The following is a 144,179-nucleotide window of genomic DNA, read 5'->3' on the forward strand; positions in this document are numbered from 1 at the left end:
AATATTCTCTTTTTAGTTTCTATTTTTTTCCCTCAAGTATAAAGACAAAATATGAAAACTTTTCACAATCTCATAACTTCATTTGCAAAGTTGCATTCATAAACGTAACATTGCTAAACTGAGACCTGAGCCTCATGTTTTCAACAATTCATGTCATATTTCAATATCAAAACATAACCCCCTGTCTTCACAACACAATATGGGATATATTGATGTAATTCATTTTTATCTTAACAAGATCATAATAATAAAAAGCCATAATATCACAAATGATCATATTCTTGCTGCATTAAACATACAACTGCAGATAAACTTTTTTTTATTTTTACTCCATAATTAACCAGTATTTTAAAATTAATTTCTTAGAAATTACACTACTATTACTTTCATGATTCTGACTTGACTACTTCACAACAAATTCCTATGTAAGTAACACCCACTTCACTCATTTGTAATTTTTTCCACATTACTATACTATTACCATGTAAACACAAGGGACTGCAAATTAAAGCAGTAACTAAGCTGCAGCTGGATGAGGAGAACTCTCGGTGTCTGGGTCCAGGAGAGAGCGACTGGTAGGATCAAACACTGGAGGTTGGAGGACTCAGATGTTGAAGTTATGACAAGTTACAACTCACAATGAAACTGGCTCATCTGACCAAACCTCCTGTGGACTGGTAAAGCAAGGATTATTTTTGTAACTATGGATCTGGTACACACTCAAGAAAATGATGAGACAGACTCAAAACTACATCAAGAATGTCTTTATTATTAAAAGTATAGGATAAAAGTGTAGAAAAAAAGTATAATGGACAAATAAAAGTAGGAAAAAAGCCAGAGACATTTTAAAAGTATTGCACTTGTTGATTTCACTGGGTTTTACACATGTCCTCCTTCTTTGGAGACTGAAGCCAATTCTCCTGCCTGGGTTCACCGGCATCCAGATCTGTAAACACACAGAGCAGAGAAATGAATACTCATGTAACATACAGTAACAAAGTGAATCGCACTGGCCTCTGTCCTTCAGAAGATGTTCCATTCATAAAGGTCTAAAAGCAAATGTGAATGTCAAGTTTGTTTTCAATGATTTGCTCTTATTAAACGTTTCAGCCATCTGTGAAATGTGTTTTATCTGACTGGAGTGCTGTTTGTACACCTGTTAAATAAGCCAATAATGATACTAATATCAGTTCAATAACTTTCTGTCTCACTCTCACTGATGCCAACATAAACTCACCACCTCCACCATTCCCCTTTTGTAAACAACAATGTTTAGTGTGCACGCTGCTGCACTGTTGTTTTAATGAGACAAAACATGGTTGACATTTTTACAGCAATACATTATAGTGGCTTGTGGATTTACATTTCAGTCGCTACATCTTTAAATGTGAAAATTGGTAATTATTGTGATCAGTGTTGTGATATGGAAGCCCATTTTCACCAGGTGAAGAAAAACACAGAATTGTTGAGACAAAGAGAAAACAACAAACTGTACACCAAGGCAAAATAGTAGGAATATAGAGTTTCAGATTAATTTAATCAAAAATAATGGAGGAAGTATCTTAAAAGTTTGAGTCTCCAACTTATTTGAGATGGTAAGTCATTTGACTGTTTGCATGTATATGAACCTGTATTTATCCTGTCCATACTGTTCACCTCTACAAGTAGAGACACGTTCCTTTAAATGCAGTGATACAGCATCACAAACAATCTTTGAAGTGACTGAGAACTGCACATCTCAAGGGGGATCAATCGCAGGACTATTGGAGTAGAAGGTTTGAAGTTCAGCAATTTCAGTTTGGGCTAAATTGTAATTAAGACTTTGTATAGTGTTTTGATTTGGACTGGATTTCTTTATTCCAAGTTTTGACCTTGTTCAGTAAATGAGTGGAAGCCGGTCAGTGAAGGGATGCTTAAAAATAGAAAGGTGAAATTAGCTGTGCACCAGTCATGTTTAAAGCTCAGTGGCCGACAGATGAAGTCCCATCACCCGTTGTGTTTGTTAGTAATGAACCAGTGATCCCTCAAACACAAGCAGCAGTTACCCGTCTCTCCAGCTGCTGTATCATCATCATCCTCTGGCAGAACAATCGGCTCGGGTCCTTAAGGTGTTCAGACAGTGTTATGAGAGAGTAACAGACAAGTTGAGCTACAATAAAGCTGAGCTGTGGTGGTCACGTACCAGGAATGGTGCCAAGGCTGGAGTTGTCAAAGAACTGCTTGGGACAAGTTCTGGACAGGATCTCTGAGCTCCCGCCCATATCAAAGAATCTGCTTTTGGAGGAGTCGAGCAGAGAGACCTTCGGAGAATCCAGCAGCTTCCTGGGAGAGTCTAGCAGCTTCCTGGGAGAGTCCAACAGCTTCCTAGGAGAGTCCAGCAGCTTCCTAGGAGTAACCTTAAACTTCTTAGGAGAGCTGAGGAAGTTGGCGCAGTCCGAGGTCATTGGAAGTCCCCTCTTGTTGGGACTGCTGGGGGATGTGGACTTGTCCCCTTCGGGTTTGCTCTTCACTTTTAGCTTGATGGCTCTGCTCTTCCATTTGCTGATCTCTACCTGCTGACTGGAAGCCAAGCTGTAGAGACACAGGAGGAGATACTCAGGGCAAGCCGAGAAAAAAAATGTCCCAGTTGTTCTAGATTAAAAACAGATTATTTTACCTTTCTAGAGCAGCTATTTTCACTTGAAGCTGTTTGACCTCCTCCTCCAGCTTGGTCTTCTCCAGGAGGATGCTGCTCTTGATCACCAAACCTCTGGGGTTGGTCAGTTTAGTATGGAGGTCCTCGCCCTGCAGGACTACATTCAACAGAACAACATTAGTGTTAGTATTGCAGTCAACACCTGCTCATTTCACATCGTCACACCAGTTTGTATTTCCACCCATGCAGAGAACTCTTCGTATGCTCAGTACACAGTCAAACCTCTAGTGTGTCTCTTTATGCATCAAATTGCTAAATTAAGTCCAATTAAAGACATTTAAAAAGTATCTCCACATACTGGTATATGGTGTATTGTCATATAGTCTAAAAAAATATAATAATATTACTGACCACATCACCCAGCCCTATTAGCAGGTGTTTTGTGCAGCGTAAAAGGACAGAAAATAGTGGAGCATTTAGCAGCTAAAGAGGAATTGGTGGAGACCAATTATTGAGCTAAACACCACGACACATGATCATTGTGTTGATCTTTGTGGAAATAAACAGCCGTGATGTGTTCAACGTCTCAACTTGAGGGTGATATGGTGATTGTTTCAACTGCTAAAGCCTGCCATAAAATGACTGCAGGTCTAAACTAAAGCTCAGTTCATTCATTCAGGTATTTGTGAGATCAACAGATTTAATGGAAGACAAGTGTTTCTAATAGAGGTGTCTCATCTGTGATCATTTGTGTAACAACAATGAAACAGTCACTATGTTAAAGCCTGCAGCGACTTACATGACTCCTCTCCTTGCTGCTGTGACAGCCTCAGGGTCTCCTTCAGCTTCCGGAGTGAATGTTCCCTTTCACTCAGCACTGTGTTCAGTTCCCGGATCCTGAGAGGAGGAAAAACTCAGTCAAAATCAGTCGGCAAACCACAAATGAACCTTCTGTGCTGAGGAAAGTGACCGTCTAACACAATGCTAACACATTCTGAAGACCAGCAGAGATAACCTGACATTTCAACAGCCTCCTGGGCAAAGACAAGATAAAAACACAGGATTAAAATGATCCTTACTCTTCTCGGTGTTTATCAGCTGCTGAACTCAGCTCCACCTCCACTTTGAACAGTTTAGTCTTTAGTCGTTCCAGCTCTGCTGCGCTAGGGGATTTATTTTTCTGATACAGAAAAAGACAAAAAAAAGAAGACAAAATCAGCATATGAATGTAGGTTAAAAAAAAATCACCTGCTTCAAGAACAAAAATGAATAATTGCAATAAATGAGCTCCGAGTATAGCATCATACTCTGAGACAGAAGTCGTTATAATCTTTGGACAAACCTCAGATTCTCGCAGTTTGCTCCTGAGGGTCTGGATTGCGTTCTCTTTCTCCTCAACTTGTGCACGGCTATCCTGCAGCTCTGTCTGCAGCAGCTGGGTGGCCTCTTTGTGGTTGGACACTCTGTGGTTGGCAGTCATGTGAGCGTCCTCCAGCTGATTGTTCTCTGCACACAGAGCCTGGAAAACAGAGAAATAGCTGCTTAGAAAAGACGGTAGACAAGGCCTCCAGTTGTTTTGAGATCAACTGCTGAACAAAGAATATTGAATATGAAGACCTGTTCAGGCTACGCTACATAAGAGGTGTGTGCAGCACATTACTTCACACAACCCCTGTTGCATACTTCAGATACAGAGAGATGTAAAAACAGACATACTTTGACTTTGTCTTGCATTTGTTGGAGCTGAACAACAAGTTGCTGGTTGTCGTTCAGCAGGGACAGCTCCGTCTTCAGGGGAGCTCCCTCCAGTGCCTGAAGCAGAGTGGCGCTTTTGCTTCTCTCCTCTGTGAGCAGGGAATGAGCCTGAGCCTCCAGCTCCTTCAGCTCCTCAAACAGACCACTCTGTTCACCGATGAAGCCCTGTGAAAGGTGCACAGACGAGGCCATGTTAGAAAGACAAGAGTATTAGCTAAATCATGTTAAAAATCACTGGAAAATGCATCATACACACTGCCATCACATGTGTAAAACCGTGCTATTTACTAAAATGGTCAAAATGTTATGGCCTGAAAAAGTCCTGAATAAATAAAAAACACATTATTTTACTGGTCTCAGGAGAATCAAATATTTTGGTGACTTTGAAGACACAATTTTAAATGATGAAGAATAAAAAAAGATATGAAAACAAAAAACACTTCAGCATATTATCCAATATGGCAGCAGTTATTGAACTATTAACAACACAATATTCCACAGATTTCAGTGTGATGTGTTTCTACATTGCAAATTTGCAGCTTGATACTGACAACTAGTGATGAGCCCTCTGAGATTTGAAAATGGTGCCCTGTTAAGGTCACACAATGCTATAAAACATTGGGCTTCTATCTTGTAAATACAAAAAATCATCACCTAGGATTCACATGGAAAAATAAAAACACTCAATAACGGTAAAACTTAGACACAACCTGCTCCTGCCCATGGAGGAAGATAATGTTGGACGTTACCTGCAAATATCTCTTCTGGGTGTGAACTACTGCAGACCTGCGTTTCAGCTCACAGCTCATGACGCTGTTCAGGTGGCTGGAGCTGACAGGCTGGGTGCTGAAGATGGCCTGCAGCTGCTCCTTGAACCTCTCCCTCTCTCTGACCTCGGCTGACAGCTCGATGGGAACGGACGACGTGTAGGCCCAGAGCTTCTGCAGAACAGCGGCCATTTTCTACAGAACCAACAGAGTTAGAGTTCAGTGATGTTGGAGGAATTAATACATAGAAGATACTGTAATATAGAAGTCACAGGTTCCTCTGTCATGACCTGAGTGAGCTGTAGGACTGCACAATTAACTGAAATATAATCAAAATGGCAAGAGAGCTAAACTAAAAAAAAAAAAACATGACAGTGATGATAATAAAAATACGACTTGTCCATCAGCAGCACACACTCACCTGCTGATAGAGCTGTCTCTTGTCCAGCAGCTCGGTCAGTCTGTGCTCCCACAGGGCGTTGAGGTCCGTGTCTTTCACAGAGTAGCTGGGCGCCTGCACTCTGCACAGCAGCACATCCTGCAGCCGCCTCTCCTCAAACACGGCCAGGTCTTCCTTCACCAGCTCCTCGAACAGCTTCCTGTAGCTCTTGGCCTGCTGATCCGGACAAATCTGGAAAACGGAAAGCAGCGATTTCTGGGTTTACCATCTGATCAGAAGGCATTAGACCTCTATAAAATATCTGAAAAAGGATATTGATATATACCACAATGCTTCGCTGACTCTGAACAGTCTTAAGTCCCAGTTCACAGATGGCGTTATAGGAATCCATGACAGGTTTTGGAAGAGAGCTCAGCTGATGAGGCTTCAGGGAACACTGGATCCTTAGGGACTTGTCCAAAGGCGCAGCGTTTTGACCGTGCCAGGTGTCAATAAAGTGCTGGAAACCTCTGAAGGACTCCTGCAATGAAAGCAGTTCAGCAGGGTCAGCAGTGTCCTTTATTGTCATGTGTTTGATTAGGAAGGACAAAATAATAACTTCAGATGCAACATAGTAAGCCAAAAAAAAAAAAAACATTAATAAAAAAGGTATTTAATAAAATATTTTTTTCACTACAGTCAAATTTACAATTAAGTTGTCTTCATGTTTTCCATTTCTCCAGTCAAAAAGCTGAGAAGCTAGCTTTTTGGCAATGAAAACGAGCTTTTTTAGCTAACTCGGGTGCATTTACATTCTTTTTTTTCTACAATGTTTTATTAATGTACACTGTCCCTTGTCAAATAAATTAAACTGAAACTGAACTGAGACCTCCAGACCTCTAGTCTGAACCATTACCAAACTACAGCTGTTCTGTGATGTTTCTAAAGCCGTTTTCCCACTAAAATTAGCGGGTCGACGCGGGTTTTTTAAACGCGGCTCGACCCGCTAACAATCGGCATTTTGCCCCTTTCCCATTGACCAAAATGAGCCGAGTCTGACCCCCGCTGAGGGATCAGACAGAGCATAAACCAGTCGCCCCGCTCTCATCCGCGGTGCAAGAGACACACACAGTCATGCCACAGCCGCCCGCCGCGGAGTGTCCGTCCGCCGAGGCAGACTCTCTGGCTGGCTGACCTGGAGCACCAGGACCGCGGAGGACAGAGAGTCTGCTGCGGCCGGATGACGGACGTCCGCGGCACAACACGTCAGTTAAACAGACTGTCGCTTCTTTTCTTTTCTTTTTTTTCAATCGTTTTTGGTCAGTGTTCTCTGATCTTTTGATCCCAGTCTCGGATGAGAGCAGAGCGGAGCAGAGCTTTGTTTTGGTGCGTGACATGAGACGCGACCGGCGCGATGACGTAGCGTCACGTAACGTTCAGTGTCATCACGTAAATTAGCGGGTTGACGCGGGTCTGGCGTTCCCACTGCAAGCCGAGCAGAGCCGAGCCGATTAAAGGCGATTTTAACCCGCGTCGCTTGCCGAGTCGTTTGACCCGCGTCGGTGCGCCTTTCCCACTGCCACCAAAAGCCGATTGTTAGCGGGTTTAAACGGGTTTTTTGGCCAGTGGGAAAGGGGTATAAGACGCGGCTCGGTGCGCCTTTCCCACTGCCACCAAAAGCCGATTGTTAGCGGGTTTAAACGGGTTTTTTGGCCAGTGGGAAAGGGGTATAAGAGAGGGGCAAGAGCTCATTCATGTCAATGTTTACTCCTGTGACATCTGAGTGTACTGTTATGCCTGTCACTCAGAGCAACAGAAGATTCTCCTCGATGGAAAGGTTCATTTGAAAAAGAAAGACACTAAATCTGTTGCTCAGTGCTTCATGATCAGTTGACAGGTGACATTACCTGAAGCTGCTCAGTGGAGCTGTGCAGCCTGGAGGACAGCGAGTCCTGATCCATACGACTCAGCTGCTGCAACTGAGGAGAGGAAAGAGAAAAAAAAGGTCAAATCTATAACAACATTGTCATATAGACACAGCTTCTCTCCTTTTCAAGCATTAAACCAATTTCATGTATTTGTCTATTTTATTTGTTTGTCATATTATTATCATCATGTACTTTTCCTAAGATCTGTTTTGTCTGATTGTTTTTAAATGAAATAAATAGAATAGATTTTTTATGATCCATCCACCAGAACCAGATCCACATCACTGTCATTTCTCAGTGATGATGATGTGGTATCACGTTATAATTTGGCTTGTCCTGTTTGATGCTGGATAACAGACTAATGAAAACTGTGCCTTGTTTTCCAGTAACTGAAAAACAAAAGTATTCAATCATCACAATCATTTACTCTCCAAAGCACATATCAGCTCTAAAGTCAGGCTCAGTGAATGGAAGAGAAAAATATGTCATGCTTTTGATGTGGGTTAAACGCACTTCTCTGTTGTGTCTCTTGTTGGGCTTCAGCAGAAGTAAGTGGGGAATGGAGCAAATGTTTGTACACTGGAAATGTGACAGTGCTATAACATGATAAGTTTTTGAATGGATGGTGCTACTGCTTGAATACTTTGCAAGGAAATAGCTTTGCACCTATTTCCTGCTGCAAATGTACCTCATGTTCTCCTCTCTCAGACTGCTGCTGCACCGTCAGCTGCTCCTGGATGTCTGAGATCTGTGGTTGGAGGAGACAGTAGAGAGTAGTGCAGGGTTAAGTAACTGCTGTTGGGTTATCAATGGCACTGCATAACTGCACAGATGATTTTTACCATTTCCATCCTGTCGTCCAGCTGTTCACTGAGCTGCTGCTTCTCCTGTCTCAGTCCCTCCAGTGTCTCCTGCAGCTGATCTCTCTCCTCGCTCAGGGACGTCAGTCTGCTCAGCAGCTTCTCCATCTCCTCCGTGGAGCTCTGAGTGCTGTTCTCCCTCTCGAGCAGCAGGTTGTCCCTCTCTGCTCGAGCTCTCTCAAGCTGCTCACTCAGAGTCTTTGTCTGTTCAACATAAAAACACCAGCAGTGAAAGATTTGTTTTAAACATATCTCTGGATGCTCCAAGTGTGTGGCGGCTACTAACATCTTTGTTTCCATATTGCTGCCCATGTTAACAAGTGATAACAAACACTCTGCCTGCATCAGAGGCAGGTCTCATGCTGCTGTGGTGCATGATCTAGAGATTTGGTCTTGCTTATTTTTTAACATGTGACTTGAATTTTATCTGTATAACCAAATATCATGAATTTTGCTCAAGAGCCTTGACGATCTGTGCAACTTTATAACTCCCTCTGTTCTCAGGCAGCAGATTGAGATTCAATAGATATGAAGTATCAGTCAAATAGAAAATATCAAAACACTATCTCCATCCTGTCGCCCAGCTCTACCAGCTCTAATTATATGAGTCAAGATAGATATTTTCCCACCATCAATGTGCATGTGCAGATGTGGAAATAAAAATGTCCAATCACCACTGTTATAGGATCTATAATACATGTTCCAGAGTGACATGCCTCAGTCTGTAGTGTCTCCATCCTGTCGTCCAGCTGTTCTCTGAGCTGCTGCTTCTCCTGTCTCAGTCCCTCCAGTGTCTCCTGCAGCTGATCTCTCTCCTCGCTCAGAGACGTCACTCTGCTCAGCAGCTTCTCCATCTCCTCTGTGGAGCTCCGAGTGCTGTTCTCCCTCTCCGACAGCAAGTTGTCTCTCTCTGCTCGCACATGCTCCAACTCCTCAGTCACACTCTCGATCTGTGGAGGAACATCTCATTGTAATTTCAGATACTGGGAAGGTCATGAATAAGCTTTTTAATAAAGCAGCCAGCTTGGCAGCAGGTTCACTGTGTGTGCTGAGTGTTGAGTCCTGCCTGATTGTGAAGCTCTTGTATCTGGAGGGCTCTCTGCTCTGCCTTCTCGCTCCTCAGCATGCCGATCTCATCCTGGAGAACTCTGATCTTCTCCTCAGACGCCCTCAGCTTCTCCTGGTGCTCGATCATCTGGAACACACAATAACACAATCACCACCTGTGTTTATACTGTAGCAGTCAGATCCCTCATTTAAGTTGTTTCCAATTGATTGATAAATCGGATTAGATTTTGTAAATTTTTTATGTATGTTTATTTTGAACATTAATTTAATTTCAGATTTAGAGACCTACACCCGATGGAAAAGACGTACAGTTGAGTTGTGGATGTGGTTGTATCAATGTACATTTCTCTCTCACAAACCTCATACTGTAGCGTCTCCATCTTGTCTTCCAGCTCCGCTCTGAGCTGCTGCTTCTCCTGTCTCAGTCCCTCCAGTGTCTCCTGCAGCTGATCTCTCTCCTCGCTCAGAGACGTCACTCTGCTCAGCAGCTTCTCCATCTCCTCCGTGGAGCTCTGAGTGCTGGCTGTCCTCTCTGACAGCAGACTGTCTCTCTCTGCCTCAGCGTTCTCCAGTTTCTCTGTCAGAGTCCTTATCTATGACAAACAGAACAATGAAAGTTTCATCCTGCTGTGTTTCAGAAAGGTTTATTCTAGCCATTTATAACACCGTGGGGTGTTAGACACTTACCTGTTGATCTAGAAGGTGCTCCTTGTCCTGACTCAGCTTCTGCAGGTCAAAGTTCATCTGCTTCTGTTCACTCAGCTCCTCCTGGACCGATGTGAGGAGCTTTTGTGAAGTGGAAACCTTAAAGCAAAAATATTCTCACATCAGCCTGATGTACAAACATTCATGAAGCAGAACAATTAGGGAAAAAAAATATGCATACATTAAAAACAAAACTGACAATGAGTATCCACCAAATAAGAAAACCTTAAAAACCAGATAAAAGTACAAAACTACTAAGAACGTATTATCATAGTGATGCCCAGTTCCCACCTCTTGCTGCAGATCATCTTCGAGCTGTTTCTTCTGCTCACCAACAGCCAGTAAAGAAGTATTCAGCTGTGTCATCTGTTGAAGCAGATGTCGGTCAATTATTCATTTCAATCCTTACAATACTTTCATCAACAAATCAGACACTGGTGACATTTAATCTGCTTAGTGCCAAACAGATATCAACCTCAGAGGCTGAAGTCCACGCACCAAAGGCTGCAGTTCCTCTACTGACCACTGGAGTCTGACTCCAACAGTGATGCAGTACACTAAAAATGTATGCTTTTTGTAATGCGTGCCGCTGTGGATCAGCTGATTGCACCTCTAAATGATCAAGACCTGATAATCCATAACCATTTCTAACGATATGAGCAAAAATATATTTTCCCAAGATCAATGTGCATGTGCAGATGTGGGAAATTAATTCAACTTTAAATAAAAAATTGTCCCATCAGCTCCACTACAATATTAACACACCATCTCCATCCAGTCCTTCAGCTTTATCGGTGACTACAAACACGTGATCATCTCTAATTATATGAGTCAAAATTGATATTTTCCCTCCATCAATGTGCATGTGCAGATGTGGAAACAATGTCAATCAGCACTATAGTTATAGGATCTATAATACATGTTTCAGAGTGACATGCCTCAGTCTGTAGTGTCTCCATCCTGTCGTCCAGCTGTTCTCCGAGCTGCTGCTTCTCCTGTCTCAGTCGCTCCAGTGTCTCCTGCAGCTGATCTCTCTCCTCGCTCAGAGACGTCACTCTGCTCAGCAGCTTCTCCATCTCCTCTGTGGAGCTCCGAGTGCTGTTCTCCCTCTCCGACAGCAGGTTGTCTCTCTCTGCTCGCACACGCTCCAACTCCTCAGTCACACTCTCGATCTGTGGAGGAACATCTCATTGTAATTAATGAAGATACAGGGAAGGTTATGAATTTAACATATAGGCATGAACAAGCTTTTCAACAAAGCAGGTTCGCTGTGTGTTCTGAGTGTTGAGTCCTGCCTGAGTTTGAAGTTCTTGTATCTGGAGGGCTCGCTCTGCTCCTCCCTCACTCTGAGGTCTGCTCTCCAGCTCTGCCTTCTCGCTCCTCAGCACGCCGATATCATCCTGGAGAACTCTGATCTTCTCCTGAGACGCCCTCAGCTCCTCCTGGTTCTCGATCATCTGGAACACATTACACCACAGCAAAGTTTACACTGCCTTGTATTCACGTCTTTGAACTCACGGTTTGTTCTAAATGTCTGTAGATCGCTTCACAGTGTTAAATGGACCGAATAAAGTGCAAAAACTACAGGGAGGCTGCCTCTGTTCATATAGTTAGAAACAGTTACACACTTCATTTGAGATGCATTAATCATTGTTTTGTGATTTTAATCTTTAAATTGTTTAAACATTCATCAGTATCCTCCGAGAGTACTTTCTCACAACATCATTGCTTCATTTAGTTATTTCTTTAACATCTTCAGGTATGTTGCCTTGTGATAGCCCCTCTGTTTCAATTCATGTTATGAGTGATGCTATAGAAATAAAGTTTAGTGTTTTGTTGAAAATGTCAGTGTATATTTATCAAAAACAAGGTGAAAATAAAAACTTACGAGTTCAACGTTTTCTTGGAGGTCGGACTTCAACTGGCTCCCCTCTGCCAGGGCTTCCTCCAAACGTTTCTCCAGTTCCTGGACCTGGGGTGCACATGGAGGGATTGTTAACATCTTCAACATCATTCAGATTCTCTCACTAGGTCCTTTATCTGCTTTTTAAGAAAAGAGCATCCAGCTTGCAGAAATAATTCTCTTCCACAGGAGCCAAGTCAGCCTGTGTTTGTTTTGTTTCTTCAAGTCTTGCTCAACGTTGGGCACAGCGAAATAAATAAAGTAATAAAGTCAACCAGATGTAAGTGGGAGAACATGATGATCTGACCTGTTCAAGCTGTTGAGCGTCCTGCTCCTCTCTCAGTGACAAAGGCTCAGAGCTGAGCTGCTGCTGCTGCAACTCACACTGCAATTACATGGCACAGAGGAAACACATGTGAGAACGTGGCCGTGGTTTGCTCTGGCCATCTGGAGATGTTTTATCATCGCTTTCGACATCATTCTTTTCACATTGTTTAACTAGACTAAATATTGGCATTCAAGTGAGTTTTATTATCATAACAAACTACAATTTCAGATCTGATATCTGTATTTAGGTTGATAACTGCCAATGAGCTCCGGAGAAAGCTTCTGATTCTGTACATCTGATAGTCTTCAGTATTTGAATAAGAAATTTCAGTGAAAGTGTACAGAAAATACCAGAATCTTAATATACAACTTAGGCCCATGTTCTTACCATCTCCATCCTGTCGTCCAGCTGTTCTCTGAGCTGCTGCTTCTCCTGTCTCAGTCCCTCCAGTGTCTCCTGCAGCTGATCTCTCTCCTCGCTCAGAGACGTCACTCTGCTCAGCAGCTTCTCCATCTCCTCTGTGGAGCTCTGAGTGCTGTTCTCCCTCTCTGCTTGAGCTCTCTCAAGCTCCTCACCCAGACTCATTGTCTGTTCAAATGAAACATACATAGATAAAAACACCAGCAGTGAAAGATTTGTTTTAAAATACTCCTCCTAAGGAAACACTGGTTGTTTCTAGTGTGTGGCGGCTACAGAACATCTTTGTTTCCATATTGGTGGCCATGTTAACAGGTGAGAACAAACATCAGAGGCAGGTCTCATGCTGCTGTGATAGAGATTTGGTCTCGCTTATTTGTGGTTGTACTTCTGTCATTGTGTGATGTTTTGGTTGTACTATTGTAATAGCTATGTGCTGCTATGCTTGTCTGTTTTAATAATGTCATGCTTTGTCCACATGTTTAACATTCTATCTACTGCTGCTCTCTGATGTTCATTATGTTTTTTTGTTGTTGTTCGGTGGCAAAAAAAAACATGTGATCTATCTATCTCTAGAGATATTTTCCCTCCATCAGTGTGCATGTGCAGATGTGGAAATTAAATAAAAATGTAAATCACCACTACTGTTATAGGATCTATAATACATGTTTCAGAGTGACATGCCTCAGTCTGTAGTGTCTCCATCCTGTCGTCCAGCTGTTCTCTGAGCTGCTGCTTCTCCTGTCTCAGTCCCTCCAGTGTCTCCTGCAGCTGATCTCTCTCCTCGCTCAGAGACGTCACTCTGCTCAGCAGCTTCTCCATCTCCTCCGTGGAGCTCTGAGTGCTGTTCTCCCTCTCGAGCAGCAGGTTGTCTCTCTCTGCTCGAGCTCTCTCAAGCTCCTCACTCAGAGTCGTTGTCTGTTCAAATTAAACAAACACATAAAAACCCCAGCAGTAAGTAAGAGGATGTCAGAACACTGTGACAAGGATCAAACCGGAGCACAGTATGTCTGAAGCAGGATATCCAACGAACCTCCTGCTCCAGCTGAGCTTGTCTCTCTTGGTTTAGCCTCTCCAGGTCAAGGTTTCTCTGGATCTGCTCTTGTAGTGGCTCCAGAAGAGTCTCTGTGGTCTAAAATTAAAGACACAGTTGAACATCTGCACTCTCCCATACAAGAGGGGAAATCTTCAGTATCACTGATGGTGTTGCCCCACGTAGACCCCAAAACATCAGATCTCAATTTGACAAAAAATAAATAAATAAAAAACCCTTTCCCTCACCTTCTCTTTATGACTCTCTAGATCACTTTCCAGCTGGCTCTTCTGCTCAGTGACGGCCTGCAGAGAAGCCTGAAGTTGCTCCATCTGTGAAGGAAGTCCAGAATTAAATGGCATCAACCGAGGGTCCTAACTACTCCCAACAAATCCCCTGAAAAGACGCAAATCATACGAGTCTGTCCGTCAGATCATGTCCCTGTCCCCTTTGACCTCATTTCTCAGCTGAACCCATTTTCCCCATATGACCTGCATATTTAGGGACAGCTCACATATACATGTTCCACCTCTCAAAATGTTTCAGTAATTTTCTAAGGCAGCTGCCAAGTGTAGTTTTTTGCAATTTGAATGCATTCGTCATAACTGAGGAATGTGTATTACAAAGTGGGTTTAATAAGTTTTGAACTGCAGTGAAGCTCTATGGTTCATAAGAATAAGATACATCAGGCTGAGGTCAAACAGTTTGAGTCTGTCATTGTTGATGAGAAAGAAGTTGAGTAAAATTTTATCTGTATGGCCAAATATATTTAATTTGGCTCATTTGTGTAGCTTTATAATCCTTCTTGCACTCAGGCAGGAGATTGAGATTCATCAGATATGAAGTATCAGTCAAACAGAAAATATCAACACACCATCTCCATCCTGTCGTCCAGCTGTTCTCTGAGCTGCTGCTTCTCCTGTCTCAGTCCCTCCAGTGTCTCCTGCAGCTGATCTCTCTCCTCGCTCAGAGACGTCACTCTGCTCAGCAGCTTCTCCATCTCCTCCGTGGAGCTCTGAGTGCTGTTCTCCCCCTCTGCTTGAGCTCTCTCAAGCTCCTCACCCAGACTCATTGTCTGTTCAAATGAAACATACATAGATAAAAACACCAGCAGTGAAAGATTTGTTTTAAAATATCCCTCCGAAGGAAACACTGAATGTTTCTAGTGTGTGGTGGCTACAGAACATGTTTCCTGCCATATTGCTGGCCATGTTAACAAGTGAGAACAAACACTGTGTCGGCATCAGAGGCAGGTCTCATGCTGCTGTGGTAGAGATTGTGTCTTACTTATCTGTGGTTGTACTTCTCTGTCATTGTGTGATGTTTTAGTTGTACTATTGTAATAGCTATGTGCTGCTATGCTTGTCTGTTTTAATACTGTCATGCTTTGTCCACATGTTTAACATTCTGGCTACTGTTTTGGTGGAAAAAAAAACAAACAAACATGTGATCATCTCCAATTATATCAGTAGAAAGAGATATTTTCCCTCCATCAATGTGCATGTGCAGATGTGAAAATAAAAATGTCCAATAGCCACTACTGTTATAGGATCAAAAATACATGTTTCAGAGTGACATGCCTCAGTCTGTTGCGTCTCCATCCTGTCGTCCAGCTCAGCTCTGAGCTGCTGCTTCTCCTGTCTCAGTCCCTCCAGTGTCTCCTGCAGCTGATCTCTCTCCTCGCTCAGAGACGTCACTCTGCTCAGCAGCTTCTCCATCTCCTCTGTGGAGCTCTGAGTGCTGTTCTCCCTCTCTGCTTGAGCTCTCTCCAGCTCCTCACCCAGACTCATTGTCTGTTCAAAGAAAACATACAACAAAAAAACATGTGATTATCTATAATCATCTCCAGTTACATCATTAGAAATAGATATTTTTCCTCCATCAATGTGCATGTGCAGATGTGGAAATAAAAATGTCCAATCAGCACTACTGTTATAAGATCTATAACATGTTTCAGAGTGACATGCCTCAGTCTGTAGCGTCTCCATCCTGTCATCCAGCTGTTCTCTGAGCTGCTGCTTCTCCTGTCTCAGTCCCTCCAGTGTCTCCTGCAGCTGATCTCTCTCCTCGCTCAGAGACGTCACTCTGCTCAGCAGCTTCTCCATCTCCTCAGTGGAGCTCTGAGTGCTGTTCTCCCTCTCAAGCAGCAGGTTGTCTCTCTCTGCTCGAGCTCTCTCAAGCTCCTCACTCAGAGTCTTTGTCTGTTCGAATGAAACATACACACATAAAAACCCCAGCAGTGAAAGATTTGTTTTAAAAATGTATCTCCTAAGGAAACACTGGATGCTTCTAGTGTGTGGTGGCTACAGAACATCTTTGCTGCCATATTGCAGCCCATAGGTGATAACAAACACTGTGTCTGCATCAGAGGCAGGTCTCATGCTGCTGTGGTGGAGATTTGGTCTCGCTTATTTGTAGTTACAGTGCCCCGTCATTGTGTGATGTGTTGCTTTTGAAAGAGATATCTTCCCTCCATCAATGTGCATGTGCAGATGTGGAAATAAAAATGTCAATCACCACTACTGTTACAGGATCTATAATACATGTTTCAGAGTGACATGCCTCAGTCTGTAGCGTCTCCATCCTGTCGTCCAGCTGTTCTCTGAGCTGCTGCTTCTCCTGTCTCAGTCCCTCCAGTGTCTCCTGCAGCTGATCTCTCTCCTCGCTCAGAGACGTCACTCTGCTCAGCAGCTTCTCCATCTCCTCTGTGGAGCTCTGAGTGCTGTTCTCCCTCTCAAGCAGCAGGTTGTCTCTCTCTGCTCGCACACGCTCCAACTCCTCAGTCACACTCTCAATCTGTATAATTGTATTTAAAAAAATAAAAATAAAAACCAACATCAGTGTGACTGTCGCAGCTCGTCTGTGAATTATGAAATGGGAAGTTCTGTGGCTCCCATTTCAAGTGTAAGGGTTAAATCAGTGATGGTTAGATCCATTATAGACATACAAACAAAATGTGAGGCTCCTGGATTATGATACAGTTCTACAGGTCAGACTATAATACCCTTCAACCTCAAGCTCAATTTCTATTGAAGCTGTTTAGAGATACAAAACTGTAGCAGTCTCAAAATGATTCATCATTAGAATTGTGCAGAACACACAGTAACATTTTCATGTTTACGTGAGATTGAACCAGAATCCTAAAGTAAATTTTGTTGTGCTGTTCAGCAGTGCAAATAACAGAATTTAAACTCCAAAGATTACAAAGTCAAAAGCTTCCTGTCCTGATACTTTAAGAAACTGTCACCTGTGTTTGTTTGGCCTCCAGCTGTGCACTCATCTCAGTCAGACTCCCATCCTGTGTGGATGTTTGTGCAGTTTCCAACTCTCTGATCAGCTCCTTCTGCTCTCGGTTCTTTTCCAGGGCTGTCCTCAGCTCGTCCTGGTTCTCAATCATCTGTTTGATGAAGAATATGCTCTTTTACGATACGCAGAGAGAAACACAAAACACAAAATCCAGGAACATCTGATGGAGGTGAATAAATGTTAACATTTTAACTGTAAAGCTGTCTCATGCTGACTGACCATCTCGACGTTTTCCTGCATGTCTGTTTTGAGCTGGTCTCTCTCAGCAGTTAGGGAAGCCACGGTGGAGAGCAGCTTCTCCGTCTCCTCTGACGAGTTCTGAGCTCCAGACAGGAAAGTGTCTTTCTCAGCCTGCAGCGCCTGCAGCTCTTCATCCAGCTGGCTCAGCTGGAAACATCCAAGAGGTTGGACAATTTATCGAATTTGAATCGTGATTTTGGATCCAAATGATCTCACAACTACGGAGCCCCTTAGGGGACATGATGGGTGAAAAAAAAAAAGGATGAAGTTTCTTGAGATTACCTTCAAGCCTCTCTCTTCATTGATGGCCATCAGCTGACTCTTCTCAGAATCAGAGCGCTCCAGGTCTGAGTGCAGTGAATCCAGCTGCTGTGTCACATCGGCACACTGCTGCCTCAGCTCCTCCTCCCTCTGAGCAGCAGCACTCAGATCAGCTTGGATTTTCAGGACCTCATCCTGAGACGTCTGCAGGGAGCTTCTGAGCTGCTGAGCCTCCTCCAGACCCTGAGTCTGGGCCGACAACAGGCCGTCCCTCTCGGCCTCAAGAGTGCACAGCTCCTCGGTCATCTCACAAATCTGAGGTAACACACAATCACGTCACAGGGTTACTGTTAGTATCATCTGACACCACCCAGTACGGAGGTCTGAAGGACTTACCTGCTTCATCTGGTTGTCCACCTTATTAGGAAGTTCTTGAAGTGAGGGCAGCTCGTCCAGCTGTGCTCTGAGCGTGGCTTCAACTTCCCGACACGCCGCCAGCTCTTTACTCAGATTGGACACTGTCCTCTCGAGTTCCACGCTGTCGATCAAATCTGGAGACAGAGAACATCTTACAACTCACATCCACGTGTACGACAGACCGTGGGCTACACTGTACAAACACTGCAGCTTCGACACCTACTTTTTGGCACTTTGCCATCGAGCAGAGTGGTGAGCTTGGAGTTCTCATCGAACACGACATTCAGCTCTTTCTGGAGGTCGTTCTGCATCTGTCTGTAGCGCGACTTCTCCGTCTCCAGCTGGAAACGCAGGCTGTTCACCTCAGCCTCCATCTTGCCGTGGTTGGAAGTCAATGTGACCTGGAGAGAGGACAATGAACTCTATATTATACACACACACACACCATTTAGCACAGGTGTGTAACCATTTCACCTGAGGCTGCTGTGAAAACTGTCGATCACACACGTTCACTTTGTATGTCCTGTCACGAACTATGCACGTCCCACTCTATTTAAACAAATGACACTGTTTTCTACACAATAGACACTCAAGAACTAAAGTTCTGCTCTTTTCCTGAACGCACCAAAACACTCCATTTGCCTTTGGCCTGCACTGCAGTGTCAGTGATCTCCACATCAGCTAGATTTTAAAGGTTTCAAAGTGTTAACTGGACTAACGTTCGTCTCCTCCAGAAAGATGTTTCGACTGCGAAGGAAAGCCCACTCCTTCTTTGTATCCCTGCTGACTCCCTCTGCATCATCCAGAGAGCGACGGAGCTTGGTCACCTCCTCGGCCAGGTCCTGGTTGCTCTGTGGGAAGACGACATGACAGAATTAGACTGCATAACGTCAGAGGTCACCTGCTTTTCTAAAACTGAAAACAAATTTAAAGCTATGTCTGAGTAATGTAATATTACTTCACAGATGTAAAGATATTTGTGAAGATGATCAGAAACATTTTGGTAAAGAAAAGTCACTAAATCCTCCAGGACATTTATCATCAGCTCCGGGGTTATAGTAGCTCTCTGCTGAAACATTCTCTCATAGATGACTTTATGTTGCATGTTTCTGATATTTACAGGTGAAAAAAAACCCATAAACACACACGACCACACAGACACATACCATACTCTGTAGGCCCTCTTCAAATTCATGTTTCCTCTTCAGCTGCTCAGACAGAGATTTTACTTTGTTCTAGAAAAAAAAAACGAAACATTTTTGATTTCAGAATTTACAACTTGTGTCAATTTTGTCTAACAAATATGGAAAAAGCAGGGTGAAACAATGTGACACAATAATGGATAAAGGCTTTAAAGACTGTGTATTTACTGTTAATGACAAATTCCTTCAACAAAATGATGTAATAAACCAGAGCAGTGAACTCACCTGAAGCTCCTGGCAGAGGAGTTCACAGGATTCCTTTGCATTCTTCAAGCTGGAGATTTCATTGTGCAACTGGCTCTGCAAGTTTGTATAGACAAAATTAACACAATGTAAATAAATATGATAATTAAAAAAAAACCTGTAATGAAAAACATATTTAGTAATGTAGAAATAAACAAAGGGAACAAACAGGATATCAATCCCTCACTGCAAGTGGGGTCTGAATGAAAGGAAAGCTTTACCTTCTCCTCCGCCCAGCATTCCTCCTCCAGGGATTTGAACTCATCCAGCTCTCTCTTCTCCTTCAGCTCCCCTGACAGAGCAGTTTTCTCTTTCTCCAGAATCTCCGTCTGCTCTATGAACATGCCCATCTCCTCCTTCAGATAGTCTCGCTCGGCAACCAACATGTCCTGGAAACATTTCAGCAGAAAACATTTACAGTTCAAATGGTCTTTTACACCATGGCTGGGTGAATATATTCATTTATTGGTGATACTTCTCTTCTTTTATGTGATTTAAAATGTAAAATCACTGGTTAATACCAAAGTGAACTTCAGAACTTAATAAGTGGATGAACTGATGAAGAAACTGAGTGTTTTCTCAATTATGGTTTACTAACGACCTTTTCCAGGAAACAAATTCAAATCTCAACAGTATTTTTCTCCTCTAATATGCAAATCAGGCTAAGAGAGATGGTGATGAAGAGAGATGTTTGAGAGATAAGGTGGTCACAGCAGTTACCTTCTCTGAAGCTAGAGTTTCACACAGTTGGATGGTTTCTGCAAAGTCTCTTCTCGTCTAAAAACAAAGGTCGACATATTAGCAATGGCAGGAGCAGAAGGAGCTAATTTTGCTGTGTGGAGTTACAGAGCAGGTATGTTTAAACTCATTGCACCTGTAAACCTTGAGTCAGAGCATGGTTCTGGTCTTCCAGCTGTTTCTCCAGGTCGGTCACTCTCAACTGCAACATCCCTGTGGTTTCCGTGGCCTCGGTCCTCTGCTGGACCTCCGTTTGTAGCTGCAGCTCCAGCTCGGCCACTTTGCTGTTCAACATTTCCACTGCTGTCGTGGCCTCCTCTTTCTGTTGACTCTCCTTTTCCAGCTTCAGCTCCAGGTCGGACAGCTTCTCTGAAAACCCACGCGTCTGATCTGGGCACCCACAGACTTTAGGGCTGGTAAAGAGATAAAACACAGGGATGACTGAACTGTGAACTACCTACAAATACTCACAGACCAGGGCTCATGGCGTTGCAGTGTAAAGCCACATGGTGAAAACTGTTTTTTCAGTTTCAATTTATGACAGTTTGGGCCAGTCAGCCACTTGACCAAGTGAGAACCTTGCATGAATAAGCAGCATAGCCAATGGATGGACAGATTATCACAGCGTCACAGTCCTTTTATACAAGACTTTATCCATATCCACTTCTAGCATCAGTTAAACAGAGAAAAACAAAACTTAATTGATGACATTGTATATTCTCCTGTCTTGAGACATTAAAGACATTTCATTTTCTACCTTGAAAATGTCAATTACAATGTGCTTCTTCACAGAAAGATATCTACCTGTCTCCAAAGCTTCGAGTAGTCACATAGGCCTGACTCATGTCCATTTCATCTAATCGCTCATCAGGAATCTGCCAGTGAGAGTCAAAGTCCTCGTCATCTGTTGAGATAGAACGTGCGCACATTAAAGCCATGATCAGATGCAATGCAGCTCATTTGGAATAATAATACCACTAATGGTTCATAGTGCGAATATCTTACCTTCAGCCAGCTCAGACAAACAGGAGTTGTCAGCTTTCCTCTTCCGAGTTTCTGCGAAGCTGAGGTCAGACGGACCGCTGCCGCAGTCAGATGGACGGGAAAGTCTGATCATCTTCCCTCCCCACGTGACTCTGCGCTTTGGCATCTTGGAAACAGAGCAGCTGTCAGTACAAAGACGAGTAAGACGGACATTTTTTTTCAGCTGCATTTTTACGACTTGGATACCTTTTTCACAGGAACCAGGTTGGAGCTGGTGACGATCAGGTTGGTCAAGTTTCGGATCCTGTCCTCTTGTTCTCTCTGGAGTTGGTCCCTTTCTTGGAGCAGCTGGGAGAGCTCCTCCCTCTGAGTCACTGTGGTCTGCGTGATTGACGAGACCTGTCGGAGGAGGTTGTTCGCTCAGGTTAGCGATACTGTGATGGGCCAAGAAAGAACGTGGCGGAGGAAAAATCAAATGGGTGACGACGCTTGCCTCTTGAAGCCGTCGCTTGAGGTCGACAATTTCATTGCGATACCGCTTGAGCAAAGCCCCGTCGTCAGACACCTCTGTCACATGGGGATCGTTCTTCATTTTCTTTGCAGTGCTGGCAAACTAATAAAAGAAACGTTCTGTTAACCATCATCTTTTTTTGGATCAACGTCACAACTGTAGTGGTCAACATTTCCTATACACCCGAGCACAGGAGCAAACTCAGATGCCAGCGTCGGGGAACTAACCTGCAGGGTGCTGAGGGTCTCATCCAGGGCGACAGGAGTGATGGTACAGATGATGACTGTTTTAGCGTTTCCACCCAAGGAGTTCTGCAGGATGCGTGTTAACTTACTGTCTCTGTAGTTTGTGAAACCCCTGAAGAGAGACAATGAGATACAGCCCATCATTCCTTCATCCAATCATCATGAACATGCCAAAAAGGCAATTAGGTTATTTACATTCATGCACGTGATGCGGCCAAATTGTTGGCGGCGTCACAACAAATTAGTGCAACATTTTGTTTACATCTGTGTCTGCTTGGGGCAGCATCCGTTGCCTTGATCACTAATAATGTGCATTAGAATTGGCCTTAGAAAAAGAATGGGTGGAACCGTTCTATCACCACTTCTAAAAACTGAATATTAAGCATGGATCTTGGCTTTGTCTTGTCTAAATATAATAATAGTATAATTGACAAATATAAAGAAGCCACTTTATCATCTCTCAATGGCAGTATCTGGTAAATTCATGTTTCACCAAATGATAACTAATGCTATAATGTAACAAGTTCATGAAGTTTCCATTGTTTACTCACCCCTGGTTTTCATCAGTCAGTTTTTTGATCACTTGGCCAAGTGTGAACAGGCTGCGATTGATATTGCAGCCTTCCTTCAGACGTGCACCTTAGAGAAAACATAAAGCAGATACAGTATACACTGTGATGTACACACAGTAAACACTGACAACACATCAGGCCTGCTAGAGAACGCATTTCATAATCCATTAATTTATGCGTCTTACCTTCAGCTCCTGTTTGACTTGCTCTCTCAGATCCAGCGAGATCCACTAAATTCTACAAGATTAAGCCAGTGAACAAAGAATAAATACAACAGAGTACAAGAGAGCAAAGTGAACAAAGACAGAACACAAACCAAAAAACAAAAGCTTACCAAATGAGATACAATAATGGCTCCATCTGCATTTTCACCTGATGCTGGGTCAGTCCTTTCTCGACTCTCTAGAATCTGAGGAAAACAAAATCACGTCAAATCCACATTTCCTCTGAATACCACATGTTGATGAATGTTGGGTTTTTTTTGCTTACCATTCTGAAAATGGTGTGCGAGCGGCTGCTCCGCTGGTTCATCTTTGTTTTTCCATAGTGGCGGTTCTCTACAAAAGGCAGGTTTTGAATATGGATGGATTTGAATATCTGGTCATCACAAAGTGCATCGTCTTCTAGATTCACTGAGCAGCTGCACACTGCTGCTGCTGGGTTATGTGTGTACTGCCACTGAAACTCCACACTATCAGCAATATCAGCAGGCTACTTATGATTTTCACTCAGACAGAGCGCAAGTAGAACTAAACCTAAAATTATCTTGGCATTCTGAGTCATCAACCAGTGCATAAAATCCTCCCTGACCATCTCAAGGACGTACAGGGAAATGTAAGAGAAGTGACGGTGAAGAGGTAAATGTGAGGAAGACTTAGTAAAATCATTATAGGGGAAACATAATAATTATCATGTTGTATAATTTTCTCAGCTCTTACTTTCTCCTTTCCGAATCCAGGCCAGGGCTTGAGAAGGAGCCACAACCATCTTCTCAGTCAGGTCAGCCACATAAATGTTTTTCTGCAGACAGTAATAGTAATTATCAACAGAATCATGATCGTGGAAAACAGAAAGCACATGTTTTTTGTGGGTTTTGCATTTGTGTATTATATTCTGAAATATGATCACAAGGAATTTATAACAGTATTATCTTAAGTCACTTCTCCAGTAATCTACCTAATCCATCAGAGACAGCTTTGCAGCAACCCCCCCCCCCCCCCCAAAAAAAATCCCTTGTTACTTCCCCCAAAACCTCCTTGGTCTGGGTCGGTTATATTTCCATTCCAAGTTTTAATCCACAGATTTTTTATATTTGGAAAACTTCAGTCAAGTCAGTCATATTTGCATGGTGTGGTAAATGTAAAGTCTATTGGCCAAGCAAGAGATGAGTAGACATGAAGGAGGCTGCATCTGTTATAACAATATAGCGATGACATCATTGGTGTCCGACACATTGCTCTTCCAGATTGTAGCAACTGATTGGTAAGATTAATCAGGTTTCCACTTCAACAGATCTACCGGTAAACTGAATGTCGGCAGAACATACTGAGCTCCAAACTTAAACTCAATAGCTCACTTACATTGATTTGCTCTCTAACTTCCAGTGGTTTTCTCTTCCAGGTGTCAACCAGCAGATCAGTCACGGTCTCGTTGTAGATTTCCATATAAGACACTCGGAGAAGAAACTCCTTCTTTGGAAACTTTAGTCAAACACAAACCATTGGTTAGAATAAAAATCCATTATGCAACAAACTGATACACACAAACATATACAACTCTTACATTTTCAATGGATTGGAAGACATCCTCTACAGCCAGAGGTATCACTCCGGGAGTATGGTCACTCCCCATCATGGTGAAAGTCTTTCCAGAGGAAGTCTGCCCATAAGCAAATATGGTTCCTGTGGAGCATACGCACAACGTACGTATACGCACAACAACAATGTTAATTACAGTATGGACCATACAGCTAAAGTGTGTAGGATGTAACAACAACAAGATTGATCTCACTATAATTTCTATTACAAACCATTGTATCCCGCAACAGTGGAAACAACCAGAGGCTTTGCAATGGTCTGGTACAGCTGATTGGTTGTTTCATCAGAAGTGAACACTCGGTCTGCAAACAGGGCACATTTCCATTTAGATAACTCTGAATGGCTCAAAGGAATCACAACATCTGGTAAACATGTTTCTCAATCCTGTAGATGTTGAAATACATACCAAAACTAAAGCTCTTGGTGGGATTCCCATCATCAATCTGCTGAATTGATTTCTTATCACATTTCCAAAAATGATGGGGAGGCTTTGCATTCTCCGATGCAGCATCTTCTTCCCTGTAAACAGGAGATTCATTCAAGATATACATGTAAACATTAACAGACTATCTAATTGCACATCTTCAAGGTACAATGTTTGGCATCGCTCTGCGAGATTAATCTGTGGCTGAATGCATCCTGAATGATTTTATGAGCAAAGACTGGGAGTAGAAAATGAAACAGTTGCATGTGTCATGCACAGCTCCACAGGACAGAAGCATTTATTTTTTTTTTTTTTAGGTACACAGTATGAGCAAGGGTCTGATCTAAAAATGTTCAAAAGTGCATTTATAATTTCAGCTGGTGATGAAATGATAAATGATGTGCCCATAGAATTGCTGACATACAAAAAATGATGGAAAACAATTACTGGTAATTAGACTTATTTACGAATTAAATTCAATTGGAGCAGCTCGGTGGTACAGTGACAGTGCTCAGACATTGTTGCCTCCCTCACAACTCACAACTCTCTATGTTTGATTCCCAGACCTGACGTCTTTCTCTGAGGAGTCGTTGTTCTCCCTGTGCCTGTGTGGGCTTCCTCCCTTCCTGGCTTTATGTGCCTTATTTGTCTCAATCGGCCTGTGATACATGGTTTGAAATGATAAGTAACAAACCACTCGTCATAATGCTGAGAGCGGGTAAAGTTTCAGCACAAAGGCGATCATGGGGCTGATAAAAAAAAATAACGTCACAGTGTGACAGCCTGGGTCTGTTAACGGTACCGCTTCAGAGCTAAATAAAGCCAAACACTGGCGCCATCCTCGCTCCCTATGGAGATTATATTACTGGACGATAGCTCCTGATCGACCCTCGCTGTAGAGATGGATGAAGCCAAAACAAATGATCACCTACAGAAAAATGTTTTAGAATTGTTGATCTTATTAAACACCATTCAGACGAAAAGGACGTCACGACACGTTTGTGGCTCCACTGCTATAACGTTAATTTAGGTTTCGTTAATTCACGACCAATACAAATTGAGGCGTTTACAATGTGGTTTACCACTAGTTACGGTTATTTGCTGAAAACAGGCTTAAATAAAACGCCTGGCAGGCTAACGTTAGTGTTAGCATCGGGTAAATTAACGTTAGCCTAAATTTGGACTGCTCGGTTACTTACCTCGCAATAAGCGGGCGGACTCGAACAGAAACGGTCACAGCCGACTCTTCAGTCATTTTGTCTTTCGAATTTGTTTCTAATGAAACAAACAAACAAAAAAGTAGCTAATACATTGCTTATAAATGACAATAACCTAAATACGCCTAGTCCGTTGACGTGAGTGCACCAAAAGCGACTACCGTTGATCTGTTTGAATTTCAGACACTTTGTTTTGATTGGTCAACGCCGTCGGTGGGCAGTTCCATTATGTTGGAGGTGGGGGTGAAATCACCACCGGGACATATTTTGGTCGCGACTGTGCCTTTAAAAATATATTTTAACGAAATTAGTAATATGATAAAGCGTTTAAAAATGACAGTGAGGTTTAGTTTGTTTTTAATTCAATTATGACACCGAAATATCTTGTTTATGTGACCACGCCCGACCGGTGACGCTAAAAACATGCAGCTACGTCATCAAACTGCGTGTGGTACGGCACAGCAACACACGAGTGTGACTTGTGTAGTGGAGAAAACTAGAGTTACGATAAGAAATGGAGATAATTGACAGTTTTAACTAATAGTGTTAATCTATGGTTACTGTGGGATCATTTAAAAGAATTTAAAAAGAGCTTTGAGGGACATTTCACCCTGCTGCTAAAATGTCTCTGTTTCTAGTGAACAGGTAAGGTGCTGCTTTTCTCTACTTGTTAACATCACTGTTTTTTTTTCAAGTCTTTTTTTGTTTACCCTGAGGTTAAGTTTGTGTTCTTTAACCCTAACCCTTTTTAATAATAATTTAAATACTAAGAAGTATAAAAACATCAGACTATGTTGTTGTAGTAGTAAAGTCCTTCTTAACTGGCTATAAACAATTAAGTAGTTTGTTCCATTTGTGTTGTTCTTCAACATGATCCTCTCATCTGGTCCCCACACGTTTTCTTTGACTTTGAGTTTCTCAGCTGTCAGTGTTGTCACTGTAACCAGTGTGTGTCTGCTGGACTACACACGATATACATAAATGCAGTGAGGAGCTAAATTCAGTCTATCTCTGAATGTGTCTATGTTGTGACTGTGCTGCAGCAGTGGACTGAAGAACTTGTAATGTGTATTAAATTATTTCTGGTTGCTCACAGGTATCTCGGAGAGGAGGAGGATGGGAGCGTCTCGAAGGAGTCTCGATCTCAGGCATTGCTGGCGAAACTGCAACAGAAGGCTAAAGAGAAGCAAGAGCAGAGTTTGACAGAACAGAGACAGCAGACGGTACAGCAGCCTGTCAAAAAGACAAGAAAGGCGGACAAGGACAGCAACCAAGAGCCTCAACGCCATAAAAAGAGGAAATCAGAGGAAGAGCCTGTGGATGTTTTGGGCTCTGAAAACAATGATGAAACTGTCAAAGAGAAAAAGAAGAAGAAAGGTGTAAATGAGAAACAGAAGAAGATCCACCACTCAGGTTTACTCATGTTCCTCTATACACTAATTTCAAACTCCGGTAACACTGGCATGTGTTCTTAAGTGGCTCATACAGTGAATTTATGAAATCTGCAGGCGCTTCTTGTACTTTTTTTCTTGCAATTAACTGGATGAGTGGTCCAGACAGTCTGCCTTTCTCTACATTGTAAAAATAGACACGCAACTGAAGAATCATTCATTCTGAATAATATGACATACATATGAACTAAAATAAAATATTTAATCTAGTCAAATTTACCATTAAATTACCATTGTGTCTGTTAGATTCTGGCATTTCTATTATTCTCAGATTCATTCACCAGTGTAACATCATCTTGTGTAGGCTACGATATGATCCTGTATAATAATATTGATATGTATTTATCTGACTGTCATATCATTTCCCCTTACCACAGTAAGTTTTGAAGGACATTTTTTAGCATTTAACCATGTAACCATCACAGAGTAACATGCTTTTAATATGGATTCCTAAAACATCTAAAACATTTTCTATTTGCTACTAGTAATATTGTAGTCTAGTAGCTGTATAGTGAATGGTGTGTTCTAAAATGTCCCGGCAGTGGTCTGGTTAAGGCCTGTCAGAAATTGTGATTTAGCATCTGTACATGTAACCTGCATAACAAAAGTCTCTGTCTTTGGATTTTAGACAGTACAGCTGAAGCTCTTCCAGACACTCCAGTGATGGAAAGCAGTAAATCAGAGGATATAGGAGAAGAGGACGATGAGGCAGAAAATGATTCACCAAAAGAACCCACAGAGAAGACTTCTGCTCCCACCAGTTTCACAGTTATGGGTGGATTTGAGAACAAACCTGTCCAAAAGGTATGGCAATGTGTTGCCAGAGGGCAGGGCCATTAGGGGACAGAGTTAACAATATCATCAATATTCCTCTAATGAGGACCGTAGATATCCACTGACATGCTGTTCTTGTGTTCACAGGTACACAGAGTCCTGCCTCAGTGGCTCGCTCAGCCGGATGTCATTCACAGAGACATTAAAAGCAACCTGGTTCCCATCTCTGACATCTCAGGACTTTGTCCTGCACTCGTGAAAAAACTTCAAAATAATGGGATTCAGAACTTATTTCCAGGTAACATGACAGTCTGGATTAATCTGTGTACTCGACAGATGGTTTCCCAAGTTCTCAGTGATGGTATTAGTTCATATTTGCTACAGCCATGCTGTTTACTTTATCATTTGTTTCTGTCTCTTTAGCTCGAAGCAGTGCATGTGTTTTGTGGTGGGTGTGTGTGAAACAGTCATTGTGAAATTTGAGGGATGCTGCCTGTGACTTGAAAAAAATTGAAACATCACTGAGGTTTACACCGGCATTCATCAGTCTAGTCTCAGTACATCAAAATGACAAAGAGAAAACTGAATTTACTACAAATTAAAAACGGAAAGTCCTCATTGTCATCAGTATTCAGACAGTTATGTCACTGTGACTCTGTTACTTAATCTGAGGTTCCTTCATTTCTCTGGATAATCTCTGAGATGTTTCTACATCTTGACCTGTGCTAAACTCAGCTGACTGGACATGATGTGGACGGACACACACGTGTATGTATAAAGTCTCAGAGCTGACAGTGCAGATCAGAGCAGAAACCATGAGGAGAAAGGAGCTGCTGCAGAGCTCAGAGACAGGAGTGTGTGGAGGCTCAAGAACAGCTCCACTGCTTTGACGGTTCACAACAAGTGAAGTGGCCCAATACTTGTGTGATGGTAATAAATCCAGTTTTCACTTTGCCAGGATGGGGCATTATTTGTAAAAAAAAAAAAAAAAAAAAAAAAAGATGAGGGGAAATGCATTAAAATGATTTTTACTGCTGAAGCCTAACATGAAAAGTAAAAGTCTGACCTCCTCACAGTGCAGACAGAGGTCATCCCAGCCATCCTGGAGAGCACACAGCAGGGACTACTGATTGGACGTGGTGGCTACAAGCCCAGAGACATCTGTGTGTCGGCACCAACAGGCAGCGGCAAGACTCTCGCCTTTGTCATACCTGTCATACAGGTAAAGCTTTCTGTCTTCCCCTTAAGTTGCTTTGAGCAGGACATGTATTCAACATGAATGGGCATGAAGGTTGAATATGTAAAAAGATTACAGATAACAGGAAGATGTGTGTTCCCTCAGGTGCTGATGGAGAGGGTGGTGCGTGAAGTCCGGGCTTTGGCTGTGCTGCCGACCAAAGAGCTCGCTCAGCAGGTCAGAATCTTTCAAAATAAAAGCTGAGTAATGTTTGCCAACATGAAAACACATGGTATTTACACTCTGCTTCTACAAGCCTCAATCTAATCCATAATAAAAGACAACACACTGGGACTTAAATTTTATGATATCAGTTGGTTGAGAATTGATGGAAACTTTTGGGAAAATGTTGTTTTTAGGCAGGCATTTTATGTGTTAAATCATTTAAAAAATATATATACTTTTAAAGTCATAGAGGTTGTGGCTAACAGGTGTTCCCTCATGCAGGTTTACAAAGTGTTCATGTCATACGCCGAGGGGACGGCTTTGAGAGTGGTGATCCTGGCCGGTCAGAAGTCCTTTGCTGCAGAGCAGGCTTCACTGTCGGAGAGCAGGTTGGTTCCATTTAGGACCGACCACTACCGCTGATGTTTTTCTGGGGTTTATTTCTTTATTTCATGCAACGACTACAACACCTCTGTGTTAATAACAATCTTTCCTCCAGAGGGGACGTGAGGCGCAGCGCAGCAGACATCGTTGTGGCCACTCCAGGCCGACTCGTCGATCACATCAACAAGAATTCCGGCTTGTGTCTTGAACACCTCCGCTTTCTTGTGAGTGAACTAAACATTGAAGCTGTGTGCCACCCGTCGTCGTCGGTGTTCTTTTTGTAAATTTGTTTTCGTTCTCATCCATTCCCAGATCATTGATGAGGCTGACAGGATGATTGACAGAATGCACCAGTCCTGGCTCAGTCAGGTGGTGAAGGCGGTGTACAGGTCAGGAGGTGAGCCAGAAGCCACGTCCATGTTCAGGAGGACGGAGCCGGCGCATGTGACAGCAGCCAGGTGAGTCAAAGTGTCTACGTCTACGTCTACACTAATGACCGTCGGTGGTAAAACTGAGATTTGCCATTTATTTAATTTCATTTATTGGTTTGAATAGGACTCTGCATATTAATGAACACACAATAAAAGTGTCATAAATATGACAGATTTTGCTCAGCAGCAATTTTCCATCCATAATCCCATTTTTCACAAACATGATTCACAATTCAAATACAATCCAAACATCAATTACAATACAAATACAGTACAAACAGTAGCTGCAGCAGTAGTTGCAATAGAATGAATAAAAAGAGTTGTAAATTTCTAAGTGAAAACAACTCTGTCTCGTAACATTCTGTTATTATCTTATAGCGTGGTGAATGTGCAGGTCACAACTTGTCCATGAGAGCGTTTTGGAGGTTTTGGATTGTGTATTTGATGAGTTTGATGAGGGAAACCAAGAAATTCCATTAGCCTCCGTAGCTCTGAGCAGCTCACGGCTCTGCTCTGCCATTCTAAAAATAGCTTGCACCGACAATTAAAGCTAACGGACCTACTCCTAAAACTGTAGGGATTATGGCAATGGGCCAATTTGCCAAAATGTAGAACTATCCTTTTAAGTTACAATGTGTTAAGCATCTTGGGGTAAAAATGTAAACACAGCCGTCTCTATAAGGCGCTACACGCCCTTAGGTTCTGGTGCCGTGGTTCTGACTGGAGCGTGTGCCGGTCTGCGTGTCTCCTCAGTCTGTCTCCGCCTCAGGTGCCGCTGCAGAAGCTCCTGTTTTCTGCCACGCTCACACAAAACCCAGAGAAGCTGCAGCAGCTGGGCCTCCACCAGCCCAGACTCTTCAGCTCCATCCAGAGTCAGTCCAGCACCACAGCAGCAGCTGCAGCCCCCACCCACAAACAAGACCGCTTCGACTTCCCCCAAGGCCTGACGGTAAGAGATGACCCTTGACCTTCTTGTAGGAGCCAGACTGAGATGAAAGTGGTGGTGATGAAGAAACTGACAGAAGCTCCGGTCACTTTGTGTAAAACCTCAGCCTTTGTGTTTTTTTTTAGGAGTATTACATCCCCTGCACATTGAACAAAAAGCCCCTCCTCATCCTCCACTGGATCCTGCGCATGAAGCTCAGCCCCATCCTTTGTTTCACCAACTCCAGAGAGACTGCACACAGGTCAGAGAGCGCCGTAAAAAACCCTCACATGACAGCTCATGCGAGCATCACGTGCTGTGTCTGTATTCACCCCGCTCCTGTCCTCCTCAGGCTTCTCCTGCTGGTGCAGCTGTTTGGTGGAGTCGATGCCGCCGAGTTCTCGTCCCGCCTCTCTCCTGGTGACAGAAAGAAGACGCTGAAGAAATTTGAGCAAGGAAAGATCCAACTGTGAGTGTGTGTGTGTCCAAGTGTCAAGTAAAAAACAAGCAAGTAAGCTTTAAACAAAAAGCACATTTCTCTCCACCCCCACTTGTTCTTTGTCGCAGGTTTAGCTCATATTTGTAATAGCTAATGAATTTCTAACAGAGCTTCGGTGGTCTGAGATCAGTGGGATGTCACCTCTTTCACAACAATTAAGTTTTTTTTTTTCAGATTTAAAATCCATGGTAAAATCGTATCATGGTTTAAGGATCATGGCTGGTGTAAGCACTCCAGAGATACAATACAAGATACACATAGAGATACTAGATATGCGTGTCTACCACATAAACACAAGGCTGTAATCTTCCTATATATATGATTTGTAAAGGAAAGATGATCATGCTTCTCTGTAATATGATAGGAGGATGAATGCATTAGTTCCTCTGTGGTCTGTTACAGCGTTTTTACATAATCTCCTTCCACATTTTCACGTGTCTACAGGTTGTTGCTGAAGTTGTTTCACTTCTCCACCGTGTGTGTGTCTGCGTGCAGTGCTGACATGCACACACACACACACACACCATGCAACCTGCATGCAATTTATAGGGCCTTCGGTGCACGTTTGGCAATCCATACATGAACCAACAGATAGGACATGTTGCTGCTAGCCTGCGCAACATGAGTTGCACAGTTTGTACACACAGCATTCTTACTGTCATCATCATTAGCGCTGAATCTAAACTGCTCCCATACAGCAGAGTGAGATGATGATGCAGGCTTGTCCTCTGACTCCGAGCCTCCTCTGTGACAAATTACAAAAAACCTTGTGTATGGCTTTTTTTCATTTGCTATACACATGGTTTGAACGGGACAGATTTTTTTTCATGAACCGTTTCATCCCTGTGACTTATCAAAGTTGTTAGTATTGTTCCTGATTGTTTCCCTTCTCTTATATCTCTGTGTACCTTTTTATAAAAATGCATGTCCCTGCATAGGTCCGGTTCATACACACCCATCCAACCCCTGAGGTCTAAAGATCAGCTCTTTGTGCGATGAAGAAACAAGCAGAGCTGTGTGTTGACCAGCAGACAGAAATGTGCTTCTGCTTAGTGTAATCAGCTGGTGTAGTGTGTGACATATACCTCAGGTCCACTAATCACATGGATATAGGTCAGAAATGCAACGTATAGTGTGGATTTGACTTTATGTCAGTGCTGTAAAATAAATTCTCATCTGAAGATGTTGGATATTGATGTATATGTGGTGTGTATCTTGTCGTACGCCAGTGATTCTTGTCTGTGAGCTTTGAGGTTGACTGTCTGTTGTCGTCCTGAAGGTTGATCAGCACAGACGCAGCTGCCAGAGGCATCGACATCAACGGAGTTAAATGTGTCGTGAATTACGACGCACCACAGTACATCAGGACGTACATTCACAGGTGAGCTGTGGGTTTGCAGAACTAACTCTGCTCGTCGTCCAGCGCAGCTTTCTGACTGTCTGACCCGACTTCTCTCTCTGCTCAGGATCGGAAGAACAGCGAGGGCAGGAAAAGCTGGCCTGGCCTTCACCTTTCTGCTCGGAGTCCAGGTAAAAAAAACACTTAAATCCACCAATAATCAGATGGTGTAAGTTGAGTTGACAGAGACTTTGTACAACTGAGCTTGTTTCTTTGCCCGCGCAGGAGAAGAACTTCCTGCAGATGGTGCAGGACGCAGGAAGTCCTGGGATTCAGAAGCAGATTGTTAAACCCGAGAACCTGAAAAGTATGGAAGCCCGATATGAACAAACACTGCAAGAGCTGGCCAATGTGATCAAGGTACCATCTCACACACATTGAGTGTCCTCTGTTTGATCGACAATGCCTCTTCAATCATGTTTTTATCCATTATAATCTAGTTAATCAGTTGTTACTATGTCACGAAATCTGTTTAATTTTCATGCAAAAGCAGGTGGCTTTGACCTGACAGTTGTGAAACATAGAAGGCTGACTGGTGTTTGTCTTTTTTTTTCTCTCCTTAGGATGAGAAAACCAAATGATGGAGCAGCGCTGATGGTTGGATCAATAGCGCCTTTTTATTTGCTTATTGTTTTATTTTGTTGAAAAAACCCCAACGGGTGTGGCACCAGTACCTGTGACCTGATACTGGCAGTGGAACAAAAGGTCGATATAAATACATTCTGAAGAGAAAAAACATGTATGAATTCAGAGAGAACCATTAATATCACATGGAAGTCTTTTCATTAAATAAAAAATGCCTTTTTATTGTCTGTTGCTAAATCAGTTTGTATTTTCAAAAACAAAAAAAAAACATTTAATATGTTGATGCTCCACGGTGTAGTTCATCATGATGCAGCTGCAGCTTTAGGCTGAAGCAGTGTGATGGTGCTGACCAGGCAGTGCTTCATTTCCTAACTTCAACAGACCTATGCTGGGAATACTGTTAGATCCTGAGTTTTAACTGCAAATAATGAAAAACCTTTATCACCAATAATCTGTTATCATTTTTTATTAAGTGGTTGGGTTAAAGATGTTTTCTTCAGTCCAAAATCACAGCAGCTTGGCAGGTGATGTCACGGTTACATATTGGCATTTAGAGAAAATTTGACAAGTGTCCCTGTCTCAGTCCAGTCAGGTTTTAATTCTCTCTCTCTCTCTCTCACACACACACACACACACACACACACACACACACACACACACACACACACACACACACACACACACACACACACACACACACACACACACACACACACACACAAACACACACTCTCTCACACACACAGAGTCAGTGTGCCATCAGTCCCATTTGGAGGACTTCCTCCTCATGTATCTCTCCCCATCACTGTCGACGGCCTCGTACAGCTGCTGGTCGTTCTCTTTGGTGGCGTGCAGGTAGCCCAGGTAGGCCACGCACACAGTGATGCTGACCAGTCCGAACGCCATCACCGGTTTATTCTGCAAGACAGCACAACAAGTGTTACACTGATGGGCACAGACAGTGTATCAAGAGCTTTGTTATCTAATAATAATAATCATCATGTAGAGTCGTCCGATGCTCGCCCCGGGAGCCTGAACTAAAAAGCAGGACATGGAGTTATTGAGGCAACTTCTGGTTTAACTCTGGGTTTTTAGTCTCTCGGCAGTGGTTCACTTGTCACTGGAGCAAAGGAGCATATCACCATGGTAACTGATGCTGACTACTGACCAATCAGGTCACAGAGTCATCACTCCTACAGGATCCTGACTGGGACAAAAGAGTTAATCACGCTTAACAACTACGTAAACTACTGTAGTGTAGCTTCATCCAGCTGAAAACAGATTCTTTCAAACAGGATCGTGACCGTGATGAAGCTTTTACTCTCCTCTTCATCACTGCGTCTTAAATTAACATTCAGAGACAGTGATCCCGACTCTGTTAGACATTTGCAACTTTATAAAAAAAATCAACATCTTAGCCACATCATCAGCTGCTTTCTGTCATCTGCAGCAGAAACAGAACAGACTTAATGATAATCTATGATCATCTTTTTTTTTTTTTTTTTTTAGGTATTTATGAACAGAAATAATTAGAGAGTAGCTACTTCATCTTCCTCCCACAGTCCAGAGACATGCAGGTAAGTTAAGGTCCAACTGTTCACAAATCAGATTGAACTTTGCACTGTATTTACGTTGGGAGATGATCTATGTCAGATCTCACTGAGGAATCATTTCTCATGTTAGACAAAGACAGGGGTCTGGGTCTCACAGGCTTGATGAAGAGCTCCGGGTTGAAAGCTCTGAACAGTGTGGTGGTCTGCGCCCCCCTCAGACCCGGAGTCCTGAAGCCTTTCTCCCCGGGAGCCTCCTTCTCTTTACCGGCCTCCTGCTGTGACATGTCCGGTCAAACCTGCGGACGACGGGTCTTAAGTAAAATATATATATTTAAATTAAATATGTATCTGATGATGGTGAAGGTCAGAAAATGAGCATCGCAGACTTTTTTAGACTAATCTTCTCTCTCAGACGCCGCCATGTTTGAAAGCTGACGACGAGGTTGAAGAAGGAAGAGGAGGGTGAAGGAGAAATGACGTGAGAGCCCACAGCGCCCCCTCTGGTCCTGGGTGACTGGGGTCCTGACGGTTCCCCCTCCACTGCATTTGGGGGAAATGCAGTTAAAAACCATAAGCTAAACAAGCCAATAAAGACAACATGATTTAAAGGTCAGTTTGAGGGGTAAATGTCCTGTGTTTGTCAGTGTGGCCTGCTCAGTGCAAGGGCTTTGTAGCTTCTTCTGCTACTGATTTCTCAAAGCCTCTGGTAGAAAGACTGCAGTGCCAGAGGCTGACACATTTTTTAAAATATATGTAGGCCCATATATATCCAAAAGTTGTGTCTGTGAAGATATATAACCTGCTAACATGTTATTTATTTACCCTGTGTTTAGAGCACGGAGATTTCAAAATCACCTGGAGCACCCGATGAACCGAAATTAGTAATTAGCCTACAAAAATATTACAAAAATCTATTTTAAAATTATTCATACAATGGGCTCTATGCACAGCTCCACTACTTCCTGAATTTAAGGCAGCTCTTTTATTTCCTGTCTTACATTATTGGACAAACTGATTAATCCAGACACACCTGGGTTAATCAATTTGTCCAATAATGTAAGGAAATAAAAGAGCTGACTTAAGTTCAGGAAGTAGCAGAGCTGTGCAGAGAGCCCATTATGAACAATAACAAGGATGGGAGAGATAGTCACATAGGGTTCTGAGTGACTGATGAACTACAAATTAGGCTCACTTACACTCAATAATCACATCATTAATGTCAATATTATTACACACATTTTCATGCCTATCATGTTATTCATTAAGAAATACATTTACTATTAAAAATGTTGTCGATGGCTAAAAATAAGTAATTACTGCACTATAAACATTGTCACCGTCATCTTGTATAACACAAGACAGTGTTGTTGTCCACTTCCTCTGTAGCAGTGTCATGTAAAACTGGTTCTGAAGCTGCAGCTTCTGCAGGAACACTCTACTTCCCCTGATGAACACACAGCTCAGGATTCCTGGCCAAAGGATCTCATGCTGATAAAAAAAAAAAAACAGAACCTACATCAGATTTTTGCTTAGACTTTCTGTTTATATTTCATGAATGTATTGCAATCATTTGTTAAAAGAAAAAGTAGATTTGTCCCGTCCCACAGTTTATCTCACTTCACCAACATGTATTATTTAGGAGAGCAGCTCACTCTCAGTGTCTGGAATAACCTGATCTGATCCTGCTGGTGCTGAGGGATCAACTAGTTTTATACTGTATGAATACAAGTGCCACAGACACACAGGAGGTCAGTTATGATGAACAGTTACTCAGGTTTACTGGACAGAACAGGAGGAAGTGATAGACTGATCTTCAGGGTGTGCAGACAAACACCTGACAAAAAATAGCCACCAGGGAGACGGATGATTTATTCATCAGAAGGGACATGTGATCCGAATCTCATCGAGTTACATCCCCCCACGCCTCGGTACATATTTGCATTAGTCATCTCCATGGTGATGTTGACTGTAGGCACACACACACATACACAGATACACACAGCTGAGGTGGAGAAAAGTGTGTGGTCACATGATTTGTAGTAAAGGTGTCCCCTGCAGGTGTGTGGCTTGGACAGGGTGTGGCTCAGACCTGAGCAGACAGGAGGACACAGCACACAGAGACACAGGCTCAGGAACCGCCGGTAAGACAAAAGCTATCTATCTATCTATCTATCTATCTATCTATCTATCTATCTATCTATCTATCTATCTATCTATCTATCTATCTATCTATCTATCTATCTATCTATCTATCTATCTATCTATCTATCTATCTATCGATCTATCTATCTATCTGAGATATGTAGCTATATAGATTTGTGTAGTATGGATGAACATGAACTAGTTTATCATCAGACTACATCAGTATTTTAAGTCTATATGTGACGATACAATAGAATTACATTCAGAGGATGAAGAACAACAATTTATATTAGTTGCATTCATTGTGAACAACTCTCTTTATGTAACAACATCACTAACATTTATGTTGTTGAGCTGCTGCCAATGTTTCCACTGGGTTTCTTCACTGTCTTTATCCTGGTTCCATCTGTCAGTGTTTAGATATAATATGGTTACACCCTCAAAATACAGGTCTGTCTGTGGAGCAGTAAGAACTGCGATCCACACATCATGTAGTGAAACTGAGGTAAAACATCTGGAGTGTGGAAGCTTATGAAACAGAATCTGAAGGGTTGCAGGATTCGTTGTAACACCGGCCCCCAGCAGAGTCTGTTACCCTCCTACAACCCCTTCATCAAAGCAGGAAACCAACCTGCTGCCGTCTGTACTCATTTGAATATTTCCTCATTCATTTTCCTCACACAGAATCAGCTAAAGGACGGGGCTAAAGAACGAGTCCTTTGTCACTGTGGAGTGGTCCTGGTGGATGTTTAAATACAGTGAGCCTCACCAAACTAGCTCAAGGCAGTTGATACAGAGTCAGTAATATAGCTAAATAAAATATATCATCTCTACTGAAGAGTTATGAGTGTTTTTGTACACAATATTTATCCCAAACATCCTGTGTTCAGCTCCGCCTTCTTTATTATCCCCCACAGGAGAATCCGAGGAAGATGAACTGGGCCTTTTTGGAGAACGTCCTGAGCGGGGTGAACAAGTACTCCACTGTGATCGGGCGCATTTGGCTCTCTGTGGTCTTCCTCTTCAGGATCCTGGTGTACGTGGCAGCGGCTGAGCAGGTGTGGAAGGACGAGCAGAAGGAGTTTGTGTGCAACACGGAGCAGCCCGGCTGTGAGAACGCCTGCTTCGACCACTTCTTCCCCATCTCGCAGGTGCGCCTGTGGGCTCTGCAGCTCATAATGGTGTCCACCCCGTCCCTGCTGGTGGCCCTGCACGTGGCCTACAGGGAGCGCCGGGAGGCCAAATACAAGAAGAAGCTGTACCAGGACAGGGGGAGTATTGATGGAGGTCTGTTCTGCACCTACATAGTCAGCCTGGTCTTCAAGATAGCCTTGGAGGTGGGCTCCCTGCTCGCCTTCTACTTCCTATACAACGGCTTCGAGGTGTCCATACTGCTCCGCTGCAGCCAGAGTCCCTGTCCCAACATCGTGGACTGCTACATCGGCAAAGCCAGAGAGAAGAAGATCTTCCTCTACATCATGGGCGTCACCTCCATCCTCTGTATCGCCCTCAATGTTGTGGAGCTCGTGTACATCACATGGAAGCAGCTGTGGAAGTGTTTCACCAAGCGCTACATCTCAGTGGAGGAGAACGCTCACATGCACAGCCGGCCTCCTGTTTCCATTGTCAACAACTCTGCCTCCGCCGAGCCCACAGCAAACACGGAGGACAGTATCGTACAGCCCTCGTGTCAAAACCAGCCCGTCCAGTCCTCAGCTTCTATCGCATAGTGACACCTGTGGTTTCCCTGACGGTCAGCGCCTCACAACCTGTACCACAACAAGAGAGGAGCTGAATCACCTGCCAGTGAGAACACACTGACAAGAACAGTATTTCATTCTAGCTCCATGCTGTCTTAAGTCTCCAGTTAAAGACTGGAAACATCTTTGTAAAGTTTGGCATAATGCAAGCTTTTACTCTACAGCAGACAGGAAATGTAGTTTTTTTTTTTTTTTTTTTTTTTTTTTACAGTTTGGACCGTAGGCTACCAGGGGTTAACTAACAGGGTTGGCCCACTGGGTTTGAAAATATGAAGTTTCAAGCTGTGGAGCCCTAACCCTAACCCCCCCCCCCCCTCACCCACTCTCTTGTGAGGTCCCAGAGTTACATGTTGACAAATCACAGCAGGTTCAGCACCAGTAACATTTTTTGTTATTGATTGTTCAGTGTAGCGCTAAACTGACAACACCAGGAAGCTGGAACCAGCTCATTCACATTTCCTGCTGTGAATTTTTACTGTCACTCCTCAGAACTGATGAACTGATGGCTATAAATTAATTCTGGATATTTTGAATAATGTTGAATTATACCTAACCATGAATTGCAAAACAACCAAACAAAAAAAAGACAATTCCCCAATCCACAGTATGACATTTTATCCTCCACCTTTTTTGCAGCTCTTCCATATTTCTTTCATTCCAGCATCTGATCATCCAAGATCAATGAGCTCTTTTCAGTTTACCTCACTTTTAAATGACTTAATGATACATGTTACATTATACTTATTGAGGATATCAGTTATCATGGTTGACAACAGGAATGTATTTACTGTTATCTCTGATGTGTTACACAAAGTCACATTACTGTAAACTGGTTTGTGTAAAACTGCCACAAAAGTGAAAGAGAAAGCTACATTACAACGTGACTTGGGTCAGTGTGCAGTCTGTACTACTTTAAGATCTGTTGGTCTTCCATTAGCTGTATTTAGTGTGTGAGGCTGAAGACAATTTGTCCTATCATTGATCACCAATTGGTTTCCTACAGAACTGGTCTCAGCACTGATCTGTGTAATTCATAGAAACAAAATGCACTTATGTAAATTAATATACTGTATATATGTATTTATAAAAAAGCATAAAAATGAATGTTACTACTGGTTAATACTGGCTAACCTTTGCTTGCTATGAACCTGTTCAGAGCGATAATAAATCACTAGTATGCCACCCTGATGTAAATTCTTTCTCAGTGACTTAGTTGATACTTTATTCAGTAGTTTCCCTGCCGTTATTGCCAGTTCATTCAAACCACGAGACCAGACACAGTCCCACTTCTTGTCCTTCGTTATCCAGATATGAGCAGTTTCCTCTGCATGTTTGACTCTGGCCAAAAAGATAAAAATAATTCTGATCATATCTCCTCAATCTCCGTTGTTAATCATCATGAAGTTGTGTAAAGATGCAATGGAGAGTTCATACGGACATAAGGATCTGACTGCTCTTACACTATGACGAATTCATAGCAACACAACAACATGTAGGGGACTGAAATGTTGAATTAACTATTAAGTCTCAAGCAGTTTATTGGCGTATATGTGACACTGCTATACCAGTGTCACACTAGCCTACATTATCCAAAGGTAAAGAAAATAAATAAGTTAAGAAATCCCAATGCTGTCTTCTCCCGAAATAGAAAATGTATTTATTCAAGGGCTACATATTAAAAGAGACAACGTTTCGAGCGACTGGCTCTTCGTCAGGTCAATGATTTGAACAATTAACGAATTTTTTTCTGTTTTGGTTATACTTATTAGCAGTTCTATACTTATTTAATATGTTGATTTGTGACTATTCTGATACTTATGATGCTATATTGTATTTAATGTCTATTTGTTTTACTCATCTCCTCATCTTCCTGTTTCCATGATCATCTCATGTGTTATTTATTTGTGTTTTTTCTAACCACTCCCATGGGTGGACCCCCCAAAAAAACTATGAGATATATTTAGGGACAGTGTTGAGTTCTCTTTTTTGCCTTGTTCAACTTTCTCGGACTCAGCACCTACTGCATTTTGGATGTGCATGGGCTTTTTTCTTTTTTACCTAAAGAAAATAAATAACAATAAATAAACATAAGCTTGTTCTGTATGAAAGCTCCTATCTAAACAGATTTGAAGATTATAAATCAGTATTTATAGAGTTGGACTTCAGTCTTATCAGATGAGGATTTTCATCAGTTCTGGACCATTTCACAATCACGTCACAGCTTGTTTTTAACTTACATGGGAGCGTCACTTTGAATGTTATCGCAGCAAGGAATCATGGGACAGTATTTCTCCCTCTTTTCCTACAGTAAGGTCCAGTGGATGTTCCTCAAAGCTGCAATGGAAATTCAACATCTATGAGCAACTCAGGTTGAGATTTTAACTGAGTTTAAAAATAAAGTCTGTAAATGATGATGACTGCACAGCAAATGAAAAGGAACACCGTTCAGACTGGTAAAAAACAGTTTGTTTAATGGTAAGACTGCTGGTGGCAGTGGGTGATTTCAAATTATATACACAACGCACAAGAATGAACATCTTCAAATCACAAACTACACACAATAATAGAATCCAAGTCCCACAGGGATAATAAGGACACCCCAAACTGATGTCAGATTTCATTATCAGCTAATTTCTTTGTGAACATGCTATACACATTTCTATAAAAAGACAAATTGTACAGATTATATTACTGTATAACTTCAAACAAGTTTTGCTTTTTTTTTTTTTTTTTTTTTTTAAACTCAAGTGTGTAAAAAAACAAATCATACATAATAAGGGCACCAGTCTGCAGCAGTTAACTCATTCAAGTCCTGAGATTCTGCCTAAAAAACAACAATAGAGGAATAAGTTAATCATTTTTTTCCAACACCACTACAGGCTGCATGGTCTGCAGCTGTTTCAACATAAGGTCAGTGACACCTGAAAAGGCTGCTTCTATGATGATCTTAACTTTACTGAGTGATTTCAGGTTCTGACGGTTTGAGAACCTGACACAGGTGTCTTTGGTGTTCGCACTGGATGTTTTTCTCGTTTCCGGCGCATCCACCTTCGTTGTCAAGCCCTGTTCAGATTTATTCGACTGTTCGAGGAACTTTAAGAAAGACATTTCAAATCCCATAGGTTTAAAGGAGGCCAGCTGAGCGCTCTGCTCGTCCTGCAGCACTGTGGGGCACGAGGAGTCCGACTCGTCATCTTTGCTGTAAACCACGTCCATCTTTGTCGTGCGTGGGATTTTCTTGCGTTTCTCGACTTTTTCGACCAGCTTTCGTGGACGTCCTCGTTTCCGCTTGAGCACCACGGAGCCGTCGGAGCTCTCGTCGTTTGACAGTTTGCTATCCAACAGTGCTGCGGGGATCCCTGCAGCGGCCCTTTTACGCAGGACAGGCTTTGAAGAGTCATATTCTCCTCCTTCTAGGCTGTTGTCTGCTGCCACCTCCACGTCCGACAGATCAGAGGTGTTGTCTGATTTGGAGTCATCGCTCCTGATGGAGCCACACTTCTGCCTGGGGACCTTTTTGCAGAATATGAAATGGCTCCTTTGTTGTTCCAGGTACTTTTCTGACAGACCATGTCCCATGTAATGTTTTAATATGCTGCGCTCTGATTTCATGACCGACTCACAGCCTTTGATCATGCAGGGGTATTGCAGAGGGAATTTCTTTGTGCACATTGAAGCTGCCTCCGCTGTAGTTTTCAAGGAGGGTTTTCCATATTTTGTCCAGTGGTTGTTCTTGTCCTTGCTGACTTTCTTCGAGTCGCTCCCCCTCTGAATGATCTTTTTGTTGCTCTCGATGTTTTCTTTCCCATTACTTGTCTTGCTTGTAATTTGGTAAAGCAAAACCTTTGCGTTCTGTTTCAACACATCATCTTTTAACTGTTGATTTTTGAGTTTGGACGGGGTCAAATCCTGATGCTTCTTCATGACGTGTCTGAGCAGGTTTGACTTTGTCGCGTATGAGCGGTCGCAGCCTTCGATTTCACACTTGAACGAGCCATTTATCTGCTCTGGTTTGGAAAGTCTTAAGTCTTTGTGCTGCTCTTTGACGTGTCCAAAATACTTCCAGAGAATTGTGAAGGAGTCGGTGCATCCTTGGTGGCCGCACACAAACCTGCCAAGCCGGGTACCGGAAAGGAGATTAGCAACCCTATCGAGACTGAATTCATGAAGCTGAAAATAGTGCTGCAAAAGGCTGGGAACTTCCTGGAAAAATCTGGAGCAGTCTTTGACTTGGCATCTGAATTCATATATTTGGGGGATCTCTGCCTCTGGCTCTTCTTCATCATGTTCCATCGTTTCATCCAGTCCTTCACTCTGCTCCTGCTCCTCGTTCACCTCCAGGGCCGACAGCGCAGACTGGTGAACTGACCTGTAGTGAAGGATCAGATTGTGCTGGATGGTGAAGGCTGCCACACAGCCCTGATGGACACAGCGATATGGTCTGTATTGACTCGTGGCGGTTTTTGACTTCCTCTCTTTTGTCTTCTTAATAGGCGAGAGCCCGTTACCTTTGGGCGTGGGAGGAGTTTTGAGCGAACAGGTCGCAACCTCTGGGACTCCACCTGGGACCCTGGGCGGGGTTCCTTGCTGTTGATGAGCCCACTGTTGTGTTGCCGTCCCCGCTCGTGCTGAATGACCCGCTGGTGAGGAGGTCTGAGTTTCTGCTTGGTTGTGCAGGGAGGCCGCTAGCAAAGGATGAATGACTGAGGAGCGACTGTCGTCTTGAAATTTCTGATTAGTTACGTCCATGTTGGCGTGTGGTACAAATGCCTGTGCTGGGAACTCACATTTAACTGCTGCATCTTGGAAGGAGTAGAGATGAGCTGTGTTCTCCAGTGGGTGAGTTGCTGCTGTGGGTTGAGCTACTGGAGCCGGGCCGGGCCTCGCAGGCCACTTCTGAACGGTGCTGGCCGCAGCAGCTTTGGCCTGCCTGCGCTTAACGTCTAGATCTGCAATTTCTTCGGCTGTTAGTTTGTGAGCCGACTGATAGTGAGTGCGAAGGTTGGAGTTTCGGGTGAATGTTTTGCTGCACCTTTGACACTTGAATGGAGAATACTGGCCGTACCTTTTTTTAACAACATTCACCATCTCAAGTGTGTAGTTGTGAATTTTGGACAGGTGTTTCCAAAGCGCCTCACCTGACATGGAACTAAATGTGCAGGTCTTATCCTCGCATACGAACGGCTTGAAAGAGGTGGATGATGAAGAGCTGCGTGACTTGACCATCGGAGGCGGCGCCGGCGGCAGGCTTGGTGGGGCTTTGGGTATTTGAGGGATGGGAGCTGGCATCTGATCAGGTACTTCTCTGATCAAGTCCAGCATTTCAAATGCACCTTGAATTTCTGACATCCACTGTTGCTGGCTGGCAGATAACTGAGTGGGTTCACATTCATCATTTGTTGCGATGCCTGTGGGGCTCAGCACCTCCTGCTGAGGGGTGGAGGTCTCTCTGAAGCACGTGAAGCTGTGTGTGCTCAGAAGTCGCTCGATTTCACTAGAGGTTCCGGGGATGATTACAGAGTTTTTCTGAATGACTTGCCCTTGACTGGCTGAGTCACTCTTTGCATCATTAAACAGCTGATGATGGCCAGAATTATTGGAGGGCGTGCACATGAGGCCAAGAGACGTCTTTAGGTTGGCATTAGGATCAATGTTGCCTGAAAGACATGAAGTGTTTCTCCGCTGAAAGTCGCCGGCCAAAATCTGCTCCCGCAGCTTCTTCTTGATGTCTTGCTCGGCCATCTTTCTCTGCGCCTCAGCTTGTTTGCCGCCGGTTGGTGCAGGACTGAGCTGACCGTCGGGTATGACTGCTTGCATCACAGGATTTGAATCTATATCTGGTTTCTGAGTGTCTGTCTCAGAGTTGTAGCTTTTACTGGAGATTTCCCCGGGATTCAGATGGTTTGTGGGAATACTACTGGGAATAGTGGGAGGGTTTTCTGTGAGGATCTGAGAAAGAAGCGGGTCAGAGAATTCACTTCCTGCAAATGTATCGATGTTTGGCTGAGGATAATGGACCGTACTATATGAGCTGTCCTCTCGCTGTTCCCCTCGCTTGAGCTGCACATTTTCTGTGTGTTGTATGACTGAGCTCCCTGGCAGACGCTCACTGGCTCCATAGGGAACACATGGATTTTGAAACAACGCCTGGCCAGCCGATGTGTGGTCAAAAAGATCAGACATATTGGATTCCGCCATGATTCGTTTCAGGATGTCTTCATTCGACTCGCCGTTCCCATATGCTGGCAAATTATCGTGTGGGTAATTGGCAATGGAGTAATCTTTTGTGGCTGTGGGAGCATTTATTATCGACTCGTCTGGCTTTTCCTCGTAAACAGCAGCAGGATTGTAGGACAACTGTGGCTGAGCCGAGCCGACGGTTTGCTCTGAATTAAGGAGGTCAAGAAATGATGCCGGCAAATCTGTGTTCAGTTCTGTCTCTTCGTATGGTTTACAGATGGTGCGCTTGGACAAGTGTCCACCAAGGGATTTGGGACTATTAAATTCTCTGTAACACCTGCAACAGACAAATTTACCATCCTTCAGTATAGCTGGCCATTTGGTTCTTTTGTTTTTTCTGGCTCGCTTTTGATTTTCAAGGTTGTTTTCAGAGACGAGCTGGCTGCTGCAGCTGCTGTTTTGACCTGAGCTGTCTGGAGTTGAAAAACCGGACTGGTTTTGCATTGTTTTATCTGGTGTCTTGGGGACTAAACTGCTCTGCATCTGCGATGTATAAGGCAGAAGAAGATCTTCTCCTTGCTGCGACTCCTCCTTTACACTGCATGGGGGGAAACCCACCTGGGACCCATTTTCCATAACAGGCAGAGCGGCAACGCTGGAATCAACCTGAGGCATCACTTGCAGGTTCGATGCATAGGCTTGTGAGGAGCCACAATTTTGAATTTGTTCAATACCAGGGGCCGTGTGCCAATTCTGACCACCTGACATTTGGGACTGTGGATTTGTATCGCTGCCGAGCTGCGAGAGAACGATGGGGTTCAAAACATTTTCCATCAGGAGTGAAGCATTCTGGTTATGGGCAGATGAAGGATGGGGATGCATGGGATTATAGTTAGAGCTTGTACCCATGTCAGTGTAGGTTGGTGGTTGGATCACGTTCTGCCTCTGGCCCCTCTGAAGTGGCATGTTGCTACTGTTGATGTGGTGATTCTGAGGGGAGGCGACTGGACCCTGACGTCCCACAGCTGGCGCGCCCGGCCCTGGAGCGTAGGTTATCTTGATTTTAGTTCGAGCCACTTTCCACTGCTCGTAGAAGTCGGGGTGGACCGTTTTCATGTGCTTGGTGACGCTTCTGTAGGAGCTGTAGTGCCTCGTGCACATTTCAAATGCACAGTGAAACCGCTCCCTCTGTCTTGGAGGGACGCCTGTGGTACTTGAAGACATCGCAGAGTTCTCCGTCCTGCTCCCGGAAAACGGCTGGGCCGTCAGCGTCGGGGGAAGTGGCTGTGACATTGACGGCGCTATGGAGTTTTGGGGCGGTGGCGGTGATAACATGTTACTGCTACATACTGACTGTTGCTGTCCTGGTAATGCTAAGTTGCAGTCAGAATTGTAACTCATTGATCCAGCATTCACATTACCGGGGAACATCTGAGGCTGGCCTTGTAAGACGTGTGTGTTAGAGCCGAGTGGAACATTACCTAAGTTTGACTGAAATGGATGTACTGGTTGATTCTGCTGATGGGGTCTCATGTAATCAAAGGAGTGGCCACCTGGACTGGAGTTCACAGGCTGAATCACAGAACTACTTAAACTGGCAGAGTAAGGCGGATCTTGTGGTTCAAGTTTGACTCTGTAATTTCCTAATGTTCCCACAGGTGCTGGTGGGGATTTCAGCAAACTCTCGATGGACATTGGAATCCTTTCATGACCTGGATTAACAGAACTCGGAGTGCTCCACTGCTCTTGAGGATGCTCTTGTTTAATTGGAGTCTGGCCAGAGAGCATTTGTTCGATGAGTGAGGGTCCAGGCTGGATATTTTGTGCCGTCTGCTCGGGCGACGGCCTTTCCTCCTGAGTGGCGTGCTCCTTCTGGTGCAAATCCAGCTGCTGCAGTGAATGCAACACCTTTCCGCAGTCTGCAACTTTACAGGTGAAAGTTTTATAATGTCTTGCCTCATGGTCGTACAATTTGAAGGCCTCGTTGAAAACCTTTCCACAATTTGGAAACATGCATCTGGCCTTAAAAACAGCATGTGTTTTCCTGTGTATGAAGAGCTCCGTGTTGGATAAGAAACTTGCCTTGCAGTTCAGCTGTATACAGATGTAAGGCTTCGCACCGCAGTGGACCTGTAAGTGATCATTCAGGTGGGTCACATTGACAAAATGGCGGCGGCAGTACTGGCAAACAACCTTTTTGGACTGCATTTCCAGGAATGTCTTTGCGTCCTCAACATCCCCGTGACCTTTAACGTGTGCAATTAGATTTCTGAAAAATTTGAAGGTTCTTCTGCATTTTCCAACCGGGCAAATATTGTCCTCGTTAATCTCCGTGCTACACCTTTCCATTTTGGCCTGGATATTGTGAAATGAGTCTCCATTCTGGCCCGATGAATCCCCATTTTCATGCAATTCATTCTCAGTCTTGGCCTTCAACGCCTCAATAACAGGAGCAGCCGTTTTGGGATTGGCCAACTTCTTGGTGCTTTTCATGGCATTTAGTCTTTCTTTGCACGACTGTTTGACGTGTGATGTGACGTGAGGAATCAATGTGTCTTTTGAGGTAAAGGTCTGAGCACATATAGGACAGCTGTACACTCCGCCGCTCAGGTGAGTCTGTGCATGACGTACAATCCTGTGGCCGAGGAACTCCTTGTCGCACAGCACGCAGTACTGCATGTACGCCTGCCAGTTCCTGAACCTTGCCGATATGAAACCTTTTTCTCTCAGTTTCTTCATTTCTCGGTTTTTCTGTTTCTTGTCAGTGACATCTGCCAGTTCATAAGTGCCACTGATGAAATGCTCTGGGACATTGTTAAAACCATCCTGACTGAAGAAGTCCTCCTCTTCCTCGGGGCTCTCGGTATCATTCAGCAAGTCAATGGATGACACTATAGAAGCCTCTTCACCCATTAGGGCGAGACAGTGGCGCTTAAGTGTTTTCCAGTCCCAGAACTCGGGGTCAAAAGGCCACTGGGTTTTAAAAACCAGCAGGAGTTCACAGCGTAGTGAGTTGGGGACGGGCATGTTCTCATTATCGAGTCTTTGATCTGGTTCGTTGTAAAGAGTCTCCACGGCGTAGTAAGAGTCCACTGTGGGCTCCAGGAGGAACTCAGTCAGCTGACAGGCCCGCTTGACCTCCAGGTCCGAGGGAAGCAAACAGGAAATCGTTTTACACACGGTGGCCTTTGTGTTTCCATCGTCCGAGACCATCCGCAGAGCTCTTATGCACATTTCAATGCACACTGGTAGTCCAACACTGTCCATCTGTGAAGAAGAACAAGAGGAGGAATCATTTGTAACTCCAAAACACGGGAATCAACATTTATTTTGAAACACATTTAGGATAGCTGATACTGACCTCTGATTGGATGACCTTGATGAGGAACAGGATGTGATAAACAGTTTTGGAGAGTAAGGACATCTTGCGGCATTTGTCAAGGAAGGCCTGGTCCGAGGGCTCCAGACGCTTCAAGAGCTTGCTCCAAAACAGAGTCAGCTCCCTGGATTTAGACGGAGAGAGAAGAGCGGGAGTGCATTAACTATTAATTCATTCACTCGGGCTCACAGCAACCATGACCAAAGTTATCAACAATGTACAACATATAGAATCACCCTGACCCCATGGGATTTTTCCTTGTCGATGAAAAATCTTTTTCTTTCTCCGTAAAAAAACAAAACAAATGTGTGCTGTGCCTATGCAAATGTGCGCCGAGTGGTGTCTTGTGTGTTCTCACCATGCACAGTATGTGTCTCCGTGGAGGAGCTGTCGGCTCAGGAAGGCCGAGCATAAACTGAGGGCTGCCGTCTCATCTCCGTCTGACTCCAGATTGCAGATCATCTCTAATGCATCGCGGCAGTCCACCTTAGAAAGCTGCACACAGTGAAGCCATGAGTACGGTTATTAAGATTCACTGGAAAGAATACATGTCAACAAAAGACCCACAAGCTAAAGCACCATCATCTGTGTCATCTGTGAGGACTGCAATGCAGGACTTGAGACAACAAACCAGAGGTAATAGAAAATGTGTCTAACAGATCTGACCTGGGACACCTGCAGGATTTAAGGACATATTCAATTTTTCAATTGTTTATTTTATATTATAGTCCGTCATAGGGACAAACTGAGCCCTGGCTGTGACTACAATGGAGCCTGTGGCCTGCTACCGTTACTCCTTCTCAATTCAATTTGGTTTATTTGATAGGGACAATGCAGGTTAACATAGTAACACTTCCACTCGTCAATGTTACTGATGTTCTGCATACAGAGATTATAGCTAATGCTAGTTTCCAACTCCCGTCCCTAGTTAGGCTTCAGTGCTAAAATGTTCCAGTGCAAAATCACAACCCCTCAGCCATAACTCTGAGGTAACCGACACATTTTGATTCTTTATTAGACATTAGGAATCGATGGATGTGACTTTTTCAGAAAGGAAGCAGAAGTTTATTATTAAGAGTCCAATAACTGTTTCAATAAAATTATTCTAACCTTCATGGTGCAGCATTTACAACAGGGCCGTTGTGTTAGACCACTTTAGTTTTAGTTAATTGTTCCTAATAAACTGAAAACGGAGCCTATATCAGAGCTTATCAGGTGTAATTGTCAGATGATATTGATTTTGGGATGGTTTACATTCACTTTGTGACTATTACAATTGTTTTTAGGACACTGGTGAAGACTGGAGGCCCAGTAAATTCACCTCATCACATGTTAATTGTTGGGTATCAGGTAGGAAAGAGGAGCGATAATGAGCAGACATGACGGCACAGCGACAACAACCTTGCCAACTGATACAGTACTCTTCTAAGTATGATCACATTCTCTATCCACCAAGCAGTCACCATGTAGCCACACGTACCTCATCTATGAGCTGTTCCTGTTCTGAGGTAGCACAGAGGCAGACCAGGTACATCTGCTTGAACGGTCCCTTCTCCCGGAGGGGGGGACACTCAGAGCACGTCTTAGCCAGCACTGCAGCCTTGCCCAGCTGCTTCTCCTTTATCAGCTGCTTCACTCTCATCTCCAACAGGATAGGCCCCTCCTGCACCAGGAACTCCTCAACTGAAAAATGGGGACAATGCAGACAATGACATTTTGGCCAGACTTAGGTTTATTTCAAATCTGTGTCAACACAGTCAAATTTATTTTGACAGCTGCAGCTGTGTAAGGCTCGCAGATAAATGATCAGCAGTGTCATGAGGTGGCAGTTAAACCACCACACAGAGAGCTCATTTTGAGAGAAAGAAGAAGACTTTAAGTTCCATTCATTTACAAGCTACTGATTTTGCTCTCTGTGTGGCCATCTTTAACTAGAAACTCTGAAAACCAGATCAAGAACTCACCTGATGCTGTCTGTGGATTTTCCTCGGACAGGAGTCCTTGCAGGACTCCGTTAGTCCAAACCCCATCATACTGGGCCAGAGCAGACAGCAGGGACAGCTGAGCGAGTCCATTCTCCTGCAGTTTACTGTGAGCAAACTACACAGAAGAGGAAAACATTACTCACAAGGTATATGACAATATAATGTTTGGGGCTATGTAGTATGAGTTTGAAATGAGAAGCAAGTGGAGACTTAATAGGCTAGATTTTTGCTCATTGTCGCTTGAAGCTCTAACATCACAGCTGAGATATTTCTAGTGTATGTTTCTAGTGTATGTCTGCCCACTATTTCTAGTGTAAACTTTTAGACTTTCCCACATTTGGAGTCAGGTAGATGCTGCTTTGTCATGCAGAGCAAAACCCAACCCACATGTTTACCTGCACAGATGACTTGAATTGTTTCCACAGGCTGTCTGGAACCTCGTCCTTTAATGAGAGTAACAGCTCCACAAAACTCCTGCAGAACAGGAACATGACAGTGACTTTGGCTGCTTAAACAGAAACTTTGGCAGACGCAACAGGAAAACTTCATGTGCAATTTTTCTATGTATATTCTCATTCATCTGGGCAATAAACTGAAACGACGGCAACTGGACTTTTGTCTAGGAAGACGGTTTGCCTCTTATCCAAGGGGCTTCATCAGTTAGCAGCACATCGGTCTGACTTGTCCTTACGAGTCTGACAAGTAAGATCCAGGTATTGGGGTGTTCGCAAAAGTACTTGTGTTAGAGTTTCACTGACCATTGAGTCATGTGAGGCCTTTAGTGAACGACAGTCGTTAGAATCATGTGGGACCATGCATGGTGAACAACAGTCATTAAGAGTCATGTGAGGTTGAATTGTTTACTCTCCGGGGTGTAGATGAAAGATGGCGCATTTCCACTAGCACGGCTCGGCTCGGTACGGCTCGGTACGGCTCGGCTCGGTTTGGTTGTGTTTCCATTACAACTGAGTATCACTAGTACCGCCGTGACGTCATTTACACGTCGCCGAGCAACGCTCTAAACTCTGTAAATATATAACTTTAGCAACATTTGAAACATTTTCAGGCGAGAAAGTAGTCGTTTAGATCCCCAACGTGTTGAAAATCTGACAAAATACCAGCTGTTTACAATTTTGTTTCAACGAAGTCGGCGTTACTAAAGCTAGCCGTAGTGAGCAACGCACTTCCGGTTATTTTCACAAAATAAAATACCCGTTGCCTTCTATCATAAGGAAAGCCATTACGATAGAATTGGTGCTTTTACTTTGAAAACAGGAAGTGAACCTACCCTCGCTGTAGCTAGCTTTAAACCGCCGTTTTGACTGCTCTCGTCCCGTTAACGGCATTTAACCGTTCAATATGCCTTACCGGAGAGTCTTGCCAGCTCTGAGATCGGCCTGGTTCATTGTAAAACATTTATTTATTGATGTAAATGTGGTGTTTTCTGTGCGTACAGACCCCAAGGCAGTGCTGCTCTTCTGTCTAACCACAAACAAACTTCTGCTACAGCCACAATTGTTAGATTTCATCAATGAGACCAACATTTAAGAGTTTAACCAGCCGGTGGTAAACCTCTAAAAGCCATCGGGGAAGTTAATTAGCGGTCTGTTCTCCTTGGGGTGACGGTGGTAGGCTGGCCGGCGGAGCACGTCAGGAGCCCGGCTGCTGCCTCTGTGATGACGCGGTCGCTGCTCGGACCTGGAGCTTCACACTCGAAAAACATCGGGGCAAACTTCTAAACAGCCGTCGTTTGGATAAACTAACCGCACATGGGGATCTAAACAGTTACTTTCTCGCATGAAAAAATATTAAAACTTAATAAAGTCACGTAATAACAGAGCCAGTCTCAATATTAGAAATTCTCTGGTAATAACAGGCATATATGTCTATGATAACAGGCTTCAGGCTTCAGCAGGAACATTTCTGTTGTCCGTCGTCGCTTCCAGTGACGACACTCATCGGCCAATCAGTGGAAGTCAGTCGGCTGACGTCACGTTTTAGTAACGCTTCGGCTCGCTTGGAACCAGGGCTGAGGTGATACCAAAAATGTACCCGGTTGCAGGTACTGCGTGCTAGTGGAAACACGCAATAGCGCGCCGAGCCGTGCCGTACCGAGCCGAACCGTGCTAGTGGAAATGCGCCAAGAGCAGCATTATAAATGGGAGATAAGTGGTGTCGCAAACCCCTTCCCCTGTTAAGGGATGGTTTCCTACTTTTACATAGATAAGAGGTTAAATACACAGAGGTTAAATCCCTGGGTCTTACTCTGTTTGTCAGACTAGTGAGGACTAGTCAGACCGATGCGTTGCAAACTGATGAAGCCCCTTGGATAAGAGGCGAAACGTCTTCCTACACAAATACAATTCCAGTTGCCTTTGATTCAATTTGTTGCCCAGAGGTACATATGCAAATTAGCTTTTGTTAGATGCTGCAATTTGGCTTTTCTTACATGCTTGCATTACTGGTTACGGGGGTACGCCCCAATGTATCTGCAGTTATTCACATATCACATTTAAAAAGATACTTACAGTGACAGCCGTTCAATTACAAGAGGAACATTTTCACACTGCAGGGAGAGGTATGGAGAGGCTTGTGCGTAACTCAGCAGGGCGACTATGTACACTTCCACCAGTGGCAGAGGCTCCTCCTCTATCTTCCAGCGGGATGCATACTCCAGGAGTGTCTGCAGACAAGGGAGAACAAGCCAGTGTTACAGACCATGTGTGTATTGACAATGTGACCAAGCGAGTGTTGCACGTTTAGAACAAAGAAATTTTCATTTACACTGGTGTCGTTACTTTAGACACTTGTTATGAACATAAAATGATTAAACAGTTTTTTAGGGACCGACAACATTGCATTTTGCTTGACTTATGCATTCCTTGTAAATACAATCCTTTTCAAATGACAATCAGTTTTATTCTGCTTTTTTAACCCAGCCACACTAATAATGACCTCCATTATGGAGGATTTATTGCAGGACTGATGGTTTCGATTTAACTTGTTGAGCCCCATAAACTGCCAACTCTTCATTCCTTTGTGTTGATGTAGTCTAATGAGAACAGACGGGAAACCTCCTCTGTTTCCCTGCCTGCGGCATCTTTAGTCACTATGAACATCCATCCTGACCTTGGTCAGAAAAATAAATGCAGCCTGTTCAGTTTGGACACCTGGAGGAGACAGAACACACACTCAGCTTGAAGGGTGCATCAAGTTTAGCCAACACAATCGTGATCCTCCTCTAACAGCTTCTGCCTCTGGGTTCTTGCTCCTCTGCTTCACACTCAGCAACACTAACAAAAACAAGGTCAAACACTACAGTCTGTCTGTGTGTGGTCAATGTGTGAAAGGGAAAATGCACTGTAATCATCTGCGGGAGAGCTGCTGAAGCTAAAGGTCAGAGGATGTACTCTACTATCAGCGTTTGGCACACACACAAAGAGCCGTTTTAATACACTATATGTGAGTAAAATACACTAATTACCACATGAATTCTGAATTCACAATTAAGTGGTTGTCACTGACGTGTTTTTGTGTTTCTGTGAGTTTGAAACAGTGACTGAAACTGAGGCCCATTAAAGCAACACTTTTCTTTAAGTTAAAATGCTATTAATAAACTGATGGCTCACTAAAACGTAAGAGAAATCAACCAGGGATAGAAACTCATCATTATTCCATTCTCAAATGGACCTGAGAGAAAAGTCTGACCAATCATTGCGAATGTTGCCATAAGCATTGCGGCGTTGCTACAAGTCACACTCCCCAAATGTAAAAGGAACACGTTTGTTTGGTACAAGACCAACAAAAAAAATCACATCTTTGTTTTCACCTCATAAGTGAAAAGAAAATTAAAAATGACCGTTCCAACTCATATTGAAATAATGTTTTTTGCCAATCCTGCAGCTGAACTTGCAACATAATCTTGTTGTCCAGTTTGAAGGGCGCGTGGCTAAATAAAGAGTGAAAGATAAGCACCACAGTGCTTCCACAAAGCAGCTGTGTGCTTTGATTTCAACTAAAAAGCCATAAACAGATCATATTTGTTTCCTTCAATGATTTTCAGACCACACATATGCACAGATAAGAGAGCCACTGTCTGAGGCTGCTTTAGAAGTGGGAGATCATTTTAAAAGTAAACCAGCCAACACCAACTATTTTCAGTACGGGGTTACTTGGATTTCCATTTACAAAATACATTTCCTAAAACTTTATTTGTAACCTTAACAAGATAACTCATTATCTTACACTATGCAGCAGAAACAATGTGGAATCCAATACTGGTCAGTCAAGTAAACTGGTTGTGTTCATTCATTACAACAGACCATCTTTTCTGGGGGGGGGGGGGGGGGGTCAGAGGACTCACCAACCAACAATGACTCATTAGTTTGCAACTGTGAATACACCGACACGTGTTGGAAGAACAAATAATCGTTCATTTGTAGAAGGATGTTGTTGTTGTTGTCATGCGGGACATAGAGCTGCGGCCTCAAGGGTACAGCAGAGTTTGTTTTTTGGGGGGTTCTTTCAGCTTGGGCAGCCGGCAGAAACACTTATGCAGTGACCCTAAGTCTTATACTCTTGAGGAAAACCGTGCAAATGTTTCTGCTCCTCTTGTTCCCACACTAGAGAACTTGTTCTACCGTTCCTGTTAGGGCTGCCCCCGACCAAAGATTTTGTTGGTCGACCAGTAGTCGTCACTTATGGCGATTAGTCGACTAATCGACCCCCCACCTTGAGGGAAAAAAAATAAAAAAAATAAATAAATTTTTTTTTTTTTTTTTTTTTTTATAATTTTTTTTTTTTTTTTGCCCGCGGTCAGGTTGAGAATTAATTAATTAATGCTCGTGACTCCGGCCGTGTTGGGTCCGAGATTCAACAACAAGCCGGTCGGGTTTCACCGTTATTACCGGCAGAATGCCCGTTTATCACCAATAAACACAGTAGATGAGGAGGGTAAAAAGTTACTGAGCTCAGGCTGTGTGACGGGGGTGCGGTGGTGGAGGTCCGCGGCGTGGAGCGGTGCGGGCAGACACTTGTCTATGGGTGCGGGTCTCTGACTGCAGCGGGGACTATCATGGATCTGCTCCGTGACACTGAGACTGACCGCCGGTGAACGCTGTGGGACGGGACCGGGGCTCAGACAGCACCCGCTAATGGTGACAGCGGTGATACGAGAGAGACTGCCGTGCCTTGTAAAAAAAAAAAAAAAAGTGTCACGTCACGACTTCCTGTATCTGGCCCTTCAAAATAAAAGCCCCATAACCTTTCCTATACAGTTCAGTCATTGATGTTGGCTTAATTTTGACAAGACACGGCTCTAAATTTTTTTTTTTTTTTTTCCTGCGACCAATCGACCAATGAAATTTTGGTCGGCTAATGATTTTTTGGTCGACCAGTGCTTGGTCGACTATTTGGGGGCAGCCCTAGTTCCTGTCGACCAAACGGCGCTGCTCTCCCTGTGCCATCTTCACCGAGTGAACGCAGGCTTCGGGAGCGGATCACGGATCAACGATGATCCGTTGCACCACTACAGTTGAGCGAATGCGTTCAGGTCAGCGTCTGGGGATTCTTTTCAAGTTAATCAGTGCCTCATTAGTCCGGTTTAACCTACGGACTCCTGCAAAAATTATCTGCTACCACAAAGGAAATAGATTAATGATGAGTGAGAATGAATTCACTTGACTGAAGAAAAAAAAAAATCAATAAACCAGGGAGATCTGTCCAGCAGCCAAGAATTAGATCTGTACTCACAGATGATGAGCTCAGCAACTGAAGTCAGAAAAATGTCAGCATCAGAGAGAAAATTATGTGAGAGGACAAATTCAGCCGGCTGAGTACAGGTAACATGGGATCGACTACACACTGAAGAAAAATCACTGTTTACTGTTGAGAAAATAGCAGCTCAAACGCATTCACCTTGAATCTTTATTCACCACCATTGTTATCTCGTGTGGTGGACAAACGATACCATGGTAACAATCAACTCAGCTTTAACTGTTGAACCCTGTCAAAACAGAAACCCTTTCTGCTGAGGCACATGGTGCTCACTCAGTTTGCACAAAAGCAAAGTGCATTCAGGACTTTTGCTTTTTGCTTTGTATTAGAAGCAATCTGCATCCATACTAACAATCACATACACTCAGCATGCTACAGTAGGGACAGAATAAAAAAATATTTTAATTTATAAATGTCCTTTGTTGTGGACATTGGGATAGACAGTGATTGCCTTTCATTGTCTAAACCAGAGCCAATCTCAGCTGACACAGGGTGACAGCAGGCTTCACCCTGGACAGACCTCCAGGCTATGAAAGGGCCGACATGTGGAGACGAACAACACTATTATGTCACTCAACTGTGACACAATAATTTCCAGCAAAAGATTAATTAAGTTATATTCTATGCGAACACACACAAATACTCACTCTAATTCCCACCTCAGGTCAATTCAGAGTCACCAGTCAAACTCCTGCTCAGGAGGGAGCTGAAGAAACCAGAGAGAAAATCACACAGGGGAGAACATGCAAACTCCACCTGGGTTCGATTTCCGTGCCGACCACCATACCACTGTGCCGCCCCTCACTGTAAAATAGTCTGAATTTTGAAAGAACGCTTTTTAATCTGATATTGTTTCAAATGAATCAATGAATTTAATCTTTAATGTGCAGTAATGAACATGTGCAAAAATGCAATTAGTTTATAATTGCGTTTTTAAGACATTAGAGTCCGTTCAGGATTACATTATCATGTCTTGGTTGTTTGCAAATGCACAGAGCATTCTCTCACTTGACTGACTGGTTCTGTCATAAATCAGTTTTAAAAATGATAAGTGGTTAGTTTTACCATTTCAATTTTATGCATCTCTGTAGCCATAACTAATTACTGTGGTTCATTTTCCTTGTTTCAGTTTCTGTATGACATCCAGCAGCAACAGCAACCCAGGCACATGTCAATGTGGGTTTGTTGTGTGTCAGTGAAAATATGAGGGAAGGCAGAAATATTATTATTACATGCCAGCATTCACTTGGCCTGGGTATTTGTCTTGAAATTGTGCAGCACATTTGTTAACCCTTGACCCTTTTCTTGTCTGCCCCCTCCTACTACTACTACATTTTACACACACTCTTTCATGTTGGATGCGATGGACACGTACATCTATACAAAAGACCATTACAATAGGGAGTGGAGGAGCTCATTGCAGAGCCGCCCTCCCTGTGCCCTCATAAGCTCGCATAACAAGCTGCACACATCGGTAGAGCACCTGAGCTGTGTTACTGGTTTACTATTGGAAAGGGGGCGAGATTTTAGGGAAACAAAAGCAATAAATTGTCTTAGATTGACGGCATAGTGAGCGTGCGTCGTCTGCATAAACGTATGCTCCTTTCTGCACGTACATCAGAGGGAATCCATCGGGGAGAAGCCCAGTAATCCTCATCACCCCATCACACTGCTGCTGCATCATTAGATTCGCTGAATTTTAGGAAAATTAACAAACTTTGAACGGAAATATTATTCACTGCGAAATTATGAGCAACAATCGTAACAGAAACCGTCACCGTTCGTCGATGTTTTTTTTTACTACGGCTCCGTTACCACCGACGACAATCCGCGAAATTATTTTCACGAGTACGCGCACGTAGCCAAACATACATACAAGCTGCAGCTAACGTTCACAGCTAACTGCAGGATGGCTGGTAGGTTAACAATGCAGCTATGAACTGTCAATACCCGGAGGGGAAATTAAAAAACAGGTTCATGATAGAGCGTTGCGCCCTACTAACTATAGATATCAGCGGAGTTTTATACAATATGACCATTTTACTAGCTCATGCAGAAACAGCTATCACCTAGCGTCCTAGCGTGTGCTACGACCTAGCCAGCTAGCTCAGCAGCTAGCTGACGAGCCATCAGATTGAGTGCAGGACAGGTCCTGCGATCTATTTCACGGACCAACGTTTGTTACCATTACACGGGCTTTTCTTCAGTAAATGGTCAACACTTGAGCAGCACACGCTCAGACTAAAACAAGCACAGCTCGGCTTGGAGATCGAGCATTGCCCTGGATTGTCCAGGAGTCCGGACGTTACCATTATTAGTGCAAGATGGCTAGCCTGAAACTCACCCTACAAAAGTCTTGGCAGTACTCAGAAGAAGACTGGACCGGAGAGTCGTTGCTTCCTTTGCTCACGACTTCTTGCAATTCTTGCAACCGCTGCCTGAGTTCCCAAATCGTTTCACTGATCCCGTTCTCAGGACTACGGTCCTGCTCGGCCTCCTCGTCCGCCATCTTCACACCCAGCTCCAGCGCGTACCACTACTACGTCGCTACGTAACAGTGTATGCAGCCGACGTGATGATGCAAATCCTGTCACGAGCACACAGAGGTAACCATTGGGCAGATTTTGGGATAGTAAAGATAGTAGATGCAAAACATGACTTCATTAATTGGTAGCTGGATTTAAACGACACATTTTACAGTTATAATGACGAAAATTAAATGTTTAGTGAATTCCACTCAACATTTTGTCTTTAGTAGTTGAGATTAATGCAAGGAATTGCCATGTCTGATATGAATTCACAAACATCATGCCAGATGGTATATGATTGAAAGACAAAAAAAAAAGTCATAACAATCAGGAGACATGGCCAGGGGGTTCACAACTTCTATCAAATTGTTTCTGAAATTTAACTTTGAAAATATGTAAAGAAAAAACTTGAAAATGTGTCTATTTTGTAGCTCCATTATAGGCTACATAGTCTACACTTTGTTGTTTATTGTTGTTGATATTGAATATTCCCTTGAAATACTCTGTTGTTCAATTAAACAACTAGAAAAAGCATTTCCTGAAGAAAATGCGTGTTTATTATGTTTATTGTAAAGTTGAAATTTGTCAAAAGTGATTATGAGGTTTAAACTGTCAGGTGAAAGTGGGATGGGCTCTTGCCTTTTCTTCTTGCTGATATGCAAGGGATGCTGGGTAGTAAATGATGGTGAGAAAGTTAATTAACCCACCTGTACTGTAGCACGAGAGGAGAGAGGGTAAAGAGAAGATGGAGGGACAGAAAAGTGAAATGAATGTTAGGCTGAAATATCTATCTATCTCTATCTTAATACACTCACTCATATGCTACCATATTCATTGGTTGCTAACAGCAATCAGCACCCATGATGAATATGCAAAGCATTATCAAAGAGAGGTATTGTTTGCAATGTATCCAAACAAATACGGTATCAGAATTTGTGTCTTGGTCTAAAATTTCAATTGTGCTTAATATTATCTAGGTACAAGAGGAGTTGTCACATTTTAATCTCTATATCCACCTAGTCTTTGTTGCTAAGAACTAGTTGAACCACTTATTTTAACATATTATTTACACATGTAACAAAATACGGCAGCAAACAAAGCAGAGCATGAATGTAGCGATAACAGGTAACTCACTCTCACAGCAAAGGAGTAGAAGAAGCTGTGTGTTTTTGTGCTTGTAGAGTATATATGGTTCCATTTGTTAAAAAATTTGTTTCATAAAATAATTCTGTGGTCTTTCAAACCCTAGATAGCTAATTCCAAAACTTGAGTTGAGTATCTGTAATAATTGGAAGCCAAGCTACAGTGAGTGGTGGACAAAGAGGCTGTCTTTTTGATTCTCTGAGCACATGCAGGCATGTATTTGTATGTGCATGGAGCAGTACTGTAATACGATTTCAAGCTGGATGCAGATCATCTCTCGCTCTCTTTGGAGAGTGAGTGAGGGTGTGTGATACTGACCTTTACCCTGAAGATATCTTCCTTGGATGTAGCCAACACAGGCCCCTTTAGGCCTTTATCCAGCTCCTCCTTCAAGGTTTGGTGGAGATGGCTCTCCGAATCTCCGCCCAATATCTTGCAATGTTCACAGGCCAGAATAACACACTGAGCCACATGTTTATTTTGTGATCTGATCTCTAAAGGTTTTCGAACAAAATGATCAAACCAGTGTGGTCTGATCTGAGTCTTCCTAATCTCTTCTGGACCTCATAAATCTTTACTTGCATCAACAGAACTGATAAGTGCAACTTTGAAATCACAGAAGTCAGACAATTTAGGAAGCAAAATGTATTTTACCTGGTTAAATAAATAATAATAATAATAAAAAATTAAGCACACACTGAACAAAAAAGCACAATAAGCAGTAATTTTATTCAGAAATCAGAGTTGGTTGGGATTCGGCTTTTTCATTGTGAAATACAACCTACACATGTTCTTTTCTCTTGAGAAGCTGTTTGAATGCTAGCTTGAAATCATCATTAAAGCTAGTGTACAACAGCGGATTGATGAGAGAATTGATGTAACCCAGCCACGTCAGAAAGTCTGAGATAAGTGGAGAGGGCTGCAAAACCTGCAGACCCACCAAGAGCTCCTTTAAAAAGAAAGGCAGCCAACAGACTATGAAAGCCCCGAGTATGAGGCCGAGGATTTGAGCTGCTTTCCTCTCACGTGATGTACATATCTGGTTCCTCTCGTCCTTCCTGTCCAGGTCCGGTTCAAAGGACGGAATATGGAAAGAGGCGCTGGAAATGGTGGGATCTGAGTTCGACAAGTCTGAGACACAAAATGTGTGGGAGGCGCAATGATCTGCAGAGTCCTGGCCGGCAATGCTGCGACCGCTGAGGTGGCGAGATGAGCTGCGCTTTTGGTAAAGAGTCTTGGCGGCAGTGTAAATCTTGTAGTATAAGATAAGAATGATGACCATAGGGATGTAAAATGCGCCTAATGTAGAGTAGATAGTGTATCCTAGGTGGCTGTGTTGTATGATACAGTGTTGGAGGTTTCCAACACTGGGTGTCTCAGACCAGAATAACGGTGGCACGGATATGAAAACTGAGATGATCCAGACTATTCCCACCATGATGGCGGCGCGGTGGGGTGACCTCTTGCGCGCGTACTCGACAGCTTTGGTAATGGCCCAGTACCGGTCCAGGGCGATGACACACAGGTGCAAGATGGAGCAGGTGCAGCATGTCATGTCCACACTGAGCCACAGCTTGCAGACGACCTCCCCTAGGGACCACGTCTCCATGGTGATGTAGAGGATACTGATGGGCATCACGAGGAGCGCGACCAGGAAGTCTGTGACGGCCAGAGAGCAGATGAGGTAGTTGGCAGGCAGGTGGAGTTTCTTGGTGGTGCAGATGGCGACGATGACGGCGCCATTGATGAGCGCAGTGAGGAGGGTGAGGAGGCCGAGCACAACCACCACCGCCATCCTGTCGGTGAACTGGACGGACCACAGGCTGCTAGCCGGTGGTCCCGTGCAGTTTGTGATGTTGGGTCTTATGGTGCTCCACCCGGGGTCACTCTCCATGTCGCTGGCTCCGTCTCTCACGGGTCAGAAATCAGTCTGAAACAACAAAGCAGGAGTAATGTATATTAGAGACACTCCTGGTACTTCCTGTCTTGGTAGATAATCTGCCTGGTTTTGGTCCATAAGGGAAGAATTTTAAGACCCACCCACTAGGGGTGGGAGAAAAAATCGATTCACATAAATATCGCGATATCTTTTGATGATTTTTAAATCGATTTTTTTTTTTCAAAAATCGATTTTTTTTAAATCTTTTTTTTTTTTTTTTAACATTTTGGGGGGATTTCTTTTTTTGGAATTTTTTTTTTTTTGGGGAATTTTTTTAAATATTGTGCAATGTGCATTTGTTAGCCTTTTTTACATACAGAGAGTACAGGTTTTGAAAAGGGTTTAAGTTCACTTTATAATGGAGTATGTTAATTTATAGGCTCCTACAGTGTTTGTGTGCAGATAAATGTTAAAAACACAGACAAAAAATCGAGAGAATCGGCAATATCGTAGAATCGCAATTTAAATCGAATCGCCATCCAAAAAATCGTAGAAGAATCGAATCGGGAGAAAAGCATATTGTCCCAGCCCTACCACCCACCCACAATGGCAATCAAGAGTTTCATCGCGTTATGGCAGTCAACACCTAGACTGGGTGCTTCCACCTTCAACTGCAGTGAACCAAAGGAGAAGTTTTCCAGTGAATAAATGCTCATGTTTTATTCTCATGGATCACAAAAAAGGCTTGTCTGACCAGGCAGCATTACTGATGTTGGCGTTCTAACATGTCTGTCAAATACAAAGCAGGAGTAAGTGGAAGGAAGAGGACAAATAGCTAGGCTATAGTAGGCCTACCTGCAACATGAACCCTACAGTAAAATCAGAAACAAATTAATTAATCAGTCAGATAAGCTGACAAGAGCTGCTAAAAACTGTATTTTTACTGTTAAACTGTCAACATTCAATTAAATTCACTTGTGTAAATAGAGTGTAATGACTGCTTTGGCCTGCATGTGAAAGGCTGTTGCCTGGAAAGTAAGAAAAAAAACACAACACAATACCAAATTTGTATAAAAAGTAATGAGTATATCATGATCAAGCTCTGGTCATGTTCTTTTGCTCTGGGTGTTTATGGTGAACTGGGTGTGCCGCAGGCAGCAGCTATGTGGTGACGGTCACCATGGTTGATGGTTGACTGCTGCTCCTGCACAACCTCTTAACACACAGCTGAATCAATAATGACATACAGGTGGTCCAGGGCAGTGACATGCTGGGAATACTGCTAGATCCACAGAGCACTCTCACTCCGCCTGGAGAGCAAAAAGTGTCTTTGCACTCATCATTTAGATCTTAATTATGAATGGCATATTTTCTGCATAGGAAGTGAATAATGTTAATCACAATTTCTTGTGCAGAAATATATATATATATATATAGGCCATAAATCATTTATTTCAAGTACATTTTTACCCTACAGCCATCGGGCCAAAATTTAGTACAGGCTACTATTGAAAGCCCTAAAATATTAATTAGCAAATGATAAACATGCTGAACTAATCTTCCCCACTGAAATTAGGGGGTATGTATTTTTTCCACTTATAAATGCAAACGAATCTCTTTTCCACTGCCAGTCGACTGTCATGTGACTGTCATCACATGCATTTACTGCACATACACAGAGGCAGTGAAGAGAGAGTGAGCTGTTAGCCAACTGTGCAGTAGTAGTAGCTACAACAGATCTTTCATGTCTCCTGCCTGATTTGCTGATCTGTAAAAATGTTGGAGTCTCTGTGACACGCTTTTATCTCTGATCTGTGTGTTTTTGAAACGTATTCCTTGGCTGCAGCTCACTTTTTTCATCCCCAAGTACGGTGCTTGGTGTTTCTGTCTAACTGCTTTATTGACATGACAGGTGTAGCTACAGCGTCAGTGTGTCTGAAAGATGTCACAGCAGGAAATGGGGCACAAATTAGCAGGTTCATCTGGGTGTTTATGTCAATGCCAATCAAAGCCAGGGTCGATAAATGCCTGCTGTGTCTACTGCAGACATTTCACCTGGGTGTGAATGATGGCTGTTCTGGTTTTCATTGCCAACAAAGACCTGATGTTAGCAGGTCTATGCAATTTGTTTAGTAGAAAAACGGCTTAAGATGGTTAACTTCTCAGACACTGTCTGGAAACCACACACTAATGATATGGACATTTACTAAACATACATTATATTGATCAGTCTGAAACAGATTGTGGCCACACAGTCTTGAGAACTATCTACATAGATTTGAAGTGATGCTTGGAATAAAAATCTTAGTTGGGTTTTATTTCAATGTCCACATTTTCAACTTAAGGCTAGGAAGATCAGGAAGCATTAATATCACTGGCATGACCTTGATCAAGGCTCCTATTATAGCAAAGCAGTTGTTACACATACTATGAAAATCAGTCTCTCGTAGCCAAAGGGAGAGTTTGAGAGGACAAGACATAAACAGAAATGACCATGAAGGCTGATGATGCCTTCAAGAACACAGATCCAGCCCACTCACACCGAGTATCGACCACTATCTAGCAGCAGCACCAGCAGCAATTCTGTTTCAAAATGTGTTATATTTCCCTGCAGGATATCAGATTTTCTTCATGTAAAAAATGCTTTTACATTTATTCATTTGGCAGAATCAGATGTCCAAAGTGATGCACAGCTGGAACATTATCAGAACATGGCGTCTCTTGATCTGCTAAACAAAAGGGGTGAAAAAAAAATCTTACATTTAAAAAAAAAAGAATCACACTTGGCTGAGGTGGAAAAAGCCTGGACTGCATTACATTGTGTTTTTCACTAAGGAAATTATGATGTTCCTCATATAATAATAAACAAGTTTGGCTCCAGCCCCCACAGACCTAACAACCCTGCACTAATAAGAGGTGCATACAATCAATGGATGGATGGATGAACACCGCTACTACAACACTTATACCTACAAATGAATTTACCTTTGAAGATTAATAAAATAACTTGTATTATTTGTATCATATCGTACCTTGCAGGGGAAGGGAAAGCCAACATCTCCTCAGGCAATGTCCTTACAATACAATCACCATCAGCACAGATTGTTTCTGTTTTTGACTTTCAGCCTGAACTCATTCTCAGAGCGGACACTGAGGAACAGCACTCAGCTGTTATCACACCAGGAGAAAATTTGTGTCACCATCAAACACATCTGCTAGTTAGGCGTCATGGCACCATTCAGTCTATCCACAGCTCTGAAAGTCTGATTCATCTTTGAAACTAACTAATGACTGATTTTCACTGCACCCTGTGGTGACAGCTCCAAACACATTACTGAGGGAATGAGAAGGAATTAATTAAGAGCAGGTGATCAAAGCAGGCAGGGATCTGACACTGAGTAAAGTCTCTGTGACTGAGTGGTGAAATGACAAGCAAGAGGAAGTGGATTCAGAGATTAAAATAAAGACTGGGTCACGTTACGTACAGCTCCACTTCATTTCATATTTACTTGGATGTTTTGACAAGCAAGCATCACTGATGCTCCATCAGCTCGAGGCATAATGGATCATTGACATAACTCCCCTCTGAGAAATCACATGACAAAGAGGGCATTGAGGTCTTTCTTCAGAAGCAGCCGTGTACTCTGTATAACACTCTGCCATCATCTGAACAGCTCTAAGAAACATCTGAGAACCTGATGCTTATGTAAGAGGCTGTAAAACAAGTTCCCTTTCATCTATTCTGTTAGGTAAAAGCACCTGGTGCAGGTACATCCATGGTGTGTCCATATCACTAAACCGTGGGGAAAAAAACAGTCGCTAGGTGCATAGTGCAAATTGGGAGGGGGGGTGAAACATTTATCTTTCTTATCAGTAATCATAAATATTACAATATACAGTATTTTTCATATTCATGCCACCATTTCATTGTATGAGTAGGTGTAATAGTGCTATCTCACATTCCCTTTAAGAGCCAGGTGTGCTTGCTATTATGATGGCACATGAGTTTCACACATAATTAGATTCTGCTGCATTTATAGTGAGCTGATCACTAGGCTATTGCCACTGACCATTGAGACCAGTCAGGATACATGTAGCAGCAGCACTGTGCATGCATCAGGGTAAAGAGGAGCTTTAGAGTGAAGTCAAAATATGAGAAATAAAAAAAAGTTTGAATAAGCCTTCAGTTTGTTGTGGAACTGTGGTGAAAGAATTTAGTCGCATATTAAACTGCTGATAATGATAAAGTTAACAATGAAAATTTAAATGCAGGCTCTGGATTTTTTTTTCATGGGAAACAATTGTGTTTTCCTCAAATGATGGTGATATGGCTTCATGTATGGAGGAGCATGCCCCCCAAATATCAACTTACAGGCCTCCTGACATGGAAAATATTTTCTACCAGCTTTAATCCTTTAACGCAATACCAATTAAATAATGTCTGTGTGTCTGCTGTACTATGCACAAATGAGCAACTTTCTGCTGACAGGCCACCAACATTATTTGACGTGCTACATTCATTAAACATGTGTCAGTGGTTACAGTTTGTTCTGCAGCTCTCAAAACGCCACAAAGCTGTGAAGTGTAGAATCTGTAGACCTTTTCACTTGAATGATAATGATTCAGGATTGAAATGAGCAGACATGTGTGAGCCATGTGGCAACTGGCAACAACGTATCAATCCTATGATCACACAGTGATAGATCTTCTTAACACAAGAAACAAGAACCACCGTTTTAGAGAAATCCTTCATGTTTCAATGTCTAAAATATTATAGAGTATTATATAGAGAGTGTAAATTCAAACTAACACACCAACAAGGTTTGTGGGGCTGAGGCTAGACTCTGGTTCATCATATTTGCTCCCAGCATGAGCTAATATGACTCTTTCAGTTTGTCACTCAGACACTGACTGACAGTCGCCTGCGGGATGTAATTCTAACTGTGATAAATGGGTCAGTACTCGGATCTCTCAGCACAGATAGTCACCAGGGTCAAAATAAATCCATCTTTTATTCATACTGAATTACTATTTTCGTTTTAGCACAAAGTTAAATCATTTTTCTTTTACTGCCAATCAGTGTTGCGCTGGGCAATGGCTGCTCACAAAGTTAATCTTACTGAAAATTGGTCTTTTCCAAGTTTGACTTGATTGATTGGTGCATCGCTCATAACTTGAGATACCATTGATTAACTTATCCATCCCATGGGACTTATGTCCCATTCTGAATCATTGGGCGACTGTTTAAATTTCTACTGCTGCAGGGTAGCCTACTACAGCACACAGAAAACTATATAACCATGTCAAAGTCACACTCACCCTTGTGATTGGAGGGTCAAAGGTGAACATTAACACAACTGACAGTGGGAAGAAGCAGTAGTAGAAAATCAGTCAGATTAGACTTTTCTGGCTGGTGTCACTTTCATTCAAAGGCAGTTGTCATCTCAGGTGCATTTCCTTTTAACAGACTATAGGAGCTGGCTGTGGCTCAGGGGAGGACAGCTGTTGGGGGTGCTGACAGCACCAGGCTGCAGCTGACAGACATGTTTGTAACAGCATCCACTTAAACCACCATCCACTCATTCACATCTCCATTGACTTCACTTACCACTGACGCTGGTACCAGTCCTCTGCCTCCCATCTTCTCCAGTCCACATCAGTAAGAGTAAGAGTGAGGTGTAGGTATCACGTGATGAACAGACAAATAAATGAAATAAACACAATACAGTCCACGTGTTTAGTCCACCTGCCATCCATCCATCCGTCTGCAGGGAGCACACAGGTGAACTTCTCCGGCCAGTTTCCTTCATCGCTCTGTGGCTGCTCCTCCTCTACGCAGCTGTCTACACACGCTGCTGCCTTCAAGCCCTGTCGGAAATTCTGACACTGTTCTCCAGCACACAGCCTAGCCTACTACGCTGTACGATTTGACAAGTAGAGGCCTGCAGGCAGCTAACATGTTTTAGACTAACTGCCCTGTCACGATGCAGGACGTGTTAACTGATGAGGCTGAGAGGACTCACACAGAGCTTTTAGCCTGTGGGTCATTTTAGACAATGTAGACACACCGTTTACAGAAACATGTCCGCTTCATGAGAAATATCAGTTTATCTTCCCGTGAAAGTCCCACTTTAATTTAGCTCTTCTTTTTTTGTCAAACACAGAACCATCGTATTTCTATAAATCACCGACGGCTACTTGTACCTGTATACTTAAAGGGATATTCCGGCGTAAGTTTAACCCATGGTCCAACACCTACCCTCGAGAGATGAAGTCTGCTAACCGCTAGCTTCTCTAGTTGTAGCAGCTTTAGCAATGACCACCGCACCATATTGATAACAACAACGACTGGTTTCATTTCGATGGGCGCCCCTATCAGTTTGAGACTGAGTTTAGGCTACTGAAGACGAGCTGAAGGAGATGGAGGAAGTGAAAGAGGGAGAGATGCGGTGGAGTCTATGTGCTGGACGTGGGGGGCTCGAGTGGTCAGTGTGGTCAGTGCCTGACCATGGCCGCTGAAACCAGATGTTTGTGCTGCCAGTCGGCCTCGGACGTTTTGTCAGTGCCTGGACTCTATGCTGGACGTGGGAAGTTGCTGAATAACTGGAGGAGAGTGGGTGAGTTGTTTTTGTCTCTTTGAAACCAGGCTAAGCTAACAGATAAGATGTTTGCCTCCTATTATGTGCTGCCGGGGGACCCTGTTTGTACTGTTGATGGTTTGGTGCTGCTCTGTCTGAGCAGTATTTGTGGCTATGAGTGGCTTTTTGATCGGTTGCTTGCACGTGGATAAATAGACTCTAACTCGGTGTTACGGTGCGTTGGACCATGGGTTAAACTTACGCCGGAATATCCCTTTAAGTATTTCTACTACTTAAGTAAGATTAGAGTTAATAGGAGAAAAATACGTCGTCATCATCATCATCATCATCATCATCATCATCATCATCATCATCATCACCACCACTTGTGTATTGTGTGATCTGCATGTGTGGATTTCACTGTGAAGAGAGGAGGTGGAGGTGTTTGGTCCACACCACCACATCATTCTGCATCAACGTGTCATCCCATCTGGTTTGTGCTATAGCCACATGTATTTGAACACACCATCCTTCACAGAAGTGACTGGATGTGTTAAATGATGTCCAGACACAATAGCAGAAAACTAAGCCATTTGCTGGCTATTTGTGGCCAGTCGGAGTATAAGGAACATTGTTCATTTGGTAACCATTTGGCTATGGATAACATTTAGGCTAAGTCAGGAATGGTGCTGTCAATTTGGGAGTTACAGTTCTGTAGCCTATTTACATGTAGGCCTATTGTGGTATTGTAGTTACATGTGAATTCATTTGCATGTCCTGTTTATTGACATAATCAAGGAAACACATTGATCACTGAGTCTAAAACTGTCAAAAAAAAAAACGAAGAAAAATGATAATAGGCCTAATTAAAAATTTACAAAAATAAATTTGGCCGACTTTATAGTTCTTCTTCTTGATTATTTATAGTTCACCTTCCATGACCATAAAACATTAAATGAAACATGATGGCACACAAAGGCACAGCACCAATGTGGATTTCATAATGCCTCTGACAAAGGACAAGCGACGTTCTTCTGAATAATCATGTAGATGTCTCACTGTGGGCTAGTGTTGATGCAAAATCTACATCCTGCTGTGGCTGATGTTAATTTCATAATAATCCCCACTCCCTGAAGTCAAACAGGAGATGTTAACGGACAATGTGTAAATCTCAGCGGCCCATTTTTGACTGAACTAAATATGGGAGTAGGCTACTACAAGCATATCATTCAACAATTTAAAATAACTTTTCAACTTGTCTGAACATTTGATTCACATGATTTATTAACCTACAAGCTATCTTTCTCTTATGATTGTATTGTTCTATTATTCTGTTTTACTCTTATCCTGTGTTGTGAGTTGAGTCAAATTAGCCCCTGGTGGCCTTTCACAACAACTGTCCTTGATAAAGATTTCATGAGCTTTCCCAGCTTCCCCTGGGCTTCACAGCTGCTCCACAATCAGCTCTGACCTGCATGCATCTCACTCGATCCTCTGTTCTCCCAACACAGGTGAACACATCAAGGTGGGAGACATTTCTCTGCATTAGAGTTCAGACTTTCTCGTTGTTTGTCACTTCTCCCACTTTCAATGAAATTGAGAATTGACCTGTTAAAAAACAAACCACATTAGTGTGGTGGTGTGTGGTTGTTTTTCAGAAAGCAGGTAAATGATTGTTATCGCCCTGCTCTGACAGTGGAGGGCGCTAAAGCACTGCAGCCATTGTGCCTTAACATGCAAATACATGGTTCAATTTTCTGAATCTGACAGTTAGAATTAAAACAACAGCAAATCATTGACAATAAGGTAACTTGAACTCAGTTGTAGCCCAGCCTGAACACAGACTTTCCTCCTGAGTGTGTGCTTAATTTCAGTCAGACACAGGCCGATGCTGCTGCTCACACGACTGCCGCTCTGCTTCGTCAACAGGGCCAAAGAGGTTTCAGCCTCTACACTGGACCAGACCTCCACCCTTCTCTCTGACACCACATCTCCACCTCCTCATTTCCATCACTCAGTGAGGATGAGATTGATCGTAGAAAGCCAACTGCTGCCTGAAACTCAGGAGGATTTTGAAGAGTAGGGGAGAAAAGCCACAGACTCTCCTGATGGGGTTCTGTGGTGACTGAGCAGGACAGCAAATCTCAAGAAAATAAAGGAAACGTGAAAGAAAATGTCAGTAAAAAGAGAAGTGTAAATGCTACTTTAATCTCAGAGAGCAGGGGCATGACACAACTCCTCCGTATGACCTGTTCTCGATCACTCTGACGGTAATTTACTCCATACAAGTTAATCTTTAAGCTCAGTTGTGTATTTTAAACTGTGTTGATGCTGTCGTTTTTTAATTGTAAAAGATAGGCCAGGAAGAGAAGTTTGAAGCTCCAGCTAGTGAGAGAAACATCCTCCGCCAACTCCTCCAGCCTGAGAGCAGACCTGCTCCACTGAAGGTGAAAAGTAGGATGAGGATCTGACACTCTGTCATCAGGTCTGTCTAAGGCCAGGTGTCTGTCTGTTAAATTTAGTTTTATTTTACAGTGTGTTTTACAGGTTGAACAGCATGTTTGACAGACACGTTTCCTGTCATCAAATTGTAAAAATGTCACTTTCCATTGTTGAGCCTTTTGTTGAACCTGCTGGATCACTAAGTATGAAATGGCTTAGTTTGGCACAAAACACAAATAACCTGGCAAATAAACTGTCAGGTTACAAAAGTAATAGCAGGTGATATAATAGTCAATCAATTTTAGTTTTAACAGTTTTAATAAACATTTTTAACACCATTGTTTGTGTTTCTTTATGGTATTTGCATGTTCTCTCTGTCCCGGATGCCCTGGGTGGAGTGAGTTCAACGGGGGTGAGTGTAACAGAGGTGCACTCACTCACCCATAAAGGACATGCAAACCAGACTGCCAAGTTCTCCTTGAGCTCTTGCATCGTCGCCTGCCGTGTGGGAGACCAGGGTTCGAACCCCACCTGGGGCAGTCTGTACCAAGAAACACAACGCAGAGGGCCAGATTGACATCAGCTACACCTGCATGGGTTCCCTCCTGGCTCTCCAGCGTCCCCCCCCCCAGACTCCAGAGATATGCACAGTAGGTATATCACCCTCTCACCTTATAGCAGTCATGAGCAGCTCCAGCCCCCCCACAACCCTCTCACACACAGGAGCAGAAGGTCCTGAACATTGAAATGAACGTAACACCTTTTTTGAAAATGACAAAAGTGGCTTTTGGTGGATTTTTCTCTTTTAATGGGACACAGTCAAGGTAGAAAACGTAATTAACACACATACAAAGCTAATACAAACCATCCAAACACATAGAGAAAATGTATTATTATGTAACTTAAAGGCATATACTTTAATGTTGGTATAGCACCCAATGGCATACTCAAATCCCAAGCTCCTAGCCTCGACACATGGATATTTAAGGTTGTCAGTGGTTTCTATAGCAACATGTACATTTACCTCTCCACAAGTTTAGTGTATATTATAGATTTTAACATTCAGCGTAGATTAAATATGACAAATGATAATGTCTTAAGAAGTCAGGGCCCTTAACAGCCACTTTTAGAACAAGCCTGGTTTGGAAAGAAAAGAGAAAGGAGCTAAATTTAAGAATCTTGCTAATCCATAAATCCCTCTTTCCATTCTCTTCCCACATCACATTAGAAACCTCGGCCAATTACATCTGGTCTCTAGAGAAGCGTCACACAGCAGCACTCGGATCTGATTGGATGTTGTCTTCTGTCCTCAGAGGGCTTCCCGGTCTATAGGAAAGAAAGACAGGAGGGGAAGAGGAGTTTTAGTGGATGACTGGATTATGTGGGGTAGCAGGCTGAGGAGCTCATTTAGCCTCAGGGGAGGAGAATGGGGTAGGAGGGCTAATCCAATCCAATCTGGATTAGGCCAGGTGGCCTCTTCTAGTGCAGGAGGTGAGCTGGTAATGTAAAACTGGGCACTGTAGCTGTAGCTTTGAATTAGAATAAACCTGTTTGAAAAAGCTTTTATTGTGTGATGAATGACTAGTGACTAAAAGTGATAAGTGACTCAATCCTTACAGTTAATCTCTTTAGAAATAACAAGATAAGGGGATCTTTACATCTTAGACTTACATTTTTTATTTTTTATTTAAAAAAAATAAAAAACAGACCTCTGATCTGTACCATGCAGGGCTTGATTAACCTCAGGACTTTATTAAGCCCCTCACCCCTAAAAATATCCTAGCATGTTTCTTCATTGCCTCTAAATCCCTAATTGAGCAGAGAGCAAAGTGTTATAAAGAGTTTTTATGGCAGCATCTGTGATGGACCAACCAGGTCTACTGCCAGTGCTCTGGGGTGAACTGAGGTGACCTCTGGTGATCACTAGGTTTAATAAGGCACCTGATGAAGCAAACATTATATAATATGCAGTAGATTACATATATGTCCCAATATAAAGAGTGAAGTTGCATGTATATATATGTCCATGTATATAAATTGATATGCACAGTGCACGCATATAGTGTACGCATTATCATCACATATTGACAGGCTTTGTGTAACATATGTCTACAATTTATAAAAAACACATACATGAACATACATATTTGAATGACATATACATACTGTTTATGTCAACATATGAAATTGGATGATATAGGATAAAATTATTTTTACAAAGGTACTCTATTTGTATATGTAGCCTACTGTAAATCAGAATATGCACATGTATCACACCTGCACATGGGGAATATACTATAACCACCAGGGAAAGTTATCCAAGCTTAAGTCTGGATCACATAATTATCCAGATTAAAGTCAGGATCAGAAATCTATCCAGATTTAGGTCTGGATCAGTGTTTCTTAGGCTCTTGTAACAGCTTTTAAAGTGATATGTAGTGCAAAAACAAACAAACACAGCCTTATACAGAATGATGGCATGCACTGACATCTGAAACTTAAAACGATATAAAAACATAATCATATGTCTCATGTCTCTAACTTCCTTCAAAACTCTGTTCTCGCATCAAATGTAGAGTATTTACTGTGCCTCATCCCCTCCTGCAGTTCGTTCAGGATTTACTGGTTTTTCTTGTATAAAGTATGCCACATGTTGGGAGCAGGTTCGGTTTGTCATTTTGCTTGAGGGAACTGTCTGGGGCTTGATGACAACACAACACTGTTACGAGAGTTTGACTGAGGCCATGAGTCAGACACTGTTTTTTTGTTTTCTTCTATGTACATTGGGGTAATGTTCCACAAAAAAGAATAAAATTTGATTCAAGAATGTATACCTAACTATACAGGAATACAGCTAAGATAGATAAACCTGCTGGTACCATCTGTTTTGCATCTCTTAGAAATGTAGATGGTCGGACATGTTGATGTCATTCACTTAAACAGTCAGACAGTCAGCTGATCAAATCAAAAGCCATCTGTGAGGATCCAGAATAAACAACCACCAACAGTCATACTAACCCTACTGGCTACTTTAGATTCATTAATGACACCCTGTCCACAGGGATCTATGTTTGTTCCCATTCAACAACTCATATTTTGGGTATGGAGAAACAGACTTTCAGCTATATGTTTTAGAGGAAAACACTAATGATAGTACATCTAGTAGTGTTCCTGTTAATGTAAGAGTAATATAGCGGGATCAAAACTCAAGATAAGATTTGTCCGCTTTGACTATGAAATGTTAGTCTGACTAGCAAGATCTACCAGGAGCCAAAGCATTATGAGATTACCTGTGTGATGAGGAAAGCATCTCACTCTCCTTGTCCTGAGTAGAACCTGAGCTGCAATCTTTGGAGAATTGTGGATTGGAAGTGGAACTAGGTCTTTGTTCTGACTGGGTGCGACGGGTCGAACCGTCTGCCCCTCTTGTGGACATCCTGCCTCGGGTGTCACCCCATGATCTGCCCGATGAGCTTTCCGACTCATTTCGACAGAAGACCGAACGGGCGTCCCGAAAGGACACCAATGGTACTATCTCCTCAGTGTTGTTATCTGTGGCACGTACTACAGTTCTTGGTGAACTTGGGCGAGATGAAGTGGACTGAGGTCTGAACACAGGAGGGCTTGGAAATCTCTGGCGCACGGACGGGCAAGATGGTGGTAGGCGGACTCTAGAGACAGGTGGGGCTGTCACAGGCGGGTTGCAAGGTGGCACCTCACCCTCACAAAAGTCAATGCTTTCACACCTCTGCCCCCTTTGGCCACTTAGTTGTGCATTGGTTTTCTTATCAAGAGATTCGGCTGCATTGCGCAAGTGAATGATCTTGCGTGCTTGCTGATAGAGACAGTTAGCCTTCTCCATGTCAGGATCCATATCAGTATCAGGTTGCTGCTCTGCATCTTGTGCCCCCTTCACAGCATCCTGTCTGCCAGGATGGGCAGATGAGACACTCATGGATTTTGGCCTCACACTGGCTCGGTTTGGCAGCACTTCCACATTCTGCACAGATGCCCTCAGACGCTGGGAGACTCCATTTCTTTGGTTTATCATTGGGAGACTCTGAACTGGCTGTTCCTGTGACCCTTCCTCATTACCTGGTGTTCCCTCAGTACTACGAAAAGAGTTGTCCATCAAAACCTCTGGGGGTGGAGGTGGTAGGTTATCTACATCAAGGTCATCCCTGCCATCAGGCCAGCTGTTGTTGTTGTTGTTGCTGCCATTGACTACTGAACCCCCTTCATTACTATTTACTGTTTCAGATAACATAAGGACTCCACTTTTCCTGGGTCTCCTGATATGAGGCGGAATATTAGCAAGGCTCTGCCCTGGTCTACCATCAGTCCCTTGGCTAAAGGTGTTTATTAGCCTTCTGACTGACTGGCGCCTGGGTGGTTGGGGTGTTAACATTGGTAAGCAACAAGATGATTGATTTGTTCTCAAGGGTCCTCTCTGTGCTGATCCACTGATTGAATGCCGCCTTAGTCCAGCTCTATACAGATTATAATGAGGCCCCACTGATGCTCTGTTCCCTCGGATTCCGGCCATCTTTTTTATTCGCTGATCCAAGTCACTCTGGCTCTTTTGTAGCTCCATCGCTATGTTCACACATCTGGAGGACGATAAGTGTTCAGGCTTAGTTGCTGTGATGGCAGTCAGGGGTCGTTTAATTGCAGGCTGCTGGTCCTGTTTATGATTTACATGAACGAGAAAAGGTTGACTGGGGTCTGGTGGGGAAGAGTTTGACCTCTTTCTTCCAGGTCTATCACTGTCATCATCCTCATACTCTTCATCATCATCATCATCGTCGTCGTCATCTTCCTCCTCGTCCTCGTCCTCTTTGTCGTCTTCATTATGACCTACAAGGCTTGGTAAACTACGAATGTTGACTGAAGAACCACAACTTCCAGATCCAGCACTCCCGCGATGGCGACGGTGCCTCTCAGATCCTGTCAGACTTTCATTCTCTCCCCCAATACCACTATCTTCACTGTGCAGCGCTGAATCCTCAGGGTTAGAGGTTCTCATGGCAGCTACCTCCACCTGTGCCAACACGACAGCCAGCCGCCGCTCTGCCACCTGCTTCGCCCGCAACTTCCCAACCAGTACTTTAGAGAGGGATGAAAAATATTCTACTGCCTCCTCCAGTGTCGTGTCACCCAGTGCCTGAACTGAGCCCCCCACAAGCTTCATTTTCTCTGTTGAATGCTGGAGCATTTGTTGCAGAAGATCTGGGGGTACTCTTTCAGAGGAGGTACTAATAGGTTTAGCTGGCATAACAACAGGGCCCATCATCCCAGAAGGCAAAGCCATGTATTCCCCGTGCTCCTTCAAAACCAGTTCCCCTTCCTCAGCCATCTCTTCTAGAGCCTGGTTGATCTCCTCGAAGCGCAAGACCAAAGCAGACATCATGGGCTGGAGAGACAACTGGGTCTGGGCAGCCTGATCCAGGAGGCCCAACAGAGTCTCATATTTGGAGATATTTGGGTTCAGAAAGGCATAGGCTGCCTGGTGAGCCCTCACCATAAGCGGAGGGAGCTCTACCTTGGTCTGACTGATAGAGGATTTCCTCAGCTTCTCAGTAGACTTTTTCTTACTTTTGTTTTTCTTTCTTTTCTCTGTCTTCTTAATTTTGTCTGATTGTATAACCTGTGTGACTATTTCTTGGGGCACCACATTCTCCTCTGAGTCTTTACTGCCCTCTGTAATTGGGGCAGCTGTGTCTATGGTCAGCTGGGACCATTCAGTATCTTTAGCAGGATGTTCCTCGGTGGGTAAGGGAAGCTCATTCTCCTTCTCATCGGTGCCCAAACACTCGCTCACCTCCTCTACAGGGCTAGAATCACCTTTACAACGCGTTGGTTCAGTCAGCAGGGTCTTGTGCGGTTCTATGCCGTCTTGCTTGGCAAATAGTTTTCCTTTGGATGGAGAGCAGCCCATGTTTTTTTCAATTTAATGTGACTCAAGAAAAAAAGGAAAAATCCTCTCTTTTTGAGGAAAAATGTGTCAAGAAGAAATGACTTCAAAGTGTAAATCCATTGGCAGGTCCTCTAAAATCCTCCGTCCACCTTCACGTGGTTATTCCCTGATATTTCTTTGGTCATTTCAAAGATCCTCCTTGAAGTTTCGTGGTCAAAACGACACCTGCAACATGTCGAGCAAGAGGACTTGCAATGGTGAGGTGGTGAGAGGATAAGGCAGATGGGAAGGGGCGGGTGGGGGGGATTCTCTCCCTCTCTCTTCTTTAGCACACACAGATGGTCATGTAAAGTGCATCAACACACACTCAGGTTCACACTAACACACTGACAGGCATTTACATGTAATACTTTAATCTCATCAGGTTAATCAGAGCTGAGTTTGTCAGGTGGTGTTTTTAGCCTTACCTGCTGTGCTGCTGGTAACGTTTACATGCAACTGTTTGGTAGATAAACAACTCTGTTTACTAGAGTCATTAGGTTGGAAGAAATATCTATGTCAACGCTTTAATAACATTTACCTGTGATAGAAATAAAGATATTTGCATGTTTTGGCTTACCTGCACACGCACACACACGCACGCACGTACGTACGTACGTACACACACACACACACGCACGCAAATGCATTCATTACCCTAACCAGCTTCTTTTTTTCTTTTTTTTTTTACAAATTGAGAACACAGGCTTTTTCCCTATAGTTGGACAATCCATCAGCATTTCCATCTCTGAAATATTTCTCTGATCAATACAAACAGCAACTCTTGTCATGAGATCAGGTTTCACTTACTGTAGTTCTGTTGCAGGTTCACTTGAGTACAGGAGTGGGAATTCACCTGTACCTAATACAATTGTCCCCTTTGTTAATTTTTTTTGTTTTTGTTTTGGTGTAACGTTACGTGACTTACCTTAACAGCATCATCTATAAAAACATTTCTCTCACTGACGCTTAACCTTAGAGTAATCTGCAGCTGCAGTCTGTTCACTTGGCTTTGATGATAAAATCATGGCTTAGACAACAGGTTGTATGTGATTTTCCGCTCAGATAACCTACATAGAGGTCAGGTAACACATATTTTATAGTTCTGTTTTATACATACAGTATGCCCTTGAAACATTTTTGGAATCAGGTAAGCTGGGTGTGAATACATGTACCCAGGATATAAAAATAACACCTGCTGGGGCGTTGTTTTGCTAAATTGGTGGATCAGGCACCCCATGTGGTCCTCACTGCAGCTGTGCTGTGTTGAGTCCCGACTCGGGTGGCCCTTTGCTGCATGTCGTTCCCCCTCTCTCTGCCTCCCCATTTCCATCCAATCACCTATCAATTATAAAGGCAAAAATGCCCAAAACATATACTTTAGAAATAATAAATAAATAAATAAATAAAATAACACCTGCTGAACCTCATATAGCTGTTTATTCCTGGGTCTCGGGGGGTGACTAAAGGTGACCGGCCTTGCTGTCAGAGCCTCAAATACAGGAGCAATCAGCCTGCTGAGACTAACAAGCTACATCAACAGTGTGGAAAAACAAAGAAAAACTCCAAGACACTCTCTTGAGTTAATTAAAATGCCTTTAATTAATCTGGCAATGTCACACTGACATGTTTAAAATGACTACGACGCGTTTCGGCATCAAGCCTTCATCAGGGAGTCAAACAGATAATTCAGATACACCTAGGTCTACATCAACAGTGTCTTTTAAAACACTTCCCTCAGTTGGAAAGCTTTCATGAAGGTTTATGATGCTGCTCACTATGAACCATTTATAGTTAGTTCTAATTGTTTTTATGTGTGTGTTGTTTTAATCCCCGTTATCCATATAGGCACTTTCTTACTTTGTTCCGGAAAGTGCTACACAGATAATATATAATAATAAACAACAATCAATTATAAGAAGGTGTAAACTGCACACTTTTCAAGACAGACGTGTAACCACTTTACCATGGGAAATGACAGTCAACTCAACAAATATAATCATGAGTAACAACCTATTAATAATCGAGGCTCCTGTGTACACAGACTGGCCTGGCGGGCCACCACACCTACGACATCCCCATCAGGCCTAAAAAGACTACTAATGATTTTACTTGTGCGCGGTGTGAGCATGATAACAACCAACATTATCTTGGATTAAATCCATCAAATGCATGTGCGCTCTCTGAAAGTGGGTAACCACAGCATCCCTGATTCCCAGAAAGCTATAGATCCAAAAGTGTCTCTGCTTTCCTTACCACCCAGGCCAAGCTGTATCACAGTAACATAAACTGGGTAAGCTGTTGGCAAACACAGCATGTAGGTGCTTAAGATGCTGGAATTCTGCCCACTGCTTTATGTGCTACCTGTTAGGTTGGATTATTAGCAGTGGCAATAACTTCGAGGAATATACAGTTGCAACCAGAAGTGTTGCAGTTCAGAAAAAGACACATAAACTTTCTTTTCTCCATGTCTGTTGAGAATTTATTTTGTCAGAAAGACATCAATTGAAAGAATAAATAAGTTGTGTAATACAAGTTAAAATATAAGTTAACATTAATAATGATAAAAACTGTTCATTTTGTGAACAGTCAAAAGAGACTATATCATTTGATTTACATTAAAAATGGACTTCACTACAGAAGATGCTCTAGGAGCAGAAAGGTGAACATGACGTGATTGCGTCAGTTTGTTTATGTTGTAGGCAGCCATGTTGTACCTTGCCTAAACACGCATAAGCTGTATGTTTTTTAATTATTCACTAAAAGAACATCTGAACTGAAGCAAACGTCTCGCTTCGTCATTTAGTTTAGGAGTTAAATCTAGAACAATGTCTGACTGTAAAATTGAGAAAACATTTCCTGTTTTAGGTCAGTTACAATGCAATTTTTATTTTTTATTTTTTGGAAAAATGTCAAAATAATGACAGAGAGAGTTTTCTTTATTTTTTTTATTTAAATGTTTAATTACTTTGATCCAAGTCATAAGTTTGCATACATCAAGTTGACTGTGACAGCTTGGAGAATTCCACACGATGATGTTTTGGCATTAGAAGTTTCTGGTTGGCTACCTGACATCATTTGAGTAAATTGGAGCCACACATATGGATATGTTTTAAGGTACTCTTTCAAACACAGGGGCATTTTTGCATATTATCATCGCATGGAAAAATCAAAAGAAACCAAACACAACATCAGCAAAAAGAACTGTGGACCTTCACAAGCCTGATTCATCTTTGGGTTAAATTTCCAGATGCCTGAAGGTCCCAAGTTCATCTTTTCAAACAATTATACTACTAAATACCCTGAGAGCACACAGCCATCATACTGCTTAGGAATTTATTCAGGGATCCTAATTAACCTAAAACAGGAAATGTTTTCTTAACTTTAGACATGGATAAATGTGTTATGTGTCTTTTTCTGAACTGCAGGCTGTAAACCTCTGGTTGCAACATATGACTATTACACAAATACTTTCCCACAGTTGAGAGGGAAGACTTTCACTTTCAGCTTATCTGCATTCATCTGATAGCTGCAAGTGACAGGTAAATAATATGAACAATGTCATGCATTATTCAGTCAGGAGCTATACCCCTGATTGAGAACATTACGCTAATCTAACAAGAATCACACTGTTTGTTTGCTGGAGTCAGAAAAGTAGATTGTGATGCTATGCTGCTCTTTACAAAACAATAGTGAGAGAAAAGCTTTGACAACCTTGACCAAGACAAAAGAACACACAGTCATTTTTCTTACTCCACTGCCATTGTCAGAGTGTCTTGCACACTACACAAGGCTTATAACAGCTAAACCCTGCAGTGCACCAAAATCTAAAATAAAACGTTTTAAAAGTTTAAAAAAAATTCTACTCTATACTTTCAGTTTCCATGTTATTGCACCTTTGATATTATTTGTGAATTTCTGATTTGGTAATGATTTTATGCTTATAATCACTGCAATTGAATTCAGAGGGGCAATCTTCATTGTCAGTTTGAATGTTGTAGTGTTAAACTCTGACTTTAGTGAGAGCAGATGATGATAATGTTTATATATTTTATGTAAATTACTTGATCTATCTTACACATGCATGTAAGAAAAAAAAAAAGCAACAAGACGTTTTGTTGTCTAGGTTAAGAACCCATGCATAGCAGCACTTGAAAAAACTCTGTGGGTTCAGCCATGACACGGAAAAATGCTTTCACTGACAATAGCTGCATTGTGACTTCAGTTGTTGGCATAGATAATGAAGCGCAGAGCGACAGAAACAAGTGAGTGAGCTTCCAGTTATTGCTGGTATCAGGAACTGTGTTGTTAAAGATGTCAATCATGCATCTCTGTTCATATTAACTGATTCATGGTGACAAACAATGAGCTGCAAGTGATGTTGGCTGTATGGATAGGATGGGTTTTAGCCTACTGTGATCAGTGAAGACAGGTTGTGTTTGATCAACGAGTGACTGTGTGTGTGGGTTGACGGGAAAAGCGGCTTTAATACCCTTGAGGGGGATCACTAGTGATTGGCTGACTATTACTGTGCTATTTTCAGCTGTTTCCTATCCAGCTTTTTCTCTCAGGCTTGCACAACAAGAGTCCCAAGCTGGTGTGTAAAACATTTCTGCATAGATAATATGAATACGGTATATTGTTTTCATGGATTTGATTGTTCTTCTTCACAATGTAGGAGTGACGCCTCACCCCTGCTTTTTGTTGCTTTATTCCCATCTGAATTGTCTGTGATGTCCACCACCCTCTCATGCCACCCTGCCCAATCCTCTCATAACCTCTTTGTCACCCCATGTACAATTTCTGGCACCGATCTGAGACCAGATTATCTGTCTGATCTCTCACTTTTAGTATTATTCACTGAAAGTGGCTGCTGTTGTATTTTATTGACATTTCAGGAGCAAAACACTGGCTTCTTACATGTTAAAAAGGAAATGCCTGGATTTTCTCCGATTTCAATCCTCTTGTTCCTCTCATGAGCTATGGTTTTATTCAACTATAAAAACAGGCATTTCTGTGACATGACATCACAGATTATCTGTACATTAACAGAGTGATGGTTTTGTAGATTGATCAGTGTCTAATCATTGGTATATGGGTGCTTCAGATGCACATGGGTAAACTCAATTGCACTTATCACATTAGGAAACTCAGCGATATCATAGAATGCCATTTAATGACAGTTTACTGATAATGTGGGACACACAAATATAATTGCATATAAACAATGTACAACAAGTCCTAAAATACGACAGGTCAATAGTAGTAGAAATTACAATATAACTTTGGATTTACAACTCAAAATATTTTACAACATCTTACAAAGAATGGTAAAAGAAGAAAAGAAAGGTATTTAGATGGAACTCCTACGTCTCCTTGTTACATTTGTCCCCAACATCCTAGACAGGGTATAGGAAGGACTCTTTTCTTCACATGTGGGAATTATGACTGGCTCTGAGTCAGTAGGGCTGACCTCGCTCTTCAGTATAGTTGTTGTGCTTGATATGGAAAACCTGTCACCTGGTATGGTCATCGCAGGAACATCTATGCTTGTCTCTGACCCTGTCTCTGAATCGAGATTTGGACCTGAGACGATTCGCCACCTCCTCAGAATTCTCTCCAGTGTGTCGGTCTTTGACCCACAAAGTGCTTCATAGCACTTGGGCATAAAATGGCAGAAGATGATGCCGTAGCTGGATATGAGAATGGCTGAAGCCTGCACAGGATTACCCCTTTTGCTGGTGGTGATGTAGACTGGGATAAAACACATCCACACAAACAAGTACATCAGCATGCTAAAAATGATGTAGCCTGTTTCACTGAACTCCTGAGGAACCTTCCTGCCTTTGAAGGCCAAGAGAAAGCCAATAAATGCCAGTAGAGCTATGTAACCCAACATGATGGCAAAACCTATGTATGTCGTGCCTTCACAACAAATGATTAAGTTCTTCATGCTTTGGGGGAGTGGCGTTGGTTCCATGACAAAAGGAGAGTCAAAGATCATCCAGAGAACACAATTGAGCCCCTGAAACGTTGTCATCACAATGATAATGACCAATGGCTTGTAACATTTGTGTAGTCGTCTATTCGTCATCTGACCGAAGGGGATGAAAGCCAGGAAGGTACGAAAGGCCTTTACTAGGATGGAGGACACACACAAGGTAAAGCCCATGGCATACATGACCTGACGTGCCCGGCAGATGTGTGCATTGGGCCTGCCGATGTAGCAGATCACACTTGCAAAACTCACTGCCAGACCAGCTATCATCACACAGGAGAGTCTCACCTCAGCTCTTTTCATAGGTGGAGAGTTTCTGTATACCAGAAAGATAATCAAGATAACCAACAACAGCAAAATGCCAAAGCCAGTAGCCGCCATCAGGGCGATGGGATGAGGATCGTCCCATCGCAGGTAGGACTCAGTTCTTGGCTGGCAGTGATCCCAGCCCTTGAGAGACCAAGTTCCATTGGGGCATTTTTTGCAGGCCATAGAATCTGTTGAAGAAGATGGTGATATATGGTCTCACTTGAGTTTTTATTTAGCTTGTGTAAAGGGTTTTGACAGGTATTGAAGCAGTCACATGATACTGACATTTTGAAACAGAATTAAAAAAACAGTAAACCAATCAGTCATACCAGGGGTATCTGTGTAGGTCCCTTCACCACACTCGGTGCAGTTGTAACAGCAGGATACATTCAAGATCTTCTTCACCCAGCCCACGGGGCAGATCTCTGAGCATCTGGACTGAGGTGTCTGTAAGAGTAAAACAAGAAATAAGGCAAGACACCTACTGGTCATACTCAGACACAAGGACCTACCTCTGTAGAGTGGTGATTATGTTGTAAGCAGTAAAACACTACATAAGTCTGTCTGGCTGTTAGAGGCCAGATGTTCAACTTCCTCCAAGCATGGACATACCTGGTCCACAGAGGATTTATTAAGGGTTCAATAGGCATGCGCACAACACAGTAGGTTGCACATAGTCATCTAGCCTCATCTACAAGCTACACTTTAAGGCCCTGAATGTCTTAAGTGACATCTTTCTCCCCAGAATTGGATAACGATATCATCCCAATCACATTGACCTTTGCTGTGATAAAATCTGCGAGTAGTTTCATTGTGTGTTACTTACTGTGATGTTGCCTGTTGACATCCAGGTGAGATTCTCCGCATCAATTTCTACTTGTTCACCAAGGACATCGTATCTCCCAATTCTCTTAAATCTTCTGCGGTGTCCATATTTTTCCCATACAATCAGATCATACCCATTTACGAAATCACCATTTTCATCAAAGTAGAAGGTTTTGTTGTCCAATTTAAACCTGACCTTCTTGAGCTCTTTGAGAAGCTGCAAAGCAAGGAGCAAAAATATTAATTAAAGCTGTGCCTTTGCAGAGACAAAAGACTCATTCTAAGACTATGTCCCAATTCAGAGGAGGCATACTTCAATGCTGTGTTTGAAGACCAATTGTTTCACATCAGCACAACCAGGCTGTCTCATTTTAAAGGCTACTTTAAATGTGGCAGGGAAATAGAAGATTCATTGTTCACCAGTAATGAAAGCAAAAAAAAACACAAATCAGGCAATCTTTCAATTTGGGTTTCGTGGTCTACAATCCATGACAGGCCACATATTTGTCATCTCCCTGCGACCCCTGAATTAGAACACAGCTTAAGAATTCTAATAAATACATTACATTAGTTTCTGAAGTATGAAGAAGCTATACGCATATTCTTATCTGGAGAAAATATCAATTCTCACCTTCCATGGTGGGAAGTTAATTTCTCCGGAGCATGAGGAGTTATCACACTTCAATAACTTCTTGAGAGTGTTTGCTACAGCCCACACTGCGACTCTGTTGAGGTAGGCTTCGCTTGTGTCCGCAGCTGTCAAAAGAAAGTCATCATTTTGTTCTTGGGGATCCTTGATGTTGCAAGCATTGTCAGATTTTATTTTCAGAAGTTCAGGTGATGGACAGTGGGATGGAGGGTTGTTTGAGAAACATTCAGGGGAACAATTGAATCTCAGGTTCTTATATTCTTCAATGAAGTAGTTGTATCCTCCTGGGGTTGCTGTGAGATTCTTCAGGTAATTATCAAATGATTCACTCTTGTCTGTAACAAAAGTGATGCCTAAGATGTCCCCAACTTTGTTAATGCCATCCATCTTGGCAAGGGACCAACTCCTAGACCAGGCATCACTGGAAATCCAGATCCTTGATGTGTTGGTCTGAATCATTTCCTTAAAGAGGGTCTCCACCTGTTGTTCCCTGAGGATTAGCAGTATCACTTGGGCTTTGGTGGACCGGATCTGCTGAGCAACCTGCTTGATACGTTCCCCACTCTGTGAGTTATCAAGGTTATGAGGCCACATCTCACTGAAAGCCAGGCACACATCATTTGCCTCAGCATCCATGAGGAAGCTCTGGTAAGCTGCTCTGCCGTATTCATCATCTCCATACACAACGCCAACCCAGTTCCAGTTATACTGATGCATCAGTTTGGCCAAAGCTTTAGTCTGATGAATGTCACTTGGAACAGTGCGCAGGAAAACTGGATAGCGCATCTTATCACTCAGTTCTGGTGAAGATGATGTGCTGCTCAGCTGATAAGACAAGAGGAATTTTAAATGTGAGAGAATAAACACACATTTCCAGACAAATGATGCTGACAAATAAAAGACATACAACCAAGTTGTTTTTGTGCCCTAAAAACCCACCTAAGCCATGACTGCTGTAACCTTTACTGGAGACAAAGTTGTATTCTACTGTCAGTACAGCAGTCCTTGTATTAATTAGGGTAACCCTAACAATGGGGGGGCATGTATGCCGGCTCCTGTAAGGGTGATATTTCAGGACAGGGTTGCAGCAGAAGAAACCATTTCCTACTGCTTCCATAGTTTGTGCTTTGTCTGAAACAAATTATTTGCTTCTACATAAGACAAACTAAATTGAAAATGAATGCCCAACTCCATCAGGGAAATAATATCTCATAGTATTTATGAAACAAATGCAGAGTCAAGACTCAATTGATTTGATTAAATGTTAAATAAATAATAATTAAAAAAAACACGTCACCACCTCAGGACATCTAATGGCAGTAGAATCAGTGATCAAAAATGAAAACATGTGTGATAAATACTTACCAGAGGGACCATGTACACATTGAGCAGTCTGGCCAAAGCAATAGACTGCTCTGAGTATAGTGCTCCTAAAATAATCTTGACTGTGGGCCTGAAGTCGGTGTAGTTGCATGTGACATCCAGAGAGCCGTTGACTGCGAGCATGTGGCCGACATCCTGCAGAGCTTTGCTGGCGCATGCGCAGGTGTCACACAGCATATATCCAAGTTGTACTCCGGGGAGGAAACCAGATGCATTTAGCTCCTCAATCTGATGTATTGTAGTCAAGGCTCTTACAAATGATCGTAGATCAAAACTGAAAATAAACAATATTAAAAATGATTAAACTATTTCTCAGGAATTGGGCCCCAAAAAAGTTATTTTTGTAATAAACTATATATATATAAGTATATAGACTCAATATAAAAGTGTAAAGGTTTGAATTATGAATGAAATGAGTTGAGTTACAAAGAGATTACTCCTAAGAATGCCTGGGAGTTCACCTGAATAATAAACTGGGCTGACAAAGGGACGGTGCAGAATCTCTTTGCTAAAAGGAGACTCAGGAATTTTGGAGTAGGTATCACTGATAACTATCATCCCTGTTGAAGAACATCCATCTATTTTATTTCTGATTTGTTTATATAGCTAGTGCAATACAGGTGAAGACACATAACAATACAGGCAATATAGATGATCAGCAAATCAAAAACAAAATATTATAATATAATATAATATTATTCTTTTAGAGCGTGTGCATGTGCATCCGCCAGTTGCTGCTTCTCCCCCATCATCATCTAGTTTCTTCATCTCATTTTCACAACCATTTATTAATCAGTTACTAAGATAACTGGTAAATGAAGAAGATGTATATGAGTTTTTTTATAATTTATGAAATGGTAACAACTGAACTAATAACATAAATCCCTACCCTGGTTGATTATTTGATCAGTTTTTCTTTCTTTGTACTTTCCAGTTAATTTCTGTGACACTGTAATTTACAGTTTATTGAGAAATCCATTCACACAAAACCACAACAGTGAGGACAGAAACTTTCAACCAACAAGGCTATAAAGTGTCAGGGTACCATCTGTACTGTATTCCCTGTATTTTTTGTTCTTTGGGTTTAAATACATTTTAAGTAAAGGCAGTCTATCTGTTGTTGTACTGTTGACCTCGCTGACACTGTTATGAATATATGTAATATAATAAATCCACCAAGTCTTATACTCACTCTGAGCAGAGAAAGCTTTCAGGTTTAATCCGTTCATCAAGTCCCTTTGCGTTGCTATGACAGGGCAACATTATACCTAGGATGATATCTCCTGGAGCATAGGCTCCACAAACGGACTGGGCAACATCACATCCTTCAATGTGCAGTGACAGGATCCCACTCAGAACCACCACGGCTGAGAGAAAGCGACACAACTGACAACACAGATGCATGTTGACTAACTGCTGCAGTGATGTACAGGGACTATTTTATCTCTTGAATGGAATTTGGGAGGTGCTAAACATAGTAATAAACAAAGGAAACCTGTTTAAAGCACTATTGCAAAGAATGTTTTTACAGATCACATCTCAGCTGCCACACATTTCCCATTTACCCTGACCAAAGACATTCCTCAGCTGACAGATCACTGTGGGTCTGATGAGCAGCGCAGGGACCTGGACTGATCGTTATGTCACGGCTTGAACAAAAGAATCCAACAACCTATTAGTCATATATGACTAATAGGTTGTTGGATTCAACAAGGAGCAAACAAAGAGCAATCACTTATTATATATAATAAGTGATTGCACACGAGGTGTGCTGATGTTTGTGGTTCAATTCGTGTGCAGGAAGAGTTGTGTTGTTTTTTGTGTGTGTCGTGTGTTGTTGGACCGGAATTGGCTAAATTGAGCAGGACAAGAAATTATGCAGGCAGGGCAGTAAGCTGGAAGAATGATTACTATCAGGCTAAAGGCACCTGCTTTGTCTTGTCCATTTGTTGATGGTGCACTAAATGACACTTTAAAGGTGTTTAAACTTTTTTTCAGTTGCGCATGTATATTGGGATTAGGTCTAAACATATGGTAATGTGAAGACCAATGGGATAACAGTGTGAGCTCTTTTTCTTCAAGCTTACTTACATACTCCACTTTCTCTCTCTCTTTCTGCAGGAGCTGCAAGTTTTAGATCTGCAAAAACACTCATACTGTAGTTATTATCATTACTGATGTTGTTATTGATAACACTATAACCTACCGTATTACTATTACTATAGTAACTAAACACGTCAACAGTAAACACAACTATTCCCGTTCATCGCATTTCCTCTGAACCCAAACAAGTTTCCACCCTAAGGCTAGTTGTGTTGGAATTTCCCTCCGCCTCGTCTTCAAGTGCTGCTTAAGGGAACTGCTGATTTCTTTCTATGATGTTATAAGATCTGGGCTCTGTGGTACCCAGTACAGTAGCATGAACAGTGGTTAACAAACAACCTGGCACTCAAGGAAAACAGGAAAACCAAATAAATGGTCATCAGTGAAAGGAGGAATGGGGAGGACCCCTGCGGAAGATCTCTTCTAGTCAGCAGTTGTAAAAAAAAAAAAAAAAAAAAAAAAAAAAAAAAAGAGAAAAGAAAGTACCCTCAGTGTCTGCACTAAATCACCTAAAGGACAAAATGCATGTGTCATTTTACGACTCAATGCACTGCAACTTTGAAAAAACAAATTTAAATAAAAACTGTCAGGTTCATCACTTTAAATATTATTTTTGCCTTAAATTTGATGGGATGGGAGCACAGGGCCACATGATGGACTCAAACCTGGGCCACTGTGGTCTTGTAACACTTGTGACTATTATATTAGCAGCATGTCTTGTCAAATTAATGATTATGTTAAGCTTTTAATGTTTGTTTTTAAAGCTATTCATGGCCTTGCCACATCATATCTGGCTGAGTGCCTGAAAGTTCGTCAGCACTGCTGAGCTCTTCGCTAATAAGAAGAACTATTCTTGAAAGTCCCCATAACCTGCCGTAAACGATCGGCTGTGTTCCGCTCTGTGGCCGCTCCCAAACACTGAAACGCTTAACCCCTTGAGTTACGAGCCATCAGTGACCTGGCATTTCTCAAGTCCAATCTGAAAACCTTTTTTATTTTTTTCTGTTTTACAAGTTTTGATTTTGTTATTGTTGATTATTGTTTAATGTTTCACTGTTTGTTTTGTTCTTGCTGTGATGTTAAATTTTTATTTTATTTTACATATTTCTGTAAAAATGTAAAATGCTATATAAATATACTTGATTTGACTTTTCTGAAGTGTTTTCCCAAGTGGAAATGAAATCTTTGTCTGTTCCCTTCTCTCCTGAGGTGTATTTACAGTTATCATATTTTGTCTGAGTCGGCAGTCTGTGGACAGAGGATGTCATTTCCCATTGTGACACACACACACAAAAAGTTTTATTTGTGAGATTTTTCCACAATATGACAACAAAACAGAACAAAAGTAAGGATGCACATGCATGTCAGTGTGTGACTGAAATGTCCACAAATTGATTGAGTGTCGGGAATGGAGTTACTGGACTGAGACAGAGAGATCAAGGATGGCCTGAAAAGAAAAATTACCCTGGCAGACCACAGCACACTAATGCAATACAACACAGCACAGTCCAGTTTGATTAGGTCCCACTGAAACACATTTATCTCCTAATATGATTAATAAAGGGTCCCCACACCTTAGGGTGGGAACTGGACCAGTGTATCAAATTTCTTCCAGATTGTGTAATGTAAAGGGAAGAGTCAAAGAAAAATGAGGCCACCAGGGATTTGTTCATCTGCTATATGTCATATATATGTAGCAAGATTTGGTGAGTTTGGGGCAAGACCAGAAAAGATGCCCAATATATTATCACTTAATATCACAACACAGGTAGCAATAGCATAGACAGAGGAAACTAAAGGCCCAGTAGTAATGAAGATGGGAATCCTCCTGCCACCTTTAGCTGTGGGTTTTTGTATGTGCCTTGGAGATTTGGGGAGGCCAATATGCCCAATAAAGGGCATAACAATGGAACTAATTGTCTTGAAGGATGAGGAGAAAAATGGGAATGTTTTGAAAGAGATAAAGATATTTGGAGAGTATGAGCAACATTCCCTGTTAGAAAAAGAGGAAGAAGTTTCCATTTGTCTATCATAGTTCTAAAGTTCCCAATCAATTTGTTTTATTTTATATTTGTTTATGAGTTTATTAGAACAGGGTAGCACGGTGGTGCGATGGTTAGCGCTCCGGAGCCTGAGGGTTTACATGTTCTCCCCGTGTCTGCCTGGGCTCGCTCCAGGTTCTCCAGCTTCCTCCCTCAGTCCAAAAACATGCACAGGTTGATAGGTGACTTTAAATTGCCCAAATAGTGCCTGAATGTGAGTGTGTGCGTGCTTGACCCTACACATGTAAGCGGTGTATAGACAATGGATACATGAGAGGGAGGGCTTTTGGAGGCCAGAGGTTCAAGGGTCAATCTGAAGAGGAAGCAACCCTGCCTGGTTCCATGTTGTAGTGAGAGCAAGGGAGACCTCGTGATTAGTCAAAATGAAACTTTGATTTAACTTAGGTCTTGAGTTTTCTCTTCTCAAGTATATCTACAAAATCACATACTTTATTTCAATCATCTCACCTGTTTGACAAGTAGGCTACTAGTCAACTGGAAAGCCCCTAAGCCACTCCTTAACAGTAAACTTTACTGTGTGATGTCACTTGACTTAGTCATCACAGCTGGTGTTGATTGCTTGTTATGTTATGATGCGACACTGTGTGAAGTCCTTTGAGAGGAAAAATTGGCTATACAAATAAACTTACCTTGCCTTGCTTGTCACTTGCACGGAAACATTATACAGTATGAATGTAACACAACAAATGTTCAGTGTATTGCGTCACCAAAACTGTGTCTATACTATACAAATCAAAGTCATGTTAGAGCGTACACATATCCTCCAAATACCAGTATATCTGTCCAGGTGCCTTAAGATTTGGCTCAGTAGCCTATTTTAATATGTTAAATAACATAGTGGGGTTTTTTCTCTTTTTTTGTGGCTTTTTCTTTCACTGAGATAGGCTAATGATGTATGATTGTTTTCCACAACTATATTGTCTATGTGGATTAACACTTAACAGATAAACAAACAGTATGATTTACAGTATGAAAACAGTAAATGAGGAGAGAATGTGAGCGAGAGAGAGTTTGCAGTGCATCATGGGAATCCCCCAGCAGTCGAGGTCTAAAGCAGCCTACCGACTAGGGATAGGCTCACTTGAGCTAACTCCATCTATAATCCTTATAGACAGGAAGCCCAATGTTGAGAGTTGTTGCTCTAGAAGAGGAGTGTGATAGCTGAAGGCTCTGCTCATATTTTCTCTTAGTAACTCCAGGACACCGGTACCAGCGACAGCGTTCATCCATCCTTCATTACCGCGGACACTATATCTTAGTAAATACATCACAGAACGTCTTCAGATTTTGCACAATACCTGGATTCAAGGATATTATTAGATTTTGGTTGTCACAGTGAGCCCACAAAACACTTTTTAGCCATTACTCAAGACTCCATGTGGCAATTATGACAAATTTCAGACAAATATATAGTTTTTATAATATGACTCTGGATAAACAGGGATGTAACCTGAAACTGGTCCAAGTTGAGGAGGTCTACAACCATAAAGACTGTTTTTGTAACATGTCTCTGCCATACCCTCCCTGATTTGATTGACAATAATGTCGTGCACCCATAATGCAAAGTGTGTATTGTGTATTATGGAAGTGACAAATAAGTAATTCTGATACAGGACTAAAACATTCACAGTCTATTGAGTTTGTGCACAGCACTGTAATGTAAAACATCTTGGTGCAGTGGTAGTGTATCTGCTGCACAGACATAACACATTTCTACCCCCTACTGTCATTTCAGGATGCTGATGAGGCCCTGTCGTGTCGAACAGTTAAACAACGCTGCTCTCTGCTGGGAACTGGCAGCAACACATGGTCAGCCTAGACTGCAGTGTCATCATCAGGGAGCTGCCACTTGTTTACTAGTGACATGGAGCTTACACTCCTAGGCACCATGGATAGGCACTCACATAATGTATGTGTGTGTATGTGTGTGTGTGTGTGTGTACACATTCACACACACACACACACACACACACACATGAAACTTTATGTGATTACAGTTAGGGATGTTTAGGTTGTAAGTCTGAGTTGAGGCACATGAACTTAACTCACTCAGCAGCAGCAGGTAAAATCTCCATGGCAACCTCTGAGGGCAGCCTGCAGGACACACAGGTGTTTTAAATCAGATTATTAGGAACAGCTCCACAAAGGGCCGTCCGTCCAACCTGTCAAGAGCACACAGTTTGACCAATCAACTGTCTGAAGACTGAGACCAGTTGAAAGAGTCAGGTCTGGTGTTGGTTGGAACAAAAAAACCTGCAGCCACAGCGGCCTTTTGTGGAATGAGTTGCCCTGATATAGGATGTTTGTGGTGTTAATCATCTACTTTAATGTCAGAGTCAGACAGGTTGACAGTGTTCAGAGAGAGATTGTCATGTTTCTGTCTGATTAGCTCTGTGTGTCTGGGTTTGATTCCCATGTTGACAGATCACACCCCCAGCAGTGGCCCCATGTGGCACTCTCAAATTTTTTGCAAAGAAATGTTCCTTTAATTTACAGGCCGTTAATTACGTGATAATGTCAATAAATAGACAAACAATAACAATTAATTGCGTCATAATGTCTATAAGTAGCCTAAAAATAATGGTCAATTTCATATAGTAATGTCGAGAAATATGGTCAAGAAATAATGATTGATTGCATAGAAATAGCCCAATTGCAAGGACTCGGTGGAGAAAAATTCTGGCCTTTCCCAAACTGAGTCATCCAGGTGTGTCTGACCATTGTTGTGAGGTCAGACACACCTGGATTAATCCGTTTGTCCAATAATGTAAGGCAGGAAATAAAGGAGCTTGCTTAAGTTCAGGAAGTAGTTGAGCTGGTGGGCATAAAACCTACAGTTGCAGCTCTACAGTAAAGTAGTGTTGCACGGCAGCCAGCAGGTGTCTGTCACAGGAGAGATAGATGTTGGTCTGTAGGCTAGTGTTGGTCCAGTCTGTCCAGTTTTTCTCATACACAGGCTGACTCAGACCAGTGTTACCAAGTAACACTCAACACCAGTAGCAACCAACAACAAAAACAGGATAAAATTGCTTTTAATCTATGGTTTGCTGACAGTGTTTTGGAGAGTGATCGAATACTTCCAAATAGACAAACTTTCTGCTGAGGACAGACTGAGTGCAGTGGTTAGATTCAGTCCTCCAGTCTGCCATTTTTAATAAGTCTTAATTTATCCAGAATTCATTGTAGGCCTGCCACAGCCTGACTTTAGATGAGTCATGATCTAAACTGCTTTGAAAATGGACGTTGTTCATGTTTGCGCTCTCATACCGAATAGCACAGTAGGCTACAAGAAAGACAGAGTGAGATTGTCACTTGGATTCCTATTTATTTAAAAATAATCAGTCATCCAGAGAGTTTTCATGTTACCTGAAGAACACTTTCTTTAACACGACTCTTAAATACAACTTATAGGTAAAAATGAAAACAGTAACACATTCCACGACTGCCTTCAGTGGTGGTCTACTTCATAGTAGATTCAATAGCAGTAGTATTAGGCAACACACCAGAATGAGGTTAGACAAAAAATGGTTGTCAATGCCTGAATTAGAGTTAGTGTATGAAAGTTAAAGAGTATGGCTGCTTATTCCCCCTCTGCTCTGCACACTCCAGCTGATCACATCAGCCAGATTCAGACTCAAGTCTCATCAGTAGTGTTACTGCTATATAGCCAGACAATTATCAATCCATTTGCACACATAAACACACACACACACCCAAACACACACCATGCTAAAACAGAACATGCATCATCATGTCACACTGGTGCTACACCACCCTCTGCCTGTCCCGCTGGCTCACAGGCAGGCCGGGCGGTTTGAGGGAGGAGGGGATGGGCAGTTCGTGCAGGCTGTCCGGGAAGGAGGCTGGGCTCAGCTGCTTCAGGATAGTTTGCATAGCGGTGAGGACGAGCGGCGCCGGGCTGCGTCCAGCCAGGTACTCGTACGTCTCCTCCCCAAGCACCTTGCCCCAGCGCTCCGGCTCCCTGCCCAGCGCTGCTTTCATTTTAAAGTGCACCTTTGGCATGAACAGGAGCAGGTTGTCCAAGCACTGCCTCCTCTCCCCGCCGCTGCCACCACCGCTGCTGCTGCTGCTGCTCACCCCCGCCGCCGCCGCCGCAGAGTCCCTGAGTTTCTCCAGGATGACGTCCAGCGGGGTCAGCCCGCCGTGGTCCTGGGCGTGCGGCGACGCTCCGTTCCCCAGCAGCATGATGACCGCCTCCGGCCGCAGCAGCTCGCAGGCCAGATGTAAAGGCGACCGGCCGTCCTCCTTGTGGAAACACCCGCTTCGGTCCGCGTAGGAGGGCGCGCTGGATATCCGGTGAGTCTCCTGCAGGATGAGGCCGAGGATGTAGCGCCGGTCGTAGCGGACAGCCATGGCCAGGTGGGGGTCGGAGGACGGGCAGCAGCAGAACCGCTCCCCGGGCTTGGCCAGCGCCTCGTCGGTGTACCGGCTCAGCAGGTACTGGGCGTACGCCTGGTGGTCGTGGACGATAGCGTACAGCAGCGCCTCCGACGGGCTGTAGGTCCTCTGACCGGCGTCCTCGTCCTGGTAAAACGTCTCCATCGTCCGCATGTCCTCCAGCATCCAGACCGGCTTCAGGTCCCTCACGGCCCGGTAGAAGAGCAGCGAGAAGGACTTCCGGTGCTTCTCGAAGCCGCGAGCCGCCGACGTGACGGTTAGAGACGCCATGGCGACCGGAGCAACTTCAGTCCTCCTCGGTGCGGTTAAACTACGGTGTCCTTCACGGCTAATGCAGCCATTAGCCCGAGAGCCGCGGAGCTCTGTGGACGGAACCAGGAAACATTATTATGTGTCTTCTCGGCAGAGACACGACCACAGCTCCGTGTCCAGGGTGAGGGTCGTACAGTACGGGGACAGAGCGGGACAGAGCAGACATTCCTGTGCGCTGTGACAGCTGCGGGACTGCTCTGTCTCTGCAGTGGGGAGCCAGCGCGCCTGCGCACAACACGAGCACGTCCACAGACCCGGAAACTTTATTGACAAACAGCGTTGATAGAATCATTTGATATTTGAAATTTCCTATAAATCCCAAAGCAAAAGAAATAAATGGTGTGTATCCATCTGGTGAACTTCTTCGACAGAGATTTGGTTTTGAAACAAACAATTGTGAATTTTGTGAAGATACTGAAACCTCTGATCATTTATTTTTTCAATGTATGTTTTCTGAAGCACTCTGGACCGATATACATGACTGGCTGTACACAAAGATCCAACTTGAACCCTTTTCTCAAAAAGACATTACCTATGGAGTTGTTATGGACAGGACTTTCTGGTAAACAATATACTCATACTCGGAAAATTTTACATACACAAGTGTAAATACATGAAAGTGAAACCTAGGTTCTATGTGTTTCATAACGAATTTCTATCTTTCACCAAAGCCCTTAACATAATGAAAAGTAAACATGCAATGAAACTTTTCAGTTTAATTGAAAAATATGCTCTGCAACAAAAGCCCTAGCTAAAGTTGTTTATTTTTTATTTTTTTTATATTTCATTTATTTATTTCTCAAGTTAAGTCTGTATTCTGCATTCCTCAATGCACCTGCTCCTGTGGAATGTTAATTTTGATATATGCCATATTGTTTGTACATGATTTTGTCAAATAAAAGTGAGAAGAAAAAAAAAGAATCATTTGATATGATCCCAGTGAGTAATCAGTGTGAGAGCCGATTCCTCATCACGGTAAATAAAAAAATAAAAAAAAACTTGAGAGCTTTGACGTTTTTAGTTTGGTCTGTTGGGGCTATATTGATTGAAATATAAAAAAAACATGGGAAAAAAAAGATATTCAAATTTTTTTGAATTTTGAATACAGTGTTTTCACTCACAGCGGCAGAACTTCACAGGAGGCTTCATGACCTTCACTTTAAAACCTCTCCCCACTTCATTATATTAGGCTGCATTCTTGAAATATCAGATTTTTCTCCCCAATGAGGCCTTTATACTCTGTTGAAGTAGGCTATAGACTACACAATGTTTTACAATAGGCCTATTTATTTTTCAGCATGTAAGCCTCCCTTAAGTCACAGTTAAGGAAAACACCTCATCATTACTATAGTTCATTCCCAGAAAACTTTTATGTACTGTAATTTCTCAAACGATGATACAAAAAACTCAAAAACATTGAGAGAAGTGATTCCATGTCTGTCTAGATGGAGTGAGTCCATTCAGGAGCTATATGCATAGCAAGTTGTGGATTATTCTCTGTCTCTTCTGGTTTGTGTGACAGGTATTTTTAACCCGTAGCCTATCTATTCTTGTGTCAGAGACCGCAGAGAAGCGGTGAGCTATTCACAGATGACATGAGGAAAGTGTGGAGGAGGACCCTGTAGCAACACATGAACAAATACTGAATTATCTCTGTATCAGCAAATAATATAATGTTATTTAAGACACATTTTACTTAACTATTGAATAAAGTCACACATACACCCTGGGACAGATAATATGGGAATGGACACCACCGTCAGATAAGAGGCCCTGCCCCTCCTCTAACTCCCCTCCGCCCTCCTTCAGCAACAGATTATAAACACGTCAACACTGACACTGACACTTCACAAATGCAAACTGTAATTGAAACAAATAACTGTGATGGCGGTTCTATTTTCTTAAAGCAGCTCTAGATACTGTAATGAGGCCACCAACATACCAAACAGATAAGATAATGACAAGCACCAAACATAGATGAGGCCCTGGGCCCTTTTGAACCTCAGGCCTGTGACCAATCGAACCATTCAGTAATCATTCACATCTACTGTATATGAATCTGCAAGTCTACTGTACCTGACAGAGGAATGTTTTCTGCAACAGTGTGGGTGGTGGATCCTTCCTGACTAATAGGAAACCAGCTACAGTCCAGAAAACGTCACAGTGCCAGTGTGTATGATCATACTGCAAGTGGTACCAAAAAAACAAACAAACAAACCCCAAATTTTCTGTCATCAGACTCATTAAAAGAGACTGTTAAATCATAAATATGCATATTTGATGAGTGAAATTATCTCTTAATGAGCTGAAATGATGACGTTTATTTCTTATGCTTGGACAAAAAAGATTTTTTTTTTTGTTAGTTATTTTCTTCTTTCCCAGTAGATGTAAAGTGCGATAACTAACCAAACAATCTCTCAAATGTTTTACATGTATGTTTCTGAAGTATGTTGTGCTAATACTTAAGTCCGCCTCCAGTAGATGGCCTGTACTGTGCAGAGAAAAAACTCTACAGTATGTGATGCAGCGCTCCTTCACTTTTATTCTTGATTAAATAGGCCTTACAGAGCCCGGAGGTGTGTGTTGGGTCATTTAGGTTAATTAGTGGAATTTCTTGCCTGTGTTGTTCTACTGAGTCCATCTGTTGGGTTGTGTCATAGTAAATAGCCCCATTGGATAACTGTACTATTCCATATTAGGTCAAGAACTGCTCAACTTGTGTAGTAGTTAACCCTGGCCACACTGGGGCAGTAGTGATCTACTGAATGTGAACATTATCTACACTTGTCCATGTATGTCCTTCAAACAGAAGAAAACACAGTGGCAAACCATCAGCTTCATCAGCCCGCTTTCACACATCACAGCATGTCTCCATGTAACTTGTGTTTCAGTTCAGTGGGGACGCTGTAGCAAAGATTAAGAATATGTATGATCATTTGTCTGGTTTGATTAACAATTAACTGGTATTAGCAAAAAGGTGAAATAAATCATAGAATGACCCCATTTACATCTGATATTAATGCATCATTATATCTGACTATAATGCATGTATACCACATATAGCATACTTAGCCATTTGAATCTGCATCTGGATAGTGCAGGGCACATCTGGGAGCTTATGGGCCCAACTTGGGCTGAGTCTAGAACTTCTTCCTTAGTCATTCTGCCTCTGCAACCTTGACCTATAAGTAAAGCAATAGAGCATGGAGGGTTGAGCCTATGTGCAGGATTTACTGTTTTATGTGTTTCACGTATCTCTATAGATGCCTGTGTTGACAGCATGTGTGTCAGAAGCTCTGTGTGATGTCTCCAGCTGGACACAGGACGTCTGCGTTTGCTGTCTGCAGCTCTCGTGCTTGATTTATTTATTTCCTCCATGGATCTCAGATTAAAGCAGAACATGGCTGTGAATACTTCAATCCAGTGTGGCTGATTAATTTACCACGACTATTAAGATTGCTTTGATTAGAGCTGCAGCCACTGATCACCTCTGGCTAAGCTTTTGATTGAATTTGCATTTGGTGGGTGGTCAGTAACGCATTTCAGCTGTGACCACGTCCCTTTTGTCCCCAGTAATTACAGTCCTCTATTCCGACCAATTGAATTCATGTCAGAATGAGCCGGATCAACCAGCGCTTTAGCATGCTGTGGGACGTATTGTAAGCACAGCAGATCTATGTGTGGCTCTGATTTCTATGCAAAGTGACTGTTTAATTCTACCGCCGATTAATGTGGGGCTGGTGGCACCTGATGCTCTGAGAGGCCAGAGATCATGAGGTCTGTGTGAAGATCCGTCAGCAGAGATGACAAAAGCACAATGTTTGTCCTTGCTATATGAGTCTGTAAAGCATGATATTTGTCTTTTAATGCAAACACTCACCACGGACACTTCCAAAGATCATTCTATTTGCTTAGTAAATAAATATATAAAGGAATAGACGCTGTTTACAGAAATTATTGTGCTGCATTGGAGGCTGAGCTCAGGTACAAGCATTATTTACAACAGTGTCACCTTTTGCTCAAATGATACCTTTTGATTTTATCTGATACAAACTGACTCCTCATGGTTGTTCGTCAGGATCACTAGCATTTGCTTCTACCAGCAGATAACAACTGAATCTTTTTTAACCATGACCACCATCTGTTCTTGACCTCAAAATAACTCACTGGCTAGCTATAATTTTAGCACTGCAGACAGGAGGGCCCCGCCCCTACCAGCACTGCAATCAAGAGAGCCAGGGTGACCTGGAGTGGCCCCTCCTTTCAAGCGTCCCTTAAATCAAGTCCCATTGTTTTTAAACCTCTTAGACTGCTTCGGATTAAACTGATCATTATTAAATGATAAAACCAGATGATTAAATCTTATTTCTGTATTTTTGGACATAATTGTGAAATTCATGTTGAAACTCAAGCATCTGTTTTAAAAATCCATCACAGTTTACAGACTGACCTCTGGCTTCATCTTTGACTCTAACTTCACCGACTGCACTTCAGTGTGGCTGTGCTTACTTTCAGCTTGCCCTCGGAGGGCAAGAGTGTCTTTCCCAATGGATTTGGAGAATTTGGATATTGAGGGTCTGCAGAGGATAATGCCTAATGAGTTCTTTGACTTGCTGACTTCTAGCCTTTCTCAACTTTTGGTCATCACGTGGCCTTTTGTCCAGCACGATGGCAATTAGCTTTTTTTGATTGTGAACTTTTTAAGATGCTGTTCAGTTAAAATATTCACAGTGGTTGGTAGAGGAGAGTTTCGGTGACCTGTGTAAAAACCTTCAGTTTTACCCTGAGGTGGAGCTCCTGAGAGGATCAGTGTGTCTGGTCTGTCTGACTTTATCTTCACTCACCTTCCTTTTCCTTTCCCTATAAGTAGCCCCATGTACAAGCATTACACTTCACACTGCCTGACAGTATCATACATTTGTATGAAGCTGTATGCATATGGAACTAAGTCAAAATATTTTCATGGCTGTGACGCTCCAGTAGAAATATGCATGTGTTTTTATTGAGCTGCACTGGAACGAGAGGGACCAGGTAAGACATAGCAGAATCTACTTCCCCAAAAATATAAAAAGAACCAGTATTGTCATGGGAACCAAAACACACAGCAGAACATATAATGTGATTCATATCTTAACTTACTGTTCAATTCTATAAATGCTACAAACTGGGTAAGTATAAATCACCATGTCAATGCAATAACATATACCCATCATTCACCAGCTTCTTGGAACACTGAAATAACAAGCAAATAATTTAGATATTTCATGAATCTGTAATGCTCATGTGTTCGTCACAAACCTCCAATTGGATCTATTTTCAATTGCAGATTGGTTGTTTTTCTCTGCAGTTATACAGAGGCCAGGTGCCCCATTCTGAGACAAGGTGACAGCCCATCAAGATGATTGACAGGTGTTCAAAAACAAACCTGAGTGGGAGGAGTGGGCGAACAGCCTGTGAACAACAGCCTCAGGGCCAAAGCTGCAATTTAAGACATAAACACCATTTATTTGAATGGAGGGTAAGTGGCTAACAGGACTCAGCTGCTCATGTGTCAAAAACATTGCTATAAAAACGAAACTGTTGAGGACAGATCTATTTGAATTTGATTAAAGCAACGGTGATTAGAGAAACAATCGAAACAAAATGTCAACATAAAACATGTGCATGTTGACTGGATATTTTCGTTCACTGGGTGGTGCTCAGGTGACAGTGCTAACCACTGCACCACCATCTGTAGCCAGTAAACAAGTATAAATCATAATACATTAGTCATTGTAGTTGCAGTTCTGTCATAAATTCATTGTTTGGATTAATACTAGGATTCTTGCAAAACTGGAGGCAGTTTTTCACTACCACTGGACAGCATTTCAGTAGGATGATGGACGACAATCCATGTTTGAGCATGACCACTTATATGTTAAAGAATTTTAGCCGTTTACCTGACCTTGTATTAGCAAACAAACTAAATCATTTGATGTACTATATTTCTGTTCTCTCTCTCTCACTCTTCCATGTCTACCTGCATATGTCACTGCACACACTTGTGGGAGTTGTTAATTTTTCCTGTTTATTGTTGTATAAAAAGTATATCAAGTATTTAAATACAGTATCTGATCTGGTATATGTATCCAGAATCATCCTTGTATCTTACCCTTTCCTTTTTTTTCATCACTTAATGAGTCACTGTTCCCTCTGTTCTCTGTACCATGACAGAGAACAGGGATCACGGCCGTGAGCAGAACATCCACAGACGATAATGACTCTTTCTTCAGCACTGTTGTGTTGTCGCCATGGATATCAGAGAAAAGACAAGATGACCAAGCAGACTGACCATGGGCTGCGACATCTCTAACATGTAGTAACAGTTTGGAGGAGCTACATCTTTGTGCCATAACCACCAGGGTTCATTCTGTCCTGTACTTTTTTACAGCAGGGTGTGATTAACACCACAAGACTCACAGTCCTAAGTTCATTTTGTGATGCACACACCTCCAGGCGTTGGTGCTGCTAATACTATATGCCAGAAAGTTATAAAGTCATAAACCGGACTCCATGATTCTATCCATTATACAAACTCCTCATCTATTGAATTGTCATCTGAGGCAAATACAAAGTTCTTTTGGGTCATTTCATGAGACACATTGTAGCAATTTCCAGAGTGACCTTGGTTAGAAATAAAGTAGTCATGGTTAGAGTTGAATGTTGCTTAGTGATGTGAATTTCCATCTCTTCTTAAAACCCACCTCTTCTCCTTGGCTTTTGACCCCTAGTACAGTAAGACACTGACTTTATGTGATTTTATTTTAGGGCTATTATTTTAACTCGTGTTTTAATTCATTTTATTTGTAGTTGGAATGTAATTTAATGCCTTCTATGAGCTATCATGTCTTTTATTTCTGATGTTCTTTATTTATTATTCTGTACAGCACTTTGGCTCACCGTGGATGCTTTTAAGGTGCTCAACAAATAAAGTCGGATTGGATTGGATTCCACCATTATTGCATTGGGAGGTATGCAGGCACCATAGATAGTCACTAATCATCTTGAGACCTCCTCAAGGCAGCCCCCTCCCCTGACACTAAACTGAGTGAAAGAGACAGACAACCACATGGGGGTTATTCTAGCCTGCATCTTGAATTTACACCATGTCTAGTACTTGGTTTTATGTTGACCCTCTACTGGCTTTGTACCTTACAGTGGTATGACCCAAATATGGCCAAAAATAACCCAGCTGTTAAATGCAAATCTAAATTTTATCCAGTCAACTATAAATTGATCAAATTACCATCATCTTTTGATTCAATCCCAATTCTCTCGGTTCCTCTCATATCAGTCTAATCACCACTGTCCCCATGCAGACCAGCTCCTGCAGTTCAACAAGAAAAACTCGGAGGACACAGCTGTCTCAGGAGTTTTTTTTTTTTAGTTTCATCTTAGTAGCAAAAACAACAAATTTGACCACACAATTATCTTTTACAGCTCCAGGTGAGAAATGTGCACAGCTGCACCGCAACAGCAGAGTGAAGCTGTGGCTGCTGCTACTGTGAAGTGAAACATGTTCCAGCTGGAGTATGGTACAAAAAAAATCCAATATACAGAGACACTGTACACACGCAGTCATATCAGAAATATCACAAAAAAGTCATTCAGATAACACATGAGAAATGACAACATGAGTGTATACACTGGACTAAACTGTGTCATGGGTCAGTTCAGCAGAACCATGCAACACCTGACAATAAAAAGGTTCATATTTAAACTCTGGACAAAGAACTTTCATGAAATATTTTCATTATTAGTTTTACTTATTAAACAAATATTAAATCCATATCTATGAACATTGACCAGTGCATGAGGAGAAGGTGGAGGATTTTAGTTCCCAGTAAAGTGTCTTTGACAACAGTCATTGTAGAATATGAGTCAAAGCACAAACTCAAAACAAACTCTAGGATGGGTTCTTGTTGAGAGAAACAACTTAAAACTTTGTGGACTCATTAAACTGTCCTGTATATTTTAACAGACTGAATTATAAAGTTGAGCTACTCCCCCCAAAAAATGAATACATCAAGTGTTGAAAGGGAAATTCTGGTTTTATACAACTTGTGTCTCCAGAAAACTTAAAGGCTGTGGTGGTTGGATGAATATGACACAGGAGAGTGGTGTTTGATTACCATGTAAAAATAGCTTGTTTGTGTTGTAACCATGACCAACTAAAGTACTTATTTTAATCATCTCGTACTTATCATAACCCAAATTAAGATCCTTTTCTAAACCATGCCACGACTGTTATCACAGTGACCATGAAAACAGAGCTCCAGTACGCTGCCACTGTAGTGACTAATCCAAAAGACAATAAATGACCTTTGTGGTTGTTCAGGTTGGGGGATTTGTATAATGACAGGGGTTGGGGTAATACTGTTATTGTGGCTTCAATGCCAGGTTAAAAAAAAAACATGGGCAAACCTCTCAGTTTCCATGTCCTGCAGCAGGCTGAGAGGGGCTGATGATGGGCTGGATACTGCACACACTGACCTACTTTGGTTCAGAATGGGTACATTGAGCCAAGTACAATGTCTTGGTTTTTTCTTAATCTGCCCGATAGCAGCTACTCCACCTAGATGTAGCAGTGGGTGGACTGAAGGTTGACAGAGGATCTGGGTTGTCTCAGATACTCTGCCTGTTCTTGTTGGTGAGCGCAGGTTCATTATCAATGACACAGACTGACAGCAAAAGTCAGAGTGTAATAATCCAGAATGATCCTCTGAAAACACACATCCTGATTCTGTCAAATGTTCAATTTGGATGCAAAACAGGGAGTTTGTCTTTAAAATAAATAACTTTCAAAGTTAGAACGATAAAAACTTGGACTAATCTAATGTACACAAACTACAGAGGCTTCAATGTCTGGCCACGTTCCTCTTCAGCAATTTGGCATCTTTTAAACTATAAACTGAGTCTTCACACACAGTACAGCCATAGTTTAGGAGATGATGGGTTTTTTTTAATATATTTTTTTTTATAATCTATACATTTACATAAAATCTGATATGATTAGCATTCAGAATTATTGAGTGACCCCCCTCAAATATATACTTTGTATAGAAAGTAAATATACTCACACAAAAACTCTGTGCGTAATTTTTTTTCCTTAAATCTTAATGCATCAAAGCTTTACATCTACACATACTGCACCATTCAGTCGGGAGAATTTCAACTGCATCAGTTTGTACGATCAATGTACAGAGGAAGATTTTACAGTGGAACCGCTGGTTTCCTGCAGAGACCAGTAATGGATCATTTGTGTTTGACCAGCAAAATAAAAATATAAAACTTTAATATTATTACATACTTTAAATTTATGCACTATAAGGAGTCCATGAGCATGAGAGCACACTCGTTTCCTGTCAGTAACTCTTGGGTGATCATTTGAGTTTGTCCCCTGTACAAAGTGTGAGGCAAAACAATCCAAAGGGCTTGTTCCAAAATGTGTGTATTTGGCTCTGACTGTGGAAACCCCTCGTCCTGTGTCCCAGGGTCTGAGCAGTGGAGAGGTAATTAAGTGTGCTTCATGCAGGACAAAGGCTCGTAGACCAGGAGGTCTGTCTTGGCATGGCTGTTGGTCGCCTGGTTGGGCAGTGTTTGATAATTTGAGACCTTCCGTCGTTCTAGACAGTACTCTCCATCACCCAGTCAGCGCTGTCTATTGTCCCCTTGCTCCCCCCTGTGTCCCCCTCCTCCTCACACTGCAGGAGCATGCCGTTCACAGACATGCTCCTCTTAGTCCAGATGCTGCTGATCCTGCATGGTTTGTTACACGGCTGAGTGGCGCCGGCGCCCGTCGTGTCTCCCATGTCGAAGGACTGGCTTCTTTTCAGCTTGGGGTCCAGAGGTAGCATGAGGAGCCGGCTGAGGCTGGAGTCCAGCGTCCGGCCCAGGAGCGGCTCCCGGTCGGTGTGCGGCTTCGTCGTCGCCTTCAACGTGCTGCTGCCGGAGGCTCCCGGGTCGCGGCCCTGTGCCCCCCGCAGCTCGAGCGAGGTGAAGGCCCCCAGGAGGTGGTCCAGGTTGGTCCGCGGCTTGGAGGGAGCTGACCTCCAAATGCTGGCGAGCGTGCTGTTGGGGCTGTACGAGGCCCCGGGCATGGAGCCTGAGGACGATGAGGAGGAGGTGAGGCTGCTCTGGAGGGAGCCACACTTGAACTCCACCACCTCGTCCTGCAGAGTCACTTTGGCCTTGAACTTGGGCTCGGTTTGAGGAGGAGGCAGCTGCGACTGGGACAGCAGAAGTCCGTTTTGCCCGAGTCGACCCCCGTTGGTCTGAGAGTGCGTTTCGTTGACGCTGGTCAGCTTCCCCACTGGCGGCTCAGCGTCTCCGGCTTTGTAGCGCACCATGAGGATGACGATGAACACGAGCAGCGTGGCCACGATGATTCCTCCCACCACCAGGATCATGGTGCCTCCCAGCAGCTGGCTGGGCATAGACTGACACTGAGGGTAGTCGTCCTGCGTGAAGAAATGTGTGCAGCCCACTACGTTGGTGGCCGTCAGCGTGGTGGCGCTGTCATCCCAGGCCGCTAGCACGCACAGGTCGTAGCGAGTCCCGGACACCAGATTGGTCACCAGGAAGGCTTTGCTGGAGGCCGGGATCATCCTGAACACAGAGAGGGAAAACAATTAATACCTACTACAGATTAACTAAGACAGAGGTGGCTTCCTCTGTAACAGCCTGGTATCTTTTAAGAGGCAGCTGTAAAAACTACAGGATGGAACAATACATGCTATAAGTGATTAAGACATCAGTATTAAACACAGTACACTTGTAGTTTCAGTTGCAGATTTAATGAGCTGCTGTCAATGGTAATGCGAGCTCTATTCGCCATGATTTCATTTCATTAAAGGAGAGCCAGGAGTTCCATTTGCATTCCCTGGAGTTTTCTCTGTACCGCTACCTCTCTGTGGCGACTGCTTTAACAGACAGCCAACAGTAATTGGCTTTATCTCTCAGAGCCATCTGTCCTGCTACAGTGAACAGAGGGTCCATTTGATATAGGAGCTCTGGAGCAGTGATAAATAAATAAGTAGAAAACCCAAGAAAGGCACAAAAGACTGGGAAGTGAAGCGCCATCCAAGATAGGTTCGGACTAGTGGGACCTGGCACGTGTCCTTGTGGTGGCAACAACAACACAAGGGAGTGTCAGGTGCTGGGCTGTTAAGCTCAGCTGTAATGCTGTGTCTGTGTCTGTGTGTGTGTGTGTGTGTGTGTGTGTTCTTGTACTTACTACATTGTGAGGACTGGCAAAAGTTTTTAACCAAAAGAGTGAGAACATTTTTGGGACATTTTGGCCGGTCCTCACTTTTTCCTAGGGCGGTTGAGGGTTAAGACTTTAGGTTATGATTAGGTTTAAATTAGGTTAAGAGTAATGGTTAAGGTTAGGCATTTGTTTTGAATGGTTAAGATTAGGGTAAGGGGCTAGGGAATACATTATGTCAATGTGTGTCCTCACAAAGTTAGCATTACAAGGATGTTTGTGTTTGTGTGTGTGTGTAAAGATGTCAAACAGCCCCAGAGAAAGACAATGAGCCTCCCACAGCCCAAGGCAAGCTGCTCGGCGGCCAGCAGGAGGGGGGTGAGGGTTGTACATTCACAGTTACTCTTCCACCTGCTGTTTAAATGATGCTACTCATATATTTCCTTCCGAAGACACCATCAGCAGCCACGAAGCAAAGCAGGGTGTTGAATCTTTAGTTCTTTAGGGTGTCAAACGTGCAGCCCGCGGGCCAAAACCGGCCCAGCAGAGGGTCTAATCCGGCCCTCAGGCCAAGTGTGAAAATTACTTAGAAGACAGAAGAGAGAGACAAGAAATTTCAGGTTGTTCATAATATGTTTTGTAAAAAGATAGTCCATTTACTGTAAACATCTTAATAATGCACTAAAACAAAGGGAAAAATTAAAAGTTCTTTTGGGTTTGTGGCCCCTGAACTAAAATGAGTTTGTGATTACAGGGCTGGTCTCACTGTTGCAGTCCAACCAGGAGACCTCACAGAGATATTGGAGCAGGAAGGTTCAGCAAAGGTATGACAACACTCCACTTCAATGGATTAACTTGACACAGTAGTTGTTTTTTACTCACACCATAATCGTTCACCAAGCCTGTACCTACACCTGACAAAACCTAAAAGATGTGGCAACAGGGGTGGTGGAGGAGACATTCATTACAGTGGGGTGCAATATGTTGTCAGGACAAAATCACTGACCACAGAGATCATAAATTAGTCCAGGGTCAAAAACATCATCATCTCAGTGTTTGTCTTCATTAGCTGCCAGAGCTCAAACAAATGGAGCTGTTTTCCAACAAAATGGAAAACAACTTGTGCCACTCTTGATTACAGTGTTATAATTGGCTGCCTGGGATCAGGAACAAATCGTTTGAGTGATGTTTAATCTATACCCCTGCTTGTTCATGTATCTGGTGCTAATTGTTTTCAGGTTGTCTGTATGGAGTGGCTAATTCATTTTCATTTATAGGAACAGAAGCCCAACTCCAGAGAACCCATGACCATGCTTATCACAGGGAGATAAAAGTTTTTTCGCCGCCTCTTCAGGCTGCGAAAGGCAATTTGTCAAGTGGTCTGCTTAGTTCTCCATGATGGCGTGAGGCCATAACATTAATCAGTGTGTGAACCGGAGAGGGAAAGGAGTGGGAGCGCAGACGGAGGAGGAGATGGGCCTTCGGCTGAGGGTTCTTAAAGCTCTGCGAGAGATTTGTCAGTTACAGTTTCAATAATCTACATATTTTCCCAGTTCAAAGACAGAGCTGACAAAACAAATAAATCATTACTGCGGGCTGCATCCTTCCTGTCCACAGACATTACAGTATTTCATGGCTCAGGATTCTTTTGCTGCAGCTGCAAACAATCTCTGAAAAATTATTCATTATCTTTATTGATTTCTTAAGGCTTTTTCTCTGAGCAGAATACGGTCGAGGTCATGCCAAATAGTCTCCTGGCCTATTGCTCCAGCCTAAACACTGAGGTGCTGCAAGGAGAAATCCTGTGGCCTCTGACTGCTTGTTCTTCACTGCCTGACTCTGCAGCTCTACTGCAGCTCACACACTTTTCTGTGTTTGTGTGTGTAGCATTGAATATCTCCTGCTTGCAATTAAGCATCTGTGCCATTTAACTGCACTGCAGTGTATGTTATGATCTCTAACTTTTCCACCTACACCCTTGTTCCATGTGTTTTTGACTTGTGTTTTAATGACTTCTCAAACCAGAGAAAACTGTGATTTTAATTCAAGCACTACATTTCACTGGTTGCCTGTCAATTATGTCCTATCCTAAGTTTTACGATACATACACTGCACCTGACATGCATATAGAATATATATGTATACTGTATATTGAATTTCTACAAACGTACATGCATATATAGTATGTGTAATAATGTGTCTACCCTATACAAATATGTATGTTTATGTATTTGTGCTTATATTTTAGACATATGCTATACAAATAAAAGTCACTCCAATAGGTGCTAGGTGGATATTATATAGTCTGGTTAAGATTGTGTTAATTCTTTTTTCCAAAGATATGTTTTGGCATTTTCTGCCTTTATTTGATAGGAAAGTGTAGAGAGACAGACAGACGTCTTGTTCGGGGAGTTGAAATGGCAATCAGCGCTTCAGGCATATGCCAACATGGTACGTGCTCCCTAACCACTTGACCACTTAGAACCCAAGATTGTGTAGATTCTTTATGAAAACAACCCTCACATTAGATCAAAGGTTTGTTCAAGGCTGAGCTCAGGGTTTTCTGAAGCATTTTCATTTTTCTTTTAACTCATCTACATCATCTGATTGTTAATAAACTTCTTTATGTTAGAGTCACTTTTGGTTTGCAAGCTGCAATGATGTATTTCATCATAGAAATTAAGAGTGTGTTAAGAGTTTAGCACAAGTGTGTCCCAGTTTATAGCGCTGAAGGTAACTGCACAGGCTGAGAGCGATACTCTGAGCCCATCGCCCTTGTGAATCTGTATGTACACACTGGAGCCCATTTTTAGACATGAATACATAACATTGTATCAACAAATAAAACTGGCTCTTTCACAGTGATGCATGGTTTATTAAACAGACGGTATTTTCACTGTGCATAAGAGATGATGAGAGATGAAACATTTATAGTGGTGTTAGAAAGGACGGCAGTACACGGTGCACATTTCTCTCTCTATGCATGTTTAAGTTTGTGCTCCTACAGCCTTATGACCACATTCATTTCAGGCTTATTCTTTTTTTTATTGGAGACACAAAATTGATGATATTATTATACAGTATTCTACATATATGCATTTCATTGTCTTGTCTCGCAAACTGACAGTCAAACAGAGGGCTGTCATGTTTCCAAGAGAACTCAAATTTAATCAATTTTAACTAGTGAACGATAAAGGTAAACATGAATGTTTAGGTTATAATGAGTAAGTTATCCCTACAGTATTAAACCCTTTATCAACCCCTTTCAAATCATCAGTTAATTTCTATCCTATTTTCCATCAGTTCTCAGGCCAGAGAAACAGTATATGTCATTAGTCACATGTCAGTTGTGTTTGACTGACAGAAACTCAACATCGACTTTTAGCCACAAGCACTTTTTTACACCTTGGTGCTTTTCAGTTTAACCAGATAGAGGATTTTAGTCATCTATTCAAGTAGTTGATAACTAACCTCTAGTTGAGCACATATTTGGCTTCTGATCATACCACTCTCACAGACATTAGTCGTTCAACTCTTCAGGAATTTAATTTCTTTTTGAGGCAGACAACAGCACATTCTTGAAGACTGTTCTGGTTTTGAATAAGTTCTCCGGGCCCTCAGGCCTTTATAATCACCCATCCAACATAAAACCTTTAGTTCAAGTAACAATGTGCCAATCATGGAAACTGCAGCAGTGATAACATTGTCCTCCGGCTCCAGTGTTTGAAAAGGAAACAGCTGACAACTCTTACCTCCTGAGCACAACAGCGGGACACGGCTGAAAAGATTAAGTTGTCGGGATCCCTTGAATCCCAGCAGCTACAGGGCTGCTTCCAAACTTCCATCCTTATCTAAACTTTTGCAGAGAGTTGTCTCTGCTCAACTTTCGTGAATTCAAGTCAGCTTTCATGAATCAATCTGTGAAGCGTTTCAGGCTGCTTTCAGAACAATGCACAGCACAGAGGCTGTTCTTATTAAGGCAGAAAATCATATTCTCGTGGCAGCATGAAAGCAGTTTTAATCCCTGGAGAAATTGTGCATCTTTTGCTTGCACATTAATTGATCAAGTGAGTCTGTGCATTAGGATTACGGATTTGTTGGTTCAGCTCCAAGCTTGCTGAGGTTCAAATTCATCATATCTTGAGCAGATATTATCATTGTGGCTCAGCAAGGTTCAGTTTGAGGTCCTTGCTGTGACTGTTACAGCCACAGATCATACGCAGCTACAATTAAGCTTGTAATCCAAATCCCCACCCTGCATGTCACATTTTACTCTCCGTGATCTCACTGGCAGAAACAGCTAAACCCGAACGCCTCCTGGGAAATTTAACAATCGTTTATTGTATGTCCACCAGTTTTGATATTTTCATCTTTTTGTTCCAAGGAATCAGGGATCCTCATCCACCTTCAGTGCTCCTGGTAATCCCAACCCATCCAAGACAACACTTTATATCTGAGACTAGTAGTAGGTCACTATGTTTTGTTGCTAGACAACATCTAGCGGCCATTATGACAGGAGCAAGGGAAAAACATGATGTAAGTCTATGTGAGGAGGAGGTTGTGGTGGATGGAGGAATATGACACATGGAGAGCAGAGTTCAATCCCATGTGATAACGGCCCTTTATGCTGTAACCACAACAAAGATCAATTAAAGCAGAAGTAAGTGGAATGTTTGTGTTAATATAAGTCTTAAATAGTTATATCTTCCGACGGCAATCACTTACGTATATAGAGTGTTTGGTCTGAAACACGGGTCTGTCAGTCACTCTGCTCTGCTGTAAGCCGAGGAGAAAACTTTCCTTGTATCCTACAACCTTTATCCAATGAGGAGAGAGAACGGCATGAAGGGGCGGTCCTCTCTGTGTGTGCAGCCAAGGGATGCACGTGAATGTGGTGACGTAGGGACGAGGGCGGGGACTGCTAACTAAATCGGCTGACAGGAAGTTAGCCAGAACGACCGGATCGCTTACTTCTGCTTTAATCTTGAAGAAGCACTTATTTGACTTAAAGGTATGTAGCCTATGCTGCCGACAGTACAGTCAGCATTTATTATTGTTCAGAGGTACTCGTATGGGTCAGGTTAAAATAAATGACCTGTATGGTGGTTCAGGTTGGAGGCCACAAAACCTGTATAAAGGCCATTACACATTTGTGAGGAGACTGTTCACAAAGGAACTCTATGTTTCTTTGTGAATTTATGCATAAGCCACTATAATCTGACAAGGAGCTCAACGAAGGAGCAGAACATTTTCATCTCTTTCACTGTTTCACCACCTGAGCCCCCTTTTCTCATCAAGCACAACGTGAAGCTCTGAACATTTCCAGGTCAGTGTGGTTTTTAAACCTCATGACAAGTTGCACACTCTGCAGATCTGATTTGCATGTATGACGTATTTCTAAACGAGGCCCTGAGGAGCTGACGGCAGCTGCCATTTCTATGTAGGTGCTGTGGTGCTGTGTACAATGGTGCATATACCGGTACTTTGTGAATATTTATAAATGAATAGTATTTGTTACATTTTATCATCTTTCAACATATTTATATTCATAATGTTCATGAGTTTCAAAATGAAAATGTTTTATGCAACAGAAATGATTAATGCTGAATAGAATTAATTACATTACATTAGTGTTTGCAGGGATTCTGCTGTATAATTACACACAGGACTGACAAAACGTTCTTCCTACATAATTATCAAGGTAAAACAAGGAAGAAATAAGTTTCCCCATGAAGGGAAATAAAATAATCACAACAAGGCCACAGTCCCAAGCCTGTAGCTTTAAATATCTTGCTTAAAGTTTGAGATTTAAATGGCATTAAGTCACTGGATCTTTTTTCTGGTTGCTTTCACATTCATTTTAGAAGCTGTGCTGGTAGAATACAAACCTCAGCTAATACAATTTCATCCCCATCAAGTAGTGCTTGACTGACAGGAGCTCTCGCCTCCTGAGCAGAGAAATTCCCCAGGTTGTGACGGCTGAGCCTAATCGAGCTCTGCTCAGCACTGCGCTCAGTGAGAGAGGAATCAAATGACGAAAAGGTGCTGAAGAGGGGGAAAGAGTTGGCTTTGCTGCTGTTTGATGGACAATGCAGACACTGGATGATGGATGGATGTGAGCGTGACAACATCAGTGTTAAATATAATAGTAGACTCTGCAATACACTGATGCCACTGGGGAGTCGTGCTGTTTGACTCTGTAAACACAGCATGCTGCTGAACACACCAGCCTGTGTTTACAACCACGAGTCGGTTTCATAAAGGCTTTGATTTCGACAGTGGCTTAGATACAACAGTCAGACTCCAGAAAGATTATGTTTAAAATCATCCGCTGCACTGCACAAAGCATTAAATTCTGGATCTAAATCAGGACTGTGGTGCAGTTAATTGTGGGTAAATTAGGATTTCAGAGTGGTCGGCTTAACCACATCCAACCATTAAGCTCCATTTACCCTCAGTATAAAGTGTTTGTCTATGAGAAGAACTCAACAGTTATTAGAGTCTGGAAATTCAGCTAAGACTGAAACAATTGGAATAAAAATATGTTGATTCCACCTTTTTTGTTGGTTAATCGCTGTTTATTGTTACCATGGCAACAAAAAAGTATTTATTTTGTAAGATCCTTGAGCAGCAATAAGACTTGACCAACGCAACAGCACTGCCATATCTGTTACGAAAATGATCAGATGCTTTAACTTCTAGATGAGTCACTATTTTCCCCAGCCACTCTCTAACATTGTCTAGAGTGGGTTGCCATGGTGACAGCTTCATCATAGTATTTTTTTTTTTGCTCTATTCTGCCCATTTGTAATAAAAGTCTAAAAGTCGTTTGGCTGTGTCCCAATTCAGAGGCTGCATTTGAGGACAGATTGCACCGCAGCAGTGGGACCAGACTGCTGAAGCTGAAAAGCTCTGAGGAGAGGAGTGCAGCTGCAGGGTTGGTGATAATTTCCTGTTGGTTCCTCTGTTGGAGCTGGTCACTTTACATGCCCATGTCCGTATGGCTTTAAATAAACCATCTATCAACCAATAAGCTTCAATGTTATTATTATTATTGTTGAAAGTGGCCAATATAATAGAACTTCAGACCTTAAAAATAATGTTTAAAGCAAAGAACAGATCAACAGATCAGATCAAATGTGTATTTCTGTTGCAGGTGTAGAATTATGGCATTCACAAAGCAAGGAATTGAAAAGTTGTACAAGTATGTCTCAGTTTCAGAAAATGTTTAAAAAAGAAAAAATAAGCGTCTACAAAAAAGAAGAAGGAGAAAGAGAAAAAGAAGGGAAAAAAGAAAAGATAGATAGACAAGTGGTGTTCGCTGCTATTTTGTTTGTTTTCTTGTCACTACTATGTTTCATCATCTTTAATATTTTGAAACAGAGTATAATATTGGTGTTGAAGTAAGCCAATGTAATTATAACAACAGAGAGGGGCAGGTATTATAAAATTTCTTCATCCTGCTCCTTTTCATTCATGTGATAATGTGTAAATTATGTAAATATGTGCAACCATGTGAAGAATGTATACCATGAATGGAATAAATCAAAATGAATGAATGAATTATTATTTTTATTCCTAATTAAATATGTGTGTGTGTTTACCTGTAGATCAGAACCTCATCATCCGAGCAGTTGTACTGGAGCTGGTACATCTTCACCGTGGGAGCCGACTTGCTCACCGTCCACTGAACAAGTGCTGAAACAGCCGTCACCTCGGAGGCGGACACAGCTTTCTCTGGCTGGCTCTTGGGAGCCCCCTTGCTGATCCTGGTGGTTCCTGTGATATCAGAGAGGCGGGACTTAGGCTGCGCTGGCTGTCCAGTCCCGTTACTCAGGTGGGGAAGCTGGACGATGGACACCTCTACGGATGCAGTAGACTCCCCTGCCACATTAGCGGCGATGCAGGTGAAGGTGCCGTAGTCCTTGGACGTGGTGATGGTGATGCTCAGGGTTCCGTTGCTGTACACCGCGGTTCGGGACGAGTTCCCAAGCAGCCGATCGTCAGGCGAGATCCAGTGGATTGTGGGGGAAGGGTCTCCGGTTGCTTCGCATCTTAGGCTGGCTGTCTGGCCCTCCAGCACCAGCATCCTGTGGGTGTGCTGGGTAATGAGAGGCGGCTGACACATAAACTCCTCCTCCTTTATGTTCCAAAAATAACGACCCTTTAGGGTGGGAGGGGAGGCGCAGGTCTCCAGGTCGTCGTCTCTCTCGAGCCTCCGGAGCCACAGCATCTCGCAGTTGCAGTGCAGAGGGTTCCCGCCCAGACTTAGGGACAGCTGGGGAGCGTAGGGCGTCGTCAGTATCATTGAGTCTTGGGCGCGAGCGAAGATAGGGTCGGGGGGCAGCTTCTGCAAACGGTTTGAAGTCAGGTCCAGTCTCGCCAGCCTTTCCAGGTCGACGAAGGTGCCCTCTGGAATAAAGTCCAGAAGGTTGTGGTCCAGACTTAGCTGGTGCAGATTAATCATCTGGCGCACCGAGTCCCAGGGCAGCGACATCAGGTTGTTGTAGGAGAGATCCAAATCCTCCAAGGAAGGTGCCAGGTCCTCAAAAGCCTTGTCATGGATGCGCCCCAGCTGGTTGTTGTTAACTATGAGGTGCTGCAGGTTGATCAAACCTCGAAGGTCATCAGGACCGAGCTCCAATAAACGGTTGTTGTCCAGATGAAGCGAGCGAAGCGTTTCCAAGTCACCGAAGGAGAAGGGCTGAATGTAGCCGATGGTGTTCCTGGAGAGGGTCAGGTCCACCAGGTCCGTCATGTTGGCAAAGTCCTGCTGCGTGATGCGGAGGATGTAGTTGCCTCCCAGCCGAAGCTCCACCGTGCTGCGGTCGATATCCAGAGGCACAAACAGAAGGCCTTTGGAGGGACACAACGTCCCCAGGGATTCGGAGAGATTCTGGCATACACAGTACTTGGGGCATGCATCGGTGATCATCACTGTGGCTCCCAGGACCAGCAGGCAACAGATGATGCGGTCCATGGTAGAGTCATTCATAGGAACCTGCGAAAGACACAGATACAAATATAAATCACAATATATAGAAACATATGGCAGTATCGCAGGGCCCTATTAGCTAATCATGCCATGAACAACTAAAAAGAATCACAGTGTTCATGGAATATAAACATCATGACACAGACATGTAATCAAATATAAAACAGCCGACGTCAATGATCACAGAGCTTGTGTGTGGTCTTCGAAGTTTGTTCCATAATGAACCTGTCAGTTATTTGCCCCTAGGGGACAGGCCATATCCAGGAAGTCATGTGACCCATGCAGGTCCATTAAACTAGATATAGCACTAGTGGTACAGTACAGAGTGGAAAAGTGCAGTAAGTCAATACAGCATTAGTGAGCCGGCCCTCAGAGACACGGTGAGCTGGAGCAGCAGGGCGGTGCTGATGAGCATTATTTTTATGACATGAATTAGTAGACCTCAGTGGTCAACTACAATGAGTGTTTACTCATTAATGCATAACAACACATGATGCACCTTTGCACAAGTAAGCATCTCTGATGCTCAGTGTAATAAATCAGCCATCAAACTAGAATTCAGAGGATTCTGCATAAATTCAGAATGCCACTTTGCAAATTTGCACATCATTTCATGCAGTCTCATTATACAGCATCATTATTCTGATAACAACAAACATGCAGATAAACAGCATGAAATAAAAACAGCATGCTTTCCAAAAGGAACTGAGATTATCCCCCTTTCTCTTGCTGGCTCACACCCACACACATTTACATCTCCATACAGCACATATACTCTAACAGATGGCTGTACCCACACTCACATGTTCAAGCACCCAGACTCTCACACCACTGCATTATCAAGTATTGTCCTTGATGAACCAAATCGGTTTGAAGTACTGTCAACTGCAACCAAACATATCAAGCATCACCTGTTTGACAAGATGAAGGTGCTGATGGTTGTGATGATGATGATGGAGGGATACATAATGAGAAGATTAGATCAATGGCTAACAATGGTTTAATTTGAATTCAAAGCTCTATGTGTTTTGGCCAAGGAACCACAGCCAGGAAATAATCATGTTCTATTTTCATAGTCTATTAAGTTAGGATTTCGTTCTCTAAAGGAAGAAATTTGCAAAACCAATGGGAATCAAACTCTGTGTGATCACCACAAAACTGAAACACCAACTTCTACTTGTGTAGAAGACCATGAGATATTGTTTAAAGCTCCAGAAAAGGCTAGTAACAGGACATGAGTTAAAATATGATTGTCAAACTGATGTGCTGAAAAAACAAGTTCCAGATTCCTCTTTGATCTTTTATTCATTTACGTAAACCTAAGGTCTCCCTTACTTGCATTGATGCAGTTGATGAACATTTTGGAACCTACACTGCCAACAAAAAGAAGTCATGCAAAGTAGCCCCGCACCTTTACAGGTGCTCTCCGTGCTTGGGTTTTTAGCCACGGCCCCTGAGACTTTCCAGCAGGAGATTACTGACAGTACATCCGGTACATCCCAGCCATCCATGAGCCGTATCCCTGCTATACTCAATGGCATAATTACATTAATAGCCTACAGTTCCCCTATGGCACGCAAGTGGAAGTGAAGCAGAGGTTTCACACCAACATGTCCAATGTCATCGGTGTCATTTAGCGCACGCACCGCACGTATTCGCATCAAGGCTTCATCTAATTATGCGTTTGCCAGCGATGCGCTCCTCTGCAGCAGGCAGCTGTGACTGTGAAGAGCCTTCTCCTCCTGTGGCTTTTGTATTTTTATATGTGTATCATGTCATGTTACATGTCCCTTTACCTCTTCAATGGTTCTTTCAACCGAGGACACTTCATCCACAGTATCTGTTACCTCTTACCAGATCTTAGATTTACCCTTCTCGGTCACACCACTAATATCAGAAGAAAACTTAATATTTTTCTTATCTCCATTTCACCCATAATAACTTTGATTTTCAATCTCTCCTTCTTTTCTTGTTTCCGCCAGGGCGCCTCCTTATACTGTATGGTGGTCATGGCCTCCTTCATGGGCAGGGGTCTATGCTAATTACTGATCACCAGGAGCGCACTTTCAATTTACAATGGGTTGGCATTCATGATCGTACAAATGTGCTTACGATCAAATCTGGGTTTTCCGCAGCTTTCATGAATCCGGAGTAGGTTTTTAGTAGCGTGGGCTTTTATGTGCAAATCTACGCAAAGATTTACTAACTTTTGATGAATGAGACCAGTGAGTTGAGGGCTGACTCAATCATTTGGTCAAAGTCAAGGTCAGTGTGTGAAGAATAGAATAGCAGAATGTGGAGGTCAGAGAGTTGGTGCAACCAAATCTCTCCTGACAAGTGAAGCGTGGCAGCTGTGCAGGGGCTCACTCATATGTTGAGCACAGCCAGGACAACAGTAATCAGTGGAGGGCCTTGATGTGAACACTCATCAGAGCTCTTGACAGATGCCCCTGTGGTGACCCCCCAGGACCACCAGACTGCAACCGATCCACTGGCTGCAGAGCGCGGTCTCACAGCAGCACTCATCTCTACACAGGCAGGCCCACTGTAGATAGACCTGGAAATGTGTGTCTCACTGTTGTCATGATATCTACAATTTCAATAAAACTCCCAAAGCTTTGTGAAAGATTGAAGTCAATATTGAATCTTCGGAACATTCACAGCTCTTTCACTCACAGTGTTGTGCAAGCTGAAATTTAATTTCACCATGAGCTCCTGTGGGTTTAGAGTCTGCACATACAGCACCTGAGTTTAAATGGTAAAGGGAAGAAAAGAAAAGTCGCAGAACAGAACCCCCTTCACTGCAGCAGTCATTCAAATCATCTGGATAAAAATGGGGAGAGCATCAGTTTACCACAGTTAACTGGAAACCAGTGCACTGGCTGTTGGACATGTTATCACTGGACGCCAACACACAACACACTGGCTCCAATGTCTGCTTCAGTGCAGGAGACCGGAGATAACTGCAATAATTAATACAAAAAATGAAAAAAACATTCAATTTAACAGATTACCCATTTGTATTCTGTCTCAATAATCTTCTGAAGATATGCATTGATTTGTTTAATAATATACTCTATATGGAAGAACAGTGATATAGAGATAATATTCTATTCTAATATCAGAATATATACAATTACTTTATTTTGTAGCATTTTAACAAGTAGTTACTTTTGTGTCTGTTGTGCAAAGGGATAAAATTAGCTGCATATTTTCTCTATTTTGAAACAAAATATTGAAACGCACTGTTGTTGGATTTTATTTTATTTTGTTTCATTACCTTGAGGGTGACAACATCCCACTCCTCCTTGTCAGCCATGACATAACCTCATGTGCTGAACACACTGACCTGGACATTTCCCAACCATGTAGTCAACAAACCAAGGATTCAAATTAAGTCTGTTCAGATCAAAGAGAGAGTTATTTAGTTGATTGTTTAATGTGGAGTTGTGTGAAGTAGTCATATATAGCCTATATATTACCTGCACTAGAGTCTAATCAGTAAACCCCTGATAATCAGCACTGGCAGTGTTATGCAGAAGTGTATTGCTGTGCATGGGGCTTTTAAAAACTCCCACCAATCAACACATTATCTGTTTAAATGTTTGCTTCATAGTGGTTATTATGCATGTGAAGCACCACTTTCCTTTGGCTCTACAGCTTTTCAACCAAGACATTTTCCTATGCCCAAGTGCAGCTGACCTGCTGCAGCAGCGTAATACAGTGTGCTCCTGTGTCAAACCTGAACCATCCCTTTAATTGGGACAAGAAGTCAGGAGAATATAACTCATGAAAAAAAAATGCTTGCTTACCTCACAACAATTTAAAAAAAAATAAACATTAGGCTGATTGATGACTCTGAACTCCCTGTAGTTGTGAGTGGGAGCATCTTTCCTTCCTGTAAGCATTATTGTGACGTGCTTAGTGATTACATCTTATCTCTGAGTGGTGCTTAAATAGTGTCTTCATATAAAGTGTGAATAAAGATATTGATTAATCTGTTATACATTTTTATCAACTAGGATCTTTCTGGGGTAGGGAACACATCTTTTAGTGAGATTATCAACCTTAAACAATTAACACCTGCAGTAGAAATCAGACCTGGTCCTGTCTTATTGAGTGATAGACAGTTTGTCTGGCTTTTTACCAAACCGCTGTCTTACTCTACGTGACCCTACTGATCAAAACAAGTACAACCACTCCTTTCCACTAACACTGAATGGAGGAGTAGAAGTGTCACATGATCACTGCTCCTCACTGATTGAAACAGTCTTTAGACCCTAAATCCAGCACTAAATGTCTGCTATCTAATAAAAGTCTAGTGAAACACCATACAAGTTAAACAGGTTATATGACACTTTTATAGTATGTGTTCTTGATATATTCTGTAGCAATGTGGATTTGGGGCTGAGGAGAATTGAGCTTAGATGTGACAATCAGACTTATCACATTCACAGATAGAGATTTGCGTGTAATTCTGTGTGCTGAAACGCTTTTCTGCAGGAAGCAGCTGAAGAAGCAGGATCACGGCTCTGATATTCAATCTAATCTCTGAGACATAGCAGACTAGCTCCTATTAGCATTCTGCTGCTACTGACTTTTGTGAACAGTCCTAAGTAGCTTTTGGGCAGAAATCTGCCTGTCGTCTTCAGAGGGCTGCTGAATCTGCAAGATGTTCAATTGAGTTTGCACTTTAGTGGATGAACGCAGAGTGCAGGGCTTAACAGAGACAGTTTAAGTGTTATCCTGGGAAGGAGTGACCTATGAAAAGGGGCTGTAGTTTATGTAGGTACGGGAGAGAATGACAAGTCTTCTGGGCTTCTTTAACATATTTCTATATGAGAATACATGCAGAGCAACTGAGCTGTGAATTTAGATGGATAAATCATTACTCAGGGAGAGTGAATATGCTGGCCCTAATGTTGCAGTCCAGCCAACTGGTAGCTAACTATACTAGCCAGATTTATTACTATCTGGCAATGCCTCTTGCATAGTATTTAACCTGCTGGGTTGTTACTGGAACATTTTATTTGCTTCCTCCTCCAATATATATATATATTTTAAAGAGGAACTATGCAAGATTTTTTTTCCTCAAGTAAACAGCTTTGGAGTAATTGTGATGGATAAATGACTTGTTATAGGGAGAATGGAGGCTCTCTGCCTTCCACTGAGCATCTCTTGGCCGAAAACCAACCTTGCAAGATCAGAGCCTCTGGTGTCCAGTGTCCCAGATTTTGTCTTGGCGACACCGCAACACAAACACATCCCATAATCCATGATCTAAACAAATAGCAAAACAGCGAACAAGTGACTGGATTTAGTTCCCCTTTAAATTCATGTTGTTGTTTTTTTGTGTGTGCTCTGCTCATACCTGTATAGTGGTGGTTCATTTTCACCACAAGTATGTATGTACCACTAATGCTGCACAATGAATCGTAATGTAGTCAAAATCACACTATGGCCTAGTGCTGTATCCAAATTGCAGAAATGCCCTGACCAAAAAAAATAAAATAAAAAATTGAATATTTAAAAAAAATTAAAAGCAAAAATGACCATTCAGACTGAAATCGCTATCACACACCGAAATCTCACATCTACCCATATAATCACAATGTCATTTATTTTGGACATCGTACTGCCCTAGTACTGTATGCAATATACTGAAAATAACTTAAATGTACATGTTGTATAAAGATAGATGTCCATGCGTATAGTGTTATTATGAAGCAGGTATAGTTTCTGTATTAATAAGACAGAGTCTCAGTCCAGAGAGAAATGCACACAGCCTATATTCAGAAACTAAGCCTTAAAAATGAGACATAAGACCCTGAGCCCTGCTCCAGTCTCAGAGTCTCCTCGTGTTATTTTAATCTGCTGTGTTGAAGAGGAAGGTAAAAGCATCATCACAGCCAGATTAAACAATATTTGGTCAATTCAAATGTAGTTTAATAGCTTTTATAAATTTATTCAGTATCAGCAATTGAGCAATATCTCCTGATTGATACCTTTATTGTTAAGTCTTTTCGTCCCTGTCCAAATCTTTTTCCAGTGATCTGACTGGTGTTTTGGTTCCTCTCTTTGCCAGGTGGGCTCCAGCAGAATCAGACTCTCTGCATTTAATCTGATCCAGAGCAGGTTATGAGTTCAGCATGGTGATTTACCCTGGTAACAAGTGAACCACCGCTGCTGCACCATGCAAGAGCAGAACAGCATAAATGTAATAGAAATGTAATAGGAAGGAAAACATGGACAGCCAATAATAGTGAGCCAGGTCACAAGGGGGCAGTGTTACACTAGCTACATCAACCTCTGTAAACAATCACTGCACGAGGCAACACCCAGGTCATTTAGCTCATTTCCACTAACTCTCTTACGTTTCAATCGAGAAAACTGTGGCATACAATACATAGACATTACTGTGCGTTTCATGTCCCAGGGTAACTTTAAACTAGGCTGCCTGCCCCTGTTACACTTACAGTATGTCCCTCTGTTTCCAGTAGTTACTCATGTCTTTGACTAACCTATTTATCAGGGTAATTCTTGCAGCTGTTTTAATCTCAGACATGTGGGTGTGATGTGAGCAACTTCTGCTTCGGGCTGAACTGGATTTAGGTCTACACACACACACACACACACACACACACACACACACACACACACACACACACACACACACACACACACACACACACACACACACACACACACACACACACACACACACACACACACACACACACAACCAAGCCCCGACTGTTTCTGGGACATAATACCTTGGAAAATGTCACTTTCTGCTGCAGTACCATTTCAAGTTGTCCAGTGCTCTGTGTATTTTTCTAGTTACACCGATCTCATTTATCAAAAGTGACAGGGAAGGGTTTTCATAAGACCCACTCAGGGTAAAGATCAGCTTATTCAGCTAACTAACAGAAAGAATAGAGGCAAACCGCCCTGGCAGTCACTCCACAGCCCTGCCACTTTCTTGTTACAGTAATAACCCCCACAGCTAGTTCAGCTGTGGCTCAGTGTCTGCACACTCTGCTTCCTGACTGCCTCTCTCTCTTTGACTCCATTAGGCAGGTCTAAAGTCTGCTACCAGGAGGCTCTGTTTAAAAGATTAATAGTTTCAGTTGGAAACAGAAATGACATGATGAAATTGCTTTTCTATTGTCTGGCTAATTAACCTTCTTGCTTAGTGCCCTGAATAGTGTCTTTGGTGTGACAGCAGGACTATGGGGACGCTTTGCTTTCAGAGCACAAAGACACAACCCTGTTGTCAGTGGAGCATGACTGTGGGAAGAAGTTCTTAGAAACTGACGGAGGATGCTTAGAAGTGGCATTTTACATTTATGAGATTCTGCTGACAGTCACTCAGAGTGACTTCAACACTCTCTTACATTGTGGCCATGAAAGCATGAAAGAAACAAGAAAAAGATACGAAAAGGTGACTGAGCCCATACATTTTATTTTATTTTTACTATAAATTTATTTGTCTTCAGTATGATCATCCAAATGGCAATAATGGACAAACATATCCTGTTTAAAAAAGCAGTAAGCACCAAAATACTGCAGTTCCTCCAGTGACCACTAGACTCCAACAGTGAGTCAATCCTTATAGACTCCCATGTTAAAATGATAAGACAGACAGTGAGGCAGCTTGCTTGTTGTGTCTGTGTAGCAGTGACTCCTGTAGCTACTCTTAGGTTGGACTGTTGACAGAATGTCTAAAAATACTAGAACCAGCCTGTTAAATGTTGTACTCTTTAAATTTTTAATTCATTTTTGTACTCTAGCTCCCAAAGTCCCTTTAAAAAATACAGTAGATATGACCAAAGTACCACACACTGAGGATCACTCGAAAGCAACTGGGAACAAATGACTGCAGCTACTTAAAGAGAAACTCGGCAGGATTTTTCCCGCGGCTATGCTACATTTTTACCTTGGCTGAAAACCAACCTTACAACATCAGTGTTGTACCTGGCCACTGCCCCGGTGTCCCAGCTCTCGTCTCTGCGCACCGCGGCACAAACGCGCTCCGTAATCCGTAATCTTTTGTTTATGACAGTTAAGACTTCACAGATATACACGTCGTAACATCGTATGTTATGTAACGTTATCCATCGCTCCATGTTGTTTTTTCATTGTAGCCTAAACAAATGCACATGGCCGCGAGGAGGGTTAGAAAAACAGCGGAAAAGCAACCAGACTTGCATACTTCCCCTTTAAAGGTTGAATGCGGAGAATGAGCAAAATACCACCATCTATTGATCAAGATAAGACTTGCGACAACAGAAAAATAATTCCAGCAGTTGTAGCCAGACCATTGCCAAGTGTAACATACCATTGCTAGGGACACCACTCTGATCAGAGTAGCACAGAGGGCATTTGCCTTATATTATGTTTCATTTTTACCTTCATTAAACAGCTTCAGGCTAATTCTGATGTTAGATAAATGACTTGTAACTTGTTACAGGGAAAGTGGAGGCTCGCTTCCACATCGTGGCTGAAAACGAAACCTGCATGATCAGAGCCTCTGACTCTGAAAAATATAGCTTTTAATAAGCATTCTCCATATTCAACCTTTAAAGTGATCCAATAATATCGTGTAGGAATTAAATAACAATTTTACATAAAAAGGAGGGGAAGAAGAGCAGACAACAACAACCACTGGCTTCTGTCAAACCTTAGTTGCCTTTAAGTTTTTGTGCTAAACTTTTTTTTTCCAGGAATCATCACAAAGACATGTAGGAGTTAAACTATTTAGTGAGATAAAATCCTTTGGCTTTGTTTTTTCAAAGACACATTTCAGAGCTTTCTGCAGCTCCAGACCTTCATGTAATATTGATAGAGGTGTCATTTGTGTAAATGTGCTACCAAACACTGAAAAAAGCCAAGAGGCATTTTTAGAAAGCAGCCCAGTGCATTTGGTTCATTCCTGAACATGTTGCCTCTCCTGCTCCTGCGGTGCAGAGGGCCAGGCAGCTGAATGGAGGCCAACGCACTCTATGGACCCCTACCCCTACTTGCCTCTAGCTCTTAACTTTTACACTCTAACCAACAGAGAAAGCGATAACACAGCAAAATATCAACATTGTCTCTGTGTGTGTTGTTCTGTGTCCCTGCTGTCCATCATTGGCTCTCCCCACATTTCTAAACCACACAGGAGACCAATGCACAGGTGGACTGCATTGAGGATTACCTGCTCATATTCTGGTTGGACAGTGGACTGTCAAAACACAAAAGTAATTTCTCAGAACTTCATCGTCTTTTAATCTTTGATCTTGTGGAGGATGGAGGGTTAAACCTTTGCCTTTAGTGCAAATTCCCTTTCTATTGAACTCAAGACAACAGTTAGACTAGGAGGAAGTTTTGAGTTTGCAGAAGTGTCCAATGAACAACAAATTAAAAATAAACCCAAAGTTGGTTTTGATGTGACCTGACATTAATATTAATTTCCTTCTGTAAATCAGAATACATTTGTTGCTGTTTTCATGTAACCTGCATCACTCCTTAAATGAAATGAAATATATTTCTGTTTACCCTCATTTTACATACACTGTTCCTCATAAAGTTGGAATATATTTTTTTTTACCACTTCTCATGAAATGATTGTGATAATGTAGTTTATTCTTGATAGATAAATTGTATATCTTCTCAAAACTTTATTGATAAATCTCTTTCAAACATATCACTGTGAAAATGAAACCACAATTAACCTTTATAATAGGAATAAAAAGAGGAATGTGTTTGAAAACAAAATTATTCCAACATATGGGCAACAGTGTATATACAAACATACGTACAGTAACACCTCACACTGTGAGTATTTAACTCATCCATATATATAAAGTGTTGGTAAAAAAACAAAAAACAAAAACATTGTTTCATTGAAAAGTTTGAAAGTTTGCCTTCCACTTCAGCCAGAGCTCCCAGTTGACCTACGAGGGTTGTCCTTGGGCATGGAATGATTATTCATCGTTAGTAACCGTAGAGAGGAGCATCAGCTAAATGTCTAAACTGCAGAATGTAAATTTTTGCCTTCAATAAAGTTTCAGGATTGTTCAAGGACACAACAAGCTTTGTCTTTCGCGACATGGTCCGAATACCCATTACTGTACACTCTGAGTCCAGCTCTCTGAGGCAACGGACTTGCACACACCTGCGTACACACAAACTTAACACAACTTAACGCAAACTTATTACACACCGTCTTCCTTTGATATTCCTCACTCTCGCTCTACTTTCTCATTGTTTATGATGGACCATGCGTTGCTCTGCTGTCAAGAAGCAACTTGCTGGCTCTTTGAATCAAAACACCCATACATTATGCATGCGGCTCAGCTCGTACGTTTGAGCTCCTGGACTCTGAGGCCAAACCGCACGAGGAGCTGAGAGAGCACACAGAGCTGTGTTTGTGGAATTATCCTCCAAACACAAAGCAGTGAGCTGCACTCTTTCAGCAGCAGTATCGCCAGAGCTGCTCCACTGTCAACACACAGTCACACAATAAAGTGCTTAAGTATGGAAAGAAGATGCTCATACAATAAATTGAAAACCATGTCAACCTTTATGTTTTTTTGGCATCAGAAGTGTCCAGCTACTGATATCATCATCGACACAAACTCCAATAACCCTCAGCTGCTGGCTCAAGCCTGACTCCTTTTATTTCACCATAAAGACAATTGTCCAAAAGGTGCATGCAGTCATTTAATTAAGCTGATATGACTGCATGCATGTGTTATTGTGCATAACAAATTAAAAGCAGTCTGTGATGAGAAAGGGTTTTGTGGTTGAATGGCCCTGATTTAACTGAGGGTAGCAGCCAAACATAAAAACCAATGGGAAGAAAGCTAAAGCTTAAATCTAAAATCGACAATACTGTGTAGTGTTCACAAATCAGTTTGACTTCAAAACAATTCTACTACTGCAGCTATTCCTTCTCCACCATCACGTCCACTCTGCCCTGCCACTGACTGAATATAGAAACACCACAATTCATGCTCGGCTCTTCCCACATGCTCTATTAGGAGTTTATAGGTCAGCCCATTGTTCCTCGGTCGCTGAGCCGCTGCTGCCTTCTGCTCTCTGACAGGATACGGTGCTTAAAAAATAACTGCCCGGTCTTGTTCGCTCAGACGCTGCTCCTGGACGGCCAACTTCACTCTTATCTGTGTGCGTCAGGCTCGTCCCACATCCTCCCATACTAAAGCCTGGCAGGCATGCAGGAACACAATATTCTCACTTCTACTTAAGCGCAGTCGGAGAGGATCGCATTTCTTTTTTTTTCTTTTTTTTTGAAAACGCTGCTGAGCAAAAGACAACACCCCGTTTCACACATATGCAGATGAGGACGTTAGCAGCAAACGGCTGAATGTTGAGCGACGGCTCTCGTTGCATCAGCTGCCAGACTGATGACTGATGATGTCCGTATAGGTGGCAAACATTGCAGAAGCCCCTTTAAACACAAAGAAATGCACATTCTGAGCAGCAGTGTCAATGCTGGTCTATGTTACATCATATAAATCATTTTGTGTTTCAATTATCAGGAGACTTGTTTGTGACTGATCTCACCAGAAAGCACTGGTTACGTGTTCCAACTCGAGCCTGTAGGTTTAGTGTCTTGGGGGGAGACTGTGTGATGTCTGATAAATGTCCTCAGGTGAAGACACTTGAGTTCAGGTGAGTCAAATTTGCTAAAGTTGAGGTAAGACTGGAATCACCTTAGTTGTCTATCTTCTCCACTCAGGCTAGTTACAGTTATTCATATGAAATATGAACTATTAGAGCTAAAGCTTGAACGTAATTGACCTTTGACCACTGAGTTTCGGTTGTATTTACAGAGATATTGTATCCACAAGACAAGGACGGATGGATTAACCCCCCTAGCTCTGATTTTGAAAGAAGTGGTAGTTTCCATTCAAGTTTTGTTAATAGGTGAATCCACCTGCATCACATCATATTGAAGTGATAACAGAGAATCTGAGGCAAAACAATGGATCAAAAGTGTAAATGTTGTTCTATGAGACACAACACTCAACACCAAACTTTATTCTTTTCAAAGCATCTAAAAACAAAAAGATTTCTCCGTCATCATAATCTGGAATGACGCGGACTCACTGACTAATAATATTTCAACCAATGAGTTGAGTAGACTGCTGAGTCACAGTTCACTGAAGCATCTTCGGTTTCACTGATGCTTGGAAACTGAGGAAGAGCAGGAGGGCTTCCAGTACATTACAGCAAATTACTTCCAATACAGCACATACACTATTTTTATTACATGTATCATTGTTACTAAAGGAGGCAGAAGAATAACTAAACATTAGAGAGAGCAGGCGAGAGAGAAGTAACAAGGCTTTGTACTATGGCCAACTCTACATATCAAACAGAGAGAGTGAGTCATAAAGACCTGCCTCGACTAAAAGTCTGTTTTGTTCTGGAGTTGAAGTAAATAAAGACTTAACTTTTGTGAATCCCAGACAGATTGTCAGTCTCAGGCCACAGTGGTTCATCTGGTGCAGTGTTTGCTACTTGGCTACTGTACCGTCTTTGCGTTATTGCTCCAGGTTCAAGTCCTAAATCAGTCCTATCTTCTAATTTTCTGCTATGCTGCAATCATATATTTACAGTATATGTGTTTGATGATTTTGTCAGACGGTGTCTCTGTTATCAAACAGGGGCTTTTGGCCGTAGGAGGTCCAACATATACCGAGTTTAGAGCTGCTCTTGTAAATATTTAAATCTGATTTCACTGAGTTCACTGCAGTATAACTGGATGAACAGTTTCTCACTTATCTTCCACATCACTTGAGCTTTACCTTTTAAAACAGAGGTGAGCATATAATATGTCCGTTGAGATACTGAAGATGATGATGATGATGATTGCAGTTTTGCTGCTGCCAGAGATCCACTCATCCTATGCAGCTTCTTCCCACTACTGTGCTATTTTGGAGGCCAGATTGTAGGGATGCTTAGCGGAGCAGGGGGTGGGAGCAGAGGAAGGAGGGAGGGCGAATTTACAGTTCTGATCAAAGTGTTGATCCGTGGCTTTGAAACATTAAAGCTTAACCCCCCATGGGTTTTATTATTATCACTGTTACCGGCAGATAATGTAATCATTAGTTCGGCAATAAATCAGCGCTGGTCTCGATGAATCTGAAGTTATTTTTAGTATTCAGACATGTATCAAACTTGTTTCACATATATTAGAGGCACAGCAGCCACAGCATTAAACCACAATGAGGCACAAACACAAAGTGTTGTGAACTAGTTTCCTGCAGCTCCATCTGAGCTGCCACTGAACCAAAGGGGAGATGAATACAATCCTCCACAGGGATCTGGTCTTTTGTGGGCCAGGAACCGTGCAGAGCTTCAGACCCACTTTCCACACTTCATTGTTTGCCGACGCCACTGCTTTTGTTGAGACACTTCACGAGGGGGGTTCAAGGGGAGTATCCACACCCTGCAGTGTGGCTGCTTACTGTAAAAGAAGAGGATTAATTACCTCCGAAATATCTATCAACACAACACCGAGTAATCTTAAGGTAATGAGCGCAATTAAAGCACAATGAAATATTAATGAGGCTGGATATTTCTCCTCTGTACTTTACTCAGTCAATACAAGGCCCATAAAGTGCTCTTTCTCCCCTGGGGGAGAACGGCGGTCTCTGTGAACGCATCTGTGACAAACACAAGGCGAAAGAGAGGCGTCCAAAGAGGCACAAATTGTCTAGAGCACACACTGTTCACCCATAAACACTCGGTAATTTGCTGCACTCCACTGTCACGGAAGTTATTAATGTAATGAAAGCAGCGCAGTCTATTTGTGTGTGACCAGCGGGTACAGTCAGCCACGGAAAATATCAACTTCAGGGGAGCGAAATGCCAGGATGCTGTTCATTTCAAAACTTCCACTCATAATGATGAGGACATGTTATGGGATCACACACTGAGGCTGGGAAACTTTACAGTCTCCACTTACTTAGATTCACATCCGCAGCATTTATTCTAAATCAGCAGTGATAGAAAACACATTAGTGTGGTATTTTTATTTGGCTTTGACTAAAAAAATGATGGTAAGCTATAGTATAGTGATGTCAAGCTGCAAGATTTTTCCTCTGTTCCTAACAGGAAGTCACTGTTTTCCGCTGTGCTCCAGACTTTGTCCTCTGCGGGTCAACCCAATCTCTTAGCATTTAACTGTTTTTAAAGAGATTTTTTAAAGAGGTCACTTTTCCACATTCAACTACTGTATATTGGTGCTTTTCAACTTTCAATCAGATGGAGAATATTAGCCTTCAGACATCTGGATCTGAAGTTATCAGTGAAATAAGATGAGTGAATGTGAGACAGCTCAGCTGATGGAGACGAGACATCCTGTCCTGTCTCCACTGAAGAGCGCTAGCTGGTCCAGTTGTTTTACAGGTGTTCTTCTGATTTCAATCTCCTGGTCTGAACATCTGGTTTATGAGTCACTATTTGCTGCAAACACATTCTGTTTGACAAGTTCACGAGTACACAGACGACCACAGGCTGAGAAACAGCTTGTAATTTGGGTTAAAATAAGCACTTCGTCACAATCCGACAATCTTTGTTGTCATGGTTACAATCAGATAATAATAATGAACACCATAAATTGCTACTTTTTGCCAAAACACTGCTCACGTGTGCCCTATCCATCTACCACAACCTCCTCCTGACATCGTCTCTTTATACTTTGTCTCCACAGATTTCCCTTTGCTCCTGTTATAATTACCGCAACCACTAGATATCGCCTAGCAACAAAGTGTAAATATGGGTCATAATAAACTGCTGCACGAATGACCAAAGGGATTATTTGTTACAGGACAGTCTCTCTAATTATGTAACGTAAAATATGTTTTCTGTTGTGATTCTTGTCCTAGTTTATTTGTAGTACTGTGCTCAAAGTGAAGAATTCACTCATTTCTGTGACTGTAACAGTATGTAAGAAGATATTATTATTAATTAATTGTCTCCCTGCATTTTATTTTCACTGAAAACGTGTCATTTTTGCTGGCATTTGTACCAAACAAGCATCTTCTCTTTGATCTGTAGTGGATGATCAGGCATCTCTTATTACATATGACATGTATGCTCTGACACATTTGATTCGATATGATTGTGTGCTCTCTGCTTCACTGGGAGATAATTTTATCAAGAGCTCTAAAAAGCTCTGGTACAGAAAAGGAGAAGAGAAAGTGTTGATGTGTTAACGGACTGAAATGTGTGAGCTTGCACAGACAACGAGCTGTTGGCTCACTGCCCGTGTTTCTCAGTGTGTGCTGCATCTTTCACTTGTGTCAGACAGGAATCCAGCTCTGAGTTGTGGATTGTCTGATGATGCTGCCTTCACCTATTTCAGCTGCTGGACATTTTTTTCCTGCAAGGTCTGCAGGTCTACAGCAAAATATTATAGCAGCAATAAAGAAAAAACCCTAAAATTTCAAGAATAAAATCGTGATGTTGCAAGAATTAAATTGTGGTTTTAGGTTGTACCTTGTTTCAGGGAGCAGATATCATTAGTTTTAAAATGAGCTTGGGTTTCAGTAATATGGAGATTGAAAAGACTGTGTAGAAACTGAGTCTATTCTATTATTAGACAGACAAACAGCAACTTCTTTCCCTCACGCAGGCCAATAAAACACCAAATGCGATAGCTGGACTTCAGGCCAGCAATGACCTTTTCAAGATTTTTTTCATAATCCATCCCATAGCTGCTGAGACACGTCAGTCTGGACCACAGTGGTGGATCGATGACTGACGGACCGGCACCGCCATCCCCGAGTGAGCACAGATCTCAGAGCAGCAGAGTGTGAGTATGAAACATCTCTGTGTTGCACTGATGGAATTTGTTTTTTTGCTGTGGAAACCAAAACATTGCTCAGGTGGTTTGTCAGCATGGACCGCTCACCTTCTGTCCAGTTCATCCCTAATCAGCTCCATGGGGTTTTCAGTCTCTGTGCTGCTCTTCAGTCATGTGAAAAGCCAACATGTATGCTATCATCTTTATAGGAGAAAGTGGAAGCTAACAGAACATCAAGTGAAGTGCAGTTTTTCTCCTCTCCCTCTCCATGCCTCTCTCTCTCCCTCGGAGGGTGAACTGAGGCCAAGTTTCTGCTTTACAGTTTCCAGACTCGGTGTCGATAGGTCTTATGTTGGCCCTGAGAGTTCAGCACACTGCCACGTTTTAAGGCCACACACGTTAAAACAACAAAGCTAGACAAATGGGTTTTTCCTGATAAAATGAGGTGGTGGTCGTACTTGCATAGCCTCGTAAACCAGCCTCTCGTGGAAATGCATTTCATTTCATTTCTCGGGAGAGTCTGGCCTCATTCCCGCTGTAAGCGTTTGGCCTGAAACCCTCAGAAGGCCGAGCCAATCAGCGTCGCCGCTGTGACTGACACAGCACGTTGGCCAATCAGGGACCGCAAAGCCCCGTCACTACACCAACTTGCTGATTGGCTGAATGGGGTTGTCTGTCAATGCTACACTCCCGCCCACCCCAAACGCTTACAGGGGGAATGAGGCCAGACTCTCCCTCAGAAATGAAATGGATTGCATTTCCGGGAGCGGCTGGTTTACGAGGCTAGTACTTGCAACCCCCAAGTTTGATCCCATGTCTTTCCTCCCTCTCCCTCTTCTTGACCCTCTCCAGCTGTTCTTTCAAAATAACTGCATAAAACCCCCCTGAAAACACCGACCTGTGGGCTGGTGGCTGCAACCAAATTCTCTATGCAGGAAAAACCCTGATTTTCCTCAATGTGACAACACATGTTCGATGCCAGATTTGACTTTTCAAGAAAAAAAGCAATGAAAAAGTGCTCCTCTACACTCCTGTTGTGTTGTCAGTATTTGCAGCTTGTGTGTTGTCAAACTGATGAGAGGGTGTTTTCTGAATTTCTTTGTGTTTTGTCTGTTTGCATGTGTTTTCATGGGACTCCATGGGATTGACTCACTGTTAAAACCAGACTCTAGGGGTCATTAGTAGGACTGCAGCTTTGACACTTCAGTGTTGGTTTGATCAAAACACATCTGACCCTGATTTGACCCTGAAAAAGCTAATCTGATTACACTTCTGTAGGGATTCTACATACAAGATGAATTATGTCTTTGGCATCAGTCTGTCTTGGTGGAAACCCTAACCCTAACCCTCCTGTGCCAATTTTGATGATTTTGACTAATCCTCCTTACCCAGCTACTTCTCCTCCTCCTCCTCCTCTTCTTTCCTTTGTTTCTGAGTGCCATTAGTGGGAATATCCCTTTACCACCCCTACAACTACATGAGATTTCCATGCCTACATGGAGGCAGCACGGCAGAGACTGCCCATGTGAAATACTGTATGAGTGCATGTGTTAATGTACACGTATGAGAGAGAAAGAAGAAAGGCAGAGATAGAGATGGAGTGGGAGAGCTGGTGGGTCTGTGCTTTGTTCTGTCTGAATGCCTCCTCCAGTGCAGCAAGCGTTTATCCCACTGCTCTCCCACTTGTCTTCTGTCTCTGCTTGGACACGCTGCTTGCATTAAGATGGAGGGATTACATTTCTGCCTCCCCGTACATGACCGAAAATCCTCCACAACGACAAATCGTTCAGCGGTTTATTTTTTTCCGATGTAAAACTGGTTAAAAATATATATATTATTAGTCAGGTGCTATAATCTCTGTGTTCACTACAGTTCACCAGGGGAGACACAAAAACAGCATTTCAAGGTCCTGTCATGTGACTGGAGTTTGAAGCCACCTTGTTTTACATGCATGTTGTGCAGTGTTTCTCACATGCATGCATCATTTAGAGTGTATACATGGCCATTATGCACAAACTGCTAGACTCATTAGGACTTATTCTGTACAGTTGTATCTCCAGTGTTCAGTAAGAGGCCCAGTCACCATGTTTAGATGTCTCCCTTAGTATCAACAGTCATTATAGCATCTCTTCAGGAGAATGCATTGTTCCTGCAGAACCAGAGGTTGCGGTTTCACAACTGCATACGAAGAACCCTTGTTTGTTTGTTTTTTATGACACTGTCACAAAGGAAGTGGACAACAGGGACATCAGTAAGAATTTGGACGACAATCAAAGCGTGAGTATGTTACAGCTCTTATAAATATTTTAAGAGGCATTTGAATATTTGTAGCTAGCTAACAAATTTATAATAATACTATATAATATCATTTTACGCAACTGTGGTACTGAAACTGCTTCTGGAGGCTGCTGCAGGAATGTAATATCACCTAATCTGTAATATTGCCCAATCTCTAAAATAATAATGGTGCGGAAATTTGTATTAAATTGGTATTAATATTGTGAACAAGTATTGAAGGATGAGGAAAAGTTCAGATTTTCCGACTGCAGAGGCCATAGTACATGATTATATTTATTTGATCTGAAAATGTCCTTATTATGGGGGCTCGTATTCTTGTTTACATCACTGGAACAACAGGAGTTACAAAACCCATGAGAACGAATAAGCTGCTTTGACACTGCAGCTCAGAGTGGACCTGCAGGCAGGTGTTGATGAGGTCCACACCTGGCAGCCTGTTGAGAGGATGCAAGCTGAACAGGTTTTGTGTTTATACAATGCAACATTTCCTGTTTTGACTGTAACCAACAAGAAGCTGTTCTTTTATGTTTGAAATGCATAGATCGCACCAACAGCCTATAGGTGAAACTCAAAAATGCACATTTCATAGATTTCAATTTTGCAAAGTAGTATAGGTAGAAATGGTGTTTCCCTGGCTCAGGAGATTCCATGTGACATTCACGATGTGAGTTACTGGTCTAAATGAAAACACAACCTGCTGGGTTTGTGATTGTTGTTGTTTCTACCTGACCAGAAAATTTCACTCCCATAAAATGTTAGAAGATAAACTGCTGTGCTACTTTCACCAGTGGAAGAATAAATGAAAAAAAAGAACCAAAGCAGGTAGTGACTGAGTCCAGGCCGAACAACTTACTGCAATGATGCCTTCATTTTCTTCTCTAATCATCATTCAATAGAGACTGTGATGACTAATAACATAACAGACGAGCTTAGAAACATGTGCACAATAAAATGAAATACTAAATTCTGTACATATGAAAAAGAAAGTTCAGCTTGAGATTCTCTTTTTCTTGTTTTTGTCAACTCCATTTCACATCTGAACAGTCTCAACCGCTTTTCTTATAAACAAGGTCAACACATCTTAACAGTTGAACAGCTTTAAAGCTGGGAGTGTGGGCCTTTTAAATATAAATGAACATCCCAGAATCCTACAGCTACAACACATCTGGCATTAAAAACTAATCCCAGCTCACAGAGGAAACTTTCATGTGCATACAGCTGTTTCCAGAGACCCAACCCCACAGATAAAGGCACAAAACACCACTAATGCAGGAAGACAACGCACAGCTTATCAACCTCTGGCCGTGCATATTTCATACGTTGCCTTCCTTCCCTTTCCCTCTTTTAGTTCTTTATGAGTGACTTTGCATAAGGAAAAGCACTTAGTATGTCTTTGTGTATGTGTATGTGCATGTGCATGTGTGTCTATGTGATGTAGTTGTATGTCTTGGTTGAAATGGAAACTACAGTGGACATGATGTAATATAAACATGAGAGAAGTGATAATAAAGTGTTTCGCACTGTAAGCATGTAGGCACGGGTTCAGCATTAGATGATAGTGAATAAAAACGGTCTGTTCTGCTGACAAGTGTAACAAGCAGCTCTTCCATAAAAAACAATTAAGCTGAAAAGATAATGCACGCACAGACGTTGCACTTTTTCCCACTGTATAGGTAATTAAATGTTACAGTGGAACAAAACCTCTGCACGGTGCTTTGAATGCCAAATTCACACCAAGTAAACAAACGTTTTAAAGAGTTTGGTTCAGCTTCAGCCCCAGAGATGAGGAGCAGGGAGACTTGAGGTCTTTTTAATCCTGATAACAGCCTCCGTTGTTCTGGCTCTAGTTTGGGAAATGGACAAGAATATCCCAAGGATACCTGCGGTAATGATGTATCTGTTTTGGACAGTAATGATAACGCTGATTAAAGCAACTCTGATTTATGTATCACTGCCTTCACAAAATGAAAGCAAATGTGATATGGGAGTATTGCCCTGCAGGGTGAACACAACTGCAGCCACCACATTTGCTGATTCACTTGGATGATTAAAGGAGCAGGGAGGAGAATGTGTGTGTGTGTATGTGTGTGTGAGAGAGAGTGAGAGCGAGGAGGGGCGGAGGTAGGGTGTTTTGGAAATTAAGTAGAAAACCTCAAACATGTTACGGTTTTGGATGAAGCCATCATTTGATCTTTCATGCCTTCTCTAGGTCTGTATAGTAGAACAGAAACTGAACTGACGGCTTCAGTCAAAGTCTGCTGCCTGTACTTTAAATACAGCCTTAATAATCTCATTAGTGTAAATCCCGTGGTGATTCTTTTTGACTATTTTGACACCTCTGCTCAATCACCAGCACAGCCGGAGTTAACACGTTCAACAAGACTTTTTGCCAGATCGGTTTGATGTTTTTCATGACAGCCAAGAACCAGTTGAGTCAGGTCAGTTGTGTCCCTATAAATAGGATCTGTCCCTTTGCCTTTTCTTCCTTTCCTGGATGTCAGTTGGTAGAAGTGCTGTGACTCGGATTCATAGTTTCCCAACACTTGTTTAGGAACTTTACTTCCCCTACACAAACAAAAATATATATTCATATATTCAATTTCTGGATACGAACTATAGCAGAGACCACGGATGGTTCATGGTTGTAACATTTCAGATATTTCTGTCTGTACTGAAAACAGGACATGCCTGGTTTAATCTAAAACAGTCCACAGAGTCCACATAGACACAATGTTAGAAACTTGAACATATCTCATATATTGAGTATATCTACCCTAAAAAATATATATTCACAAATACAATTATATGTGTATTCTTCTGTTGTAGAGATAGTATGTTACATAAACATAATTCAATCCAAACACCTTCAGTCACTTTGTATGTTGATAATATACATATACAGAAGGCTGAGACATACTGTACACACATTTTACTATGGAGATTTCATATTTGTCATACTTATATCTTCAGAGGCTCAACATGTTTTACAATGATAGCTATAGATCACACATATGGCAACATCATTCTTAATAGGACATATATACATTTATGTATGGGTTGAATAACTTCGCTTTGTGATGATTGCCAACCCACCTTTACTCTGTGTTTGGTTTTATTGGGGAATAATGTCATGATCGTCAGCTTCAGTCACTGAGTGCTCCAGTCACTCACACATTCACACACTTGACACTGTTCAGTTCTCAGGTTTTATTCCTCTAATAAAAAATTCTAATTCCTCAAAACTATTATAATGGTACTGTTATTAGTAAGGCCCTGCTGCCTCCTCTTGATCCAGTAGTTTAACTGTTTGAATCTTTAATATCAACTCTACCATAGACTTTCTTTGGGCTTCCTTGGCTTACAATAATTCTCAATTATCTAGTTCCTCTACTGAAAAATTACAAAATATTTTAATAAAGGATTCTGTAGTTCCTGCTACAATCAGACACACCAAATCTTCTGCTAAGATACCCTGGTTACATTAATTCACCACAGAATATGTAAATAGGCTGAAAGGAAAGGAAAGAAGGACAAGCTGTTTGATCTTAAGCACTGAATTAAGTGATGCGAAGTGTAGGCCTATTTCTTAGCATTATTTACACAGAGTGCCATAAGCCCACATTTATTTTTTTACACAATCATATAATTCCACAACCTAGCAAACTCCAGATTTGTTAAATAACTCAAGACCATTCTGTACCGAAGCCCTTTGCAACTGGTTCAAGGCTGTTTCACTGTGCACTTTAAGAAACATAGCTCATGGTCTCAAATCCTCTTCAAGTCTGTTAGATTAAAATATTTCTTCAGGAGCTTGGGGTGCAACATTGGCCTTACTGTTATATTCATTTTAAACAGCTTCTTTTCTACTGTAAATTTTTTTCCCCTCTAGTCCCTTTTTGTAAAAAAAAAAAAAAAAAAAAACCTTTAGAAAAGTTCAATTCAATTCACATGCTGCCACTTGGTCAACTGGCAAATACCATATTAGTTGTCATTGTTGACATACAGTATAGCTAGGTAGCTGATATGAACAGTCAGCTGTGATGTGAAATCAGAGAAAACCTCTGTGGCATTAGTGATTCTGACTGGTCAAAATGCATTTGTGGAAATTCAAATGTATTTGACTTTGATGAGCCATTTGAGTTTTGGTCAGCTCAGAGATAGATACTAGGTAGGTGAATCAGCAGATGTGCATGAGAATGTACCAGTTCATGGTTGGCTCACCCTGACCAGCAACCTTCAAAAGTTGAGAAATGAAGCCAAGAGAGACATACCGAAAATTAGAGTTTCTCTAATGACCACTAGAGAATAAACATAAATAAAATGGCTTTCTATGGCTAATTTCCTCCTTGGTGACAACTGTATGGGCGAATATGAATATGTGCATTTTGAAATAATGCCTGTTTACATGTTGTTAAGGCTTTAAACTGTGGACAAATTAAGGGTGTGGCCTCGTTGAGTGGCAGGTGAGTGACAGTGACAGCCCTCCCCTTAAGGACAGAGTCAGTCACTGTGACAAGGCAACAGCAGAGCAGCTCACTCTGAGGTCCAAAAGTGCTCTTCAGAAACGTGTGAGTGATGTCTGGGCCATCTCTATTTGTAGTCCCCTAACCACCACAGAGTGTGAGCTGAATGCCTATACAGTCAAGCACCACCACAATCAGTAGAGACCAAGCGGGGAGTTGACGTCCACGTTCAAAAAGCTGCAGTGCCCCCGCGGCCTCTGGGGGCTGGCTCCAGAAGGGAGCAATTCCAATTGAGCCCCATGTTAAAATTGCCGACTTTACAGCTTAAAAAAACATATTTACAGCCTGGTATGTTTACCACAACCGTTTTAGTATTGTTTAGGCTTCAAATTCCTGCATAAATTACGTTGAGTGACAGGTTCACAGACAGTTTACCGGCCGTTAATTGGTTGCTTCGAGTTCAGTGGGCGGGTTCTCAACCGGCTAACCGCCGCACCTCTCCAAATATGGCAATTAGACTCCGCCTAAAATCCAAGATGGCGCAGTTCAAATCCCCGTAGTAGAGGCAAAAACAGACTCCCAAGAAAAAACCAATGGGTGACGTCACGGGTGCTATGTCCATTCAGTAGAGACACTGGTTCTACTGTACATGAAGACAGAAAAAATCTTCTCAAAGTTGGACAAAAGTGTTGGGAACATAAAAGACCCGATAGCAACTTTCTACCCAATGTTTCTATTTCTTTTTCATCTTCTTCCTCTAGTCTTTAAGCATAGACAAATATCTTGTGTTGCAGTGACTTGTTGGACAAACCAACCAGCCAAAGCTATCGGACATAGCAGCAACCATGGAAACCTGCAGTGCCAATCCTCTATGACAATTACGGTTAATGATCTAATCACCTGCATACCTGCATACCATGAAGGCATAATGGAAAACTTCAGTGACACGTGTCACTCTCACTGTTTTTTTGGAATTGAGGATGAGCATGTTTGTTTTTTTTGGAAGTTGTTTATGTTTATATGTTTTCATGTTTTCTTGAGTTACAGTGTTGAGCTCTCGGGGGCCACTGAGATGTTCACTGTCTCTGAGCCCATGCCGTTCAGCTGTCAATCAAACACTCACTCACAAGCTTGGGGAGTAAGGGAGCATTTTTAAATATCTACACTGTAGCCTATACGGTATACACTGTATATAGAAACTGCATTTTATATTTAGTTCGGTTATCTTCATCTACAGTAATATTAAAATGTGTTTCATGATCTTAAACATTTAAGTGTAACTAATGTGCAAAAAATTAAGAAATCAGGAAGGGGGCACATCATTTTTCACAGCACTGTACATACAACACGATGAAACATAGTTGAAGGCAACCATATACTGTAACATCCACAGAGTGTTTTATAAGTGTTATTCTAATCATGCTGCGTCTGACAGTCAGCAGACTGTAAAATAGTCTGACTTATAATTAACATTTCAGAGCTAACAGGCATGAAGAGAGCACTGTTAGTGATTCAGCTGTACTGTGAGCCGTGTGCTCTAGCTGACAGGGCCTGGATAGCCCGTGTACTCGTGGCAGTATGAAGGAGGGAGGTTGGTATCATGCCAGGCAGACACACACAGTGTTTCCATATGGTGGTCCCCTAAGAGGGAGAACACATCTGCTGCTATGCCAAGCTGCCTCTGTGATCTGGTCCACTGGGTCCTGAGCTGCTGTACATGCTCGCTCCCACTCTGAGTGCTGCTCACTTCACATCAGCTTGTTAAACCAGATTTAGTGCATTCACATTCATGTAGGTCCTTTGCTCTATACCAGCAAGGTAGAGGAGCTAGTTTACCTTGTTAAGATGAAAACTAGACAGACGGTTTCCACCTTGAGCCTGTTACATTTCTGTCCCAGCATTCCGTGTTATTATCAAAACACTGACAGGGCTCAGACAGGGCTGTCAGTGTAGCACTAACTTCTACAGCTGTGACTCCATCAGTTCAATTTCCCCAGTTATTTCCACTCTCTTAACTCAACCTGTTAAATGCAACATTGAGCTAATGCCAATATAACAGAATACTTACTTACTACCTCTAACCATTAAAACAGTCAGAGACACACCTTCTATCTTAGCAACCAGCAAGCATTTTCTCACACTGAAGACCAGCTATTGTTTAAAACTTTTAAAGCTATAATGATCAAATCTCCAGCTTTTATTACATTTATGGCAACAGTCACTCACCGTTTTTGCACCATGGACCGGTTTTGGAAAGATACATTTTTACGCTGTGTTTGATTTGAACACCTGGTTTATACCTGGCCGATGTAAAAAGGAGAGGGAGAACCTGCCTCCCATTGAATGAATGAATTGGTAGCAGAATACAAAAGACTATACTATATTTAAACCTCAATAAGAGCAATTAAAACAACAAAACTGTGACAACAAACCAACAAGTGATCAATTCTAGACCTTCTGGAGACCTTTGTACACACACTGGGCCTCATTCATAAAAGGTTTGTTGATTTGTAGATTTGCACGTAGTACAGTAAAAGCCCACGGTAGGCCTACTAAAAAACCTATTCCAGATTCATGAACGCTGCCATTAACTCAGATTTGGTTGTAAGCAAGTGTATGATCATGAATGCCAATCAATTAGAAATTGTCAGCGCGCTCCCGGTGATCAGCAATTACCGGTAAAATACATCCCAACCTGTGAATAGCAAATGAGAACCATATACAGTAAGTAGGTAGGTGCATCTTGTCAACCTATGATTGGGCGCAAAAAAAAAAAAGAAAAAAAAAAGAGATAGAGATAGAAAATCCTTTCTGAAGCAGAAAATGAGGTCATTTTGACAAAAAAATATTTGACTTTCTTCAGATAGTTGTGGTGTGACTGGGCCAGGTAAATCGAAGGCCTTGGAAGGAGGTAACAGATGCTGTGAATAAAGTGTCCTCGATTGAAAGAACCATTGAAGGAAAGCGAAAATGGTTCAACATGAAACTGGATGCAAAAATAACCTATTAACACACACACAAGCCACAGGAGGAGGAGGAGGCTCTTCACAGTCACAGCTGTCTGCCGCAGAGCGGCGCATCACTTGCACCAACACATGATGAAGTTGTATAAGCAGGCTATATTCTTACCGATTAGCCAGCTGTATCTCAAGGTGGTCCTGAGAGGTGTCCCACCCTATAATGATGATGATAGGGTGGGACAACTCTCAGGACCACCTTCAAGGTGTTCCCTTTTATGGTTAAATAGCTGGGACCCCCTAAACTTTTTTTTTTCTTAGAACATCCTTCTGGATGAAAGGTGAAATGTCTTAAAACAACCAAGAAAGAAGTCCAGTTGCTATATAAAAATAAATGCTATATGTCACTGGTTCCAAAGTGGTGCCAATTAACCATGGCAGTCACGATACTGCACCTGCTTATAGTATGTATCGTGCTCCACATGAACATGTAGAGTGTCTGTACCTCAGAACATGGCTCAATTCTTACATCAGCAACATTAAAAGAAGATGAGGTAGCTGGTCTAAGAATAGAAGCAGAAAACAGGAAAAACAAGAGGACCTGCTACAAAAATCGAGGTGGAGGAGGATTTTTGTGATGACAAGCAAATTAGAGTGAGTAGAGAGGGAGGATGTGGGGGAGTGCAGGATGATTCAGTGGGGAGTGTAGGAGCTGAGGCTATTAGACATGGTTCACTGTCTTATCTTAGGATTCTGAGCTGATATTTTTGGAGGGCGTAGTGAGGAGGTCCGCTATCAGCCCATTAACAGACACATTAAGTTATTTTAATTAACTCTTAAAGTGCGATAGTGACAAAGGTTTACCTGCTTAACATAAGAAGCACTTAGACTAATATACAGTACTCAGACAATGTATTCTTGATTGCACTTTATAGCTGATATACACACAGTAGCTGGGTAATTTTTCGAAGGTGATATCACATACACATTTTTACACACCCAAAGCGTTAGTAAATCAATCAGGCCTTACATTTCTTATCTGGTGAGAGTGTTAGTCTTGACAAAGCTCTGCTGCCTCCCCCATCTGTCACTCAGTGGTCTGAGCATTGCCTGATGAGTAACAGGGACCATCTCCCTGACCTCTGACCCCGGCACTGCCTGTGGTGCTCCGCCTGAGGAGGGATCGCTCCACCCTGGGGGCGGTGGGAGGGGTGAGTGATCTGTGAGAGCTGTGATTGCCACAGCTCCACTGATTCTGAGGGATGATTGTTGGCAGCATGAAGGCCGACACCCGTAATACCACCTGACAAACTGAATCAGCTTACCAGCGAACCGAACACTGCTTCAGACGGAGCAGTAAGAGTTCGCGTCACTGAGATTTCTGTGTCACTTTTCATGCTCTTGAACAGGTATGAAATGTGACGAGCCGGCTTTATATAAAACAGGTCATAAGCTGTGGTGTTTAGCACCAGCCAGGTTTCTGAGGGCTGATAGCAAAGTCAGTATTAAGCTGTCATGGTATTTAGCATTGCATCAGGTAAAAAGACCAAGTCAAAAGTACTTGGATTGCTCACAGCCTGTATTCAGAAACAGGACTTCTGTAACTTTGCAATGTCACAGAAAAGCAGTCATCGTCCTCAGCCGCCCGCCTGGTCCACACACAGACCTTCCCGTATTTAGCCATCAGATATCCCCTTCCTTTTGCTGTGATGGCTTCTTGAAATATGTCCACCCACTGACCTCCATGTCCTTTGTTCCTATGCTCCAGTCAGAATCTGGAGGTTGCTTTAAAAGCATCGCTGTAGCAGTGCTTGCATCTAACTAGGTAACTCCCCCATCCAGTGCCAGCCTCATCCCACCTCTCTCCCTCGCTTTCTTTCAATGCACAATTTTAATTTCCATGCATATAATGATGCAATAACACTGATCTCAGAACGGTAGAATCCGAATCAAAGATATGGGTATAGTCATGTATTAACAAGTGAATTATTTATGACCTTTTTTTTTTTTCACGAAGTCAATTTCAGTCAAAGTCAATTCCAAGTCCCGATCAAAGAAGAGTGGGAATCCCAGTTCAGTCCCAATTACCTGCAATGAGGTCAAGTCATCAAGGTCAACGACAACGTCTGAGTGGAGTTCAAAGCTGGGTCTCAGTGCTCCACTCCAAGAACAACAACAACAAAAAAAGAAGGTCGACATTAAACACAAATGACACAGCTGTCAACATTTGAGAGGGAGTTTATTTCCTCTCTGTGAAACAACAGCTAAACAAACTGTGACAGTTTGACTTTGTGTGTTCTCTTTTCATTGTGTGAGTGGAGCCAGCCTGGTCCCTCTGCTGGCTTTTCAGATAAGTCACTCAGGATTTGTTTCATCTGTTTTTTTTCTTCTTCCGTTTAAACACTTGAATCAAACTTCATAAAACATGCACACTCGAAATGTGTGCCACACCCTACACACTGAATGACAACTTACGACCCAAAAACTAACAAAACAAACACAAAGTTCAAAACCAACATATTAATCTATTGAAAGCCTTTTACTAAATATCCACTGGACTGATACAGACAGGAGAAAAAAGTAATCAAAGGTGTTCATACAGTATCTAACTATATTTGGAATGCATGCGTTAGGCTACAAATACTCTATATATTTTGCTCTTGACCGTATTCAATGAACTCAACTCTTGAGTCTGTACGTACGCTGAAAATATAAAATAATATACACACGGACTTTTACTGTGCAGAGCCACAGTGAGTTTCAGTTTGGTGTTTGTATGAAATCCAGGCTCCTATCTGTGATAAAAGTGCGGCGTGTGAGATGTGTTTACAGTGATGCCGAACTGTCACCTGTCAAAATGAGTGAGAGAGTGACAGTTTTCCTTCATCTGAACGTGGTTTTCAAGAAGGTTTCAGGAATCCTGCCTCTGTGCACAGCTGGGAAAATAAGGCACAAGCATTCATTTCAACACATTTTCTAAAGTGTTTTTTAAATGACGCTTTGGTTACGATCAGAGCTTCAAGCTCTTAAAGATGTAAACCTACAGATAACTTTGCTTTCTTCTTGTTCACTCCATGAAGTATCATCAAAACAGACACCAATGAGGTGCCATCTTTCTGACTGGTGAGCTAAACCGAAAAAAAAAAAGTTTAAAAGACTGAAACATAAGAATACATTTCTGGGAATTTCGGAATCGATTTTGAATCTGTTGAACGAGAATTTCACTTCTAAG

The 144,179-nt window shown here is 42.4% G+C and overlaps 9 protein-coding genes across 9 annotated transcripts; 2 read left to right on the plus strand and 7 right to left on the minus strand.

The window, feature by feature from the left end:
• Positions 1-869: 869 nt before the first annotated feature.
• Positions 870-25,998, minus strand: cenpe (centromere protein E; the record flags this gene model as incomplete). The annotated part of the gene is made up of 51 exons (XM_084000776.1): positions 25,938-25,998; positions 24,721-24,833; positions 24,527-24,616; positions 24,280-24,398; positions 24,078-24,197; positions 23,436-23,517; positions 22,987-23,054; positions 22,832-22,906; positions 22,683-22,734; positions 22,477-22,564; positions 21,908-22,037; positions 21,663-21,782; positions 21,416-21,568; positions 21,191-21,335; positions 20,990-21,089; positions 20,322-20,598; positions 20,168-20,224; positions 19,669-19,836; positions 19,430-19,504; positions 19,169-19,237; positions 18,722-18,853; positions 18,226-18,403; positions 17,982-18,136; positions 17,607-17,900; positions 17,304-17,471; positions 17,026-17,175; positions 16,494-16,574; positions 14,653-14,793; positions 14,027-14,110; positions 13,779-13,877; positions 13,430-13,663; positions 12,716-12,916; positions 11,393-11,554; positions 11,036-11,269; positions 10,080-10,196; positions 9,752-9,985; positions 9,391-9,519; positions 9,041-9,274; positions 8,307-8,528; positions 8,153-8,212; positions 7,444-7,515; positions 5,883-6,077; positions 5,579-5,788; positions 5,140-5,352; positions 4,352-4,555; positions 3,978-4,154; positions 3,715-3,815; positions 3,435-3,532; positions 2,657-2,792; positions 2,183-2,571; positions 870-946 (listed from the first exon to the last, which is right to left on the minus strand). The coding sequence occupies exons 1-51, from the start codon at positions 25,991-25,993 to the stop codon at positions 870-872; spliced, it is 7,338 nt and encodes a 2,445-aa protein (XP_083856902.1). The 5' UTR covers positions 25,994-25,998.
• Positions 25,999-26,405: 407 nt separating this feature from the next.
• Positions 26,406-34,152, plus strand: ddx51 (DEAD (Asp-Glu-Ala-Asp) box polypeptide 51). Its single transcript, XM_084000623.1, has 16 exons — positions 26,406-26,600; positions 27,052-27,368; positions 28,035-28,210; positions 28,328-28,478; positions 29,257-29,402; positions 29,523-29,594; positions 29,865-29,971; positions 30,082-30,190; positions 30,279-30,424; positions 31,151-31,346; positions 31,469-31,584; positions 31,675-31,791; positions 33,101-33,202; positions 33,288-33,351; positions 33,446-33,580; positions 33,784-34,152. Exons 1-16 carry the CDS (start codon positions 26,578-26,580, stop codon positions 33,799-33,801), a joined length of 1,995 nt encoding a protein of 664 aa, XP_083856749.1. The 5' UTR covers positions 26,406-26,577; the 3' UTR covers positions 33,802-34,152.
• A 103-nt stretch (positions 34,153-34,255) lies between these two features.
• smim8 (small integral membrane protein 8) lies at positions 34,256-35,793 on the minus strand. Its single transcript, XM_084000624.1, has 3 exons — positions 35,514-35,793; positions 34,515-34,723; positions 34,256-34,416 (listed from the first exon to the last, which is right to left on the minus strand). Exons 1-2 carry the CDS (start codon positions 35,640-35,642, stop codon positions 34,565-34,567), a joined length of 288 nt encoding a protein of 95 aa, XP_083856750.1. The 5' UTR covers positions 35,643-35,793; the 3' UTR covers positions 34,256-34,416; positions 34,515-34,564.
• A 2,639-nt stretch (positions 35,794-38,432) lies between these two features.
• Positions 38,433-39,230, plus strand: gjb7 (gap junction protein beta 7; the record flags this gene model as incomplete). The annotated part of the gene is made up of 1 exon (XM_084000777.1): positions 38,433-39,230. One exon carries the CDS (start codon positions 38,433-38,435, stop codon positions 39,228-39,230), a length of 798 nt encoding a protein of 265 aa, XP_083856903.1.
• A 2,503-nt stretch (positions 39,231-41,733) lies between these two features.
• On the minus strand, positions 41,734-59,106 carry znf292b (zinc finger protein 292b). Its single transcript, XM_084000415.1, has 8 exons — positions 58,924-59,106; positions 53,333-53,487; positions 51,200-51,278; positions 50,784-50,919; positions 50,300-50,502; positions 49,178-49,314; positions 48,802-48,943; positions 41,734-48,707 (listed from the first exon to the last, which is right to left on the minus strand). The coding sequence occupies exons 1-8, from the start codon at positions 59,086-59,088 to the stop codon at positions 42,111-42,113; spliced, it is 7,614 nt and encodes a 2,537-aa protein (XP_083856541.1). The 5' UTR covers positions 59,089-59,106; the 3' UTR covers positions 41,734-42,110.
• A 1,925-nt stretch (positions 59,107-61,031) lies between these two features.
• htr1e (5-hydroxytryptamine receptor 1E) lies at positions 61,032-62,144 on the minus strand (the record flags this gene model as incomplete). The annotated part of the gene is made up of 1 exon (XM_084000778.1): positions 61,032-62,144. One exon carries the CDS (start codon positions 62,142-62,144, stop codon positions 61,032-61,034), a length of 1,113 nt encoding a protein of 370 aa, XP_083856904.1.
• Positions 62,145-77,197: 15,053 nt separating this feature from the next.
• Positions 77,198-87,673, minus strand: olfcb1 (olfactory receptor C family, b1; the record flags this gene model as incomplete). Its single annotated transcript, XM_084000779.1, has 7 exons — positions 77,198-77,291; positions 82,667-83,600; positions 83,742-83,859; positions 84,239-84,454; positions 84,869-85,711; positions 86,252-86,543; positions 87,462-87,673. 7 exons carry the CDS (start codon positions 87,671-87,673, stop codon positions 77,198-77,200), a joined length of 2,709 nt encoding a protein of 902 aa, XP_083856905.1.
• Positions 87,674-93,784: 6,111 nt separating this feature from the next.
• On the minus strand, positions 93,785-95,296 carry LOC311007006 (ankyrin repeat domain-containing protein 9). The gene has a single exon (XM_084000083.1). It carries the CDS (start codon positions 95,122-95,124, stop codon positions 94,201-94,203), a length of 924 nt encoding a protein of 307 aa, XP_083856209.1. The 5' UTR covers positions 95,125-95,296; the 3' UTR covers positions 93,785-94,200.
• Positions 95,297-104,831: 9,535 nt separating this feature from the next.
• lrfn2b (leucine rich repeat and fibronectin type III domain containing 2b) lies at positions 104,832-115,409 on the minus strand (the record flags this gene model as incomplete). Its single annotated transcript, XM_084000478.1, has 2 exons — positions 114,016-115,409; positions 104,832-105,813 (listed from the first exon to the last, which is right to left on the minus strand). Exons 1-2 carry the CDS (start codon positions 115,404-115,406, stop codon positions 104,832-104,834), a joined length of 2,373 nt encoding a protein of 790 aa, XP_083856604.1. The 5' UTR covers positions 115,407-115,409.
• Positions 115,410-144,179: the final 28,770 nt, after the last annotated feature.

The sequence above is a fragment of the Trachurus trachurus genome (genome assembly GCF_905171665.1).
Source record: "Trachurus trachurus genome assembly, chromosome: 24".
Classification (NCBI taxonomy): domain Eukaryota; kingdom Metazoa; phylum Chordata; class Actinopteri; order Carangiformes; family Carangidae; genus Trachurus; species Trachurus trachurus.

What these genes read in the sequence shown, in the direction of transcription:
- ddx51 (XM_084000623.1), top strand. Translation starts at nt 26,578, where the DNA reads ATGTCTCTGTTTCTAGTGAACAG. An exon ending in TCTCTGTTTCTAGTGAACAG is followed by an intron (nt 26,601 to 27,051) that starts GTAAGGTGCTGC and finishes GGTTGCTCACAG; the next exon opens with GTATCTCGGAGAGGAGGAGG. An exon ending in GCGCATGTGACAGCAGCCAG is followed by an intron (nt 30,425 to 31,150) that starts GTGAGTCAAAGT and finishes GTGTCTCCTCAG; the next exon opens with TCTGTCTCCGCCTCAGGTGC.
- smim8 (XM_084000624.1), bottom strand. Translation starts at nt 35,642, where the DNA reads ATGTCACAGCAGGAGGCCGGTAAAGAGAAGGAGGCTCCCGGGGAGAAA. An exon ending in CGGAGCTCTTCATCAAGCCT is followed by an intron (nt 34,724 to 35,513) that starts GTGAGACCCAGA and finishes GCTGTCTTGCAG; the next exon opens with AATAAACCGGTGATGGCGTT.
- znf292b (XM_084000415.1), bottom strand. Translation starts at nt 59,088, where the DNA reads ATGGCGGACGAGGAGGCCGAGCAGGACCGTAGTCCTGAGAACGGGATC. An exon ending in ACTGCCAAGACTTTTGTAGG is followed by an intron (nt 53,488 to 58,923) that starts GTGAGTTTCAGG and finishes CCTTGTCTGCAG; the next exon opens with ACACTCCTGGAGTATGCATC. An exon ending in GTAATTGAACGGCTGTCACT is followed by an intron (nt 51,279 to 53,332) that starts GTAAGTATCTTT and finishes CCTGTTCTGCAG; the next exon opens with GAGTTTTGTGGAGCTGTTAC.
- LOC311007006 (XM_084000083.1), bottom strand. Translation starts at nt 95,124, where the DNA reads ATGGCGTCTCTAACCGTCACGTCGGCGGCTCGCGGCTTCGAGAAGCAC.